The following is a 144,179-nucleotide window of genomic DNA, read 5'->3' as shown; positions in this document are numbered from 1 at the left end:
ACCTGCATGTCTTTGGACTGTGGGGGAAACCGGAGCACCCGGAGGAAACCCACGCGGACACGGGGAGAACATGCAAACTCCACACAGAGAGGCCCTCGCCGGCCCCGGGGCTTGAACCCAGGACCTTCTTGCTGTGAGGCGACAGCGCTAACCACTACACCACCGTGCCGCCCTCTCTCTCTATATATATATATATATATATCTCCCCTCCTAGAACTGCCACCTTATTGTGGTGGAGGGATTTGTGTGCTTGAATGATCCTAGGAGCTATGTTGTCGGGGACATTATGCCCCTGTCAGGGTTTCCCAAGGCAGACAGGTCCTAGGTTACAGGCCAGACCAAGAGCAGTTCACCAAAAACCCCTACGGAGAAAAAATCAAGGACCGTGACGTCGCCCGGTATGACACAGCCGGGGCCCCACCCTGGAGCCAGGCCCGGGGTTGGGGCTCATATGTGAGCACTTGGTGGCCGGGCCTTTGCCCATGGGGCCCGGCTGGGCTCAGCCCGAAGAGGTGACGTGGGCCCGACCTCCTGTGGGTTCACCACCCACAGAGGTAGCAGTAGGGGATTGGTGCAATGTGGATTGGGTGGCAGTCAAAGGCAGGGGCCTCGACGACCTGATCCCCGGACACAGCAGCTGGCTGTTGGGACATGGAATGTCACTTCGCTGGGGGAGAAAGAGCCTGAGCTTGTGCAGGAGGTTGAGAGGTACCGGCTAGAGATAGTCAGGCTCACCTCCACGCACAGCTTGGGCTCTGGAACCCAGCTCCTCGAGAAGGGCTGGACTTTCCACTTCTCTGGAGTCGCCCATGGTGAGCGGCAGCGGGCTGGTGTGGGCTTGCTAATAGCTCCCCAGCTCAGCCGCCATGTGTTGGAGTTTACCCCAGTGAATGAGAGGGTCGCCTCTCTGCGCCTTCGGATTGGGGAGAGGGCTCTTGCTGTTGTTTGTGCCTACGGGCCAAATAGCAGTATAGAGTATCCGGCCTTCTTGGAGTCCCTGGGAGAGGTACTGAGGGGTGCTCAGACTGGGGACTCCATTGTGCTACTGGGGGACTTCAATGCTCACGTGGGCGATGACAGTGACACCTGGAGGGGCGTGGTTGGGAGGAACGGCCTCCCCGATCTGAACCCGAGTGGTGTTTTGTTATTGGATTTCTGTGCTAGTCACGGTTTGTCCATAACGAACACCATGTTCGAGCATAGGGGTGTCCATAAGTGCACGTGGCACCAGGACACCTTAGGTCGGAGGTCGATGATTGACTTTGTAGTCGTTTCATCTGATCTCCGGCCCTATGTCTTGGACACTCGGGTGAAGAGAGAGGCTGAGCTGTCAACTGATCACCACCTGGTGGTGAGTTGGATCCGCTGGCGGAGGAGGAAGCTGGACAGACCTGGCAGGCCCAAACGTATGGTGAGGGTCTGCTGGGAACGTCTGGCCGAGCACTCTGTTGGGGAGGTCTTTAACTCCCACCTCCGGGAGAGCTTTTCCCAGCTTCCGAGGGAGGCGGGGGACATTGAGTCTGAGTGGACCATGTTCTCTACCTCCATTGTGGATGCAGCTGTTCGGAGCTGTGGCCTCAAGGTCTCCGGTGCCTGTCGTGTCGGCAATCCCCAAACCTGGTGGTGGACACCGGAAGTAAGGGATGCCGTCAAGCTGAAGAAGGAGTCCTATCGGGCCATTTTGACCTCCAGGACTCCTGAGGCAGCTGACGGGTATTGGCAGGCCAGGCGTGCTGCAGCTCGGGCAGTTGCGGAGGCAAAAACTCGGAACTGGGAGGAGTTCGGGGAGGCCATGGAGAAGGACTATCGGTCGGCCTCGAAGAAATTCTGGCAAACCGTCCGGCACCTCAGGAGGGGGAAGCAGTACTCTGCCAGCACTGTTTACAGTGCGGGTGGGGAGCTGTTGACCTCGACTGGGGACATTGTCGGGCGGTGGAAGGAATACTTTGAGGATCTCCTCAATCCCACCATCATGTCTTCCACTGAGGAGACTGAGGCTGATGACTCAGAGGTGGACTCGTCCATTACCCAAGCCGAAGTCACTGAGGTGGTTTGCAAGCTCCTCGGTGGCAAGGCACTGGGGGTGGATGAGATCTGCCCTGAATATCTCAAGTCTCTGGATGTTGTGGGGCTGTTTTGGTTGACACGCCTCTGCAACATCGCGTGGCGGTCGGGGACAGTGCCTCTGGAGTGGCAGACTGGGGTGGTGGTCCCTCTTTTTAAGAAAGGGGACCGGAGAGTGTGCTCCAATTATAGGGGAATCACACTTCTCAGCCTCCCAGGGAAGGTTTACTCCAGGGTACTGGAGAGGAGAATTCGACCAATAGTCGAACCTCAGATCCAGGAGGAACAATGTGGTTTTCATCCTGGTCGCGGAACACTGGACCAGCTCTATACCCTTCATAGGGTGCTCGAGGGTTCATGGGAGTTTGCCCAACCAGTCCACATGTGTTTTGTGGATCTGGAGAAGGCATTCAACCGTGTCCCCCGTGGTATTCTGTGGGGGGTGCTTCAGGAGTATGGGGTTCGAGGCTCTTTGCTAAGGGCTGTCCGGTCCCTGTACGAATGGAGCAGGAGTCTGGTTCGCATTGCTCGCAGTAAGTCAGACCTGTTCCCAGTGCATGTTGGACTCCGGCAGGGCTGCCCTTTGTCACAGGTTCTGTTCATAATTTTTATGGACAGAATTTCTAGGCGCAGCCAGGGGCCGGAAGGAATCCTGTTTGGGAACCACAGGATTTCATCTCTGCTTTTTGCGGATGATGTTGTTCTGTTGGCTTCTTCAAACCAGGACCTTCAGCATGCACTGGGGCGGTTTGCAGTCGAGTGTGAAGCGGCTGGGATGAGAATCAGCACCTCCAAGTCTGAGGCCATGGTTCTCGACCGGAAAAGGGTGGCTTGCCCTCTCCAGGTTGGTGGAGAAGTCCTGCCTCAAATGGAGGAGTTTAAGTATCTTGGGATCTTGTTCACGAGTAAGGGAAGGATGGAGCCTGAGATCAACAGGCGGATCGGTGCAGCCTCCGCAGTGATGCGGTCGCTTTACCGGTCCGTCGTGGTGAAGAAGGAGCTGAGCCAAAAGGCGAAGCTCTCAATTTACCGGTCGATCTACGTTCCGACTCTCACCTATGGTCATGAGCTTTGGGTAATGACTGAAAGAACAAGATCATGGATACAAGCGGCCGAAATGAGTTTCCTTCGCAGGGTGGCTGGGCGCTCCCTTAGAGACAGGGTGAGAAGCACAGTCACTCGGGAGGAGCTCGGAGTAGAGCCGCTGCTCCTCCACATCGAGAGGAATCAGCTGAGGTGGCTCGGGCATCTTTTTCGGATGCCTCTTGGACGCCTCCCTGGGGAGGTGTTCCAGGCATGTCCCCCCGGGAAGAGGCCCCGGGGAAGACCCAGGACACGCTGGAGGGACTATGTCTCTCGGCTGGCCTGGGAATGCCTCAGTGTTCTTCCCGAGGAGCTGGCCGAGGTGTCTGGGGAAAGGGAAGTTTGGGCTTCCATGCTTAGACTGCTGCCTCCACGACCCGGCCCCGGAAAAGCGGAAGAAGACGAGACGATATATATATATATATATATATATATATATATATATATATATATATATATTGTGACATCACGAGAGGCTGGCTGGCTCTCAGCGGGACCCTTCAATCAGTGCAAGGACACAAAGGTTAAAATAAATCCAGATTTTTAATGTTATGCCAGGAAATTAAACAGAAAAGGTATCTCAAAGTCCAATGTTCAAACGAAGATGGATTCCCAAAAGTCAAACTCAAACAATGTCTCTGGCTTTAGAACAACAAAATTATAGGCAGGTTTCCTTCAGTCCAATATCCTTTTCTCCGAACAAACAAAATATTCTGCCTTACTTTGAGTCCAGTCAAAAATCCCTGTAGTCCTCAGCCCAGTGGCAGTCCCGTAGCAGGCATTCCTAACACCGGTAAGTACTTCCGTGCAAAATCCTTCAGGTAAGAATTCCCGATAAGCTTTTCAACAAATACTCTGCTCAGCAGGTTCCACTCCGCAACAAGAGTCCATGAACCTCTCTCCTCTCGCCTCCACATTCACACTGGGAGTTTTGAGCTCTCACAAAGCCCTCTTACTCATTAGGCCCTCATTGGCCACAGGTGGGTTGCCATGTTGAGTGCTGAGGGTGAAGTTCCCAACTCCACCACCAGATGGAGTTATAGCTGCTTGTTGTTGGAGCCATCTCCATGTGACATAGCGCCCCTCGATGACACAGCCTCTTGGGATATCACACATCCCCCCCCTTGGGACCGACGTCCTCATCCGGCTGAAGGTTATGAAGAGGGCATCTCTCCAGGACAGGGCGTTTGCATTGCCATTGCACCTGCCAGCCCTGTGGACAACAGAGAAGTTGAACGCTTGCAAGCTTAAAAACCATCTGGTAACCCTACTGTTTGTCTCCTTGTTCTTGGCCATCCACTGCAGAGGGGCGTGGTCAGAGATCACCATGAAGCGCCGGCCCAGGAGGTAATACCGTAGGGATTCCAGGGCTCAGGTAATGGCGAGACACTCTTTTTCGACCGTTGAATAGTTCTTCTCTCTGGGGAGTAGTTTTCTGCTTAGATATAGGATGGGTTGTTCCTCACCTTCATGTACTTGAGCGAGTACAGCCCTCAGTCCCACCTCTGAAGTGCCTGTCTGCACCACGAACTCCCTCTTGAAGTCTGGTGCCACCAGAACCGGACTGGAACAGAGGGCCTGCTTCAGGTTGATGAAGGCTGCCTCCGCTGCGGAATTCCACTTCGCCATCCTTGAGTGCCGTTTAGTTGTCAGATCTGTCAGGGGTGCAGCAATGGAGGCAAAATTGGCAATAAAACGCCGGTAGTAGCCAGCTAGGCCCAAAAACGACCTCACCTGGTTCTTGGTGAGGGGTTGCGGCCAGTCCTGTATGGCCCACAGCTTCGCTTCCTGGGGCTTGACTAGTCCCTGGCCAACGGTGTACCCCACGTAATTGGTTTCACTGAAGGCCAGTCTGCATTTTTTCGGGTTTGCCGTCAGACCTGCATCTCTGAGGGAATCAAGCACAGCTTGTACACAGGGTAAATGACTTTCCCAATCCGGACTTTGAATGACCACATCATCTAAAAATGCAGCTGCATACCTCTTGTGGGGAGCCAGGACCCGATCCATTAAGCGCTGGAATGTGGCCGGCGCTCCATGCAGACCAAATGGGAACCGTGTGTACTGGTAGAGACCCTCTGGTGTGGCAAAGGCTGTCTTCTCCTTCAATGCCGGGGTCAGGAGCACCTGCCAGTATCCTTTTGTAAGGTCCAGAGTGGTGAGGAACCGGGCATGTCCTAAGGAGTCTACTAAGTCATCAACATGGGGCATAGGGTATGAATCAAACTCTGACACCTCATTCAACTTGCAATAATCATTGCAGAATCTCACCGACCTGTCTGGTTTGGGAACCAGGACGATGGGGCTTGCCCAGGCACTTTTGGACTCTTCGATGACTCCCAGCTCTAGCATCTTTCTCACCTCCTCCTGGATGACCACCTTGCGAGCCTCCGGCACACGATAGGGATGCTGGGTCACTGTTCGACCCGGGACGGTGCAGATCTCGTGTTGGACCACCTCTGTGTGCCCGGGGAGTGAGGAGAAGACATTTCGGTTGCAGTCCACCAGCTCTAGGGTCATCTGCCGCTGGTGTGGGGATAGGCCTGGCCCCACCTGAACCTCCTCTCGGGCGGGTTCTTTGGACTCTGTCGGGGGCAAACAACTGAACAACACCTCCCTGGCATGCCATTTTTTCAAGAGGTTAACGTGATATATCTGCTCAGGTTTTCTTTTATCAGGCTGTCTCACCTTATAATTCACTTCTCCTACCCGCTCGATGACCTCATACGGTCCTTGCCAGGTTGCCAGGAACTTACATTCCACGGTCGGCTCCAGGACCAGCACTCTGTCCCCCGGCTTAAACTCTCTCAGCTGGGCAGGTCGGTTGTAGGAGGCCTGCTGTTGCCGTTGAGCAGTCTCCATGTGTTCATGCACTATCGGATAGATGGCCCTCATTCTCTCCTTCATGGCCCCGACATGCTCGATCAGGGTCCGCTGTCTGCAGGGTTGCTCCTCCCAAGCCTCCTTGGCAATGTCCAGCAGCCCTCTGGGTCTGTAAGAAAGCAACAGTTCAAAAGGCAAAAAGCCAGTAGAAGATTGGGGTACCTCTCTTACTGCAAACAGCAGGTATGGCAGCAGCTGGTCCCAGTTCCGCCCATCCTCTTCAATCGCCTTCCTCAGCATGGACTTCAGAGTCCTGTTAAACCATTCGACCAACCCGTCTGTCTGGGGGTGGTAGACAGATGTTCGCAACTGTTTGATTTTCAACAGGGCACACAGTTCTTTCATCACCCTGGACATGAATGGACTGCCTTGGTCCATCAATATTTCCTTTGGAATCCCCAAACTGGTGGAGAGGAGGAACAGCTCCTTGGCTATCTGTTTGGAGGTAGCCTTCCTCAGGGGGATGGCCTCAGGGTACCGGGTCGCATAGTCCAGGATGACCAGAATGTACTGGTGCCCCCTGGAGCTTTTTGGCAAAGGCCAGACTATATCCAGTCCAATCCTCTCAAAAGGAGTTTTGATAATTGGTAAGGGGATGAGCGGGTTATGGTATGGGGGTTTAGGCACCACCTTCTGGCATTCTGGGCAACTACGACAGTAATTCTCCATTTCCTTGTGCACTCCCGGCCAGAAGAAACGCTGTAAGAGCCTTTCTTTTGTCTTCTCTACACCTAGGTGGGCCCCCAGTGGATGTGTGTGTGCCAGATTGAGCACAGTCACCCGGTGGGGCTGTTGTACAAGGAGCTGTTCATGCACTTTGTCATTTTTCTTCACCACCTGATACAGTAGGCCCCGTATAATTGTGAAATGGGGGTATGTAGGGCTTGCTCTACCCCCTAACAGCACACCCTCTAGCACCTGCACATTTCTTAAGGCATTTGCAAGTGTGGGATCCTGCAACTGGGCAGTACCATACTGGCCTGTGAGAAGGGGAAGCTCCTCGATGCCTGGGGTGTCTTCCTCGTCAGAGCTTGGAGAGCTTTCCAGGGCCGCATTCTCTTCTTCAGTCTCCGGGCCAGTCTCTGTGTCAGCCTGGGTGCCTGTCATCCCTGCGAGGGCAAAAGCGGGGATGCGGGGTTGTGCGGGTTGCACTTGTGTGGTTGCAGGATGAGTCTTACCTCTCTGACTGCGGGGTACCCAGGCTGGCCTCTGCTGGGTCTCTCTCCACAGCAGGTGGAAGGTTGGGCAATCTCGCCCAATCAGAACAGGAACAGGGAGGGAATCAACCACTCCCACCCTCGTGTGTATAGTCCCCCTGGTGGTGGTCATTTTTAGTTCAGTGGTGGGGTACTCTTTGGTGTCCCCATGGACGCAGGAAACTGGGAGAACTTTGTCGGTGGTCAGACATGATGGATCCACCAGGTCCTTATGCACCAAGGTGACCCGACTACCTGAAACTAACAATGCCTTGACATCACGGCAATTCACAGTCACTGGGCAGGTGGGGGGTCGATCTGGGGGCCCATCTGCAGCCCCGACGAGTGATGCAAACAGCTGGGCGGAGGGTGAGCTGGAGGACCCTGCAGTGGGCCTAGGCTCGTCCACCAGTTTCCCACACTGCCAAGACATGTGTCCCCTGCCCCCACACCGGAAGCATTGTCGGGTGTCACCATCACAGGGAATCCTAACCGGACCCGGCTGGCTTCTGGCTCCCCCTGGAGCATAGCCAGGTCCTGCTGTGGCTGGGCTGGACCCCTTGGGGTTTTTGGGGTGGCCTCCCCCTGTCAGCAGTGGGGGCGCAGGCCTGGGGTCTTTCCTGGAAGCACGGAGCATTTCTGTTGTGGCCTGGTACTTTTCCACAGCTTCAGCCGTCAGTTCAGCGGTGGTTAGGGCTTGTTGGCTGATGAAGCACTTTGCCTCATATGGCAGGGCTCGAATGTAGTGATCCACGACAATGGCCTCCACTACTGCAGCCGCTGTGGTTTTCTCAGGTTCCAGCCATCTCCTCGCGATTCTGGAAAGTTTGTGCATCTGCGCATGGGGAGCCTGGTCTGCTTGAAAGGTCTAGCTGTGGAAGTGTTGAGCCATACCGAACTTGGTGAGCCCATGTCTGCTGAGGATCTCCGCCTTCAGAGCATCATAGTTCATAGTCTTGTCAGGGGGTAGGTCTCGGACAGTGTTCAACAATTCTCCCGTTAAAAATGGGGCTAACAGTCCCACCCACTGTGCCTTGGGCCATCCTTCCCTAGTGGCCGTGGCTTCAAAGGTGTGCAAGTATGCCTCAACATCATCTGTAAACCCCATTTTGGAGATGAAATCACTTGCCTTTATTGGGCCAACACTCGGAACAGCCATCTTCTTCTGTAGCTGCAACTCCTCTGCCTTCAGTTGGTTGGCTTTCCTTTGTTCCTCCGGGAGGGCCGCGCTCACCTGCATTTGGGCTTGCTGGCCTGCAATAAGGGCCTTCAAAATTTCCTCCATCTTGTTATGCAGAGGGCCTATGGTTAGCTGGGAAAATTGAGCAATCAAATGTTCAGTGTCCTCCTCGTACATGCACTATTATTGATGATTGAAATGCTTGCATTCTCCACCATTGGGTGCTGAGGGTGAAGTTCCCAACTCCACCACCAGATGGAGTTATAGCTGCTTGTTGTTGGAGCCATCTCCGTGTGACATAGCGCCCCTCGATGACGACGCAGCCTCTTAGGATATCACAATATATATATATATACACACACACACAGTGGTGCTTGAAAGTTTGTGAACCCTTTCAAATTTTCTATACTTCTGCATAAATATGACCTTAACATCATCAGATTTTCACACAAGTCCTAAAAGTAGATAAAGAGAACCCAGTTAAACAAATGAGACAAAAATATTATACTTGGTCATTTATTTATTGAGGAAAATGATCCAATATTACATATCTGTGAGTGGCAAAAGTATGTGAACCTTTGCTTTCAGTATCTGGTGTGACCCCCTTGTGCAGCAATAACTGCACCTAAACATTGCCGTAACTGTCAGTCCTGCACACCGGCTTGAAGGAATTTTAGCCCATTCCTCTATACAGAACAGCTTCAACTCTGGAATGTTGGTGGGTTTCCTCACATGAACTGCTCGCTTCAGGTCCTTCCACAACATTTCGATTGGATTAAGGTCAGGACTTTGACTTGGCCATTCCAAAACATTGACTTTATTCTTCTTTAACCATTCTTTGGTAGAACAACTTGTGTGCTTAGGATCGTTGTCTTGCTGCATGACCCATCTTCTCTTGAGATTCAGTTCATGGACAGATGTTCTGACAGTTTCCTTTAGAATTCTCTGGTATAATTCAGAATTCATTGTTCCATCAATGATGGCAAGCCGTTCTGGCCCAGATACAGCAAAACTGGCCCAAACCATGATACGACCACCACCATGTTTCACAGATGGGATAAGGTTCTTATGCTGGAATGCAGTGTTTTCCTTTCTCCAAACATAACGCTTCTCATTTAAACCAAAAAGTTCTATTTTGGTCTCATCCGTCCACAAAACATTTTTTTCCAATAGCCTTCTGGCTTGTCCACATGATATTTAGCAAACTGCAGATGAGCAGCAATGTTCTTTTTGGAGAGCAGTGGCTTTCTCCTTGCAATCCTGCCATGCACACCATTGTTGTTCAGTGTTCTCCTGATGGTGGACTCATGAACATTAATATTAGCCAATGTGAGAGAGGCCTTCAGTTGCTTGGAAGTTACCCTGGGGTCCTTTGTGACCTCGCCAACTATTACACGCCTTGTTCTTGGAGTGATCTTTGTTGGTCGACCACTCCTGGGGAGGGTAACTGTAAGGATTTATTCTTGATCTCAGTTTAACCAAGAAGGCATTAACCTTTTGTAACCCTTTGTTCTTATATGCTCTACTGACATGCAAATATTTTGTGTTAATACCAGCTATCATAAGAACAGGCTGTGCATAAGAAATGTGTCTGAACATTCTGCTTATTATTGCATACCATTGCGATAATGTATCCTGCTTTGCTGTAGATAACTCGACCTGAAGGTCTTCTCACTGGAACGCAGTCTTCACCCACCCACACACACACACACACACACACACACATATATAAAGTCTTCTGTTGTCTCTTGTCTTTTGGTGAGTTGTGAATAAAGACTGAAACTATTCTTGGTTCCTGTCTTGTTTCACGATTCGCCCCAGAGCTCTGGGTAACACGGAGGGACTGATCTGCGAGAGGGTGATCGCTCTGGTTGGAGCAAGAGGAAGAGACAGTGAATCTCTGACCTAACAGTTTTGGGGGCTCGTCCGGAATACTCCTGATCAGGTAAGAAATGTCTTTTATTTTAAGGGACTTCCGCCTGGTTGGTAGTATCCAAAAACCCATTTATCCCCATGAGAGTTGCCACGGGTCCGTGTGAGTTACCACGGAATAATTAGCGCGCGCGTAAAATCTAGTTTTATCTCAAGACGGTCCTTACATGTCACCATGGGGGGAAGTTGTGTTAAGGCACCCAGACCGGACCCCGAGGAAACCCCATGGGATTGGATGAATCACTGTGGTTTAGCATTCTACACCAGTCCGTGGTTAGATGATTTGGTCGGCTGGACTGAATCCCAGCCTCAGTTTTTGACTTATCCTCGCGCAGGAACTTTTAAACCAGAGTATCTCACCTCGGCACATAGACAAATATACGAGGGATTGGGTGACCCAGAATGGGATTATGATTATATGACTAAAGGCTATTTAGAATGGGTCAGAATGAAACCAGTATGGGATGATTTTCATGGAATTAAAGAAACTAAGGAACAAAGAAAATCAGTACCACGCCCTAAGCCTGAAGACAAGGCAAAACCCGTTTCGTCTACACCTCCTGTTACTACACCACCTACTGCCTCCGCCCTACCGCCGCTGTATGAGGGATCGAATAACGTTCCCACTCCTGCATCCACACCGGTCCCTCAGGGTCCATTACCGGTCCCAAAACTATATTCAGATTTAAGTAACCTTTCATGCCCTGCTGATAGTGCTCCCAGCACGCCTGCATCTCTTGAGACAGGTGCTAAACCTGAGAAACCCAAGGCAGGTAAAAAACCCTTTGTAGACTCAAATATGCCAGTACTAAAAAACAAGACTGACGACTCTGATGAGGATGACGATGATGATGTGGGACCAGATAGAGGTTCCCCTCCACCGCCGCCTTCCCCTGTGAATACCGCTTGTGTATGGGTTCAGAAGGGCAGAGGGCTGAAAATCACTCCGCCTTCTGCATCAGACCTGAAAGATATTATTAAAATGTTGCCTCCATTAGACAAACCACTCAACTTCGTAGACATGCTCGTAAAAATATCACGACACTGCCAGCTGGTAGAAGCAGATTACCGTTTTATCCCTCATGCCGTCCTAGGCAACAGCTATGATGAAGCTGCATTGATAGTTGCAGTGCCATGTCTCGATCCCATAAATGATAAATACAAAGTGGTTAAAACTAAGATAGAAGTAGGTGACGGCAAAATCACCATAAGGAATGAGTTTAAGTTTTACTGGAAGGATACCAGTAAAGCTATGAGGGAATTAAAGGAATAATTGACGCATTATCTATCTATCTATCTATCTATCTATCTATCTATCTATCTATCTATCTATCTATCTATCTATCTATCATTCTTTTATGTTTATGCCACAGTGTCCCTTTAATCTACTGGGGTGTGATCTAATGAGTCTGTTACATTTATCCATTTCATTTCAGGGGTCCAGGATGACTATTTGCACCCCTGACTTTCTGCCTCCCGCCTTGGCTCATCTCTCTTCATGTATGACTGTCCCAAATGTCTTCACTGTTTTTACTGCTGCTGTGAACCCTGTTGTATTCTCTCCTACAGATCCTTTGAGTGCCCTCCCCTCCTCCCTATGGGCGGAACACAAGGACGAGGTTGGCCTGGTTCACTGTGTGCCTTATGAGGCTAAGCTTAAACATGTGCATCCTGTTTATGTTAAACAGTACCCTCTCTCTGAAGCTAAGGCTCAGGGAATTGATGGCATCCTACAGTCTCTTCTCGAACAAGGCATGGTGAGACTGTGTACCAGCTCGTACAATACACCTGTCAATCCAGTACCTAAACCTGATGGTACCTGGCGTTTTACGCAGGATTTACGTAAGATTAATGAACTGATTGTCCCTGTTGCACCCATTGTACCTGACATTTCCTCTGTAATGTCACAGGTTCCTGTTCATCATTGCTGTTTTTCCATTATTGATCTCTGTTCTGCCTTTTTCAGTGTTCCTGTTGAAGAGCAGACACAGCCTTTGTTTGCCTTCACTCACAGGGGGAGACAGTATACTTGGACACGTTTGCCTCAAGGTTTCATTGACTCTCCTGCTGTTTTCTCAGCTGTAGTTCAGGACGCACTCCATGACCTCTCCCTCCCCCAAGGCTCTGTGGTCCTGCAGTACGCAGACGATCTTCTGGTATCTGCTGAATCACCAGAAATCTGCCAAGACACCTCCTTATGCCTGCTCCAACTGTGGCGCACAAGGGCTTGAAGGTTTCCAGGACCAAGCTGCAACATTGCATGGACACTGTTAAGTACTTGGGGTTTGAACTTTCACAAGGATGTCGTAAGCTGTCATCTGACCGGGTGTGGGTGATTCTAGACACAAAGCACCCTGCAACTAAACATGCACTGATGGCTTTCCTGGGTCTTATCAATTACTGTAGACAATGGATCCCTGACTGCTCTTTATATGACAAGATTCTCCGTTCTGCAATCTCATCATGATCCACTGCAGCACCCTTTGACCTGGACTGCCGCTATGATGGACGCTTACCACTCCCTCAAAAGCGCCCTTTGTTCAGCCCTGGCCCTGGGTCTACCCGACTACTCCAAGCCCTTCCACCTCTATGCCTGTGAACATTATGGCACAGCCTCTGCGGTGTTGGCCCAGGAGCATGGGGGGGATGCGTCCTTGTGCATTTTTATCTAAAACGTTAGACACTGTTGCTCAAGGCCTACCTGCGTGTCTAAGGGCTGTCGCCGCATGTGCTCTGATGGTTTTAGATGTGGGGAAATTGGTTTTGTCTCACCCACTGATCTTGCACTCGTCACATCAAGTTAAACAGATGTTGCAAAATTTACAGACCCAACATATGACTGCGCAGTGCAGCTCCGGATACGAAACCATTCTCTGTTCTACTAACAATCTCGAAATTCGTGCCACATCCTCTGTAGGTCACACTCTCGCACGCCTCCTTAATTCTCAGGAAGACACTTTGGATGACATTGATCATGATTGCCTGTCTGAAATCGTACATACTACCAGTATCAGGTCCGACCTCTCCTCCAGCCCTCTGGGGATGGGGGAAGTACTTTTTGTTGATGGCTCTTGTTCTAAACCCTCAGACGGTGTTTTCCTCTGTGGTTACTCTGTGTGTTCACTGCCTGATATTGTGCATGAGGCATACGCTCTTCCTTTCTCCTTGGCTCAGGCAGCCAAGTTGTATGCTCTCACGCATGCCTGTATTTTGTCTCAGGGCAAGGATGTCACAATCTACACAGACTCTCGTTATGCCTTTGGTGTGGCTCATGATTTTGGGAAGATTTGGCAGTCTCGAGGCTTCCACGCCACAGACGGGAAGCCCATTTCTCACTTTACCTTAGTACAAAATCTCATTGATTCTTGTCATCTCCCTAAGTCACTCGCCATAATTAAAACTAAGGCACATGCCTCGGGAAACACACCTGAAATCATGGGTAATTCTCTTGCTGATCGCATTGCAAAACTTGCTGCTGCCTCTGGTATCATGTCTCCTGGCCTAGATCCTTCATCGTGCAATACCTCTTGCCTTGCCAGCATGCTGATTCCTGACTTAGATCTTTTTTCTTTACAGGCTTCAGCCTCTCCAAATGACTCTGCCTTTTGGCAGTTACAAGGCGCTTATGTTGCCCCTGATGGCTTATGGTACAGTCAGGATGGCCGCCTTTGTCTTCCATCTCATTGCCTTCCCTTCCTTGTGCACGAATTTCACGGTGTGACACATCGCACACGAAGGGGGGTGAAAGGAGACATGAACAAACTTTTTTGTATAGCCAATTTAAACAGCTCGGTGGACTCAATTCTCGAGAGATGCCTCATCTGAGCACAAAATAATCCCTCTAAAGCAGGCATGGAACACGAGTGTTTACCCATACCTACATGTCCATTCCTAGAATGGCAAATTGACTTCACACATATGCCTCCCTGTGGGCCGTTTAAATATCTCCTGGTGACTGTGGACAAATTCTCCAAAATGGGTAGAAGCGTTTCCCTGTTCTCGAGAGAACACGAAGGTAGTTACTCGTATTCTGGCAAAAGAAATAATACCTCGTTATGGGGTTCCAGACGCCATAGACTCAGACAAGGGTACCCCTTTTACCTCGAAAGTCACACAAAACCTTTGTAAGTACCTCTCACTAATCTGGCATTTTCACATTCCGTACCACCCTCAATCCTCTGGTATCGTAGAACGTACTAATCGAACATTGAAAGACAAACTAACTAAGGCCATGCAGGCCACAGGTTCGAACAATTGGGTAGACTTATTGCCAGCCACTCTGGCTGAAATTCATATGACACCAAGACCTAGCCTAGGGGGATACTCCCCCTATGAAATTATTTTTGGAAAACCTTTCCCTCTCCCCTGGAAGAGAGGAACTCCGGCTCTGGTTACCTCTGATTTGAAAACACATATGGACGAGTATTCTGCAGCCGTTATAGATAAGTTGCATAAAATTTGTACCTAGGTCAATAGTACAATATCGTCTCCACCAGCAGCACCCACACACCCCTTTCACGTGGGAGACAAGGTGCTGGTGCAACTTTTTAAATGATTTGGGCAATTGGGAGAACCTAGATATAGTGGGCCTGCAGAAATAGTCGCCATTACTCATACTGCTGTTCTAACTGACCTTTTTCCACAGTGGATCCATGCCACGCGATTGAAGAAGGCCCCATAACAAAGCCGTGTTACAATGACAAGTTTGCTATTAACATTTTCTCTGTGTCCCGCTCTAGTTTCTCCCCTACCTAAACTTTGCACAGGGACTAAGTAGGAGCTGAGGATCTTCAGATCACTTCCTGCAAGAAGCCGTGAACAAAGAGGGGAAGGGATCTTGCGCCCCCGTCTGGGACCAATCACCCTCATTACAATCATGAAAATCCTCAGCACGAGCTTCGTGGCCACTCTACTGCTGCTCGGAGCCGGGTTACCCGCTCGAGCTGGACCTCGAGACAACATCTTTTGGCAATTCGCAAACTGGACTGCACGAGCGCACACGAATGAAAGTTGTTATGTCTGCCATCTGATGCTGCCTTCTACTATTATTACACGTCCACCTTTGCCTCTATGTTCTAATGTTATGTACTGTGCTTACCAGTCCAGTCCTAGTGGTAAGGGAGTAAACACCTGGCCTCCTTTCTGTAATACGACCCTAAGTCCCTGTTCTACTTCCTCAACCTCGATGAATACTACTTTACAAACTGGCTCTATAACTGTTTTACAGGACTCTGTTCTCACCACTCTTCAGGTTGATATGCCGCATGACTTTAAGTTCCCTGACTGCTTTGCGAACAAAAACTCGTCACAGTCTGTATTCCTGGGCCGTATTTCTAATCATCTATGTAATAATATTTACTATCCACTAAACAGCCGTGGACAGTGTGAGAAAAATGTAGTATGCTCCCCACGGCACCCCAATAACTATGTCGGTGTGAAATTAGCATTAAACTGGTACTGGTACTGCGGTAATAGATCTGACCTCCTTGTTTCGTTTCCCACCAATTGGTCAGGTGTTTGTGCTCCCATACAACTCAAGAGCACTATCACTGCTCTCCATCTCCGCCCTGCTCGTCGCCAGAAACGAGATGTTTATGGTACCTTCCCACCCCCGGCACATCAGCTTACTTCTAAATGGCACCGTTTCTGGACGTCGCTGTTTCCTCAGTTTGGTGTATCTGATCTGTGGACGGAAGTAGAAATAACACATTATCGCTTAGCCAGCTTTGTTAATGAAACCACTAGAGCTGTAGATGGTGTTAGGACTGAGTTAACTGCCCTGCGCCTAATGACTACTCAAAATCGTATGGCCCTTGATATTTTGTTAGCAGAAAAGGGGGGTGTTTGTGCTATGGTCGGAGAAAGCTGTTGCACCTTTGTCCCTGCTAATGACTGTCCAGATGGCGAAGTAGGTGCAGCCGTACATCAAATGAAACAAATTGCTCAACAATTACGAGCAGATGAAAATGGAGACCCCGGGTGGATATGGTTCTCTAACCTGTTTGGGAAATGGACTGCGACTTTATCTATGTGTGTGCCAGTTATTGTGATCTTCCTCCTGCTCTGTTTTTTTGGACCTTGCATTATTAGATGCTTGGAAGAGAGAATGCATAATATGATAACTGCTTTTACCTATACCCCCTTGCGCAGGGAAAATCCCAATGTATACTATCCTGCTGTTACTCAGAATACTGAGGTGTGATACTAGTTGTAATCTAGTATCAAAGAGGGGAATTGTAAGGATTTATTCTTGATCTCAGTTTAACAAAGAAGGCATTAACCTTTTGTAACCCTTTGTTCTTATATGCTCTACTGATGTGCAAATATTTTGTGTTAATACCAGCTATCATAAGAACAGGCTGTGAATAAGAAATGTGTCTGAACATTCTGCTTATTATTGCATACCATTGCAATAATGTATCCTGCTTTGCTGTAGATAACTCAACCCGCTTAGGGCCAAGGTCTTCTCACTTGCACGCGGTCTTCACCCACACACACATATAAAGTCTTCTGTTGTCTCTTGTCTTTTGGTGAGTTGTGAATAAAGACTGTGAAACTATTCTTGGTTCCTGTCTTGTTTCACGATTTGCCCCAGAGCTCTGGGTAACACGGAGGGACCGATCTGCGAGAGGGTGATCGCTCTGGTTGGAGCAAGAGGAAGAGACGGTGAATCTTTGACCTAACAGTAATGATGGTCTTGAATTTCCTCCATTTGTACACAATCTGTCTGACTGTGGATTGGTGGAGTCCAAACTCTTTAAAGATGGTTTTGTAACCTTTTCAGGCCTGATGAGCATCAACAACACTTTTTCTGAGGTCCTCAGAAGTCTCCTTTGTTCATGCCATGATACACTTCCACAAACATGTGTTGTGAAGATCAGACTTTGATAGATCCCTGTTCTTTAAATAAAACAGGATGCCCACTCACACCTGATTGTCATTCCACTGATTGAAAACACCTGACTCGAATTTCATCTTCAAATTAACTGCTAATCCTAGAGGTTCACATACTTTTGCCACTATATAATATATAGTGGGTTGACCTAAATTAACCTACGGTCAATTTAGAGTCACCAGTTAACCTACCGTAACCTGCATGTGTTTGGACTGTGGGAGAAACCAGAGCACCGAGAGGAAACCCACGCAGACAACATGCAAACTCCACACAGAAAGGCCCTCACCGGCCACGGAGCTCAAACCCGGACCTTCTTGCTGTGAGGCAACAGCGCTAACTACTACACCACCGTGCCACCCCAGTTCACTTTATAAGTCACATAATTAGTAGATTAAGATCCACGTGTGTGCAATCAAAGTATCACATGATCTGTCACATGATGTCTGTATAAATCAACCTGTTCTGGAAGGACCCTGACTCTGCAACACTACTAAGCAAGCAACATGAAAACCAAGGAGCACTCTAAACAGGTGAGAGACAAAGTTGTGGAGAAGTATAGATCAGAGTTGGGTTATAAAAAAAAATCCCAAACTGTGAGTATCCCAGGGAGCACCATTAAATCCATTATAGCAAAATGGACAGAATATGGCACCATGACAAACCTCACAAGAGAAGGCCACCCACCAAAACTCACAGACCAGGCAAGGAGGGCATTAATCAGAGATGCAAAAAAGACACCAAAGATAACACTGAAAGAGCTGCAAAGATCATCTCATCTCATTATCTCTAGCCACTTTATCCTTCTACAGGGTCACAAGCAAGCTGGAGCCTATCCCAACTGACTATGGGCGAAAGGCGGGGTACACCCTGGACAAGTCGCCAGGTCATCACAGGGCTGACACATAGACACAGACAACCATTCACACTCACACCTACGGCCAATTTAGAGTCACCAGTTAACCTAACCTGCATCTCTTTGGGGGAAACCGGAGCACCCAGAGGAAACCCACACGAACACGGAGAGAACATGCAAACTCCACACAGAAAGGCCCTCGTCGGCCACAGGGCTTGAACCCGGACCTTCTTGCTGTGAGGCGACAGCGCCGACCACTACACCACCGTGCCGCCCAGCTGCAAAGATCCACAGTGGAAATGGGAGTATCTGTCCATAGGGCCACTTTAAGCCATACATTCCACAGAGTGGGGCTTTATGAAAGAGTGGCCAGAAAAAAGTCATTGCTGAAGAAAACACATTTGGAGTTTGTCCAAAGTATGTGGCAGACTCCCCAAACACATGGAAAAAGATTTTCTGGTCAAATGAGCCTAAAATTGATCTTTTTGGGCATCATGGGAAATGCCACGTGTGGCACAAACCCAACACCCTGAGAACACCATTCCTACAGTGAAGCATGGTGGTGGCAGCATCATGCTGTGGGGATACTTTTCATCTGCAGGGACGGGAAAGCTGGTCAGGACTGAAGAAAAGATGGATGGCACTAAATACAGGGCAATTCTGGAGGAAAACCTGTTTGAGTCAGCCAGAGGTTTCAGACTGGGACAAAGGTTCATGTTCCAGCAGGACAATGACCCTAAACATACTGCTAAAGCGACACTGGAGTGGTTTAAAGAGAAACATCTAAATGTCTTGTAATGGCCTAATCAAAGCCCAGACCTCAATCCAATTGAGAATCTGTGGCATAACTTAGAAGATTGCTGTACACCAACGCAACCCATCTAACTTGAATGAGTTGGAGCAGTTTTGCCTTGAGGAATGGACAAAAATCTCAGTGGCTAGATGTGCTAAGCTAATAGAGACATACCCCCAAGAGACTTGCAGCTGTAACTGTAGCAAAAGGTGGCTCCACAAAGTATTGGCTTGGAGGGGAGGAAATACCAATGCACACTCTAGATTTCTGGTTTTTCATCTTAATTATTGTTTGTGTCACAATAAAACAACAATTTTCACCTTTAAAGTGGTAGGCATGTTGTGTAAATCAAATGGTGCTAACCCCCCAAAAATCCATTTAAATTCCAGCTTGTAATGCAATAAAACAGGAAAAACACAAAGGGGGATGAATACTTTTGCAAGACACTGTAGACAGTTTCCCAGTTCTTACTGTGCTTAACTTTTCTTGTTTTTGGCAGTGATTTCTGCACACACAAAAAATTTACAGAAAATTGAAAATAAATTATTCCTCATGGGACCAATAAGATCCAGCAATACCATTTGTGCAAAAAAATTCTAACAAGAAAAACATACAGTCCTTTACATAATATATCAGACAGTTAAAGTTTAAGCGCTGTTACTGTCTCAGTGCAAACCTTCAAACACTAAAATAAATACACTGTCATTCGACAGGTCTGTACCTGATTCTGTGCAGTGGTTAGAGCACAATGCTTTGGCAATCTACACTGTTCTCCTTTGAGAATGTGCACTGTACCTGTAATATACATCAGTATTCTACCAAGAACAGAATTCAAGCATATTCCGATGTCAGTGAGTATGATAGTTGTAATTAACGGCCTCGGCCGTGCCCAGTGCAATCTCAGACATTGACAGTTGACACCTAAATTGGTGCGAAGTGCAGAGCAATTTCAGGCGCCCATGTCAGAGCAGGCTTATTCATGCAGAAGCTGCCTGATGAGCTTTATATTCAAACAAAAGAGAACATAATAAGAGACTTTAGATGACAGTATAAATGTGGCAGCACAGCAAAGGATATGTTGTGTAGATGAACAAATCTAACAGCATAGAATACCTGCAGGATATGACCCTGCCCCTGGACAAAGCAGGAAAAGAGGCATTTCGTTTGAGAATTAGGGAGTGTGACAGTGCAATTGACCACAGCAAATAGAGATGAAAAGCACAGAGGTAAAACACTTTATGAAGAAATATAGTATAATTGATATAGTCACTCTGTCACAGTCTTTGAGACTCTAGTACTACACATTTTGTGCGTGGGGAGTTTTTTTTTCTGTCCAAATACTTTTTCCCCCAACCCATGAGATATGAGTATGAGTCAGTTAAGAAGAGGATAATACCAAAATGTTCAATGCCCGAGAATGACAACCACAGCTTTATCCCAAATGATAAACCCATCACACTGGAATCCATCATACTCTTCTTCTTTAAAATAAGTGAAAGTGAAAACCACAGACTGAAGTGCCCTTGCAAATGCCTGATCTGGCTTTCTACAGATGATTTATATCAAGACAGCTGTCGACACACTATGCACTTTTCACCCAACTTGTCGACAGAAGAACACTGCATATAAAAAGGTCCTGTAACCTGATTCTCATGGTTAGAGTGTCATATAATACTCAAAGCTCAGAAAATGGGTGACGATGCCCCAGGAAGACGATTAGGCTTTTATGAAGAGTATCTTAAAAGAAAAGACATGTAGTGGCCTTCATATTTGGCTTCTCATAAGCATAACTAGTGTGTTCAGCAAGTATAATTTCATAATTGGTGATCTAAGAGCTGTCTGGTGCTAGTCTAACATAATTATTTGAAACAATATGATCAAAGCAAGTGTGTTGCATGCCTGAGTGAAAGAGCACCTAAATAAACCCACAATGCCTAAAAAAAAAACAACCCAAGATTGTTTTTCCAAAACAAAGCAACTAGCTCATAGCAAAGGAGATGATGAAGAACACTCAGTTAGCTCCACTAATTAGTACTTCATTTTGAGTTTTAGTAAAACAGTACAAATACTGTGCATCTCTCAGCCAAGTTCAGTACACGCAAACACAATCATGGGGAAGACTGCTGACTTGACAGTTGTCCATAAGATGATTATCAACACCCTCCACAAGGAGAGTAAGCCACAGAAGGTCATTGCTGAAAAGGCTGGCTGGAAAAGGTGTACAAGCAACAGGGATGGCTGCAGCCTTGAGAGGATTATCAAGAAAAGTCAGTTCAAGAACTTGGGAAAGCTTCACAAGGAGTGGACTGAGGCTAGTGTCAGTGCATCAAGAGCCACTACACACAGATGTCTTCAGGAAAGGGGCTACAACTGTTGCGTTCCAAATTTTAAGCCACTCCTGAACAAGAGACAACATCAGAAGCATCTTACCTGGGCTAAGGAGAGAAAGAACTGAACTGTTGCTCAGTGGTCCAAAGTCCTCTTTTCAGATGAAAGTAAATTTTGCATTTCATTTGGAAATCAAGGTCCTAGAGTCTGGAGGAAGAGTGGAGATGCACAAAATCCCAGGTGTTTGAAGTCCAGTATGAAGTTTCTGCAGTCGGTGATGATTTGGGGTGCCATGTCATCTGCTGGTGTACAACCCTGATTCCAGAAAAGTTGGGACAAAGTACAAATTGTAAATAAAAACAGAATGCAATGATGTGGAAGTTTCAAAATTCCATATTTTATTCAGAATAGAACATAGATGACATATCAAATGTTTAAACTGAGAAAATGTATAATTTAAAGAGAAAAATTAGGTGATTTTAAATTTCATGACAACAACACATCTCAAAAAAGTTGGGACAAGGCCATGTTTACCACTGTGAGACATCCCCTTTTCTCTTTACAACAATCTGTAAACGTCTGGGGACTGAGGAGACAAGTTGCTCAAGTTTAGGGATAGGAATGTTAACCCATTCTCGTCTAATGTAGGATTCTAGTTGCTCAACTGTCTTAGGTCTTTTTTGTCGTATCTTCCATTTTCTGATGCACCAAATGTTTTCTACAGGTGAAAGATCTGGACTGCAGGCTGGCCAGTTCAGTACCTGGACCCTTCTTCTATGCAGCCATGATGCTGTAATTGATGCAGTATGTGGTTTGGCATTGTCATGTTGGAAAATGCAAGGTCTTCCCTGAAAGAGATGTCATCTGGATGGGAGTATATGTTGCTCTATAACCTGGATATACCTTTCAGCATTGATGGTGTCTTTCCAGATGTGTAAGCTGCCCATGCCACATGCACTAATGCAACCCCATACCATCAGAGATGCAGGCTTCTGAACTGAGTACCGATAACAACTTGGGTCGTCCTTCTCCTCTTTAGTCTGAATGACACGGAGTCCCTGATTTCCATAAAGAACTTCAAATTTTGATTCGTCTGACCACAGAACAGTTTTCCACTTTGCCACAGTCCATTTTAAATGAGCCTTGGCCCAGAGAAGACGTCTGCGCTTCTGGATCGTGTTTAGATACGGCTGCTTCTTTGAACTATAGAGTTTTAGCTGGCAACGGTGGATGGCACGGTGAATTGTGTTCACAGATAATGTTCTCTGAAAATATTCCTGAGCCCATTTTGTGATTTCCAATACAGAAGCATGCCTGTATGTGATGCAGTGCCGTCTAAGGGCCCGAAGATCACGGGCACCCAGTATGGTTTTCCGACCTTGACCCTTACGCACAGAGATTCTTCCAGATTCTCTGAATCTTTTGATGATATTGTGCACTGTAGATGATGATATGTTCAAACTCTTTGCAATTTTACACTGTCGAACTCCTTTCTGATATTGTTCCACTATTTGTCGGCGCAGAATTAGGGGGATTGGTGATCCTCTTCCCATCTTTACTTCTGAGAGCCGCTGCCACTCCAAGATGCTCTTTTTATACCCAGTCATGTTAATGACCTATTGCCAGTTGATCTAATGAGTTGCAATTTGGTCCTCCAGCTGTTCCTTTTTTGTACCTTTAACTTTTCCAGCCTCTTATTGCCCCTGTCCCAACTTGTTTGAGATGTGTTGCTGTCATGAAATTTCAAATGAGCCAATATTTGGCATGAAATTTCAAAATGTCTCACTTTTGACATTTGATATGTTGTCTATGTTCTATTGTGAATACAATATCACTTTTTGAGATTTGTAAATTATTGCATTCCGTTTTTATTTACAATTTGTACTTTGTCCCAACTTTTTTGGAATCGGGGTTGTAGGTCCACTGTGTTTTATCAAGTCCAAAGTCAACACAGCCGTCTACCAGGAGATTTTATAGAGCTTCATACTTCCATCTGCTGACAAGCTTTATGGAAATGCTGATTTCCTTTTCCAGCAGGGCATAGCATCTGCTCACAGTGCCAAAACTACTACCAAACTACTACCAAATGGTTTGCTGACCATGATATTAATCTGCTTGTTTGGCCAGCCAACTTGCCTGACCTGAAACCCAGAGAGACTCTATGGGGTATTGTCAAGTGGAAGATGAGAAACACCCAACCCCAAAATACAGACAAGCTGAAGGCCACTATCAAAGCGACCTGGACTTCAATAACACCTCAGCAGTGCCACAGACTGATTGCTTCCATACCATGCCGCAATGAAGCAGTAATTTGTGGTAAAGGAGCCCCAACCAAGTACTGAGTGTATAAATGAACATACTTTTCAGAAGTTGGACATGTCTGTCTTGTAAATCATTTTCTGATTGATCTTTGGAAATATTCTAATAATTCGAGAAACTGGATTTATGATTTTCATGAGCTATAAGCCATAATAATCAAAAATTAAAAAAGGCTTGCAATACTTCACTTTACATGTAATGAATATAGAAGATATGAAAGTTTACCTTTTTGAATTAAATTACCAAAAAAATGAAGCTTTTCACGATATTCTATTTGATATTCTAATAGTAAAGATGAGGATTGTTTCACCACTCTGTGAAAGATGGCATGGGCAAATAGTGCAACAATTTAAAAATAATGTTCCTCGATGTAAAATTGCAAAGAATTTGGGGATTGCATCATCTACAGAACATACTATGATTAAAAGATTCAGAGAATCCAGAGATATTGAAAATCAAGAGCACTTAAAGCAGACATGTGTCTGTAGTGGAAATCACTGTATGCGCTCAGGAACACTTCTGAAAACCATCATCTGGAAGCATAGTTTGTCACTGTATCTACAAACGCAAGCAGGGCCGAGTTAACCCTTGCCGAGGCCCTGGGCAGACCCCCCCCCCGCCTGTTGTCAACTGCGCTCAGCAAATTCAGACATGCCTGTCTAACTAGACACAGAAACTTAAATAATGACAGTGGCACAATTAGAAATACTATTGAACAATAAAACTTTATATCCATCAACACCTATTTAATCGAGAAAAAGCAATGGTGAAATAGGCAATTGCATGGTGAAAAAATCCATCAGACATCACAGTTAACAAGTCTGGTTAACTAAAGTTTCGCCTCAAGAAGCCTTTGAATGAGTGAGTCAATGAACAACATGTCAAGAACATAACCTAGGCCTACAACAGTTTCTTTAGTATTCAGAACAAGAACATTCATTTGGTATATAACCATTCGTTTTCATTTTGGAATCCAGGTGACTTTTAACTTGTGAAAACAAAGAGCGATAACAAAGAAAATATCTTGCTAGAGGTCTGCGCGGGACAGAATTCTCAGTCCCGCTCCCGCCCACTCCCGCATTGTGCAGTCCCGCTCCCGCCCACTCCCGCATTGTGCAGTCCCGCTCCCGCCCGCTCCCGCATTGTGCAGTCCCGCTCCCGCAAAGAATTATGATTTTCAGTCCTGCTCCTGCCCACGCCTGCCATATTTTGTCCCGCTCCCGCCTGCAAATCCCGCATGATGCAGACGTTCGCGTTATTTCTCACGAAAGTTCTTGCCATTGGCTTGGGGAATTAAACATGCTGAGCTTAGCTGAGCTCTCCACTGACCGATCCTTCACCTAGCGCATGTAGCAAGGGTGCGCGTTGCCAGGCGGCATGCGCAGCTGAGGCTTTACAGAGATACCCAACACACCTACCAAAATCTACAGTGGATATTAAGAATATTGTACATTGCACATAGCTTATATGTCACTCCTCACATTTACATTCTAGGAAATACAAGTACCGGTAGGCCTATAAGAAATTAATATAATTTAAAGACACAGTGTGATGGTGCCCCACCCCCTATTTTGAGTGGATTTGAGCATAAATATCTACAGCTCACGTTCAGGGGTGCGTTTCAAGCAATGTACCTCTTTTTAAAGCAGCACTTACTTCTGAAGCACTGTGAGCTTCACTAGAGGAGCTCTGCTCTTCTGCCATGATCGGAGATCTCAAACACGGAAGAGCGGAAAGGAATCGGAAACGTACGCGAGATTAGACCACATCTGCAAATTTAGGCATCTTAAAATGTTTTTATTAATGCCAAATAAAATATCCAGCACAAATTATATATGATAGACATAAATTAATAATTTATAAATTTTATTTTAAACACGTTTTTAGTTAGCGGGACTGCAGCTTATCACCTCTCCCGCATTGTGTACTCCCCCTCCCGCCCGCAATGAGCTTTCAAAATTTGTCCCGTGCCGCACTGCTTTGCGTCGGGTCCCGCGGGAGTGCAGGGCTCTATATCTTGCTTCTCAGAAATAAATCTCAAAATGTTAGGCTATGTGAAACATCTCATCCTTTCACACACGTAATGTCCCAAACAGCAGTGGCACACAGCTTTGCGCATTCAGTTTGACAGCCATGGGTCAACTTACAAGGGCACTTTCCTACTTTTCTGGAAAGCGAAGTCATTAATTAAATCATTGAACTCAAGCTGGCATAGCGTGTGAAGACATGGTGGACAGTGATCATATTGACAATGACGGGTGATTTATGCGACGGGACAAGGTGGGCTTCCTTATGGGTGGTGAAATGCATCAAAAATGTTATCAATATGATCAAAACTTCTGAAAATATCGTTTCATATTTTCCGATCTCGCTACCTCCGAGGCCCCCTAGTGGCTGAGGCCCTGGGCAGCTGCCCATGAAGCCCATTAGGATAAAGCGTCCTTGAATGCAAGTTAAAACCACATATAAACAATATCCAGAAACACCGCCACCTTCTCTGGGCCTGAGCTCTTTTATGATGGACTGAGGTGAAGTGGAAAATTGTCCCAAGGTCTGATGAATCAAAAGTAGAAATTCTTTTTAGAAATCATGGACACCACATCCTCCAGGCTAAAGAGGAAAGGGACCATCCAGCTTGTTATCAGTGCACAGTTCAAAAACCAGCATCTGTGATGGTATGAGGGTGCATTAGTGCACATGACATAGGTAGCTTGTACATCTGGGAAGGCATCATTAATGCTGAATGATATATACACGTTTCAGAGCAATATGCTGACATCCAGACAAAATCTTTTTCAAGGAAGGCCTTCCTTCTTTCAACAAGACAATGCCAAACCACTTTCTGCACATATTAAAACTGCATGGCTTGTAGTAAGAGTCCGGGTGCTAAACTGGCCTGCCAACAGTCCAATCCTGTCTCCCATTTAAAACATTTGGAGCATTATGAAGTGCAAAATATGACAAAGGAGACCCCGAACTGTTGAGCAACTGAAATTGTATATCAGGCAAGAATGGGACAACATTTCACTTTCAAAACTACAGCAATTGGTCTCCTCAGTTCCCAATCATTTATAGTGTTGTTAAAAGTAGAGGTGACACAACACAGTGGTAAACATACCCCTGTGCCAACTTTTCTGAAATGTGTTGCTGACCTCAAATTCAAAATAAGCATATATTTTTCAAAAAACAATAAAATTTCTGTTTCAACATTTTATATGCTGTCTTTGTACTATTTTCAATGAAATATAGGGTTTCAATGATTTGCAAATTATCACATTCTGTTTTTATTTAGGTTTTACATCGCATCCCAACTTTTTTGGAATTAAGATTGTACGTGGTCAAAATACAGTACTGTGCAAGTCTTAAGCACCCAATTTTTTCCATACAAACTTTGTTATAGATTTCTATTTTATGACTCCTACATTATCGAGTCAGTACAAAAACATTTTAGAGTCCAAACGTTTGTTTTCCAGCACAAAATTAAATGTTACAGAAAATAATGTTTGTATCTGAGCAGCATATTACATAAGAGACCACTTTTCAGATTAAAAAAGAAAACATAATGAAGGCTACTGGGTTTTGCTGCAAAATTAAGAAGCGAGTGTGACAGTCAAAGTGTCCAGAAGAACTGGGGCTGGTTCTGCAAGATGCTCAGTAAAACCTACAGCTCATTTCCTTATAAAACTGCATTCATTGTACCTGAGAGTATGATTTTTTAAAAGCAAAGGGTTGTCTTACACCAAATATTGACTTTATTTCATTTATTATACCTTATTGCTGTTATAGTTTTTTTTTTTTATGTTGAAACATTTCAATTCATTATTTTTAAGCATTTTTGATCAACAGCATTTCTTTACATGTGCCTCTGACTTTTGCACAGTACTGTATGTATAAATAGAGAAGAAGGGAATGATGTCTGGGGCAGAAGTATTTATTGCAAATATTGTATTGTTTGCAACTATGTGACTTTTTTAGAAGGTGGTGCAGGCATGTGTGTGTGCACTGTACAAGATGGCATCCAGGTAATTCTCACTGTCCCAGTGGTTAAAAGGAATGAAACAGAAAACAAACGAGTGCAGCTCTGTTCCTAGCCAATTTGGCAAGAGTTTATGAAAGGGAAGACTTTTAATTCACTACAGAGAGATCCTGCAAGATCTACTAAGCAGACTTATGGCATGAACCATTGTGGGAAACACTTTTATGCTTCAAAATAAACATTCCAAAATATTTTACCAAATTGAAGAAATGTAATTTAATTAGATAAAGATTGACTGAACTTTTTATAGGAAGCTGTGCTGAATAATAGGAGGCTGAAGTCCTCTCTAATTGCCACCATATATAGATGACTAAAACCCACTCAATTTATGTGACAGACTATTCTACCTTCTGCAATGCAAAGGTATATGCACCTGCCTTAGAAAATGGTCTTGGGCTCTCAGTGTGCTTTGTTTTATTCATTTTGCCTTCTTTTCCTGTCTCACAATTTAGTCCTTTGCCAATTCAGAAGTGAGTACAAGGACTAAACAAGTCATTCCAATATCTTCACATTCATCTTGTAATAGCTTGTCGACCCAAACTTAGATCATGTCAGTTGGACTTACCTCTGTTCGGCAGAAATAGCACTACAGCTAGGTGAGCCATTCAAAGCATATAACATGAAACATAAACATAAACTGTAATAGCAGCTTTATCCCAACTTGTTTTCTCCCAACAATCCAAAACACACCCACACACCCACCCATACACAGCCCAGCTCCTTGTGTGGCAGAGCTGGTCTCTGGGGTCCACTTTCTCTCACTGTGTAGCCCCAGTGCCCTGTTCAGATTACGCTGTGTGGGAGGTCAGGAGAAAGCAGGAAAAGTGGGACCATTATCCCCTTTTGACCCTGACGACACCTCCGGACTTCTGGCTGATCCATCAAACATATGCTCCCATTCCCACAGTACCTGTGCAAACACTCTCTTGTGCTAGGATAGTGTTAGTCCCGGTGTGATATTTTCCATACTGAACCTACTTTGCTTTACTTTATTCCCATCAAAATCACATAAGCTACTGAACACATGGAAGGGATAATTGTGCTGTTGTATTTTATGGCATTAGGATTACTGGGAGGAAATTCAAGTAGCAAGATTGAAGAACGAAAGAAAAAAGACTGAGAATAAAGTGGAAAAAAAACGTTATGACTTTAAGGACTAGGTGGTAGGACTGAAATAAAGGGATCCACCCAACTCACTTGCACTCACTGGAAGAACACATAAAACATGTCAGCATTTCAAGAGTTTGTCTACTAGAAGTTGTTTGTCAGTTTTGGAATATTCACAAGTTCAGCTACTGCCTGCTGTATATTAATCTAAAACAATTGGCGTCCATAAAACAGTTTTCCAACCTGTGATATCTTTTATCCTAATAAACCTGATCAGTGCTAAGGAGCTAAAGTGACTGCATGAATAAATTACTGCCTCATTTGTACACTGTAGCAGCAACTTGCAATAATCATGAGCATCAAATTAAGAGATACAAGAATTAATTTGAATTAATTAAGACTTGTTTCCAGTCTAGTTCTGTGACCTTTAATCTGAAACAAGTAATCATCAGCCATAATTAATGGAGAAGAAATGAGAAATATAGTGTACTTTCAGCGGCCTGTCAGCATACTAAACTCAATAAAGACCTCATTTATTCACATTTTGGCTTATATAGTTAGAAGATAAATAAAAGCTAATGAATCAGGTAATTAATGTCGATGTTTCTATTACAGTATATGCATTTTTAAATACCACTACACAATGGGACAGTGGTTTGTATTTAATATACGGCATGACCTTTCAAGAAAATCCTTTTGAAATTCTTGCTATAATGGAAAATAAAAGAAATATATATATATTTTTAAAAAGCACACAAGATGCCTAGAGGCTGTTATGACAACAATCATTCAGCAAAATACTGAGCTGGTGTGGAAGTATTTTGAAAAAGATTGAGTTCAGATAATTTGGAGCATTCACAGTGAAGTTGGCACAGGCTACTAATGTGACAGGCATGAACTGTGCACAAAGATAGCCTTTGAGAAAGCGTCATTTTATGTGCATTTAATAGGTGCTATTATGCTCCATTTGCAATGACTAATTATGCGATTTTCAAAACCTCTCTAAGTTGTTTGTTCTGTTTAGTATTGTGCAGCTACAGATGGTTTTAAATTGCCAAAGAATTGTGACACTTCTAATACAAACACATGGTGAAGACTGATTCATAGCTTTCAAGATCAATCACACACATCAGCACAAATGGTCAAATAAAAGAAATGATTCATCATATTTTAGCACAACAAATTTGCATAACTATAGTTCAAACTTTGTGCATATACTGTACTTCTGATAAGAAATTTTATGAAGAAACCACTGGGAAGAATCTGCTGAACCTGGATCATGAAATTTCACCAGGATATTCTTAGCATAGTCATATTAGAATGTGCTCTCTCTAGCTAATATTTAAAGAGGCTGAATAGAGGTTAGACAGACAGGGACTGACTTAAAATCCATATTGTTGCAAAGGATTGACAACAGGTGAAAAGAGAACAAAAGCTATCAAGATGCAACCACACACTGGCAGTTTAAGAAGCAGCTAAGAATACTGTGATGCATACAGTATTTTGTCTGGTTGTAGCTGCTTTGTGTCCGTGTCTGCTTTAGAAGCCAAACACCATCATGCTACAATTTTCATTGAGATAACAGATCACTCCCTGGCTTGTTTTTCAAATTATCTTTCTCAAAGAGTGCTGCATGTGATATTAGAACAACAATCTCTCTGTTCTAGTTACTAAAGGTGTCCCTCAGGGATCTGAATTAGACACAATATTGTTCACACACATTAACTTTCAGTAACTGCTTTATCCTGGTTACGGTTGTGTTGGATTCACCATGGATGGGATGCCAGACAATTGCAGGGTCCCATTCACACACTCAGTCACACCTACGGATAGGTGATCACATCTAATCCACCTACCAGCATGTTTTGGACAGTGGAAGGAAACTAGAGAACCCTGAGGAAACCCATACAAACATTGAGAGATGTTGTTCTTTGTAGTTATTAATAATATTCCCCATGCTGCTGGCAACATCTTTTTTCATGTATATGCAGACATTACAATTGTCTATACCAGGATACCATTCTTCAAGTTCAACAGCCTTTTAAAAATCTTAAATTGTCATCGGACACTTTTGAGACAAAGATCACGTTATTTGGACAGAAGGCTCCTGCATCCCTTCCACTGTTGTGATCACCACCAGTGAAGGATCTATTCTGCATCATGCAACAGAATACACTGTAACCCCGCTATAACAAACTCTTTTACTATGAACTTTCACATACATGTATAATGAACTAAGTTCAGGTTCCCCTGCCTTTAATGACAATGAGTTGGAGTCTTAAAAAAAAAAATCACTGATCCATGCACACCTCTTCCCCCAGAGACAAACAATAAGTAATCAAGTCTGCAGTCAAGTGAACAATATGTGCTAATTCCATAAAGCAAAAGCTTAACTATCCTCGCTTAGATGTCAATCACTAACAGTTATCAAGAATGACAATCACTGACTTTAAAAAAAATCCCTTAAAAGAACTTTATTTTACGAGCTAAAATCAGTTTTACTCAAGTCTTTACTCCATAAGCACTGTTGTCATGGCTACTCTTCCACGTGCTCTGAGCGCGTGCATGCAGCACCATTAGTTCTAATTACCATGCACCTGTTCCTGATTAGAGTGCCATCACAGCACGCGCTTATCAGGACTCCCTAAACACACAGACTTTGTGAAGTATATGCGCTGTACCTAGTGTTTCATATTACCCAGCCTTTGTTCTGTGTATGGCTTTACTGGTTTTGACTCACTTTTATATTCTGGATTTTGCCTTTGTGATTACCTCTCATATTTTGTTTGTGCCTCCCTCGACCATTGCCTGTTCCACGAACCTGCCTTTGTCTTACATTTTTGAACTGTTTGCCTGCCCGGTTTTAAATAAACACTCTTCTTGCAATTACATCTGTCATCCACCTCCATTACATGACACTCGTAAATGTAAGATACTCTCTGTCGAAGACAAATTTCATATCCTGGACCATTTAAAGCGTGGTGAAAAGGCAGTGAATTTGTCTCAAGAATATGGTATCCTGAAAAAGTCCATTTTAAATTTTAAAGAAAAAGAACTCAGAGACTTCGTTCATAACTGCAATCAACATGATGGGCTGAAAAGAAAGAAGATGCAGCAAGCAAACGATGGTGAGTGTGACATTTCCTTTACTTTGTTAATATGTAAGTGAATTAAATGGTAATATAAATTCAACACAGTTGGTCCTCTTTTACATAAGAATGAGTGTTTGGTATGGCAAGTGGGTCCATTTCAGTATTACGAATTTTTCATTATAACCAACTATATGGATGTCCCCCAAGGAGTTCATTATCGTGGGGTTGCAGTGTATATCCCATTAGACAGATTGTTATTGTTATTTCCACACCATATTGACAAAGTCTATAAAGTTCCTCTTTGAGTTATGTGACTAAACTTACACTTGTTCAAAAGAAATAAGAGATGGATATATAGATGTATATAATTGCAGGTTAAAAAATGCACTACAAAAGCTTGACAATTTTTACCATCTTTCTATAGAGTTCACTTCCAAACTATACATCACTAATCTCTGTACTTTGGAGTCAGTTGACCTTCACTACCGATTTGTCATAATCAATGACTGTAAAAACATGGATGGCATGGTTTCATGCCCTTCCATTCTACAGGAACAAAACCAAAATTCCTGATCCATGTTGTCAAATTTGGAGCCAGGGTTTGTGCAGTAGAGACATTCTGCTGCTATCTGGACCCAGAGTCTGTACAGTAGGGTTCCTGACTTTGACTATGTACAAGAGTCAAAGTCAGGCACACCTACTCATTTGGTAGGCCTGCCTCCTTCTCCCAATACCATGGTCCTCCTTCTCCCAACACCATGGTCCTCCTTCTCCCAAAACCATGGTCCTCCTTTTGCCAACACCATGGTTCTCTTTTTCCCAACACCATGGTCTTCCTTCTCCCAACACAATGGTCTTCCTTCTCCCAACACCATGGTCCTCTTTCTCCAAACACCATGGTCTTCCTTCTCCCAAAACCATGGTCCTCCTTCTCCCAACACCATGGTCCTCCTTCTGCTGACACCATGGTCCTCTTTTTCCCCAACACCATGGTCCTCCTACTCCCAACACCATGGTCTTCCTTCTCCCAACACCATGGTCCTCCTTCTCCCAACACCATGGTCCTCCTTCTGCTGACACCATGGTCCTCTTTTTCCCCAACACCATGGTCCTCCTACTCCCAACACCATGGTCTTCCTTCTCCCAACACCACGGTCCTATTTCTCCCAACACAATGGTCCTATTTTTCCCAACACCATGATCTTCCTTCTCCCAACACCATGGTCTTTCTTCTCCCAACACCATGGTCCTCCTTCTGCCAACACCATGGTCCTCCTTCTGCCAACACCATGGTCCTCCTTCTCCCAACACCATGGTGCTCTTTCTGCCAACACCATGGTCCTCCTTCTCCCAACACCACGGTCCTCTTTTTCCTCATACCATGGTCTTCCTTCTCCCAACACCATGGTCCTCCTTCTCCTAACACCATGGTCCTCCTTCTTCTAACACCATGGTCCTCCTTCTCCCAACACCATGGTCCTCTTTTTCCCAACACCATGGTCTTCCTTCTCCCAACACCATGGTCTTCTTTCTCCCAACACCATGGTCCTCTTTCTCCCAACACCATGGTCCTCCTTCTCCCAACACCATGGTCCTCCTTCTCCCAACACCATGGTCCTTCTTCTCCCAACACCATGGTCCTTCTTCTCCCAACACCATGCTCCTCTTCCTCCCAACACCATGGTCCTCCTTCTGCCAACACCATGGTCCTCCTTCTGCCAACACCATGGTCCTCTTTCTCCCAACACCATGGTCTTCTTTCTCCCAACACCATGGTCCTCTTTCTCCCAACACCATGGTCCTCCTTCTCCCAACACCATGGTCCTTCTTCTCCCAACACCATGGTCCTTCTTCTCCCAACACCATGCTCCTCTTCCTCCCAACACCATGGTCCTCCTTCTGCCAACACCATGGTCCTCCTTCTGCCAACACTATGGTCCTCTTTCTCCCAACACCATGGTCTTCCTTCTCCCAACACCATGGTCCTCCTTCTGCCAACACCATGGTCCTCCATCTCCCAACACCATGGTCCTCCTTCTCCCAACACCATGGTCCTTCTTCTCCCAACACCATGGTCCTTCTTCTCCCAACACCATGGTCCTTCTTCTCCCAACACCATGGTCCTTCTTCTCCCAACACCATGGTCCTTCTTCTCCCAACACCATGCTCCTCTTTCTCCCAACACCATGCTCCTCTTTCTCCCAACACCATGGTCCTCCTTCTCACAACACCATGGTCCTCCTTCTGCCGACACATGGGTCTCCTTCTCCCAACACCATGGCCCTTCTTCTCCTAACACCATGGTCCTCCTTCTCCCAACACCATGGTCCTCCTTCTCCCAACACCATGGTCCTTCTTCTCCCAACACCATGGTCCTTCTTCTCCCAACACCATGCTCCTCTTCCTCCCAACACCATGGTCCTCCTTCTGCCAACACCATGGTCCTCCTTCTGCCAACACCATGGTCCTCTTTCTCCCAACACCATGGTCTTCTTTCTCCGAACACCATGGTCCTCCTTCTCCCAACACCATGGTCCTCCTTCTCCCAACACCATGGTCCTCCTTCTCCCAATACCATGGTCCTTCTTCTCCCAACACCATGGTCCTTCTTCTCCCAACACCATGGTCCTCCTTCTGCCAACACCATGGTCCTCTTTCTCCCAACACCATGGTCCTTCTTCTCCCAACACCATGGTCCTTCTTCTCCCAACACCATGGTCCTTCTTCTCCCAACACCATGGTCCTCCTTCTCCCAACACCATGGTCCTCCTTCTCCCAATACCATGGTCCTTCTTCTCCCAACACCATGGTCCTTCTTCTCCCAACACCATGGTCCTCTTTCTCCCAACACCATGGTCCTCTTTCTCCCAACACCATGGTCCTCCTTCTCCCAACACCATGGTCCTCCTTCTCCCAACACCATGGTCCTTCTTCTCCCAACACCATGGTCCTTCTTCTCCCAACACCATGCTCCTCTTCCTCCCAACACCATGGTCCTCCTTCTGCCAACACCATGGTCCTCCTTCTGCCAACACCATGGTCCTCTTTCTCCCAACACCATGGTCTTCTTTCTCCCAACACCATGGTCCTCTTTCTCCCAACACCATGGTCCTCCTTCTCCCAACACCATGGTCCTTCTTCTCCCAACACCATGGTCCTTCTTCTCCCAACACCATGCTCCTCTTCCTCCCAACACCATGGTCCTCCTTCTGCCAACACCATGGTCCTCCTTCTGCCAACACTATGGTCCTCTTTCTCCCAACACCATGGTCTTCCTTCTCCCAACACCATGGTCCTCCTTCTGCCAACACCATGGTCCTCCTTCTCCCAACACCATGGTCCTTCTTCTCCCAACACCATGGTCCTTCTTCTCCCAACACCATGGTCCTTCTTCTCCCAACACCATGGTCCTTCTTCTCCCAACACCATGGTCCTTCTTCTCCCAACACCATGCTCCTCTTTCTCCCAACACCATGCTCCTCTTTCTCCCAACACCATGGTCCTCCTTCTCACAACACCATGGTCCTCCTTCTGCCGACACATGGGTCTCCTTCTCCCAACACCATGGCCCTTCTTCTCCTAACACCATGGTCCTCCTTCTCCCAACACCATGGTCCTCCTTCTCCCAACACCATGGTCCTTCTTCTCCCAACACCATGGTCCTTCTTCTCCCAACACCATGCTTCTCTTCCTCCCAACACCATGGTCCTCCTTCTGCCAACACCATGGTCCTCCTTCTGCCAACACCATGGTCCTCTTTCTCCCAACACCATGGTCCTCCTTCTCCCAACACCATGGTCCTCCTTCTCCCAACACCATGGTCCTCCTTCTCCCAATACCATGGTCCTTCTTCTCCCAACACCATGGTCCTTCTTCTCCCAACACCATGCTCCTCTTCCTCCCAACACCATGGTCCTCCTTCTGCCAACACCATGGTCCTCCTTCTGCCAACACCATGGTCCTCTTTCTCCCAACACCATGGTCTTCCTTCTCCCAACACCATGGTCCTCCTTCTGCCAACACCATGGTCCTCCTTCTCCCAACACCATGGTCCTTCTTCTCCCAACACCATGGTCCTTCTTCTCCCAACACCATGGTCCTTCTTCTCCCAACACCATGGTCCTTCTTCTCCCAACACCATGCTCCTCTTTCTCCCAACACCATGCTCCTCTTTCTCCCAACACCATGGTCCTCCTTCTCACAACACCATGGTCCTCCTTCTGCCGACACATGGGTCTCCTTCTCCCAACACCATGGCCCTTCTTCTCCTAACACCATGGTCCTCCTTCTCCCGACACCATGGGTCCTCCTTCTGCCAACACTATGGTCCTCCTTCTGCTGACACCATGGTCCTCTTTCTCCCAACACCATGGTCTTCCTTCTCCCAACACCATGGTCCTCCTTCTGCTGACACCATGGTCCTCCTTCTCCCAACACCATGGTCCTCCTTCTGCTGACACCATGGTTCTCTTTCCCAACACCATGGTCCTCCTTCTCCCGACACCGTGGTGTTCCTTCTCCCAACACCATGGTCCTCCTTCTGCCAACACCATGGTCCTCTTTCTCCCAACACTATGGTCTTCCTTCTCCCAACACCATGGTCCTCTTTCTGCTGACACCATGGTCCTCCTTCTGCTGACACCATGGTCCTGTTTCTCCCAACACCATGGTCCTCCTTCTCCCAACACCGTGGTCTTCCTTCTGCCGACACCATGATCTTCCTTCTTCCAACACCATGGTCCTCCTGCCAGTACCATGGTCCTCCTTCTCCCAATACCATGGTCCATGGTCACCAAGGCTGTCAATCATTTACTTTTATATATTCCCAAGTGTAGCCATGCCTTCTTATGATATAGTAGAATAAAATTTCTGGGGAAAATAAAAAATGTGCAGGTATCAGCATAGGGAAAACTAAAAGATTGAATTAGACACTGTAGATGGAAATCCAGTTTAATGAGAAATATGACATGGAAAATAAGTTGTTTTGTCATTGAAACAAATGGGGATGGGTGGAGCTACACATTATACTGCACCCAGCCAGCAGGGGCACTAGACACATGGTTGCTTCACTTTTTAGAAATATTATGCTTTCCATGCTTTTAAAGTCATTGTTTATAATATCCAGTGGTCTGTTTTGATTTACAAGGCTTTCCTTGGGTCATTCTCCTCTTTACTTATGTCATCAGTTTATTTGTATAGTGCTTTTAACAATAGACATTCTCATAAAGCAGCTTTAGAGAAAAATAAAGATTTTAAACATATGAACTAAGAAATTCATCCCTAATAATTATGTCCCTTTCTACAGCCAGTGTCTGTTAAGTATAATACCAGGTCCTCTCTCTTAATTTATATAAAAGTACCCAAATCCAGTACCTCTTTTGGTTCCTCATCAGTTTAGACTGCTGCCACAAAATATTAGAATCGGTTAATAATAATAATAATAATAATAATAAATTAATTTTTGATTCAGTTTTTAACCAGTGTATTAATGAGATTCTTACTAGAACATGTTCTATTATAATATTTTTTCCTATGACCCTTCCACTTTGTGGTTCTATCACCTTCATTTTTGATTCAGCTGTACACTTTAACAGTATATCCATTATTATGGGTCATGTCAAAGTCAAAAGAGCAGGCCCAATAATCCTCTTACATAACACCTTTCTTTAGCATTGTAATTTAAGACAAAAGTTAACCACTGAGAGTGAACAGACTGAAAGGTAATACTGGATTCATGAGGGTGGTCTTTTGTAGAGCTGCTATTAACACTAGGGTTCATTTACAGCTGTCATTATGACAAGAAAGCAGTGGTTACAGTATACCAGTGTAATGGAATGCAAATGGGTGATGCTTGTTTTAGCATTACATACAAGAATAGCATGATACCCCTTCACTTCTTAAACCTCATGACAGCGGCTCAGATCCTATAACAGGCTGTTAGCAACTTCTCACTATAATGAGAATTAAAAAAAAGTGAATATGAGATTGAGGAATTTGTGGCCAGTCATGTTAGTCATCAGCTGAGCTTTTATATCTGTGGTGATCTATACCACACACAGTACAGTCTCAACCACACATACCACATTCACACACTTAAAGCCATGTTCCTCCATTTTAACGCCTGAAAGAGCTACAAAAAAATGGCAACCGAGTGAAGGTTCAGGAAATGTGCTGTGCAAGTAGAAACATGCCTTAGCATTTTATTTCAGAATGCTCCCTTGTTAATGTTTGTTTTAAATTTCCTAGCAAGAATATTTCACCCTGTTGCCAGAAGGCAAATAGTGCATAATTGGCTATGCTCTCTGGAGGGGAAGGATGGTCTTCCTCTTTCTCCTGTCAATCATAGCTGCACTAGCACATCGTGGGTGTCTGTAAACAGAATAATGTTAGCATTCTATGACACTGTATGTGCAGCAGTTTGAAAAGATGTCAAACTAGGAGGAACATGCGCTATCCATCACACATCTGCCAGATTTGAAGCTGTCATGTGATACAGGAGACGTAGCCAAGCTTGTGGGATGTGACAATGACTAAAGAGGAGAAAACTTGATTTTAAATTCATAGTAATTAAGTAATACTAATATTATACAAATAGGTTGAGACTGTGGAGGTCAGAGGACAAAATTGTGGTTGAGATTTTCTATCCAGTATATAAATAAATAGTCTCTAAATCAAGGATTCAATAAAGAATTAAATACAGTCAGTCACCCATTGATAAGTGTTTCATATGAGAGCTACGCTGATCTAAATACACTAATGATGCAGAGATGTTTAGGTAGTTATTTTTATATTATTATTTTTAGCCATATTTGTTCAAGGTTATTATTATTATCATTATCATCATCCATCCATTATCCATAACCGGTTATCCTATGCAGGGTCACAGGCAAGCTGGAGCCTATCCCAGCTGACTATGGGCGAGAGGCGGGGTACACCCTGGACAAATCATCAGGTTATCGCAGGGCTGACACTTAGGCCAAGTTTACATTAGACCGTATCTGTCTCGTTTTCTTTGCGGATGCACTGTCCGTTTACATTAAAACGCCTGGAAACGCCGGGAAACGGGAATCCGCCAGGGTCCACGTATTCAATCCAGATCGTGTCTGGTCCGGTGCTGTGTAAACATTGAGAATACGTGGATACGCTGTGCTGAGCCCTAGCTGGCGTCGTCATTGGACAACGTCACTGTGACATCCACCTTCCTGATTCCCTGGCGTTCGTCATGTGACGCGACTGCTGAAAAACGGTGCGGACTTCCGCCTTGTATCACCTTTCATTAAAGAGTATAAAAGTATGAAAATACTGCAAATACTGATGCAAATACTGCCCATTGTGTAGTTATGATTGTCTTTAGGCTTGCTATCCTTCCACTTGCAAGTGGTAAGTGACGCGCATGCCCGACATGCACTGAGATCACACACACAGCGGCTCAGTCCCGAATCACTGCTCGTGCACTTCACTCGCGCGCTCTGTGAGCTGCGCAGGGCCGGAGTGCGCACCCTCCAGAGGGCACTCGCTGTTCAGGGCGGAGTGATTTGTTGCGCAGGATGCCTGCGGAGCCGAGCGTATCCGTGTATTGGCGTTGCTGTGTGCACGCGAATCGTGTATTGGCGTTGCTGTGTGCACGCTAATCATTTTAAAAACGTTAATCTGATGATCCACTGATACGGTCTAATGTAAACCCCACCATGGAGACAAACAACTATTCACACTCACAGTCACACCTACGGTCAATTTAGAGCCACCAATTAGCCTAATCTGCATGTCTTTGGACTGTGGGGGAAACCGGAGCACCTGGAGGAAACCCACACAGACATGGGGAGAACATGCAAACTCCGCACAGAAAGGCCCTTGCCGGCCACTGGGCTCAAACCCAGAACCTTCTTGCTGTGAGGCGACAGCGCTAACCACTACACCACTGTGCCGTCCAATTTTTATGTATTTATTTAACAAAAACTGACAGAAATAGCAAGGAACTTCCTATCAATTTGTTGTTAAGCTCAATTAAGTATTTGGAGCATGAATTTACTGAGTCTTAATATTATTTAATCACAGAGTATGCATTTTATTGCTTTAAATGAAAGTGACATTTTCTCAGGGCATTTAACAAATAGCCGTAAAAGTGAAGTGCCAGAAGGAGTGCACTTTAGTCCAAGTGTGAGGAAACTACACAGAATGAATGGACAAAAGAGAGAGAGAGAGAGAGAGATTCCTTTATTGTCACTGCACCGTACAGTACAGTGAAATTGAAGCACGCAATCCAGTCGGTGTAGTCAAACAAACACTTAGTATTAAGGGGAAAAAACAAAAAAGTCAGACCTGTACAAGATAAACATTCAAGTAAAAAGATAAACAAATCTATACAAGATAGATAAGTCGATAAAAAAGATAAACATGTCTTTTCAAGAACTACTTAAAAAAATAAAGTAGTTCCATGTACACTACCGTTCAAAAGTTTGGGGTCACCCAGACAATTTTGTGTTTTCCATGAAAAGTCTCACTTTTATTTACCACCATAAGTTGTAAAATGAATAGAAAATATAGTCGAGACATTTTTCTGGCCATTTTGAGCATTTAATCGACCCCACAAATGTGATGCTCCAGAAACTCAATCTGCTCAAAGGAAGGTCAGTTTTATAGCTTCTCTAAAGAGCTCAACTGTTTTCAGCTGTGCTAACATGATTGTACAAGGGTTTTCTAATCATCCATTAGCCTTCTGAGGCAATGAGCAAACACATTGTACCATTAGAACACTGGAGTGATAGTTGCTGGAAATGGGCCTCTATACACCTATGGAGATATTGCACCAAAAACCAGACATTTGCAGCTAGAATAGTCATTTACCACATTAGCAATGTATAGAGTGTATTTCTGATTAGTTTAAAGTGATCTTCATTTAAAAGAACAGTGCTTTTCTTTCAAAAATAAGGAAATTTCAAAGTGACCCCAAACTTTTGAACGGTAGTGTATCTAGAGTATGACCTATGATACAGCGGGTTATTGCACAGTAATAAGTGAATGCACAATTAGGCATGATAATGGCACATTTGCCCATGTTGACAGAGAAATAATGATTCTTTCCTGTAGTATAATTTCTCTGAGTTTGATGATGAAACAGAGCAAAACTGGCTGATAAGCAGACGAGCAAGTATAAGGTCCTAAGTCTAAGTTTAACCCTTTCGGTCACTGCATACACAATTGTGTACATCACTTTCTACAGTAATATAATGTAATATCATGACCGAAGGGGATAAGGCCTAAGTATAAGATCTTACACTCTCAACCATTTCCTTTAAATTTAAACAACCAATGTGTTTAATTTCTAGGTAGCTTGAGGCGTTTTTTGAAATTTTTAGTTAAAGGCCTGTCATTCTACACATGCACAGTGTGTAGGCTTAAGATCTGTGAGGTTTGGATAGGCCTCTGGCTTTAAATGACAAGCTTCTGTTTAAGTCATTTTCAACACCAGACTTATTCAGTACCTGTTTAAGTATCTGATATAGTCTGTATAACTCTGTATGCAAGCTATAGGACCCTGAGGCATTTGCAAGACTCACCCCCCCCCCCCCCCCACACACACACACACATTCTTGTACTTCTATCTTTGTGGGGACTCTCCTTGATATAATGCATTTCCTAGCCCCTCATCCTAACCTTAACCATCACAACTAAATGCCTAACCCCAACCCTTACCCAAACCATAACCTAAACCTCATTCTAACCGAAGCCTAAAACTAAGTCTTACCCCTCAAACAGCCCTTTGAAGAAGTGAGGACCAGCCAAAATGTCCTCGCTTCCCAAAAATGTCCTACCTCTGTTGGTTACAAACATGTTCCAGTCCTCAATATGTAGCAACTACACACACACACTAGCCCTTAACAATTAGTCAGTCAACACAAGACAGAGTTCCAAAGGACTTGAGCAGCTGTTGTGGTCGATGGAACAAATGCTAGCATCGGGAGTGCACTCCCAGAGCATTACCTCCACTTTCCTCTCAAACACACAATCAAAAGTGTCAGATCAGGTTCCTCCTTGTGCTTCAAGGGTTCGCAACAGTGGAAGAAAGCCCAATTATAAAAAAAATAAATAAATAAAAAGATGTGAACATTAAGCATGTTCTTTTTCTAATCATTTCTGAATCTTTGAGACACACACATCTAACCGTAGAATAATGTAAATAAAACAACTTGCTAGAATCTAAAAGATCACGTGCGTGTGGAGGGGGTGGCTTAGAAAGCTCAGTTTGTTTTAGTGACCCCAGTTAACCAGAATGTGTATCACTATGGCATGATGACAGACAGCAAGCCTTCCCTTTCTCCTTTCCTTCCTTCATTCGTCTGTCTCACTCGCTCATCTGGAGCCGTGTTAGGGTGGGGAAAGGACCATCATTAATCTCCTGTCAGAAGAGATTATGCTTCATTACAAAAGGCTAAACTGGGTAAAAAGTCATTTGACTCTTCACTGACACTGAAGCTGGCAGGCAGGATTACTTTACTTTGGTATTACTTTGTTTACCTTTCGAAGAATTAGTATGCTGAGCATTTAGACACTTTAATGTTAGACTGATTTACAACATTCAACTGTTTTAACTGTTTAAATTAATGGGATGGGTTTTGGCAACTCTTTGGCATGCAACAAAGCATTCGGCTGTGTAAACTAATAACATTTGTGTTTTGGCCTACCCTGCTTTCTGAATCGCTGTTCAGTGATTAAGAGTCTTTCATTCAAGTCCCATTTAGTTATTATTGCCAATTAATATAAATTGTTTCTCAAATTGGGGTGGCACGGTGGTGTAGCGGTTAGCACAGTCGCCTCACAGCAAGAAGGTTCTGGGTTCGAGCCCAGTGGCCGACGGGGGTCTTTCTGTGTGGAGTTTGCATGTTCTCCCCATGTCTGCGTGGGTTTCCTCCGGGTGCTCCAGTTTCCCCCACAGTCCAAAGACATGCAGGTTAGGCTAATTGGTGGCTCTAAATTGACCGTAGGTGTGAATGTGAGTGTGAATGGTTGTTTGTCTCTATGTGTCAGCCCTGCGATGACTTGGCAACTTGTCCAGGGTGTACCCCACCTCTTGCCCATAGTCAGCTGGGATAGGCTCCAGCTTGCCTGCAACCCTGCACAGGATAAGTGGTTACGGATAATGGATGGATGGATGTTTCTCAAATTGCCCTGTTTGACAGGTAAAGACAAAAGGTTCATCATAAAGTAAAATATTATGAAATGTCATCAAAGGAGAAATTAAAAGACACCTACGGTCTGGTGTCCTCTTTAGTTGTAGCTCCCACGCATACCAACATTCAGCTGTAAACGTTGTATAAAAACGAGAGATTTTTCACTCCTACACTGCTTGGATAAAAGTTTGTAAAGTTTTGCTAGGCTATATTTGTTGTTCTAAAAATTACAAATTCACTGAGTCAGTCTATTCTAAATCACATTAAGAATGATTGTTGCAGGAAAACAGTTCGATACATCATACTTTAATGGTTTCATAGAATGAATTGTACACAATGGTACACAAACCTGGTGAACATGCATACAAAGCACAAGCTATAATGCATTTATGCAAAAAAAGTGCTCGCATCACCTTCTCTTCTTCCTTTAAACATGTTTTGCAGCACTTTATCTTTCTGTCTCTCTCTGGTCCTCTGTCGAGCAACCAACCATTATTCCATGTCTGTTCCATATCCCTAACTGTTTGTTTCAGGGTATCGGTGACATACAATATTTGACAGCATCTTTATATGTATACTTCATCCTTCACACTCTTGGACAGGACTGCAGCTCCACTTCAATGATTTCCAACATTAATTCATGTAACTCAAACAAATGTTTCATAGAATCTATCAGAAAACTCATACACTGTTAGAGCAACAGTGTTCTGATTGGTTCAATAAGGAGTGGAGATATACAGTATCGGTCAACCTTCTAATTCAATGTTTAATCTTTATTTTTATTAATTATAAGACACTTCATGTCTTAAAGTAATGATGGACTGTCATTTCTCTTTACTTAGGTGAGCAGTTCTTGATATATATACTGCATATAGAGGATATTACACAGTTGCGAGAAGATATGAAGTTTTCCTTCGAGTGGTGCATACTTGCCAACTTTTCAAAATTCTCATGGTGGAGAAAAGTGCGTGAACGACATTTTCAATTGGACGAGGGTATGATGCGCGGTTGAAATGATAAAAACAGTGGATCCCAATTAATTGCAAACCATTTGAAATTTATACAATTAAAGAGTTTTTGAATTGTTGATATTGTTCTATCAGTTACTATAGGTTATGCGATTCATGTATCAGGCATGAGAGAGCTCAGAGTGAAAATGTGAAATAATACTCTTGTCTTTAATTTTAATATAATAACGATGAAAGAGAAGTCTTAAATCAGATTTTGAGCTGAAAAATCTCATGCCTGAATATTGTATACAGTAGTGCTTGAAAGTTTGTGAACCCTTTAAAATTGTCTATATTTCTGCATAAATATGACCTAAAACATCATCAGATTTTCACACAAGTCCTAAAAGTAGATAAAGAGAACCCAGTTAAACAAATGAGAGAAAAATATTATACTTGGTCATTTATTTATTGAGGAAAATGACCCAATATTACATATCTGTGAGTGGCAAAAGTATGTGAACCTTTGCTTTCAGTATCTGGTGTGACCCCCTTGTGCAGCAATAACTGCAACTAAATGTTTGTGGTAACTGTTGATCAGTCCTGCACACCGGCTTGGAGGAATTTTAGCCCATTCCTCCATACAGAACAGCTTCAGCTCTGGGATGTTGGTGGGTTTCCTCACATGAACTGCTCGCTTCAGATCCTTCCACAACATTTCGATTGGATTAAGGTCAGGACTTTGACTTGGCCATTCCAAAACATTAACTTAATGTTACATAACACTTCTCATTTAAACCAAAAAGTTCTATTTTGGTCTCATTCATCCACAAAACATTTTTCCAATAGCCTTCTGGCTTGTCCACATGATCTTTATCAAACTGCAGACAAGCAGCAATATTCTTTTTGGAGAGCAGTGGCTTTCTCCTTGCAACCCTGCCATGCACACCATTGTTGTTCAGTGTTCTCCTGATGGTGGACTCATGAACATTAGCCAATGTAAGAGAGGCCTTCAGTCGCTTAGAAGTTACCCTGGGGTCCTTTATGGCCTCACCGACTATTACATGCCTTGCCCTTGGAGTGATCTTTGTTGGTCAACCACTCCTGGGGAGGGTAACAAGGGTCTTGAATTTCCTCCATTTGTACACAATCTGTCTGACTGTGGATTGGTGGAGTCCAAACTCTTTAGAGATGGTTTTGTAACCTTTTCCAGCCTGATGAGCATCAACAACGCTTTTTCTGAGGTCCTCAGAAATCTCCTTTGTTCGTGCTATGATGCACTTCCACAAACATGTGTTGTGAAGATCAGACTTTGATAGATCCCTGTTCTTTAAATAAAACAGGGTGCCCACTCACACCTGATTGTCATCCCATTGATTGAAAACACCTGACTCTAATTTCACCTTCAAATTAACTGCTAATCCTAGAGGCTCACATACTTTTGCCACTCACAGATATGTAATATTGGATCATTTTCCTCAATAAATAAATGACCAAGTATAATATTTTTCTCTCATTTGTTTAACTGGGTTCTCTTTATCTACTTTTAGGACTTGTGTGAAAATCGGTTGATGTTTCAGGTCGTATTTATGCAGAAATATAGAAAATTCTAAAGGGTTCACAAACTTTCAAGCACCACTGTACATTCAGAGACCCACAGAAAATAACAAGTGATGCTTTAGAAGAATGTTTATAATTTCTTAAAATAGTCACAGTGAATGAAAGTATTATTGGATTGCATCAAATGTGTTTTCCTTCTGTAAGCTCATGTAAAAATACAGAGAACTATAATATCATATATAAATAAAATTTTAATAAGATTTAACCAAAATAGTAACAATTCAATTAAATAAATACTGCACTGTCTTAGTACTACTAAAATGCATCTCTCTCACTAAACACTTTCCAACATAATTTTTAAAAAGCACTAGAAATACTATCAGAATACATCCAAGGAATTTCCTCATTTGCAAACTTTGAAAGTTTTCAAACAAAATTTAAAAATGGTACTATAAATACTAACATACTATCAAAATATACTCCACAAAAAAATTCACTTGAATGCAAAATTTTAGTATGACCAAAATACACTCTAGTAATCTTTCACTTAAAACCTCAAAACTCTATCAAAATCAATCACTTTCCAGATAATTCACTTGTAAACTTTCACTTAAAACTTTCGAACATAAATTCAAAATAGCACTAAGGCACTACCACACTATTCAAATACACTCACCAAATAAATGCTCTGTCATGCAAAATTTCACTAAACGCTTTAGAAATTGTACAGTTTGTTTCTGAAATGGCCTGGAAGACGAGTTTAATTTCACACTCAAATGTTCATTATATTCTGATTTAAGGTATCTTTACCTTAAAATGTGTCACTGGCTGGTCGAACATTTGCTTATCCATGGAAATTCATTCTCCCATGCAACCTGGTATTTGCATTCATATTTTTGCCATTTGGTTTTGGGTTTAGTGGCCATGATGAATGACTGCTTGTAAAAAATGTCAGACAGTCTGGGTGAATCCTGCATTACGGAAGTGACTGTCATTCTGTTCGTTGATTGGTTAAAAATCAGTTGACGTCACAGTGTTTCTCATACGATTCTGATTGGACATAATCGGGAGTATTTTTAATTTGGTGGTAGGGATTTCCCAAAACTGGGAGATTATCCAGTTTTTAACAAATACGATCAGGAGGCGGGAGACGGAGGCTAAAATCAGGAGCCTCCCGCCGAAATCGGGAGGGTTGACAAGTATGGTGGTGAATGTATACATCATGAGTGAGTGAAGAGAAGGAGTGAAATATTTTTAACATGAGAAGATAAACTTCATGCGTTCTTTGTATTATATGGACACATCCACAACAAAATACACAAGTTAATCAAAAGAATTGTAATTTTGAACCGGTTCACCATTTTGACAATACGTGTTTAGTCAGCAGGAAAACACTGAGAGTGACATCATCAGAGTGAAATATCAGGAAATATTATACATACAGGCCACTTTTTCCATGGAATAAAAATGTGTTCTATTCCCTTCTAGCGGGTTTATTCATGGCTTGCAATATTGTTATCATATCGCTTATCCTCCATGTATTACGCCACTCTCCCTAATGGAGAATGAGCGTGCAATATTGTTATAATATTGCCCGTTGTCAAGACAACACGATGTCACACATCGGAGCTCATGCGAAGATCCAATGACAAAACTTTTCTGCTGTGCATGCACACAATCATTTCTTTGTCAGCCGGGAAAGAGAGAAGATGAGGCTAATCCAGTGCTCGGTTTAAGCACTAAATAAATAAACTGAAAGCTGAAACTTAAGATGCGCTGAACACCTGAAAGGCTACCAAAACTTCTTTATATATTCTTCACGCATATTTACAAGAGAAAAACATACCAATGGACATCGAAAAACTGGAAAAGAGACACGTCAGAGATGTAAAACTTCCATGCTAGCGAGTGACTGTGACAGTTTGTACACAAACATGGCTGCAAGGTTTGCTTCATTAAAAGCGGAAGATTTTGCGAGAATTTTGGCTGCCAGGTAGCTCTGTTATGTGTAGCTGTCGATGTTGATTTTAAAAGTAACTAAGTAAATTACACAGGGAAAATAATAATAATATTCTGCTTGACTGCAATAGCATTGGCCTTCGTTAACACGACACTGGCTAGAAGGCAACTGCACTGCCACACTAACAGCACCGAGTCACAGGTGAGCTCATGTTGGCCTTCGAGAATGCTGACATGAAGAGTGTGTGTATGTATAATAAGTAAATAATATTGGCTGGGGGGTTTTCATGGTATATCAGATATATTCCATTCAGCTACTCATTTTTGACTCATTCAGTATCATGCTAGCTGAATGGAATACATCTGATATACCACTCAAAGCCAGCCAATATTATTTAAATGTCACTCAGATCTGCGATGGATTTCGTATGAAAAATGCGAGTTTTTCAACATGAGAAGATAAACTTCATATCTTCAAGCCAGCCTATGATTTTCTTTTTATTATATGGACACATTCACAAACAAAAAGTACCCACATTTATCAAAACAATTCATTGATTTCCTCATGAGTGAGGATATTGAAAAAGATGTCACAGCTGTAGTTTGTAATGTCCTGGATGTAGTTCATATGAAAAACACTCGTGTCTATGTAATAATATGGATTACTACAGTTGTGGAATAGGGCTATTTACTGTATTATTATTATTTACTATTTACTGTTCAATCTCAAATGCATTAAGAAGGCAAGAAATTGCACCAATTAACTTTTGACAAGGCATACCTGTTAATTGAAAAGCATTCCAGGTGACTACCTCATGAAGCTGGTTAAGATAATGCCACTAGTCAAGTCATTCCTTTCACGCTTTTAACAATAGACATTGTCACAAAACAGCTTTACAGAATTTTAATGACTTTAAACATGAGCTAATTTTATCCCTAATCTATCCCCAAGCCTGTGGCAACGGTGGCAAGGAAAAACTCCCTCAGGCGACATGAGGAAGAAACCTCGAGAGGAACCAGACTCAAAAGGGAACCCATCCTCATTTGGGCGACAACAGACAACATGACTATAACATTAACAGTTTTAACATGAAGTCAGTTTCGTTGATGTTGTAACTCTTCACTGATGGAAAACTGTTCATGACAACTGCAGTCCTAAAGTTAGCAAGTCAATAGTGTGCAAAGTGTCATCAAGGTAAATGCTGGCTACTTTGAAGAATCTAAAATATGAATTGTATTTTGTTTTAACACTTTTTTGCTGACCACATAATTCCATATATGTTCCATATGTTATTTCATAGTTTTAATGTTTTCATTATTGTTCTACAATGTAGAAAATAGTCAAAATACAGAAAAAACGTATGAATGAATAGCTGTGTACAAACTTTCGGCTATGTTTGCGCAAATGTCTACTGGATTTCTTTTAACTTGGATGTGATTTAGGGAAGATTCAGCGGCCCATATTAGGTTATTTCATCAATAGGTTTCTCAAAGGAATAAAAAAATTCAGAAGCTTACATATGAGGTGTATTTTTTTACTCTTGGGTAAAAATGGCTGGTGGTCAACATTTCAAACACTGTTAATTTTAAAGACAGATGACTTGGGGACAGATTGCAATCACTGTATAAAAAGCAGTGCGTGGTGGGGGGATGGGGATCAATTGATGATGATTTAAATTTCAAATGTTGCTTTCGTGCACGTAATGAGCAGTCACTCCTCCCTCCCCCTGCCTCTCTTGTGAAGGCTATCTCAAGGCTGGACAGGGACCCTATCTCTTACAAAGAAAATAAGCTTTAGCACAGGATAATGAGACCCCCTGTACAGCCTCCATATACACCCCTGCTGTCTCAGACCTGCATCTGCCATGGATACATCCCCCCCCCCCCCCCTTTTTTTTTTACCTCCCTACACTCTTTCAAGGTCTGCATTAATGTAAAGTAGACTTATTTTGACTCAGTCTCCTTTAAGATAATTATAAAGCGATTGGGTTATATGTTTCTGGGGGGGGGGGGGGGGGGGAGATTCAGAGGATTGAGGGATTAACGAGAAACGATGGAAATGGGGATGCATGGCTCAGGAAAAGGGCAAACGGTCCACCTCCTAATCTCAGTGCTCCATTTAATTAAGGAAAAATGGACTAATTTTCCTATGTTAAAGGCATGTATAAACAAAATGAAGCATATGGAACGTGTAAAATCATATCAAACTGGGTGAACGTGCAGTCTTTCTGTGGTGCCCTTCAATATTAAAACAGTGGAAGGTGAAAATAATGCAGGAATGCAAGAGAACAAAAGGACAGGTGGTGTTAGAAGATAGCAGAAGCATTTTTTTTTAATGAATACTTAAGAAGCCTATAATGGAGCATGACACCAAAAATGCAAATTCAAAGTCTTGGTTTTACACCCTAGATAGAGATTGTCATTCACACATCAAAACAAATTGAAGTCATTTAGACATCATTCGAAATAGAAATATCATGTCTGAAAACTCAATTTTCTATTTTGACACCTTTGGATAATAAAACTGAGCCATTCAACAAGTAAGGTAGGTTCTATTGCTTATTTATCCTTTCTTTTTTCCCCTTGGTATAATTAATCACTTGGGTATGACTACTCAAAACAAATAATGTGAGAGTCCTCATTCTTCTCACTCAACAAACACAGAACAAAAGGATAGAGAACAAGCACTCTCATTTAATGAGGAAATCACTCATTCATTGTATGACATGACTGAGTATGGTGGGATAGGGTGGGGTAGAGGGTCTCAGTCTTAGCAGGTACATTTGATTAATTACCTACTACGCACCCTTTCTCCCTTGGCAATTGTTTGACTGTAGCTGTAAAAGAAAACCCAGTATGTACTAGTACATCTGAAAATATTGGAATATTGTGAAAAAGTTCATTATTTTTGTCATTTAATTAAAAAAGATAGACTTTCATATAGTCTATATTTATTATACAAAAGTTAAGCATTTCAAGGTGCTTTTTTTGTTTTAATTTAGATCATTATGGCTTATAGCGCATGAAAATCATTAATCCAGTATCTCAAAATATTAGAATATTTAATTTCGAGTTTGAGTAAAACAGGATAAATGCCATGCATCTCCGTCTAGTTCAGTACACGCAACCACAATCACTGGGAAGACTTCTGACTTGACAAGTTGCCCAGAAGACGATCATTGACACCCTCTACAAGGAGAGTAAGCCACAGGAGGTCATTGCTGAAAAGGCAAACTGGAAAAGGTGCACAAGCAACAGGGATGGCTGTAGCCTTGAGAGGATTGTTAAGAAACGTCAATTCAAGAATTTGGGAGAGCTTCACAAGGAGTGGACTGAGGCTGGTGTCAGTGCATCAAGAGCCACCACACACAGACGTCTTCAGGAAAGGGGCTACAACGGTCACATTCCTAATATCAAGCCACTCCTGAACCAGAGACAACGTCAGAAGCGTCTTACATGGGCTAAGGAGAGAAAGAACTGAACTGCTGCTCAGTGGTCCAAAGTCCTCTTTTCAGATGAAAGTAAATTTTGCATTTCATTTGAAAATCAAGCTCCAGGAGTCTGGAGGAAGAGTGGAGAGGCACAGAATCCAAGGTGTTTGAAGTCCAGTGTGAAGTTTCTGCAGTCTGTGATGATCTGGGGTGCCACCTCATCTGCTGGTGTTGGTCCACTGTGTTTTATCAAGTCCAAAGTCAACACAGCCATCTACCAGGAGATTTTACAGCAGTTCATGCTTCCATCTTCATCTATCAAGCCACTCCTGAACCAGAGACAACGTCAGAAGCATCTTACCTGAGATAAGGAGAGAAAGAACTGCTCAATGGACTTGATAAAACAATCCAGTTTCTTCTCTCCTTAGCCCAAGTAAGATTGTCTCTGGTTCAGGAGTGGCTTGATATTAGGAACGCGACAGTTGTAGCCCCTTTCCTAAAGACGTCTGTGCGTAGTGGCTCTTGCTGCACTGACACCAGCCTCAGTCCACTCCTTGTGAAGCTCTCCCAAGTTCTTGAATTGACTTTTCTTGATAATCCTCTCAAGGCTGCGCTCATCCCTGTTGCTTGTGCACCTTTTCCAGCCAGCCTTTTCAGCAATGACCTTCTGTGGCTTACCCAACTTGTGGAGGGTGTCGACAACTGGACAACTGTCAAGTCAGCAGTATTCCCAATGATTGTGGTTGCGTGTATCAAACTAGACCGAGAGATATACGGTATTTATACGGTTTTACTCAAACTTCAAATTCTAATATTTTGAGATACTGGGTTTCTGATTGTCAAGAGCTATAAGCCATAACCATCAAAAAAAAAACATTTGAAATATTTTATATTTTATGTGTACTGAATATAGAATACATGAAAGTTTACCTTTTTGAATTAAAATACAAAAAAAAAAGACCTTTTGCACAATATTCCAATTTGTTGACATGCACTCGAAGTTCACACACAAATTTCCACATTTGCCAAGCAATACTACAGTCAACACTAACACTCACAGGATCACTCGTTCTACAGTTTAGTGTTTTCTGATGGATCCGATTCAACTAACTGTTGGGCTGAATGAGGAAAACACTGAAGCCTGTATTAGTACAGACCTGTATTAGAAACTCAAAGCAGCCTTGGAGTAAAAGGTAGAGAAGTGATTTGTCACTGTGGAAGAGCACATTCAAAATAATCCTGAAGAAGTAAATTGCTGATAATGTTTTATTTATAATATAAGAACATAATGCTCGTTGATTCTACAATAAATGACAAACCCTTCACAGTAAAGCAATCAGAAAAGCAGCTCTCTACTGCCACCTACAGGTGAAATTTGCTTTACAGTTATTTGTATTCTGCAGCAAGTAATTTGGTCGGATGAAGTACAAATACAAGGAAGGTATGGATTACAACTATGTCCTGGCACCTAGGTGGTGGAATGAACCTCCTCTAGATATCCGAATAGAGGAAGCACTAGATGTCTTCAAATATCATCTGAAGACCTCCCTTTTCCTGAAGTACTTAAATGAGCACCATATTTTTTTAAAGGGAGAAAAAAAAAAAAAAAAAAAAACACCTCATGCTGTCTTTGCATTTCTTTTTTGTAATATTACCTCCCCAACAGTTTTTAGACTGATGGTATTCTTAGTCTGTGTCCTTTTGAACCAGTATCAGGATGTAGATATTGATAGACTTCAAAGCACGTCTGGAAGTCGCTCTGGATAAGGCCATCTGCCAAATGGCATAAATGTAAATATAAATAATATATTGTGTTTAATCTTCACAGAGCTCAAGTGATCGTCCAGAAAGAAAAAAAAAAGTAAGAAAAATATTTATTCTCTTTATTCAGGTACATCAAATGAAAATGACTTCACATATCTGAAACCATATTTTCCAAGATACTAAATCAACTTTCGTGCAGCCAATTTACAAAGGACGGATGTTACAAAAGCACTACATGTTTAGTGTTCAGTCATCTTATTGTGCCATCACTGTAGTCCAACTCTTATAAAGAATGGAGAAATGCACTGATGGCCTGCCTGTCATTTAATATATAAAAAAAAAAAAATCAGGAAAGAAGACACACAGTAAAGAGCAACTGCAAAGTCAGACAGGAGGCTCTCCTTTCAACGTGCAGCTCAGTCATTCACTTTTTCTCCAGGTTCAGTCTTGTGATTATACAGTGGTAAAATTCATGCTCCATGGAGAAAACGATTGGAAAATCTGTGGTGACAAAGTAAAACGACTTGATCCAGATGATGGCAGTCGGTTTATTGACTCACAGAATACTGATTACAATTAGAATAGTTTTACAAGAGTTGCAAATGCACAACTCACTTTTATCATTAAAAAACAGACCAAAAAAAATGATACAAAGCAAAGAAAATAAAATTGTTTCAAAGTCCTAAACAGTAAGGCTACAAAAAAACAAAAACAAACCACAACTCTTAAAATAAAGAAAAAAAATTCTATATATAATCAGAACTGTGGACGGAGAAAAAAAATGGATTTATAATCATTCCAGGCACGATCATGAACACAAACTGGAGATTCAGTAGGAATTGTGTTAGCTCACAGAAAAAGCCCGAAGTAAGCTGCTGGCACAAACTGTGTGCATTTCAGTTATTTAGTCCTCTCACTCCATCATTCCAGCTCCTTAAAACGTGCAAACATAGCCTTCCGCACAGCCTGCTTATAGGTGGCGTGGTTCCAGACGACTGCTTCCTTCTTGTTCCGCTGTTATGTAAGTGAGGAAGAGGAACACAAAATGTTACTCAGAGGCCCTGATGGGGGAGAAGAAAGAGGAGACTTGTGGTATTTTTCAGGGTGTGGCTCACCTCCGTGGACTCCAGTCCTAGCCCTGGTCTCTCATTGCCTTTGTGTGTGTCCCTGCAAGAACACAACGACATGGTCAAAATATTTGCTAGTCTACGAAATGCAACGCTGCATTTTTTAGCACCCCAAATATTCGTATTAGGGCCTGAGCACCAGAGGTGCAAGGCCCTATCATTTCTGTAGCTATTTTTTTGTTATTATTACATCGTCTTTTTCTTCAACACTTTCCCATTTTTGAGGTGGTTCCCATGGGCGAAAACTCATGAAGTTTGGTACACACGTCAGTCATGTGCACCGCTACTCAGCAATAGGTGTGTCCAGGGGACTCCATTGCACCCCGTGTATCATTGATACTCCTGCCCGGTATATAGTTTCACCTATCCGTGTCAAATTTGGGAGGTGTATGGGGTGCCGCAAGATGAACAAAATTGCGGTATACATTCTCATCTCATTATCTGTAGCCGCTTATCCTGTTCTACAGGGTCGCAGGCAAGCTGGAGCCTATCCCAGCTGACTACGAGCAAAAGGCGGGGTACACCCTGGACAAGTCGCCAGGTCATCACAGGGCTGCGGTATACATTGCATTAGCTATACTCAACAGGAAGAGAGTTATTTTTGGTTCTGTGCATTTTGACACGTGTTCCGTTTTGACATTCTGCTCCTAGGTGGTTTGTTGGATTCATGCCATATTTGGTATACGTGATGTCAAGATGTTGCTGACTTTAAATTGCAAAGGGATTTGCGATATCTTGCAAGATATTGAAATGGCAAAACAAATTTGTGTTACGTCACGCAAATAGGAAGTGTGTCATAAATTCACTATGCATTGCCTTATACGGTCCGAACTTCACAAGTTATAGGATACGATGGTTCTGAAGATATCCACATGTCCAACATGACCCTCTGGTATAGCGCCACCATTTGGATATGGTCAGTAATGACTCCATCGCCTAAAAACTCATCGCTGGTGGCGCACACATCAGATACCCAGGCTTTTGTCTCACAATCAGATGTAATGTGCATCGTATGATGAAAACATGTGACGGGTCATGGAACCGGAGGTGCGAGGGCCCCTCATCGCCGCTTGCGGCTATATTCTGTATTTAAACCAGACAAGGGTATGGATTTTTTTGTTTGCTTTCATTCACAAATTAAAAAAAAAAAATCGTTCATTAGCATTCCATATATTCATTAAATCCCTGAACCAGATGCCCTGTGAACCTTTCTGGCATGCGTTCTATGTAATAAGTCTGAGTAATCGAGATATCCATCTTTCAAATGTCTTTTCCAGACCAAAGAACTGTTGTTTATAGCATAAAACAATAGCAGAGGAATATTTTCAAAAATTAGATTTACTTCAGTTTTTGGGGTTGTTCCATTCCAGAAAGATCAGAAGAGTTTGCTGGACAAACTATAAGAATCTACGATGAAGCTGGGATGCAGTGCTGCTGGTCAGCTAAAAGGGGTCCTTTAAGGTGCATTTCATTATAATGCCAGACAGACTGATTTTATAAAATTATAGAGTGATCATTTAAGAGCAAAGAGAAACATGCAATGAATATACAAGTTAAGACTGAATTAAATGATTATTTTAGGAGCGTCGAGCAGAGGGATTCTGCCCTGTGCATAGCATGAGGTCTGCATAAGCTATATGGAGTAGTGGCTCAATAAATAAAAGCACATTTCTTTTGTTTGTACAGAAATATGGTTTTAGTTTGTATGGCGTTCAGTAAGGCAGTGCCCAAGTTGAGCTACTGGAGCAAACCACTGAAGGTAGACCAATGGCCCTTTTCACTGCATGGTACTGGCTCGACTCAACTTGCTTTTATCATCAATAGTTTCTTTTCCACTACCCCCTCAGTGTAGCTGGTCGTCATGGCAACACCACATAAAACTGCCATGACGTTGTCCTCAATGCCAATGGTGAAGACATGGGACTGCCAGTCCAAAGATGCAGGTTCGCTTCCCCATTCAGCGCATTAGCCACCCTGTACTGATATTTTGCTTAACCCTCGGTTGGTAAAACAGCTATGGGTAATGTTATGAGTTTTGTAACAAAGCAAAAATAATGGCACGGCATCGTTCAGACCAAATCATGATTCCATCCATCTTACGAAAAGTTAGGGTCTTCCAATGGTTTCTTCTGAAGGCAGGAGCCTTCAGTCTGTGGCTTGTTTTAATATGCTTACTGACAACTGATATCAAAAGCAAAGTGCACATACGCTCGTTGGTTCTACCAACAGAAGGTTAGGCAAAATATCAGTACAGAGTGGCTAATTTTAAATGAGACCCCTGCAGCAAAACATCCTCTAAATATTATATGCTGAGCGGGGAAGCGAACCCACGTCCTCAGATTGGACGCCCTGTATCTTTACCGTGTGCATCACATACAGCGCGACTTGTGAACTGAAAGCATATAAAGGGCTGTTACCATTACACGGCATTAAAAGCAGTATCCTGCTGCTGACCTTCTACCGCTCATCCATTGAGAGCCTGCTGACGTACTGTATCACAGTATGGTACGGCAGCTGCACTGCTGCAGACAGGGAGAGGCTCCAGACAGTAGTAAAGGCAGGACAGAAGATCATCGGCTGCCCTCTCCCCTCCCTGATGGATACTTACACCTCCCGCTGCCTCAGCAGAGCTAGGAACATTACCAAGGACAGCTCCCACCCTGGCTTTGATCTGTTTGACCTGTTGCCCTCAGGGAGGCGCTACAGGTGCATCAGGACAAAAACAAATAGATTCAAAAACAGCTTCTTTCCAAAAGCCATAACCACCCTGAACTCAAATATGCACTGACTTTATAGTCTATCGCAGGGGTTTTCAAAGTGTGGGAGAGTCAGCCCCCCCTCGGAGAGCAAATAAACAACAGCGCCCGCCCCCCCCCCTACAATTTTTGTTGTTGCTATACTTCATGTTCCATTCGCATTTTTAAAAAATGGTTGTTGTACACATTTTTCTTTTTCACATTTTAAACATCTGTGCTTTTTAAAACATCTTGTTTTACACATTTTAAACATCTCATAGCATCGTTAGCTAGCACCTCTTGGCAGACAACACACTGTGGCAGTGGAGCATCTTCCGATCCAGTCCATGAAAATCCAAACTTTAAATAATCGTGGTCATACTTCCTTCTTTTTCCAGTCCCCCCAGGATTCCGCAGGCCTTTTTTGTGATTGTTGAGGGCTAAAATGTCTGATGTTGCGGGGGGTTTTCCAAAAAAATTGCGATGAAAGTTGCGGTGTTTTTTAGGTTTTTGTTGCGATTACATTGCGGGAGGAAGTGAAAGTTGCGAGAAATTGTTGCGATTTTCTCTTTTTGTGATTAAAGTTGAGTGATATGTTAAATATCAAGTTATTAATGAAAAACTACTGATTAAAAAACAGACACTGAGAAATGGTCCTATAAACAACTTTACCAATATAAAAGATTACCAGGACTACAAAAATGCAGAAAAATAGGCTTTACTTATCCAAATGCACCTGTTGGTTCAAAAGTTAAAGTGCAGAGAACCTCACAGCACAACATGAAGTTACCTTAAAATATAATATAAATGCCTCTGCTTTCGTGTAAGAAAAAAAAACTAATACTAGTACCGTGTGCAGGCAGTCTCTCCTGAAGACTAAATTAAACAAATATAAACTAATAAAATAAATGGCTCAGGCTTCATAGAAGAAAAAAAAAAACAACTTGAACAGAATCTCACAGTATGATGCTGAAGCTGCCTAAACAATGGAAAATAGAATACCATTTTGGCAAAAATGTTGGCATCCATTACTTTCTTGTATTAAGTAAAAAAAAAAAGTGCACACAGTGCTTCACTGTAAACATCACACACTTTCAGTAACAGAATTTAAGCCTACATAAACACTGACTCGCACATCATGCAATGTTGCCAGATACTGCTGACGTTTTCCAGTCCAAAATATGTTCAAAACCCGCCAAAATGCACTTAAAACCAATCTGGCAACACTGCGCGCATGCTGCTTCTCTTGAACGTAAACACGGAAGTAAGGCGGAAGGTAGTTTGTCGACGTCACCTCAAGACGACGCCAACGATTGGTCAAATTTGCGGGAAAGTTGCGGTGATTGGATATAATTGCAACACCGCCCTGAATTCGCGGGGATTGGTTGAATTTGCGCTGAAGTTGCAAATCGCAACATCCTGGAGGCTCTGGGGTTTTTTTTTGCTTGGCCCAAACTCTGTCTCCTCACTCACTGTAGCTTTAGGTACTAAAAATCGATCCATTTTGTCTCTGGTAAAGGCTCCTCACGTTGCGCCCCCCCGAAGAACTCTGGCGCCCCTCGGGGGGGCGCGCCCCACACTTTGAAAAGCCCTGGTCTATCGGACTCTCTCTGTGCAATACTTATGTGCAATAGAGATCTTGCAGTCACATGACCGGAAAGTACACAACCGCCATCTTGTCGGTCAAAAACACCGCTGAATACTGCTGCACTCGTACAGAATGGATCAATTTCAACCGACGGACTACACGGCTCATTTTTCTAATGAACAGATAACTAGATACATGTCTAAAATAAACGATCTACAGATTAGTGACCCTTATGGCTTACCGGACGGAGTTTTCACGACCGGTTGTTGAACTGCCAGCGGAATACCCAGACGTGTATAATTACCTCATTAACTTTCCCTCGCTGTTCAGTGGTGAAGCACTGCGTGCTTATAAATCTCTGGACAGTTATCTTTACAGAAATTCAGGATTTGTCAGCGACTCAGATGTGGCATCTTGTAAACAAGAATCCTCATTGGATGGGTAAGTCACTTAAGTATTGAGTATAGCACTGACCAGCCGATTATAGAATAGAATAAGGTAATTCCAGCTGTAATTCCAAATCGTCCGTCTTGTTTACCATGGATCTGGCGTTGGAGAGGTAGAGGCTTAGCAGTGGAGGTTTGAGTGGCTGTTTTCTGAGCTTAGTCAACAGGCCGGCTCTACAGCCTCGCTTTTGCTTCCACTCCCGGCGCCGCCTCCTTCGCTTTGCTTCCGATAACAATCCACGGAGACCCCGCTGGTCTCACTATCTTGTCCGGAATGTTGTGCATGCGATGGAAATCGCTACAAACCGTCATTTTCTGCTGGAAACCAATGTCCAGTAAGTCCATACGGTTGTAGTGGATATTGAAGTCCGGTACAGACGAACAACACGCAAAAATACACACAAAAAACATTAAAAAAACGTGCACAGGTAGGGAGAGCTTGTAGCTGCAGCCGTTGTAGTAGAATTGTATATAGTAGGGTTTTCCAGAAGAAAAGGTAGAAGTAGAAGGCGGAATATGGCGTTTGACCGACAAGATGGCGTCTGTCACAATCTGGATCGGCTGTGACGTCACATGCAAGTGCTCCATACCCCACTCCATAACGTGGAACACTTTTTTTTCCCCCACTATATTCTTTGTTCTGTGTTTATATTGCATATTTCTATGCTGTTTGCACTGTGATTAGAGTTGCTTTTAATCTCATTGTACATGTGTATTATGACAATAAAGGCATTCTATTCTATTCTGACACTTTTTTTATGGTGCCTTGTTTGTTTAACAATTATTCGCCAAAGGCAAAGTGAATTTCGGTGAATAATAAATCTGACCAAGTCGAGGTTATTCTTCACTGAGCCGGAGGCGGATAATTGTTTTAGTATAAATACACAGGTGATTATTTTAAAAAAATAATTTATTTAAAACTTCAAAAGCTGCATGCAAATGTAATAAAGGCGTGGTGTAGACTTGTGTCACTTATCTAGGCTGAATTACATAAAATAATCAATTCCACCTTACCTTTGAATAGTTTTAGACCAAACTTCGTCGCATCTTTAGTGCTTTTAGGAACAGCATTTTCTTTCATGAATTGTAATTCCAGTGACAAAGCAATTGGCCGCCATTTTGCCGAGTCGCTCGAGATGATCAAGAAATGGTCTGAATTTCTCGATCAATCAGCGCGTGGGATTTTCTATAAATCACCTGTGTATTTATACACGAATACGTTAGAAACGTGATGAATTATGGCAACTTTGGTTTGACATAACACCGTTCCATGTGCACACATGGACATGCTTACAAGCGGTGATAACACGCACATAATCAGTAAAGTGTAAGAAACAAAAATAACGCTATTTAAAAATGGAGGGTTTGTTCAGGACGTTCTGTCTCGCACAAGGATGCTGCAGCGATACGATTCTATCTGACCAATCAGCAGTCCCCAATGTTTTCAAGTTACTTTTTAGTATCACCTCAGCTTGCTTGGAACCTCGATGGAAGTGGTGGAACAAAATTGTACCAGGTACTATCCACAACTCTGGCCTGATGGAAAACCTAAAAAGGTGAGTCGTGTTGAGCTGAGCTGATACTATGCAGCGGAAAAGGGCCACCATTGTCTTGGGAACAGAACACTCCGGGTTGCCAGAGTTGTAGTTTTGATGTTACATTGAGCTTGTTTTGGAACAAATTTGCTCATGTAGTCCAGTCTCCATGAACGTACGCAAGGTAAACAAATGGAAAGATGTAGAGTACAGTTTCTGTTGTAAGATATACTGCAAAGACTGGGAGAAGAAAAAGGATTATGGAGTGGATAAAACCTGTGTAATGCATAAACTGTAAAATCTAAGAAAAAAAGTGAGTAATCATTTTCTACACACAAAAAATGTATGTATGTATGTATGTATGTGTGTGTGTGAGAGAGAGAGAGACACACAAAGAGGTGCTTGAAAGTTTGTGAACCCTTTAGAATTTTCTATATTCCTGCATAAATATGACCTAAAACAACATCAGATTTTCACACAAGTCCTAAAAGTAGATAAAGAGAACCCAGTTAAACAAATGAGACAAAAATATTATACTTGGTCATTTATTTATTGAGGAAAATGATCCAATATTACATATCTGTGAGTGGCAAAAGTACGTGAACCTTTAGGATTAGCAGTTAATTTGAAGGTGAAATTAGAGTCAGGTGTTTTCAATCAATGGGATGACAATCAGGTGTGAGTGGGCACCCTGTTTTATTTAAAGAACAGGGATCTATCAAAGTCTGATCTTCACAACACACGTTTGTGGAAGTGCATCATGGCACAAACAAAGGAGATTTCTGAGGACCTCAGGAAAAGCATTGTTGATGCTCATCAGGCTGGAAAAGGTTACAAAACCATCTCTAAAGAGTTTGGACTCCACCAATCCACAGTCAGACAGATTGTGTAGAAATGGAGGAAATTCAAGACCATTGTTACCCTCCCCAGGAGTGGTCAACCAACAAAGTTCACTCCAAGGGCAAGGCGTGTAATAGTCGGCGAGGTCACAAAGGACCCCAGGGTAACTTCTAAGCAACTGAAGGCCTCTCTCACATTGGCTAATGTTAATGTTCATGAGTCCACCAACAGGAGAACACTGAACAACAATGGCATGCATGGCAGGGTTGCAAGGAGAAAGCCACTGCTCTCCAAAAAGAACATTGCAGCTCGTCTGTAGTTTGCTAAAGACCACGTGGACAAGCCAGAAGGCTACTGGAAAAATATTTTGTGGATAGATGAGAACAAAATGGAACTTTTTGGTTTAAATGAGAAGCATTATGTTTGGAGAAAGGAAAACACTGCATTCCAACATAAGAACCTTATCCCATCTGTGAAACATGGTGGTGGTCGTATCATGCTTTGGGCCTGTTTTGCTGCATCTGGGCCAGGACAGCTTGCCATCATTGATGGAACAATGAATTCTGAATTATACCAGCGAATTCTAAAGGAAAATGTCAGGACATCTGTCCATGAACTGAATCTCAAGAGAAGGTGGGTCATGCAGCAAGACAACGATCCCAAGCACACAAGTCGTTCTACCAAAGAATGGTTAAAGAAGAATAATGTTTTGGAATGGCCAAGTCCTGACCTTAATCCAATCGAAATGTTGTGGAAGGACCTGAAGCGAGCAGTTCATGTGAGGAAACCCACCAACATTCCAGAGTTGAAGCTGTTCTGTACGGAGGAATGGGCTAAAATTCCTCCAAGCCGGTGTGCAGGACTGATCAACAGTTACCGGAAATGTTTAGTTGCAGTTATTGCTGCACAAGGGGGTCACACCAGATACTGAAAGCAAAGGTTCACATACTTTTGCCACTCACATATGTAATATTGGATCATTTTCCTCAATAAATAAATGACCAAGTATAATATTTTTCATCTCATTTGTTTAACTGGGTTCTCTTTATCTACTTTCAGGACTTGGGTGAAAATCTGATGATGTTTTAGGTCATATTTATGCACACACATATATACAGTGGGGCAAAAAAGTATTTAGTCAGTCACCAATTGTGCAAGTTATCCCACTTAAAAAGATGAGAGAGGCCTGTAATTTTCATCATAGGTACACTTCAACTATGAGAGCCAAAATGAGGAAAAAAAAAAAATCCAGAAAATCACATTGTCTGATTTTTAAAGAATTTATTTGCAAATTATGGTGGAAAATAATGGCCCTTTTCCACTACCCTTTTTCAGCTCACTTCAGCTTGCTTCAGCCCGACACGGCTCGCGTTTCGGCTACCAAAAAACAGCACGACTCAGCTCGCTTCAGCCCTGCTTAGCCCCTAAAACTCGCACCGTTTTGGAGTGGGGCTGAAGCGAGCCAAAGCGAGCCGAGTGAGGCTGGGGGCGTGAGCAGACACTCCCCTGTGCACTGATTGGTGAGGAGGAGTGTCCTCACATGCCCACACACGCCCCGCGAGCACGCTGGGATCTGTAAACACCGTAAACCCGGAAGAAGAAGAATTACGAATTACGAGAATTTCTGGAGCCTTATGCGCCTCGCCTCATCTATATGCTCTTGCCAGTATCTGTTCGCGTTGTCGGTGACAACAAGCCACAGCACCAAGACCAGCAACACTAACGACTCCACGTCCATGTTTATTGTTTACTATTCGGGTCGTGAGACTACCGCTTAAAAGCTCACTGATGTCACTGTTTGCGCTGCTTAACGACATCACGTGACGTCCACCCACTTTCGCTAACTCCACCCAATGTGTCCACCCACTTCCAGCCAGCACGGTTCAGCGCGGTTGTAGTCGAAATGCAACTCCAACAGCCTCACTCAGCTCGACTCAGCACGGCACGGCTCAGCCCGACTCAGCCGCGTTTGTAGTGGAAAAGCGGCATAAGTATTTGGTCAATAACAAAAGTTCATCTCAATACTTTATATACCCTTTGTTGGCAATGACAGAGGTCAAACGTTTTCTCTAAGTCTTCACAAGGTTTTCACACACTGTTGCTGGTATTTTGGCCCATTCCTCCATGCAGATCTCCTCTAGAGCAGTGATGTTTTGGGGCTGTCGCTGGGCAACACGGACTTTCAACTCCCTCCAAAGATTTTCTATGGGGTTGAGATCTGGAGACTGGTTAGGCCACTCCAGGACCTTGAAATGCTTCTTATGAAGCCACTCCTCCTTCGTTTCCCGGGCAGTGTGTTCGGGATCATTGTCATGCTGAAAGACCCAGCCACATTTCATCTTCAATGCCCTTGCTGATGGAAGGAGGTTTTCACTCAAAATATCACGATACATGGCCTCATTCATTCTTTCCTTTACACGGATCAGTCGTCCTGGTCCCTTTGCAGAAAAACAGCCCCAAAGCATGATGTTTCCACCCCCATGCTTCACAGTAGGTAAGGTGTTCTTTGGATGCAACTCAGCATTCTTTCTCCTCCAAACACGACAAGTTGAGTTTTTACCAAAAAGTTCTATTTTGGTTTCATCTGACCATATGACATTCTCCCAATCCTCTTCTGGATCATCCAAATGCGCTCTAGCAAACTTCAGACAGGCCTGGACATGTACTGGCTTAAGCAGGGGGACACATCTGGCACTGCAGGATTTGAGTCCCCGGTGGCATAGTGTGTTACTGATGGTAGCCTTTGTTACTTTGGTCCCAGCTCTCTGCAGGTCATTCACTAGGTCCCCCCGTGTGGTTCTGGGATTTTTGCTCACCGTTCTTGTGATCATTTTGACCCCACGGGGTGAGATCTTGCGTAGAGCCCCAGATCGAGGGAGATTATCAGTGGTCTTGTATGTCTTCCATTTTCTAATAATTGCTCCCACAGTTGATTTCTTCACACCAAGCTGCTTACCTATTGCAGATTCAGTCTTCCCAGCCTGATGCAGGTCTACAGTTTTGTTTCTGGTGTCCTTTGACAGCTCTTTGGTCTTGGCCATAGTGGAGTTTGGAGTGTGACTGTTTGAGGTTGTGGACAGGTGTCTTTTATACTGATAACGAGTTCAAACAGGTGCCATTAATACAGGTAACGAGTGGAAGACAGAGGAGCCTCTTAAAGAAGTTGTTACAGGTCTGTGAGAGCCAGAAATCTTGCTTGTTTGTAGGTGACCAAATACTTATTTTACCGAGGAATTTACCAATTAATTCATTAAAAATCCTACAGTGTGATTTCCTGGATTCTTTCCCCCCCATTCAGTCTCTCATAGTTGAAGTGTACCTATGATGAAAATTACAGACCTCTCTCATCTTTTTAAGTGGGAGAACTTGCACAATTGGTGGCTAACTAAATACTTTTTTGCCCCACTGTGTGTGTGTGTGTGTATGTGTATATATATATATATATATATATATAAATAAATCCCCCTTACCCAATTGTTTTGGGCTAGTTTTAGGTCTTTTTGAGCAATTTTTAAAATTTTGTTTCAATCATGAAAGTTAAAAGCATGCACTTGCAACTTTTTTTTTTTGGGGAACAGAAAGTACATCTCTTATTTGCATCTGTATTCATTTACAACATATCTGTTCATTCCAAATCATTTATTTGTATTTGGCTGCATCCCTGCTATCTAAATAAGTAAAGCGAGTGCCTGGTGCATCATGCAGTCGACTTGTTTAGAAAATGGCTCAGTTTCTTTACGTTACAATGTGCCCAAGCGTACCTTGAACTGCTGGGCCATGTGTTTTGCTGTTTCCTTTTCTTTGCTTCAGGTGGACTGTGAGTTTCTTTCATATGCATCTAAAAGCACAGGACACAGGGTGAGGTGACAGAGCCATAATTCAGCATGGCTAGATTATTACAAACAAGTGCACGATCATAATAATACTGATCTTCATGCAAGGAAACGCTAACTGCTCATCTAAGTGACTGGCTGTTTTGAAACATATCTGAAGATGTAGGCTACTAAGAGATACCCAAGCTCCAATATCATCTCCATCTCGTAACAGACAGAAATGAAAACTTGCCTCTTTTTCCTCGTTTTCCAAAGCTTCTAGTTCCCTTTTTGACTTTTTGATCTTTAAGTGAATCTCCATATTTTGCTGGCATTAAAAAAAAAAAAAAAAAATCAAGATCAAGAATAGGTCAGTGGAAAAACAAAAAGTGATCATAATGTGTCCTTTCACATCCTATCAAACGCTACACCTGTAGCAGCTGATGGCTTGTGCAAGTTTGAGGAGCAGAAGTACCTTGTGCAGGTCTGAGAGCTGTTGATGGCGGATCAGGGCGTCTTTACTGGGGAACTGTCTCCTGCACAGCAGGCACGCCATTTTCTTCCAGTCTGTCAGTTTGTCTTCTTTCTCCTGGGGCTCTGGCTGACTTTTGGCAGGTGGGGCAGGTGCTTCATGCTTCTCATGTTTTTCTTCTTCCTCCTCATCATCACTTCCTGCTGCATAATCAGCAGCCAACATGCCTAGAGAACCCATGGGCTTCTGCAAATTGAGAAATGTGGAAAGTACTTTCAAATAATTATGCTTCATGAAAAGTTTGTAAGTTAATGCTCCTGAAACATCCACTCCCCTCCCCCACATCACTGTCAGAGTAGGACTGTGTGCTAAAGCTCACCTTGGAGCCCTTCTCCTCTTTCCTTGGTGGAGCAAGAGGCTTTTTGAACAAGTCATCCCCTGCAGTGGTCTATAAAGTTGTGGGATAATGTGAAAATGAATTAGTTACTATCTACCAAGGCGCACACGGATATTCGTAAAAGCACAAATAACAAACCTCAGACAAAAATACAGATGTTTGTAAACTGGCTCAAAAAGAAAAACAGCTCCTGACCTTCCTCTCAAATACAGCGAAGGCTGCATCGGCAGCTTTGGAAGCCTTCTTGTCCTCTGTTCCACTCCTGAGGACAGGAGATGGGGCCCGGACAGTCTCCTTCTGCCGATTCTGAATCTTAGCCCAGCGCTCCATGTCTTTCATAATCTGAAGACGTTAAACATTATAGTGTAAAATACATTCTATGTGATAGATGCAGTTAGACAGACAGACCCTGAAGTATAGCAATAAGATATTTAACCCTCTCGAGTCTGAGGGTATTTTCTGGCACAAATGATTTTGTCCTCAATTTCAACAAATCTAAGCAGTATTTTCAAAGCCATATGACTTTTTTTTGTATTCAGCACAAGTTCCGCTACAATCATATCTGTGTAGTATGCATGTCATGATTGCATTTTTAAAAAATAAGAGATAAATAAAGATGCTGTAAAAAGCAGTTTTAGAACTGTGTTGGAATGTGTGAAAAAAAAAAAAACAACCTTACCCATTGTAATGAACCATTTTGGTCACTTGAGGTGATTCTGTTCAGTCTTCGGAAAGTATCAAGCACAAAAACTTAAATCTGCTCCACTGATTTGGACAATTAACTGGCCATCAAAAAATGCGCATCCTACTGTTTTGGGATAAAGGGTTGGCAGTGGGAGGGGTATTCAATGAGAAGGGTAAAAATTTCCATTCTATTCACTGAGAAGAGTGAAAACCCCTCCCACTGCCAACTCTTAATCCCATCAGGTCAAGTGATCAAAACGGTTCGTCACAAGGTGTTTCCCCCACACACACACATTCCAAAAGCTGCTTTTTACAACAGCTTCATTTATCTGGTTTTTGACTATTTTGGTATTTGACTCTATTCAGTGTGTCTTGAAATTAATTCTTGTACTATTTTACTCAGTTCAGAGCCACAACCAACTCTGTTACTCAATTGCTCTGTAATTTTGCTCCCACTCCAACTCCAAATTTTACTCTCTAAACTCAAAGTAGAGAAAAATGAACTACTTTTGAGGAAAATACATTTAACTCTGGAAAAATTGCTCAGTCATTTTTCCTGTGTATGCCCTACAGCAGCGGCACAGTGGTGTAGTGGTTAGCGCTGTCGCCTCAGAGCAAGAAGGTCCGGGTTCGAGCCCCGTGGCCGGCGAGGGCCTTTCTGTGCGGAGTTTGCATGTTCTCCCCGTGTCCGCGTGGGTTTCCTCCGGGTGCTCCGGTTTCCCCCACAGTCCAAAGACATGCAGGTTAGGTTAACTGGTGACTCTAAATTGACCGTAGGTGTGAATGTGAGTGTGAATGGTTGTCTGTGTCTATGTGTCAGCCCTGTGATGACCTGGCGACTTGTCCAGGGTGTACCCCGCCTTTCGCCCGTAGTCAGCTGGGATAGGCTCCAGCTTGCCTGCGACCCTGTAGAACAGGATAAGTGGCTACAGATAATGAGACGAGATGCCCTACAGCGCACGCACGTCAACCGATCTGCTCAGAAGAAATATTTACACTTACTTGAGTTGATCTTCGGCTGGACTGAGTTGAAGTTAATAAATAAATAAATAAATAAATAAATAAATAGAAAGGGCACCACTCATCAGTTCTCAAGACTGAATTTATTTGCTGTCCTGAATCATCCGAAGCACATAAAATCCACGTGCCATCTCAAGTTTTACCTCCAAATAGCCTAAACTGTGGCTGACAGATTTTATCCTGTTTACGGTGGGCGTTCTCACTGCGAAAGAGAAACCAATCGAAACCAAAAGAGTGAAAGTGATCATCATTCCATGACCATGTAAATAGTCTTATGAATGTGTAAGTGGGCGCTCAGCATGCCGACTCCGGTGTGACTGACTAAGGTGACAAGTTTTATGTTTCATCTAAATTTAGGTAATTTTAAAAATATAATATTTGGCAGTGGGCACATAGGAAAATGTAAAGTTTCTGTCAATATGTTTAGTATGCTTGTATGATAAAAACTCGAAGATATTTATCTAAATACATGACCTACTCATTCTAAACCTGCCGAGCTTTGCTGGCGAAGCACTTGATCCCAGAGGGTTAAAATTAAAAAAAAAAAAAAAAAACGGTGTAGTAGCAGCTCAGTAAATATTCATGTGGTGAACAAGTAGCACAAGCAAACCTTAAATGCTGCCAGGCTCCTGGGTTTGTCTTCTTTCTCCTTCTCTTTCTTTTCAGAGCGCGGCATGGCCTCATCATCCTCCCGTCGCTCTGGCGCGCCCTCTGAAGGTGTTTTAAGTTCCTCAGCTGCCACAGCCTCACCCTCCACAGGAGCCTTTGCTTTCTGAGTGTCTGGACCCGAACCTTCACCATCTACCGGTATATAGATCTTTGCGGTACTGTCCCAGTACAAGTACTGCTGTGTCTGAGCATTGTAGAAATACTACAAACATACACAAAATCATAATTCAGTCCGTAACTTTAACATACTATTCATGAACATTACAAATCTACATATTTAAATATCCACCTATATAATAACATTATCCGAGGGCGGCAGACCCTCAGCCAAATTAACACAAGCTCTGTGCAATGCCAGAATCTCATTATCAAATATAATCTGAACGGATACTTTTCTAGACATACCCTTGAGTTGGGGTCATAGTACAGGGTGGTCTGGGGGTCATAGTAGAAGCCAGATGTAGCATCATACAGGAAAGCAGACAAATCTGGAGTGTCTGAACCTTGGCCTGTCACGATAACACATTTTGTTGGACGATATATTGTCTCAGAAATTATTGCGATCAACGATATTATTGTTGACGTCTTTTCAAGACAATTTTATGCCACTAGTAAAATAATAATGATCATGCAAATACACCCTTTCAAAGGACAGTAAACTTTTTAAATTGTCAATTTATTCAATTCAACAGTGGAATGTAAAAAATATAAAAAAATAAAACAATCAAACAAAACCACTCACAACTAAAACTAATAAAATACAATCTATGGCTCTTAAAAATTGCACTTAAGTAAATATTAACTTGGCACAGGGTAATAAAGAGAGGGCGGCACGGTGGTGTAGTGGTTAGCGCCGTCACCTCACAGCAAGAAGGTCCGGGTTCGAGCCCCGTGGCCGGCGAGGGCCTTTCTGTGTGGAGTTTGCATGTTCTCCCCGTGTCCGCGTGGGTTTCCTCCGGGTGCTCCGGTTTCCCCCACAGTCCAAAGACATGCAGGTTAGGTTAACTGGTGACTCTAAATTGACCGTAGGTGTGAATGTGAGTGTGAATGGTTGTCTGTGTCTATGTGTCAGCCCTGTGATGACCTGGCGACTTGTCCAGGGTGTACCCCGCCTTTCGCCCGTAGTCAGCTGGGATAGGCTCCAGCTTGCCTGCGACCCTGTAGAACAGGATAAAGCAGCTACAGATAATGAGATGAGATGAGGGTAATAAAGACATTTTTTTCTTCACAGGCAACATTCTGCCAATCCAGTTTCTCAAAGATTAGTACCCAGATAAACGAAGTGCAAAATAACAACGTATTGCCAGCTGTCATTTGGATAAAAGTAACAAACAATTAGAACGAGATAACATGTCGGCAAGGGCGTAGGTTTGGTATTCACATTGGTGGGGACATAAACCCAATGCCAACCCCCCAGTGGCGCCAACTTCAGGTCAACATTAGAGGGTCACAATATTTTGCTCTGTTGTGTTCCACCAAAAAAAAAAAAAAAAAAAAAAAAAAAGAGTATCCATCATCTCTCCAAAGTCAAGACTTTTAAAATTTGAAGTTCAGAACTGTAGTAATTCATGAATAATAATAATAATAATAATAATAATAATAAGCAATTAATTTGATTAACTGCAAATCTTGCATGTGATGATTCACTCATTCTACCAATTTGTAAATGTGTTTTACAAGCGAATAACGCATTGACTGTCGGGAGGGTGTATGTTCCTTTCCCTCATAAATGGAAGTAAAACTCATATGGAGCCTTAAACACTGCGTTCCATTAGTCAGGCAGGGGGAGTAGGCTATCTTCTGTGGGATCTTTAACTAGTTTTAGAATGCTAGTTTAAGCTGATATGTGATTGATCTAACGGTAAAACAGGACGAGGGCTCTAGAACTGACGTGTTGAAAGGTTACAATTTTACTTGGCAACAGATTGTATCTGAATTCTGACTGGTTGTTGTTATATTATTGCCCTTTTGTTGTCTTCTTGAGCCCAGAGCGGAGAGGGGAGGAGGGAGTGACAGGGTTCTACAGAGAAGTTTTTAGCCTCCCGCTTTCAAACGAACCCCCTCGAAAACCAAATCAGTTCAGCATATGTATGTACTCAGTATGTGACGTTTTCAAAAGAGAGGCGGGAGTAACCAAAAATTTCTGATCAAGAAGGCGGAGGCTTCTTACGTGAAAATGTTTTATTTGATTAAAAGGTGTCTGGGCCACGAACATTGTTTACATGTGCCCTGTTACCCAAACTTGGTCAGGGCTCTGCAGGTCTTTGTGACCTTAATGAACACCAGTTGTTGTCAGTATCAAGTTGGATTGTTATTTAGTGTACATGCCACACAAACCTAGAAAACAGTCATATTTGTAAGTTGTTTTTACACACTGAATACGAACTCTTGTTAACCGATTCATTTTATGAGCTAATCTAACGTTACATTCCTCAAGGACAGCTTGCTAGCTAGCAGCCGGTCACTGCACTGCAACTGCACTTGCTAACTGACATGGTAGCTGAACTGCTTGCCGTTTTCGCGACCACGCCCCCAGAGTGAATATTTGTTAGGGTTTTTTTTTTTTCCCCCCATCTCTGGCCCTCACAATCTCGAGATCAGTCCCCTCGTGTCTCCCAGACGTCTGGGGGTAAGTCGCAGAAAAAAGAAAGGAACCCCAAGTTCGCAATCTTTATTCGCAAGTCCCCCAATACAACGAGAGAATGCAGGGATTTTATATGTGTCTTATCTGTGTGGATGAAATGACATCACTGTTTGATATCCGTCTGTGTGGATATGCAGCTATGCTATGTGTGTGCATGTGAATGTGAGTGTGTGTGTGTGTGTCGTAGGATGTCAGACTATGACAACAGTGACTAGGTCAGTAAACCTTGGACTGAGCAAAACACATCTTAATAAGCAATATATTTCATATTAGCAGATGTTCTAACAGATATCAACATTTACGCACAACCTTAGGTCAGAGATAGAATGTTCCAAAAGCTATCAGTATTACGTCTTGAGCAGTGTGTCTAGCTTAGACAGAAGGTCACACAGTAACTTGGTCAAGTTACACAGAATTCAATGCCTCCTAGCTGAAATAGTAAAATAGAACAGAACAATATTAAAAATAAATCCTTACAATTTTGTCACAAAATAAGTTACTGCCTTCTTGGTCAAGAATAAATACTTACAATTATTTATCCTTACAAAGGAATAAAACCTTACAATATTCATGAGTGAATTTTGTGTGGTTTCGCCTAGTGCAGGGCTTTTCAAAGTGTGGGGCGCGCCTCCCCTAGGGGGCGCCAGAGTTCTTCGGGGGGGGTGCAACGTGAGGAAAAATAAGTTACTATTGCGGACATTTAGCGAACTTCAGCTAGCCTTTGCCAGAGACAAAATGGATCGATTTTTAGTACCTAAAGCTACAGTGAGTGAGGAGACAGAGTCTGGGCCAAGCAAAAAAAGAAGGAAGTATGACCACGATTATTTAAAGTTTGGATTTTCATGGACTGGATCTGAAGATGCTCCACTGCCACAGTGTGTTGTCTGCCAAGAGGTGCTAGCTAACAATGCTATGAGATGTTTGAAATGTGTAAAACGATGTTTTTTTTAAAAAAAAAAGCACAGATGTTTAAAATGTGTAAAACAAGATGTTTTAAAAAAGCACAGATGTTTAAAATGTGTAAAAGAAAAAAATAAAAATGTGCACAACCACCATTGTTTTAAATACGAATGGAACATTAAGTATAGCAACAACAAAAATTGTAAGGGGGGGGGGGGTGCTGTTGTTTATTTGCTCTCTGAGGGGGGGCTGACTCTCCCACACTTTGAAAACCCCTGTCCTAGTGGAAACCTACAGTAAGCATTTGTGTACCATGCACGGAGCAGGATTTTTTTTTTTTCTTCAATCAGAAATATTGGTAGGGACACGTCCATACCCAATTCTACGCCTATGGTCTGTACAACAGAGCAACGTGTTGTCTTTTCCTCATTCAGTGGATACCCTGGCTGGATACCTGTTGCATGCTGGGAGGCCCCACCTCTGACAGACAGCGTGTTTTATTCAGTCAGTGGGTCAAGCTAATACTCTGGCAACTTCCCTATGTAGACGTAAATGCCAAAATCGCGGGGGGGTAAAAAAAAAATTACAGAGTTCATTTTCATTTACCGTACGATAAGTCGGTATATCGAATATCGCAACAGGCCTACCTCTGGGTGCGCCGGTTTCCCCCACAGTTCAAAGACATGTGGTTAGGTTAACATGGGGCAGCCTGAGGTTGGGCTGAAGTGCCCTTGAGCAAGGGAACCTAACCCTCAACTGCTTCCCGGGTGCTGTAGCATGGCTGCCCACTGCTCTGGGTATGTGTGCGCGCTCATTGCTCACTTGTGTGTGTGTTCACTGCTTCAGATGGGTTAAATGCACTGTGTCCTTAAGTTTGTGCTTGAGCATACGTGTGACAAATAAAGGCTTCTTGGTTTCTTATTATTAATTGACACGTCACGTCAAAGTAATGTCATTTTTCTTTGATTAGTTGAGCGGTTCGTGACATATGGGTTACTGCAGTTGTGGAATTGGGCTATTTACTGTATTATTTACTATTTACTGTTTGATCTCAAACGCATTAAGAAGGAAAGAAATTGCACTAATTAACTTTTGACAAGGCACCTGTTAATTGAAAAGCGTTCCAGGTGACTTCCTCATGAAGCTGGTTAAGATAATGCCAATAGTGTGCAAAGCGTCATCAAGGTAAACGCCGGTTACGCTGAAGAATCTAAAAAAAAAAATTATTTTTATATATATATATATATATATATATATATATATATATATATATATATATAGATATAAATATATATCATAATTTAACACTTTACCACATAATTCAACAGATGTTCCGTATGTCATTGAATAATTTCGATGTCTTCAGTATTGTTCATTGTAGAAAAGTCAAGATACAGAAAAACCTATGAATGAGTAGGGGTGTACAAACATTTGACTGCTACTGTTTTTCTCAGACAAATAACAGTGGTGGGAAGAAAATATGCTCCAGTCATGTTTACACGAAGTGAGGTAATGTGCAGTTTAAAGTGCATAATCTGGACCAATTTCGTTTTTTTTTTTTTTTTTATAGGACACACTCATCCAGAAGGGTAATTTTGCACAAGGCCATCTGTCTACAGCAGAAAAAAATAAAATAACAAAACACGTCTGGAAAAATCACAAGGGAGTCTGGAGCCAGATTCGTGACGTCACCTGCGGAAGCGCCAGCAGGCTGCGCGAGCTTTGCACGGTTTCAGTGCACAGCCTGTGTAGACCAAGCGCTCCCATTTCTCTCTCATTGTCCGGTCTTTTGGGAAACGATGAGTACTAATCCCATCAAGACTGGTGTTGCTACACCCTCCTACGATCCATCTGTTAACCATTTTAATAATTACGCGATAACGTTGAAGAAATTTGCAAAAAACCACCAGGTCGTTTTCTCATAAACAAACCAGCGCTGACGCAGGATTCAGAAGGAGGCGTCCCGCACGTGACGTCACGAAAATCAATGTTTGCCGGGAAATCCAAATGCCAAGTTTTTTCAGAGGTGGACCAATTCGCCTCAAATGGCTTGATTTCAACTGAATTTTTCTGGTATTGCGCAAGGTAAAAAAATTGCAGAGAATGCAGAATGTTACAGATATTTGACCAAAGTTTAATATAAAATAGGAGAATTACATTGATCTGCTCCTGAACTTATCAGTGATATACACTTTAATGTCCTGTTGATGTTGCAATATTTAAAATGTGGTTGATGGCTCAAAAAGTGGTCCAGTACCTGCTTTTCATGCACATTTTGCTGCTCAGGGTTACTCATTGCCAGTCCTGCACGCTGTGGCGCATGCACCTGAAGGCGCGCCTTGGGCTGCGCGCGTGCTGAGCGAGCTCCAGCATGCGCGCCATGAACAAGGCGCACCTGAACTCAATTATGGCCCTTTTTCAGCTCACTTCAGCTCGCTTCAGCTCACTTCAGCCCGACACGGCTCGCGTTTCGACTACCAAAGAACAGCACGACTCAGCTCGCTTCAGCCCTGCTTAGCCCCTAAAACTCGCACCGTTTTGGAGTAGGGCTGAAGCGAGCCAAAGCGAGCCGAGTGAGGCTGGGGGCGTGAGCAGACACTCCCCTGTGCACTGATTGGTGAGGAGGAGTGTCCTCACATGCCCACACACGCCCCGCGAGCACGCTGGGATCTGTAAAACACCGTAAACCCGGAAGAATAATTACGAATTACGAGATTTTCTGAAGCCTTATGCGCCTCGCCTCATCTATACGCTCTTGCCAGTATCTGTTGGCGTTGTCGGTGACAACAAGCCACAGCACCAAGACCAGCAACACTAACGACTCCATGTTTATTGTTTACTATTCGGGTCGTGAGACTACCGCTTAAAAGATCACTGATGTCACTGTTTGCGCTGCTTAACGACATCACGTGACGTCCACCCACTTTCACTAACTCCACCCAATGTGTCCACCCACTTCCAGCCAGCACGGTTCAGCGCGGTTGTAGTCGAAATGCAACTCCAACAGCCCCACTCAGCCCAACTCAGCACGGCACGGCTCAGCCCGACTCAGCTGCGTTGGTAGTGGAAAAGCGGCATTAGAGAAGTGCATTTGGCTATTTAAGGACTGCGCTGATGCAGTTGCATCACGAAGTAATACGCTATGTTAAGTACGCGTTACCGAGCCTTTCTTCCCGTGCTCGTTTTCCTGGTTTCTTGATTCTTGGGCCTCGTTCTGCCTTTGATGTACTGTTTGCCTGTGTGTGCGCGCGCATTTGTCTACATATATGCACTTTATTAAACTGAACACTTCTGCACATACATCCGCCTCCCTCGTGTACCTGACACTCACCAAGTTTAATTCAATATTTATATACATACACACACACATAGCTTTTAACAACAGACGTCACCCAGCAGCTTTACAGAAAACATATTTCGGAGAGAATCTCTCTCTCATGAGCAAGCTACAGGTGACGTGGCAAGGAAAAACTCCCTGAGACGGCATGAAGAAATCTTGAGGGGGACCAGATGCAAAGGAGAAGCCATCCTCATCTAGGTGATAAGGGTGCGATTATACAGCATCTATAACTGTACGCTATAGGTTCAAATAGTGCTAGTTGTGTCCACAGGAACTTGAGTACGAGCATCATTAGGGTTTTAACTTTAAGCCTCTCATATCAAACTGAAGTCATCAACTGTTCCATGTTGTAGACCAAACACAATTAACTGTGAGGCCAAAATTTCCTTGGAAAGTTTTCTTTGCCGACACTACCATTATTGCCGGTGAAGGTTCATGATGCCTGGGCACATCCCCCCCCCCCCAGTGAAACTAAACGACATCTTACCATAGCTGAAGTCCTCAGAGCCACCAGCAGAGCTAGCGCGAGCAGCATCAGTTGAAGATGCAGTCTGGTGCCGCTTTGCCTCAAGTGAACCCTCTGCATACACTGCACCCTGAACAATGTCAGAAAACAAGTACTATAAATGGAGGATCGCACGAATATATGAAGTTTCTCTTCGAGTAGTGAAGATTTATATTTTCACCACCCAAAGATAAACTTCATATCTATCTTCACACCACCATGTAATGCTATTTATATGGCTACATCCATCCAAAAAAAAAAAAAAATTCAAGTTAATCAAAAGAACTTCAATTTTGAACTGGTTTGCCATTTTGACAACACAACACATGTCGAGTCAGCAGGAAAACACTGGGAGTGACGCCATCAGAGAAATTATTATTCGTACAGGACACTTTTTTGATGGAATAAAAACATTTATTTTTTTCGCGGTCCAAATCCTGCACTCTGATGGGCTGGCGAGCGGGTCTGTATCCTATGGTACGGACCCCAGTTACGGACCTCTGGCGACTCGCTTGTTCACAACAACAAACATAGTAGCATTTTATGTCAACGTTTATCCTTTTTTTAATAAGATTTATTTAAAAGATTATCAAAAATCTTGTAAATTTTTGCCAGCATTTCTTAGGAGAATAGCATTAATTTTACAGCATGGATAGCGATAACGACAGTGTTCACAGCGAAAGCGAGTTTTACTACCCTGAGGAAGAAGAAATAAAAGAAAACATTTCAGGAGAAAGCTAAAAACCTGTAACTTGCTAACACAGAGCAAAAACATGGCTGAATCCTGAATGACTCCTATTTGTATAAATAGGGGACTACATAGGCGGCAAAATGCAGTTTTGTTCCTGCCATGGAAGTGCACTTGTATACCGAGGAGGAAGCAATTTGCATTAAAGCCGTGAACGAGGATTCAAAATAGCATTAATTTTACAGCATGGATAGCGATAACGACAGTGTTCACAGCGAAAGCGAGTTTTACTACCCTGAGGAAGAAGAAATAAAAGAAAACATTTCAGGAGAAAGCTAAAAACCTCTAACTTGCTAACAGTTTGATCTCATTAGTTAATGAGGCCCATTTTGGACCATGTTATCCTAATACATAATATTACGTTAGGTAAAAACTTTAAACCAGTACAATCTCTTCTTCAAAGTTTCACCAAATGGCTTTATTTATGCAATATAAAGGTCATAATACTGTAGAACTTTGGTCGAGCAAAAACATGGCTGAATCCTGAATGACTCCTATTTGTATAAATAGGGGACTACATAGGCGGCAAAATGTAGTTTTTTTCCCTGCCATGGAAGTGCACTTGTATACCGAGGAGGAAGCCATTTGCATTACAGCCGTGAATGAGGATTCAAAATGGCGGCTCAGCTCTCTCTTTCAGGCGCTCTCATTTTCTGTTAAAATTTGATAAAGAAAAAAATATATTATTTACCAGCTTAAGGTCAGTCTGTATGGTGAAATACCATGACCTCGGCCCTGAATACTGACCTCGGTCACGGTATTTAACCATACGGACCTCCCAGCTGGTAAATAAAATGTATGTATTCTATTCCCTTCTAGCGGGTTTCATTCATTTGGTTTGACAGCATGCAATATTGTTCGCATATCGCTTATCCTATAGGTAGTACATCGCTCTAACCAATGGAGAATGAGCGTTGAATATGGTTTACGATACTGCATGGTTGTCAAGACATGACATCACACGTCGGAGCTGACACTTATATCCAATGAGAGAGTTTTCTGTTGCACCTGTGCAGAAGCATTTCTTTGTTCTCCGGGAAAGAGAAAGACAAGGCTAATCCAGTGCTAGGATTAGCTATGCTATAATTAAGCACTAAATAAATAAAACTAAAAGACGCGTCGAACACCCAAAAGGCTACCAAAACTTCATTAGGTATTCTTCATGCATATTTACAAGCAGTGGCGAAACATTACTATTAGAGCTGGGACTTCAGCTCGGCCAAACAAACCAAAAAAACAACGGGGCAAAGGATTTTGCAAGGGATTGGCGGCAGGCTGCCAGGTAGTGCTGTTGTGTGTAGTTGTCCATGTTGATTTTAAAACTCACTAATTATAGAGGGATATGAATACTTAAGCTCATTTCTCATTCTCATTATCTCTAGCCGCTTTATCCTTCTACAGGGTCGCAGGCAAGCTGGAGCCTATCCCAGGTGACTACGGGCGAAAGGCGGGGTACACCCTGGACAAGTCGCCAGGTCATCACAGGGCTGACACATAGACACAGACAACCATTCACACTCACATTCACACCTACGGTCAATTTAGAGTCACCAGTTAACCTAACCTGCATGTCTTTGGACTGTGGGGGAAACCGGAGCACCCGGAGGAAACCCACGCGGACACGGGGAGAACATGCAAACTCCACACAGAAAGGCCCTCGCCGGCCCCGGGGCTCGAACCCAGGACCTTCTTGCTGTGAGGCGACAGCGCTAACCACTACACCACCGTGCCGCCCCTGAATACTTAAGCCTGAGTGAAAAATACTGTAGCGAGCATGTGTGGAAGAGGAGTCTGGAGACAGAAATCTTAGTTTCTCTGTTGTTAGCCTGTGCTACTTGCTCTTGATAGCACTGGCTTGACCGCTTTATTAGCATTCGCTAACACTACTGATGAACGCTACACTGGCAGGAAGGTGACTTCGTTGCCATGCTGACGGCGCCGACTCGCGGTCAAGCTCGCGTTGGCCTTCGAGAAGGTCTAGGATGATAAATTTTTGGTCCCTCCCACTATAAATCAATATCTGATTGGTTAATTCATCGGTCACTTCCAACATAAACATACACTGCCATGGCCTTCTGTCCCGACAATGAAGTCCTAACCAATGAGTGAGCCAGCGCTAAACCCTTCTCTGCCTAGAGACAACAAACAAAAAATCTGATTGGATAACTCTAGTTTAATGTTTTCAGGACAGTGACCCTTTCATAGAAAACGAGGCCGAATTAGAAGAGAATAATTATAATCAAAAGTATGAAGGAATGAAAGCAAATAATGAATGAAATAAATTAAATATAACATTTGAAATTCTGATATGTTTGGGCCTTCTCTGAAGACCCCAACGGTTCCCCTCTGCTTACAAGAGAAAAACATACCAATGGACATTGAAAAACTGGAAGAGAGAGTATGTATAATAATAATGGCTTTTTTGTGGTCTATCAGATATAGTCCATTTAGCTAGCATGATATGGAACTCATCTTCGACTTGCTCAATATCATGTTAGCTGAATGGAATATATCTGATCGACCACTCAACACCAGAATATTTAAATAATACTGGCTATCCACATTCACTGGATATGCGCAATCGCACGAATGGCGGAGCGTGTTGCTGAACCAACTGAGGATGAAATAAAAACTCCTCGAAAACAAAACCCCAAAAATACAAAAAAAAAAAAAAAAAAAAGCAACAAAATATGGAATAAAAGTATTTGATTGTAAGAACTTTTTTTTTTCAAGGATTATCATAGCATTTTTCACAAATTGCTACTGTCATTTTGCCGGTTTCTTTACATTCTAAGCAGGCAAGAATTTGTTGGATGGTTTGTATAAAGTTTTTATTTAACGAATTGGCAAAAAATAAAAATTCTCTGTTTCTCAAAATCCAGTGAATGTCAAGTCAAGCCATATAATAAAACATAACACACAACATAAAACAATTATTCCACTCAATCTAAATCATACATGGCTTATAGCTGACGAGGCGCGTAGCGCCAAGCATCAGCTCACGTACGACTTGATTTCATGGAACAGGCTTTCGTCTAAACCGGGGAACAGGGGCGCTGCGCCCTCTTACTCTCAGCATGCGCCCCCTTACCGAAATGCCGATTGAACCCCAAGTCACATTTGGGCCATGCATTTATATGCTACTGCACAACATGCAATCTTTCTCAAAACGATCTTTTCTCCGTGAAAACACCCCAGCAACACCACGTGACAATGTGTCTGATCATCAAATACAATATAATTACTCCAAAAATATTCCAATCATAGTAGATACACCGCCAGACGGTGCAAAAACAATCCGAATTGGTGTTTTCCAGACTGAGGCGCCATGTTGTTTAGTTGTTTACTTGTCGCGGCTGCTCTCGTGAGATTTGACATGGGTTACATACAAGGTCAGCTGACTTGTAGAGCGAGATTTCTCGAGACTGAATGACCTTTCACCCACCAGCGCGGGAGCTTTTGACAGAAGTAGTTCGCGAGTTGTTTTTGTTGACACTTGGGCGTTTAAAGATGTCATCCCGCGGCACGAAACGGAAGAAAGCCAAAGACTGTCCGGGGCAGAAGAAGATTACTTCTTTCTTTTTCAATGTTGACAGACAATTTGTTACAATTTCCCTCTCAGATAGCCTCAGAATGTCCCATTGTAGCCTCAGTTTTTCAAAGGCTTCGCACGGTGGGGGGGGGGGACGACAGACAACCAGCACACCCCCCCCTGTCGCTTCACTCCCTCGCCATGGTGAGCGCCCTCATACTAAGTTTTTCTAGAAAAAAACCTGTGGAATAACTGTTAAATATATCACTCAGATCTGATGCATCTTGTAAGAAAAATGCAAGTTTTTCCACGAGAAGATAAACTTCATATCTTCATGCTAATGTGCGATTTTCTTTTGATTATATAGACACATTTACAAACAAAAAGTCCCCAAATTTATCAAAACAATTCAGTGATTTCCTCACGAATTATGTATAGAGATTTGTGTCAAGGTTTTGGGTCTTATGAAAAATATGAATGGCGTATTTCCCAGTAAAACACTCAAGCCCATATTAATATAACCCCAGACATGCGACATGAATACAAATCAGATGTGGGTGTGTGTCAGGAACTCACTTGGGTTATGCCTGAACCCTGTAAGGATGCTGAAGTCAGGGAGGAATCTGTGTGCATGGGATCAGCAGGCGCACCCATACCTACACACACAAAAAGCGATTATACCATGTAGCTTATTCTCAATACGATCAAGAAATTACATTAATTTCAAAATTAGCACTGGCCTACCTTGTGCAGTAGCTGAGACGGCTGGGTGAGATTGTTGGAAGTACTGCTGTTGCTGCTGGAGAAGCAAATTGGCATGAATTTAAGGTATGTTCCTCATCAAACAGTAGAAAAAGAAAAGGTCAAAGAATTAAATTAGCAACCTCTGTGACATCAGGTGGGTAACCCAGAAGAGAAGTAGTGGTGTTTGACTTATTATCATGGTCCCTCCGGTAGCTGGGGGAAGGGGGGAAAGAGGAAAAAAAAAAGTCAAAAGGGGAAAAAGAAAAAAAAAAAAAAAAAAATCACCAGATTCACCACAGACAGAACTGTAGTCAATTTAAATATCTGATTACAGTTTACAGTGGAACTCACTTCTGATTCTTTAGAGGTTTTGCTACCTCTGCATATACTCTAACTCCATCAATCATAATTGGACGGGGTTTGGTGAGCAGGTCTACCAACCGTGTCACATGCTGAAAGATGGCAGAAAGGCAGCTTGTTAAATGCTATGACAAAGATTCACGCTCAACCTGAATCATAAAGCACTGTCATAATTCTACCTCATGCGAGTCCATATCGACAAAGCAAAAGCATTTGGATCCAGGCGTCTTCCCCTTAACGAGGCGGACATTGCGTTCATCGAGGTAAGCAAAGGAATCCAATGACCTCAAGATTGTCTCTACTGAAGTGGTGGGCAGTATGTTCTTAATGATCATTGCTAAAAGGGTAAAGGAAGTGAAAAGGAAAAAAAAGATTACCACAGTGTTGAAAGACAAGCTTAAAGTGCATATCACGAGTAAATTCAGGAGCAAGATCAATGTAATTCTCCTATTTTATATTAAACTTTGGTCAAATATCTGTAACCTTCTGCATTCTCTGCATTTTTTTTTACCTTGCACAATACCAGAAAAATTCAGTTGAAAATCAGTGAATTGGTCCGCCTCTGAAAAAACTTGGCGTTTGGATTTCCCAGCAAACATTGATTTTTGTGACGTCGCATGCGGCACGCCTCCCTCTGAATCCTACGTTAGCGCTGGTTTGTTTATGAGAAAACGACCTGGTGGTTTTCTGCAAATTTCTTCAACGTTATCGCGTAATTATTAAAATGGTTAACAGATGGATCGTAGGAGGGTGTAGCAACACCAATCTTGATGGGATTAGTACTCATCGTTTCCCAAAAGACCGGACAATGAGAGAGAAATGGGAGCACTTTGTCTACACAGGCTGTGCACTGAAACCGTGCAAAGCTCGTGCAGCCTGCTGGCGCTTCCGCAGGTGACGTCACGAATCTGGCTCCAGACTCCCTTGGGATTTTTCCAGACGCGTTTTATTTTATTTTTTTCTGCTATAGACAGATGGCCTTGTGCAAAATTACCCTTCTGGATGAGTCTGTAAAGGGACATTCATATTTAAAAAAAAAAAAAATTATATATATGTCCAGAATATGCACTTTAACGCAGTAGAAACAGTATTTGTTGAGAAGTATTAGAATCATCTATGGATGTTTATAAACAAGAACTTACTCGTTTTATCTCATGAGTTTACAGACAATTGATTGTGTCAATATTAACATTAATAATTCCTTACTATTATTAGTATTAGGTTTGTAGTACTCGAGTCCGACTTGTGCTTTAATTTTAAGGACTTGTGATTTGACTTGGACTTGAACATTAACTGCATTCGGACTCGTAAATTGGAGACGAGGACTCGGATTTTTTTCTTTATTTTTTTGTAACATGCCATTATAATTTGGCAGAAGATATTTATATCTACATTCATTTTTGTACTAATTTCATGCAAGAGAAGAGAACGCACATTCACCTGTTCATACGTCATGTTCAGGAACAAACTAACGTTAATGGCGCTAAAATGCCTGGAGAGAAGCCCCTAGGATTGTCCGCTTTGCTTATACAGACTTCTTGTTCAGTGGGAAAAAAAAATGCACTGCTATGTGTTCCATATGTAGAAGAACTATCGAGGAGACGACGGGGACGACCTCAAACTTCAATCGTCACTTGGCAAGACTCCACCCAGAGAAGGAAGTGGCACACCATGTTCATTGCTCTGTTGATAGTGGACGGGGCTTGCCGACTGATGAACTAGCTAGTGTTAACCCCCTCTCATGTTATTTGCCCTGTTGATAGCGGGGCTCATGTCGGATTCAACAGAGACCAATAGTGGACTCGACTCACAATTTTCTTTAATGACTTGGACTTGACTCAGACTTGAACATTGGGGACTCAAGGTTGGACTTGGACTTGAGGTTTAGTGACTCGACTACAACACTGGTATTGGTAACTTTGAGAGCTAGCTTACATCAAAAACATGTCGCTACAGCATCATTTAAATACATGCGCTCAGACTTTTATTTTGCAGTGATATCCACTGATCTAAATCACACAAAGACCCAAATGTCTCAACATGAAATGAACAGGAGTGTCTATATGCATTTGTTAATGAATGTGTACTGCTTTTGGCTGCTCCCGATTAGGGGTCGCCACGGCGGATCTTTCGTCTCCATCGCTCCCTGTCTTCCGCATCCTTCTCTACCACACCTGCCACTTTCATGTCCTCTCTCACCACATCCATGTATCTCCTCTTTGGCCTTCCTCGTTTTCGTGTGCCTGGCAGCTCCATCCTCAACATTCTCCTTCCAACATGCTCTGCATCTCTTCTCAGGATGTGCCCATACCATCTCAGTCTCATCTCTCTTAGCTTAATCCCCAAGCTCTCCACATGTGCTGTCCCTCTGATGTGCTCGTTCCTTATCCTGTCCAACCTCCTATCGCAAACCTTAACATCCTCAACTCCGCCACCTCCAACTTTGCCTCCTGTCTTCTTCGTTAAGGGGACGGTCTCCAATCCATACATCACAGCTGGTCTCACTACTGTCTTATACATCTTACCTTTCACTTTTGCTGGGACTTTCCTGTCACAAATGACTCCCGAAATCCTTCTCCAACTGCTCCACCCTGCCTGCACTCTCTCTCTCACCTCACTATCGCAGCCCCCATTTTCCTGCACAGTTGACCCCAGGTACTTGAATTCACCAAATTTCTTTACATCTACTCCTTGCATCTTCACTACACTCTCATCCCCATTCTCACTGATGCACATGTATTCTGTTTTGCTCCTCCTCACCTTCATTCCTCTTCGTTCCAATGCATACCTCCATCTCTCCAAACCCAGCTCAACCTCCTTTCTACTTTCACCACATATCGCAATATCATCCGCAAACATCATGTTCCATGGTGACTCTTGCCTCACTTCGTCCGTCAAGCTATCCATCACTACGGCAAACAAGAAAGGACTCAAAGCAGATCCTCGAAGGAGTCCCACCTTCACCTTGAACCATTCAGTTGCTCCAAGTGCACACCTCACTGCTGTTTCACTGTTCTCATACATGTCTAATATACTTATTCACTCCACTCTTTCTCATATAAATACCATAACTCATCTCTCGGCACTCTATCGTATGCCTTCTCCAGGTCTACAAACACACAATGTAACTTTCTCTGGCCTTCCCTGTACTTCTTTATTAACATTCTTAAAGCAAAAATTGCATCCGACGTGCTCTTTCTTGGCATAAACCTGTACTGCTGTTCACAGATTGCTACCGCTCTTCTCAGTCTCATCTCCAATACCCTTTCCTATAGCTTCATGGTGTGGCTCATCAATTTTATTCCTCTGTAATTACCGCAGCTCTGTACATCTCCCTTATTCTTGTATATTAGGACGAGCACACTCTCCATTCATTCGGCATTTTCTTTCTCTAGGATCTTATTAAACCATCTCGTTAGGAACTCCACAGCCGTCTCACCCAAACATCTTCAAGCCTCAATCGGGATACCATTCGGTCCGCCTGCTTTCCCAGTCTTCATTCTTTTCATGGCTGCCCTCACCTCATCCTTACTAACCAACTCTGCTTCCTGATTTGCTGTCTCCAACGAATCTGACCTTTTCTCTCTTGGATTCTCCTCATTTAATAAATCCTCAAAGTACTCTTTCCACCTTCTTAATACACTCTGCCAGCACATTTCCATTTTTCATCACTCTTGCCTGCTGTACATCCCTCGCTTCCCTGTTTCTCTACCTAGCCAGTCTGTACAGGTCTTTCTCTCCTTCTTTGGTCTCCAGTCTTTCGTACAGCTCCTGGTATGCATCTGCTTTTGCCTTCGCTACCGCTCTTTTTGCCTTCGGTCTCGTCTCTCTGTATAACTGCCTGCTTTCCTCGTCTCTCTGATTGCCCCAATTCTTCTTTGCTAGCCTCTTCTCTTTTATAATTTCCTGCACTTTTGTTCCACCACCATGTCTCCTTGTTTTCCTTCCTCCTTCCTGATGACCACCCTAGCATCTTCCTTGCTGCCTCTCTTACTAGTACAGCAGTAGTATCCCAATCTTCTGGCAGACTTCCATTACCACTCAATGTTCGTCTCATTTCTTCCCTAAACTCCTTCTGATGGTCAACCTCTTTTAGTTTCCACCACTTAATAAATGGCAGGCACATAACGATTCACCCAACCCATGGCTCAATTCAATTCATGATACTCAAGCCACAATTAGGTTTTCCCACAATATTTATGAAAGAGAAGGGGGGGGGGGGGGGGGGGGGGGTACTTATTGCCAAAAAAGCAACATTTATTTTCCTATTATCAGCTTCAAGATTCCTTTTGTCAAATAAATAAACCAAGTTTTTGTTTCATTTTTTTAATAATCAAAAACCACCCCAAAAATAATATGCACAGGTTTGTAAAGGTTGGAGCAAAATATAGTAGCCTATTAACTAAAAATTTTCCTTTTCTTAAAAATGGAACTTAACAAAATGGGCCTTTTCTTAATAAACTTATGAACATTTAAGAGCTTATTTTTCCGTCTCTTTTCTTTAGCTTTTGACTGTAAAAAGTCTGTCCAAAAAAAAAAAAAGTCAGATTTCTATTTAAATCTATTTGTACAGTCAGTCAAATCACACAGCATTTTTTTTTTTTGTGCGTTTTCTCTGGCATTCACACTGTGCTACTTCTGCCTGGGGTGAAGGAAGTGAATTTCTGCTATTGCGCCATCTGTTGTCTCAACTTAATTACAGTCAGGGAAAACTGAAATTACACAGCTTGATAATAACCACGATTCAATTTTTGTTTTGATTCAAAGGAATCATACATTTGGATCGTGATTTATCATTACATGATATATTGTTATATGTCTAGTCAATGGATAAATCAATCCAGTAAGGAAGATGAGCACTATGGGCGGTGGTCTTTCCCCTCTACATAAATTGTTATAACATGAATGCACATTCTCCATCTTTATTAATGCATTAACTAGCCAATTCTTAAACATGCAGTACTTTATTTGCCCAGGGTTGAAACTTGGCGGTCACCAGTGGTGACTAAAAACTGACCAGGGCCATTAAACTTGAGGTTTCGTTACCCAAAGGACAACTACGATTTGAGAAGTATGAAAAAAAAAAAACCCAAATAAATAAAAAATGATCCTTCCTTGGAGTACCTTTATTTTCTTTGCTTTCCTTCACTCTAAGTTTATGAATTCTAGTAAAAGTTAAGTGCAAAATTCAAAAGCAGTTTGTGAGTTTTTAAGATCGCGCCACGATATCCACTGCTGTGTCCGAAATCACTCACTACTCCCTATATAATGAGTTCGTCATTTTGTAGTGCTGTCCGAATGTACAGTGAGAATTATTACACCTGATATAGTGGACTCATAGTATCCCACAATGCACCGTGAAAAGTAGTGTGCAACCGATGGTCACTAACCAAGCAATATATCCCATCATGCATTGTGGTCGTGCGGATTTCATAAGGACCGTTAAGTATTTTAGATTGAGTATAGCAGTAGTTTGTTTTTCCTTATGACAATGGGCACGAGACAAATTTATAAGCTGTGGCGCGAAAATGGCAATAATATTGTGTTGGGGTGAATTGATGGAGGAAGAAAAACGTTATAAACGGACATTCAAGTACAATTAAAAAATAGTAAGAGAATTGAAAATAAGATAAAATAGAATAAGACAGATAAAATACAAGAATAAACGTTCCAGTGAAGAGTGAGGAATTAATCAAAAGCCTCAAATTTGATTTAATAAAAGGCAAAAAATTATTCAGCCTTGATTTAAAAGAACTGAAAAATGCAGCGGACACAAAATACTTTGTATTTATTAAATGTAGGAAATACGCCCAGTATAATATGGATTTACCACAAAAATACATGCATGTATTTATTATTTTGAAAACCCACCAGCCGACTGATCTGCCACGTTTTAACTGTGCGACAGTAATGACGTAAATAACGACGCTGCTGAGTAGCATCCGAAAGTGTTTTTTCATTTTATCAAGGAGCTCACTATATAGTCCTTTAAATAGAATTCCCTAGATAGTGAGTAGCGAATTAGTGAGTGATTTCGGACACAGCACACAACTTTCCCGAACGCTGACCTTTCCCAAGATTCACTGCTGTGTCATCGCGGAAGCCAGGATCTTTCTTCGGTAGTTAAGATCAAAACTGGTTAAACGGGTCCGATTTTCTGACGAGCTCTGGGGATAATACAATCAAAGTGCCCCATCTGTCTACCCTCACGGAATGGATAGATGACATGAAGTTGTGGCCTGATGTCAGCTACGTTGACATTGTCAATTACTGTATTCTTAATTGGTTTACTAATAAACGTAGTGTTTATATAGTCTAAGTCGCTTTGGACAAAAGCATCTGCCAAATACCATAACCGTTAGGGATGAGCGAGTACAGCATTATCTGCATCTGTAAACCATATGAATTATCTGTATCCGTACTTGGAGTGGGCGGGGCCTAACCCAGAAGTGGGTCTGGTTGTCTTGAAATGGGCGGGGCTTTAACCAGTATGTTATTTTAAGCATGCAATTGATATTGATCAGAAATTGTTATATTTATTGCTGATTAGAAAAATTATTTACAGGACAGCATCAGCATTGAGCTTCAGATCAATGGTTTTGATCACGATAGCAAACGAACTATTTACAGAACAAGTTTTGCAACAATGAATACAACACATGCGGTTGCAATTATGAAATGAAATGTAATGAACAAGAGTTTTCATACTCAACATAACTTTCTTTTTTTAACTTAATTTTTTTTATGATCAGTGTGATTTTTTTTTTGGTTCTTTTTTATTTCCACACCAGGTGTGCGCACGCATGTGTAGCTTAATTTGTAATATTATTTATACCACTACTACCTAGAAAGTGTCACTCAGTGCGTGAAGTAAAATAAAACTGGTTAGAGCCAACTGACTGTTTAAAAAAAAAAAAAAAACCTCTGACGACCGGCAGAGAGAGAGAGAGAGAGAGAAGCTTAATTTGTAATACTTATGCCACTACTACCTTTATTTTTACATGAATTTCAGCAAGAAAGTGTCAGGACACTCAATGCGTGAAGTAAAAAAAAAAAAAAACAACAACTTTTAAACCAACGGTTAAAAAAAGAAAAAAAAAAATCTCCGACAGGCAGAGACGCAACGCGAGTCGTTTTCTACCAAGCACCACGTCTGAACAAACCCACGTTTACCAGAACTCTACTGGTTATAAGTAAGTACAAAGTGAAATAAAAACAAACTTGAAGCTGAAGAAACTTGAAACGTTAAGGGTTGTTTTACAATCAGGGTACAAAGTTTGTGTCACAGGGGTCCAAAATTCAAATTGATTCAAACTGGTTCTTGTACCAGTTTTTAAGTGAAGGACAAGTTAAAGAACAGATAGGCATGTGTAATAGTTTGTATTATAACAAGTGTAGCTTTAAGCAGGGCTGGGAGAAACAAATGAAGTGATTCTCGGAGAGGACATTTTTTGACAATTCAGAATCCACTACTTCCATCGTGCTTTTAAATATAAGTATAAGGCTGTAAGCTTTGTGTTAGTTCTCATCTCATTATCTCTAGCCGCTTTATCCTTCTACAGGGTCGCAGGCAAGCTGGAGCCTATCCCAGCTGACTACGGGCGAAAGGCGGGGTACACCCTGGACAAGTCGCCAGGTGCTTTGTGTTAGTTGTCTCTAATATTTATGTCCCAATATCTTGACCACATTTTAGGACGAAAATAATCATGTTAGATATGTTATTTTATATTGAAAAATTATCTGTCGCGGAGAGGACATTTTTTTTGACACAATTACATACTAATTTGATCAAAATAGTCTGAAAACTTACTGGCATTCAACATTAAAACTTAACTATGTTTCCAATGATATGGAACCAAATATTTGTTTTATGGTATAAAGAATGATTTAAGTGCATCCCTTTTGGAGCTACCTGTGGTCAAAAAAGCACTTTTTCTAAATATGACACATATTGCCATACATTCACCAAAAATAACGTTATCACCACATTTTTTTTTGCATGGTAAATAGAGCTATCACAGGGCTACAATAAACAACCAAGTTTATTTAGTCAAGCCTTTGGATATTGAAGATAAGTGTTAAACGTGATTTTTAGCTTGCGTACCCCGATTGTAAAACAACCCTTAATGGAAAAGAGCCGCGAACCTGAGTGACTGAGGGAGAGACAGAGAGCTGTTCTCTGTGTGAGTGAGCAGAGCGGTGTGTGTAGCGGAGGGGCGCTGTGATGCTGTGTGAGGATTTTCATTCAGGCCGAGCACAGATATTGACTCGTATTACTCGTATAATACTCGTACTCGGCAAAAGTGCTTTATCCGTACCGGATACTCGTTTCAGCCGAGTGTCCGGCTCAACTCTAATAACCATATTAACCATAAGCACCAAGCTATAGTCTAACAGAACTCTACCAGCCTACTCTACCGTGATGTCTCTTGTATAGGCTTGAGAAGCAAAAGCTAGGTCAGAGAAGCATAGGCTAACCATTTTAATGCAGCTGCAAACACTGTCAAACTTGCGAAACAATTAACATAGACTTAAATAATTCCTTGTCTATGTATTTGTCCAAGCTTCTTCAACTTCTTAAAGGTCTCATTGCATCGTTTTTTCATTAATTGTGCGGTGGTCTCTAGTATGAATGAATGCCCTGCGAGCCGGTTTTGGTGAAAAAAATGCTGTGGTTCTCCTGTTTCAGGCTGTTCTAGTTTGGTGGAGGAGTGGGTGGCGGGAGAACGACAGGATTTCAGCTCTCATTAATATTCATGACATGTAAACGTGTTACCTCTGATTGGCTAACAGCACTGTGACACTATCTCCAGTGGGTCAGAACAAGCAGATGTCTTTGTAAAAACTGTTTTGATTGGCTATTATGGTCTCGACATCGATGTTTTGACCAATAATGTAGATAACACGAATTTTACATCACATTCAACGAGATTAAACGAGACTAAAGATGGTGACTTATACGCTCTCCTTTTGGCCCCAAGATTATATACCTGCTTGGCTTCAAATTGAGAAAAAATGCTGCTCCCCAACTTCTTTATCAGCTCTACTTTTTTCGGCTTTACCCATCACATATTCGTATTCTGTAAACAATCCAATAGTCTCACAATCACTCAGAATTTGGTCTTCAATAAGAAAGTACTTTGGGTGGCACTTTGGATCACTTCAGGCCCCTCTAATCGCAAATCATTTATTTGCTCCTTCGCTCTCTGATACAAAGTTTTGTGAGTGGTACGATAAAGGGATTCACTTCTTTCGGGACCTTTTTATTGTGGATAAATTCCCATCATTCCAACAATTACGAATTAAATTTGATCTACCTCACTCACATCATTTTAGGTATTTGCAGCTGCGAGATTTTGTCAGAAAAAACACCAAATCCTTCCCTAACATACCAGATAGTACACCAATGGATTCTATATTCTTACTGAATCCATTGACAAAAGGAGGAATCTCGACTCTTTACAATGCACTTTCATGTTTAAATGGTGCCACCTCCTTAGATCATTTGAAAACAGCCTGGACAAATGACCTGGGAACAGTCATAACTGATGAACTTTGGACAGGAGCTTTGAAGCAGGCGCACTCCTCTTTGGTCTGTGCAAGACATGGGCTCTCTTGCAGTTTAAAGTACTTCATCGATTTCATTTTTCAAAAGTAAAGCTCTGTAGAATGTATCCAAATATAAATCCTGCATGTGACAGATGTAGTCAATCACCAGACTCGTTAGCCCATACGTTCTGGCACTGTCGGAGAATAATTATATACTGGCAAAAGATTTTCCAATCTTTCTCGGACATCACAGGAAGAGTGATTGATCCTAACCCACTGACAGCTATCTTTGGAGTTAAAGGACCTGGTCTCGTACTGTCTAGCTCTCAATATAGCATAACATTTATATCTCTTCTAGCACGCAGACTGAGTTTACTGAACTGGAAGCAGGCTCGACCCCCGACTCACTCTGTAAAAGTCTGTTAGAGTTTCTAAAGGTTTCAGGTTTCAATGTTGGGGACACTGAGCCTCGTTTATCAATCTTTTAGTAGAGTTGTGCATATGCAGAAGCTAAAGTGAACTAAACATTTCCAATTCATATTTATGCGAGTTGAAGCCAATTGTTTACATTAGCTCGTATTGTCTGTAAATTTAAACACGCCAATGAATACCAAATTTCTCATGTAAATCAGGGGCGTAGCGAGGATTTTTCAGGGTGTGCGCGTGCGCATGCGTGTGTGTCACACACTGACTGGCAGCCTGAGTACATTATGTAACAAAAAATAATTACCTTTGCTAGTTTTAGGCAGCTTAGAAACCGGCTCTTCCATTATTGCGGTTTCTTCCACGTTTTCTTGATGTGTTCTAGAAACGGCACTAAAACTTAGCTTCGAAACCACAAAATGCAACTTTGATGGAAAATATATATATATATATATATATATATATATATATATATATATAATAAATTGCTTACCTCTCTTCACGTCGAAAGAAGGAAGAAAGTTTTGCTTGTTTTGAGACGGTGAATTATTAACACGAGGAAATACTTGTAATTCGCAACTAAAGACTGCAGCTACACTGGCAGCTTGAACATGCTTTCTAGTGCGATTGTGTTGCGCTTGCGCAGAATGGTATCAGTCCTTAGCACGTGCACCTGAAGGCACGCCTTGGGCGCGCGCATGCCTAACGAGCTCTGGCACGCACGCCGTTAACAAAGAACACCTGTCTTTAATCAATGAACTGTGTTTGGGCTATTTAAGGACTGCGCCCATACAAGGACGATGCGAAGTATTACGCCGCGTCTAGGAATGCGAAAAATCTGAAAAATAAATTTCTCCATTCGGGAAACCGGAGATTTTCAAGAGTTTTGTCAAATATCTGGATTTCCGGGTAAATCTGGCAGACTTTCATCTATATGTAATTATATGGCGCTTTTCTCCCCCTAATCTGTAATAAAGTACAGCGAAAAACATTATAAATAAACCATTGAAATTCCCAAAGAACAAAATCATACCACCACACTTTTACATTGTTACATTCCTACCATACACTAAGATGCATGGAGCAAAGTGGGCACTCACTTCTGCTTTCCCTGAAAATTGGATCAGTGAATTGCTGGCTGGACCGAGGTCCTCTCTGGTGGGCCCATTCCTCAGCTCGCTTCTCCAGCTCTTGCTGCTGTAGCTGCTTGTCGACCTGCTGCTGCCAGGCTTCGGGCGTCAAGGTGGAACTCCTCTGCCACTCACCCTGAGAGGGGGGATCATTCAGGGTTTTGGCACAACCTTCCTCCTTCACTTTTGGGGGGCTGGGCAGGACTGGACATGGTAGCAGGCCATCCTGGGTAGATGGCACGGCTGTATGGGGTTGGTCTTCATGCTATTAGCCAAAGAAAACGCTGCGTTATCCAACTTCCGAACAGAGTTGCAATTTACTACAGACACACGAGGTCATGATGCAATAAAAGGAAAAGCATACCGGTTCTTTCGCATTTCGGTCAGGTTGAATGTACTTCAGTAAGGCAGTCTTGCTACCGACTTTAACAGATCCCTGGAAAAGAGAAAAACCATAAAGTGACGACTGCTGATTATTTGATCGATTTTCCCCTACAAATGCATCTGGACAAGGTTTCTTCCAGAAGGCATCAGGTCAGACTCTTTAGAAGTAACTGGTAAGGACGTATGTGATGGAGACACGAGGAGAACAAGTACTCAACCCCGATAAAAATCCAGTCCTCCTCCATTTTAATATTCAGGCACTCCCAAAGAAAACGAAATCTGTGCCTAATATATGCAAAGAGGCCTAAAGTGTGCAAACTCATGCACAATGACCAATATTTGAGAAGAGAAAAAAAAAGTATTCTTTGGGGACCATTAATTACCTTACCTTTTAAGAATTGAACTTTCAGTCCTTATGGAAAAAGGTGTCAATTTACGTCTGTCTAAAGCAGGTAAATGTGTAATGCTAATTAAATACAGCTTAGTAACCACGTGTGGCACAATAAAAAAAAAGGAACATTTAATATTCATATTAATAATTACCTTGTAAGTGTTTTTCCCAAAAAAAAAAAAAAAAAACCTGGAACACAGCACCCATTTTCTTTGTGGAAATGGTGTAGAAGGGGATCAAAGTAGAGAACATTTCATTGTGAACTTGAGAACAATGGCAGTTCCACTGTTAATATCTGTATTAATGAGCAGAGGGTCGAGAGATCAAATCCCCGGTTCACCCAAAAAAAAAAAAAAAAAAAAAAAGAGGCAAGCCATTGCTGATCCACTGATCCAGACAATTTAATGGTGACCTGTGATCTAACCCCAACTTACCTCCAAAGTTGACGTGTGTAAAAATGTTTCATGGTACTGTATACTTGACCGAATGGATTGTATGTCAGGTTTTTCCACTCACTTTTACCATGTTCTAGGTTGCACCTCCATGTGCCAGCTTTTTTTTTTTACCATCTACAGTTATGCATGCAGTAACCACGTACATCTTTGTGTAGCTGTTCCTTGTGGGTGGCAGCACAGCTGCAGGGCCCACAGTTCAAGCCTGAGCTCGAGTTATCATCTGTGGAGAATTTTGCATGCATTCCCCATTTCTGCACAGGCTTCCTCCTAGTTCTCTAGTTCCGTTCCCAAAACAAACTGGATGGAGGACTGGCTATATTCAATTTGCCCCCCCAAGCATGAATGTGTGCACGCAGGTATGGTGCCCTCTGACAGACTGGCATTTCATCCAAAATGTATTCCTCTCTCACGCCTACTATTACCAAGATGGCTTACGGCTCTACCGTGACCCTGACCAGGTTAAAGTCATTGAAGATGAATGAACAAATTGTTGCACATTAACTGCTTTCTTCTCAATTTCGGAATTTGAGATCCCACAGCCGTCTGTACCCAACGAACCTTTTTTACACGCACACACACACACACCCCTGCAAACTGTCCAGAAATCTTTTCACACAAAGGATATATTATGCTTGATTTAGTGCAAGCTCATCTAAATAGAAACTGTTTACGGGTGTTTCATGTGGACACATTTACTGAATACCTCCAATTTGCATGTTAAACTACTTTGAGGCAGATAATGAGAGGGAATTCTAGCGATACTTGGCACAAGGTTCCATCTTGAAAGGGTACTGAAGAAACGTGCTTCTAAATCAATAAAGAAGGGATGCTTCGACAAATATTCCTCTCCGATTTAGAAGCTATGCTTAAACAAAACCGACCCAAAATCCAGGCAGAAAAAAAGGTGAAAACATTAAGAGTGAGGCTCTCTTTAGGAAATCCGAATGGGCATAACACACTCCCAACCGGAAGGCTACTGCCTATCCACCCGCTACACAATTTGCCCAACAAGGCAGCTGAAACAAAGATGCTGGAATGAAAATGTAAAACAGAAGGAAGGATCCTACAGGATACGGTCATTACTACAACATCTTTAACTTTCCTTTCTACAACCACTCTCAAACTTTTTGCTCCAGCAGATGCGTCAAACCAACAGGCCTGGAGGTGTGGTAATTTCAGTATTAAAATTACAAGAAATGTGATTTACTGTAGTGATTTGCAAGACAAAATGTCTACATAAGTAGAGAAGAGAGGCTGTGACCTGAACTTTCAAAATAAAATTTTCTAAATGAATAACAGACAGCAGGTTCTTGAGCTAAGCAGCAAAAATTAAAATCAGTGCAAGCATAAATATCAGAAACCAACCTCTGAACCAACAACTTCATTTTCCATCACGGAATTCCCACTCCGACACCCACCAAGGTTAACAATGCAAAAAGTCAACATCTCAAACAAGTCAAGAGGTTTCAAAAAAAAAAAAAAAAGAACCAAGCCTTGAAAAAATAGGATGTTCAAATATTCAAGACACTGAATATCCATGTGAAGCTTTCCAGACTGAGATTCAAACATGGCAAGCAAAGAGCGACAGAATTCCACATGATAAAAGGCAAGGGCTGAGGGAAAAGAAAAGAAGAAAACACAGCCCACAATGAGTGACATTGGTAAATGCCAATAAGGAACTGCGAATGAAGGCCGAGAGTGTATGGAACAACTTGCAGGCCATGGAAAGTGGCGTACTTTTACTGGAAACCGCCACCGGTGCTGATTTTTGAAGTGATGAAACAAGTGGTGATGAAAATTTTCCAAAGTCAATAAGAAGCTGTGAGGATGGGTGAACAATGACTGATGCCATCGCACCATCAAGAAATGGAAGCAGTGCACCACTGCAAGGATGAACCTGTTGGAGCCAAAACCCATCAGATGATAAAGTCATCAAACGAGAAAGTGACCGAAAGCTAATTTAAAAGTAGAAGCTGAAATTGGAGACATTAAACCACGCAAGTCCGTTATCAAGTAATGTTTCGCAACTTCAACACATGGATAACATCAACAAAAGCTTAAAAATATTAAATTTGCATTTTTACCCAGATAAGCCAAAGAGATTTATATTCCCACAGAAAATTTAATGTTGATAAAGGTTTCAAAACACTTGAAAAAAAAAACACAACTGTATGAATTTAAGATTGGGGGGGGGGGGGGATATTTTGTGTTGTCCTAGTTTTTTCTGTGCAATATATTGCCATTACAAACTTCTAAGCGTAAAAATGTTCAGGCCTTCTTTCATGCCACGCAAGCCGAATAAAAGAAAAACTATCCGTTTAATGGATATATAAAATGGGCTGTTTTCTTTTAAACTGCTAATATTTTCATGTGTGTGATAACTTATGGAGAGGATGAAGGCGCTTTGAGTATTCCCATGTACCCGCCCCCCATGTGCTGACCACCCATCCCACCCTTGGCCCTGCCCCAGCCCAAGCCTTCTTTGAAGACACAGCTGCTGTAGAGGGACAAGAATGGGCCACCTGGTTGGACTCCATGAAGTGGACAGCATCCTCGATGTTTAAAAACTCCACATAGGCCGTATCGGAGCTGTAACCTGGGGACAGCATTTGAAATACAAATGGGTCTGTATTAGTTAAATCCAGTAAATAGATAAAACATTAAAAAAATTTTTTTCACGGTGAATATAACAGCGACCTATTCTCTTACAATCCATACATTTAGTGGTCTTAGTGGTGACCATCAGAATTGCACAAGAGCTTTTTTGCTTTCAGTAACTGAAAAGCAAAATCATACAAGAATTGTTCTAGTTAATTCAGCTTGCAACAGTGTAAAATGCAAGCTCATCGCGCTTGTGTCTGATGTTGCTTGAAACAGTATAATGCATGGTTGATATGATGTGCTACAACCTGCGCAAATTCACACCTAAATATTGCTCGCATATCTGATGACAAATCTGCATGATCATGTAAACCAAATCAGGTGTTCAAAACTGAACTGAACTCGTATTACGCTGTATGAGGTCTGCTGTTGAAAAACAAACAAAACTGACCAAACCATCATCGCAATCTATAAAGCATGGTTTGTTTGTGTAGGGAATTCCTCAGAGCTCCAAAGTTGCTAGTCACAGACATTTTAAGCATTCTTAAAACAGACAACATCCAGTATGGAAACATTTTCTTGTGTAAGACCCTTAAGAATATTTGACTCAAAAGAGGCAATAATATAAATAAGAATTCAATAATTCGGATACTGTACCTTTCAATCTACAACATATGACCCCCAATTTAACCAACTGTCAAGCAAAAAAATAAAATAAAATAAAATAAATAATAATTTAAAAAAAAATCATTATTAGCCTAATTTAATCCTCAAACAGCTCAGAGGTCAACCCAAGAGGCCACATGTAATAACCTCATATTTTACTAAGCAGTAGGGGCATCACGTGTGTGTGTGATCACCAGTTCCCAGCAGTGTATTGGAAAATCTGCTAAATCCAAAATCATTTTAAGATGAAAGGTGCTAAGAGAGAACTGCACAAGCTCCAGCACAAGATGACAAAGGATGAGGGACAGGAAACCAATTGTTTTAACAAGAAAAATGGAAGGATATTCGAAAACCTAAGGTGTCTAAGGTGCGGAAAACCGTTAGAAGACAACCGTAACGAGCGCAAGACTCGGGGAGCGAAGAGCGAAGTGTTGCGAATGTTAAAGAAGATTCTAAAAGGGAAATCTCACCTGGAACAACATCCTTGATTTTCATGCCTTGCATGGGCACTCCATCCCGCACCGCAAAGGCATCCAGTATCTGTGAAAGGAAATTTTTTAGAGTCAGAACCCATGGTGCTTTCATCTAAGATGACAAAACTGGAAAATAAATATTCACAAACTACCTGCTGCATTGTAGCAGTTTTGGGAATTCCAGAGATGGCAATGGTATTTGAGAGCTTATCCTGAATTCTGGCATTCCTGTAATCTTGATCCTGTGCACAATTGACAAGTGTTTAAAGGATGCAAAAAGTTTAATCTAAACATTGGACTCGTACTGTCACAGAGGTCTCTCTCCAAGAAAGCAGCAAACGCTTGTAAAGACTCTGCAAACCAATCCTCATACGAGTGTATAAAATTATTTGCATCACTTCCAAGATACTGAAAAAAATATTCTGAACATTTAAAATTCTAAATTCAGGGAAGCCATGGCCTAATGGTTAGAGAAGTGGCTTTGGGATCAAACAGTCACCAGTTCAAGTCCCTGGACCAGTAGGAATGGCTGAAGTGCCCTTGAGCAAGGCACATAACCCCCAACTGCTCCCCAGGCAGCTCTGGGTACACTGTACATCACTCTGGATAACAGCATCTGCTAAATGCCATTAATGTAATGTAGTAGTAGTAGTAATAATAATAATAATAATAATAATAATAATAATAAACAACTGCACAGTGGTGTAGTGGTCAGCACTGTTGCCTCACAGCAAGAAGGTTCTGGGTTCGAGCCCAGTGGCCAGCAGGGGCCTTTCTGTGTGGAGTCTGCATGTGGGTTTCTGCCGGGTGCTCCGGTTTCCCCCCCCAGTCCAAAAGACATGTAGGTTAGGTTAACTGGTGGCTCTAAATTGACCGTTGGTGTGAATGTGTTTGTGTCTCTGTGTCAGCTCTGCGATGATCTGGCGACTTGTCCAGGGTGTACCCTGCCTCTCGCCCATAGTTAGCTGGGATAGGCTCCAGCTTTCCCACGGTTACGGATTATGGATAATTAGTTAAACTTATATAGCACCTCTCTCAAGAAAGTCAAACAGAGGAGTTTGCTGTAATGTCAGCAGGAGGTTCCATGTTCAGCATCTGAGCCAACCAACACCAACCATGATTTAGTTGATGAGGACCAGCCCCTTGTTTGTTAGTGTAAGGTCATCTTAGGTGTATTATGGCTGCATAAAGTCGGATCATTCCAGACATCCACATTTACAGCAAAGTAAATTTCACTACAATGAATGCCATTTTCAACACAATACAAACAAAGACACTGACCTGAGAACCAGAGGTATTTGATCTTTCAGGTGGAGCCGATTTGGGTGCTTTCATGGTCTTTTCAGGCCCTTGAAGATCCTCAAGGATATAGTCAAATTTTTGCGCAGAACTGGTCCTGTAATCAATATCTCCGTAGTCCTGGTCTCTTCTTCCCTCTCGGTTATTCTGTGGATCTCTTGGCAAAAGATTCCCTTTCTTTTGGCCCTCATCAAGAGGCGCATCTTTTCCCTTGAAGTTTCCTTGCTCAACTGAGAAATGGCCTTCTTTGATTGACAGGCTCTTTTCTGGAAAGAACGGGTGTCTTCCCCCTGATGGTATGGTGTTGTCAGGCTTTTCATCTCTTGACCAGTGTTGACCTTCTTTGTCTTTGCTGGGGATATTTAGATTGGGATTCAGTGGTAAGTGTGGTAGTTTCTTAGTGACTGAGTGAGATGGATCTCTGCCTGGAACATCAGGTGAAATATTGTCCCACTTTTGGACTGTACGACCCTCTCTTTCTGATCGAGAAAACTCTAAAGTGCCACGATCCTTAGCTGGACTCTCCACCGATGGCCGCTCTCTATCTTTGAACTGTGATGGTTCTCCTACTTCGCCTTCCTTGCCAAGCTCGGATGGAAATCGCTTCTTCACCTCTCTGGATAAAGTTGAACTTCTATTCATTCGCCTGCACCACTCCTCCGAGAGGGATTTACCATCTTCTCCTCTAAACCCTGACCTGTTCTCAGTTTGTTCAGGAAATTCTCTGTCCCTCAGAGTTGGTTCACCGACTTTAAGCACACCTTTCTCTGGACCTTGCCTATCGAGAGGCAAATCAGGTCTTCCCCTGTGATTCATACCTTCACTACCACGAAACATCTGAGGAGAGCGATCCCTAAAAACACCCGATGGTCCCATCCGATTCCTAAAATCTATATCCGATTCAAACCTTCCTCTGGGACTCAAGGGAGGGGCGCAACCTCGTCTATCAAAGTCTACTGACCTTTCCCGGGGAGGCATATCCATACTAAATCCATCAATGTCATTCATGCCCATCTGTGCCCGCTCTCTTTCTCTTCCATGATCATTTCTTTCCACAGACTCCATAGCAAGCCTTCTCCTAATATCCATGGGTGACATGTTGAAACCAGGCATATCCATTCGAAACCTGTCCCTCTCCCTCATGTCCATGAATTGATCTTCAGGTCCCCGCATGTTCCTAATTTGCATGTCCCTGCCACCCATATCTACAGGAGGCCGACCCTGCCCTACATAACCAGGTGCATTTTGCTCCATCTCAAAACGTCTTCTAAACTCTAGTTCATTTTCAGGCATGAAGAAGTCTCGAGGAGAGTCTCTTCCTCTGTCAAGAAGACCCATGTTTCGTCCCACCATATCTGGCAGGTAGTCAAATCTCCTCATGTCCATAGGTGGTCGGTCCTGAGCTCCCATATTCATTCCTTCTCGCCCTCTGAAGCCAGGCATTGGTCCATTTCTTCCTTCAAACATCTCCCCACGTGGGTCCCCACTGCAATGATATCATGTGCTTTACCAGTGTCTATTAAACTTTGGAATAAATGCAGAAATAAGTGTGCAGAATAAAGCAGACTCGGTTAAGGTGTAATATCACAAAACATGGGGTGCTGGTGGCAACCTGTTAAATTTTATGCTTGAAAGCCTTAAGATGAGAGTTGTAATGATGTACCAATTGCTAAAAAAGAAACCCTTTCTATGGTTATAACTACATTTCCAGACATTTAGATAGGAATTAATAAAACATGTCACGCAAGTCATTCCTATAATAGAAGCTTTAAAGCTGCTGGAAGCAACTATAAACACCATGTTCTAACGAGTCAGTAATGACAAGTGGTAGACCTTTTTGATGGATGCCCGACTTCCATTTTGTGTTGCACCTCAAAAAATGAGAACTCATGAGGCAGAGAAAAGAAGAGCTTTATCTGTTCAGGACTCAGACACAATCTCAGTGTTTAAGTCGAGGCTGAACACACCTTCTTAGTCAAGCCTTTTGTTAATAGCTTTTTATTAGGTAAAGGAGTAGATCTAGAGGATCCAAGCAAAGTGTGTTTTGGTAAACTGGGATGTCTGGATGCTGTTGCCTACCCTTCTCACATGTTCACTCAGGTTTGGTGACTGAAGTAGCTAGCTGTTTAATGTCCCACAGCTCATGCCTGTGTTACCTTCTGGCTCTCCCTTTTAGTTATGCTGTCATAGTTAGTCTTGCCAGAGTCCCTGCTTGCACTCGGTGCAAAATGTATACTGTTCTTTACTATTAGGTGACATCGGGCATACCTAACAACCTGCCCCCCCGTTGAGTTACATGTCAATCCGGAGACACCAGTGATGCAGACTTCTTTTGCTCTTTGGACCTGCCTGATCCATCCTGATGCCCTACTTCTGGCTGGAGTCTCATCACTTCACTCCTGTGGAGGATGGCCCCATATGGACAGTTGAAAGACACACTTGGAAGATGGCCCTGGACACTTATAGTTTGGCTAAGATGGCTGAGGACGACAATCACCATGATAACTTTAGGACTACAGGTGTCATGAACGGTTTTGCACTCAAGTCCCCATCAATTAGAGATGCCAACATTGACACGTGAGAAAGAGTAGCATCTCCGAGCACAATGAGGCGAAGCAGAGCGAAGTGAGGCTTCCTATTAGGCTGGGGGGGCCACCAAGGACCCCAGAAACCAAATTTCAGGGAAGTGCAGAGATGCAATCTAGGCCATTTTGAGCTACTTTTTGAGAAAAATAAATGCAGGGTTTACTGTACAGTATAAGCGCAATTATCCAAACTCTCTGGGGAAAAAGTTTGGCTAACTAAGAGGATGTTCAGATAAAAGGGGTTCAGATAACTGAGCTTGTACTGTAATATACTGTAGTGTTTCAGCAGTTTCGTCATGATCAACAACAAAAGCCAAAGATTTATGTATAGGTCTTTCAATAACAAAAAAAAATTAATACTGTATTTACTTCCTGAACTGTGCACCAGTCTAATACTGGACTTAACTTAAAAAGTCAATATTGAAAGATGCCCATCCATACAACATTTAATTAAACTGAGCATGCTGAAGTTACTTAGGTACGGTAATTTGTTGTCTGTAGCTGACTTTGCTTTCTCCAGTGTACTTCCATTGTATAACTGTCTTCACTTCACACCTGACACTAGTTTGTGAGAGAAATCAAAAGTTTCTGTTCAGGAACACGACCACCAAAGACAGTTTGCTTCCAGGAAGATGACTACGCATCACTACTGCGCATTTCTGAGCACTGCATTGAACACGTGCTATGACTGGCCGAGACCACAAATCAGGTCACCTCTCGGCTAATCACAGTGCAGCTAACATAAGGATATGGAAATTCCCGGAATTATCCGAATCAGCGTAAACAATGACACGTGAAACAGTCCGAACGCTGAAAATATGTTGAGTAGATCGATACCTGGGCAAAACCGGTTGAAAAACGTATTATTTTTCCAGTCTACACGTAGCACCGTAATTGTGCTTCAAATCTGTAGCTGCTACGCCCAAGTTGTGTATGCTGGCATCTCCGCATCAATGAAAAGTTGATGACTTCAACAAAATACACTTCATGCTAAAATGATAATGACCTTCCTGGTGACACAGTTGTACTTTGTGACTCTATAGGACACAGTTACAGAAGCAAGCTATCTATAATCATGCTATCTGTTATCACCCAAATGAGGATGGGTTCCCCTTTGAGTCTGGTTCCTCTCAAGGTTTCTTCCTCATGTCGTCTGAGGGAGTTTTTCCTTGCCACCGTCGCCACAGGCTTGCTCAGCAGGGATAAATAAATGTATTGGGGATAAAATTTGTTCTAATTTCTGTAAAGCTGCTGTCTGTTGTTAAAAGCGCGATACAAATAAACTTGACTTGAGCTTTATATGACCCTTCCCCTAAATGTAAGGATGTTTGTAGAAAAGAACATTTGCCTCCTCTCTTAATCTTCTGTAAAAACCCTTATCACAGTCTGCCATATTGAAGTGTTGCATACGTGGTATAAAACATTTGCATGACACAAAATTTGCAAATGTCAGATACACAAATCATATGCATCAAGTATTACTTAGTATATGAAAAAATTGAAAGGTGCTATAATCATGAAAAATAGCATGTTTTACATCAACATTTCACTTCATAGTTATAGATTGAGAGTTCTACCTCTCATTTGCTTGGATTTCAAGTTACGTGAATCGCTGATTGCTAAACGGACCATGGATGGCTTGTTTATTTGCCCGTGCTTTAGTGATACTTAAGCCATCACGAGCATTCAATTCTCAGCCAGTGCGCATCTAGACATAGAGCTTCCTGCGATGAGATAACTAGTGACGCCATGCAAATATCAAATGGTAAGCATGTGGCCCAGGCTGCCCTGCTCAAGATCAGTCATTAGCGAAAACATGCTCCACAGGACCGAGGTCTGGCCGAGTCAGTCCAACGCCTCCTTCACAGCTCTTAATTAAATCTTTGCACTGTGGCATCATGAATTCCACCAAAGAGTGCATTCAGTATTGGGGGTTCAACGTTACCATCTGATCCCACTCGGTGAGCCACGGTTTAGATACTGGCTTTAATGGCTGGTTTAGAGTCTCTGGAAAGAGTCAGACTCATTTTGCTCATGAGGCTAGATTTGAATATGGCAGTTCAGCTTCCTGAGTCAATTTCAGCCTGGGAATAAACCTCCGATATGAGGAATAGGAGGAAAAGATTATTGGGCTACAAGCAGAGCTCTGTTGGGGGACATGAGCTTCTGCACTGAGAGGTCTCAGTTGCAGAACAAAGGATTTCAGCTGAGCCACATCTGCCACCACATTCCTTGAAAGCAAGTCAAGTTGCTGTCTGGACTTCTTTCGATTAAATTTGAAAATTATTAAACAAGTAAGGTATTTGTGTGTGAAGACAAGCTTGTAGATGTTTACATGGATCCCAGTTTACCCAAGAAACATAAAATCTAGACAAATATCAGAGGTAAATCTGTAAACTTTATAATATACTCAAGATGTTGCACCCTAATGATATTAAAACGCAATCAAATACTATACATTAGAACTAACTGAAATATTGGCATGTTTACTCATATACCCATGTAAATCCCATTCAGGCTATGACATTTGGTGCATTAGGTAAGATTTGTCAAGACAGTTAAATGGGTGAAGTTGAATATGATGAGCGAGTTTTGTTTTTTTAAATTCACTGAACCCACCCATGTTTCCACCCACGTACACAAAGCTCTGCCCCCAAAATCAATGGTGGTCCAACTCATGCTAGCATGATAACTAGAGTTACCATTAGCAAGGACGATCATGACACCACTTTCAAGGGCACTCGAACAGTCGACTGGTACAACTCTATACCAGTTTCGACCGAGGTATGACTCTATAAACTATTTCTATTCATAATGATTTATAAAGATGTAAAGAGGCATTGGGAGCTTGTCTATAAAAACGACTAACAAGAGGCCAATCCATATAGAAACACAACATTCTGGACCAGAAGGAAGGTTTTCAAACCGTTTTTCTTCTTTCCAGCTATGCAATACACTTGTTCTGAGACAGTGGTGTATACTTATTTCATTTCTACATCATTTGTTCTAGTAACAAATTAAAAATACTGACTGTTGCACCTCTAATGCAGAAGTTTCCAAAGGAATTGTAATGTATCTAAAAATATATCCCCCCCCAAAAAAAAAAAATCCCTTGTGTGAAGAATCATTCTGATTGATCTTACCAAAATGGCATCCCCCCTCGAGGTCCAGATCTTGAACCGTTCCACATTATGGGTCAGCTTCTCAGCTTACACTAGCCTCTTCTGCACAAAAAGCTGTTCGCCTACAAACAAAACAGACTTTCACAATTACTCAAATCTGTGATTTACGATTAATATACAGCACACTTTTGGTTTGGTAGCATGCAAAATAATGTGAACTGAGGCACAGCACAATCCATACATACTCAACTTACAATGAGGTTCACATCTCAAACAATTCCATAAAGAATGGTTGATCCGCCAATTTGAAAAGGTCGGCTCTCCTTGTACATGCCACAAACCCATTCACATACCGAGAGCTTAAAGAGATTGCTGTTTTAGTGTGGTTTGTTCCATGACTTCACATTATTCTTATTGATAGTATCAGCCAATCACTGTAAAAGGCATGGACAGCGTAATGTCTCTAAAAAAAAAAAAAAAATGAAGCAACTACAGGTCTAGCACCCCTGTTGGCTGGCTGCAGTATAATGTGTAGCTCTGCCCATCATCATTTGTTTAAATGAAGGAAAAAAAAAAAAAAAAGCCCAGGGCTCGACATTAAGGACTGCCCGATTGCCCAGGGCAAGTGAAAAATGCATTCAGGCAAGTGGGACATGTCCCCGACATACCCGACTGGGCAAGTTGGAATGAGCATATATCACCAACTAGCACCACAAAGATTAGGCTTTTTGATCTTTTATTTCAGTTCCTAAAAGCGTCCCTCACTACATATCCACCATTATCTCTTGGCTGTTTTCTTAGTCTCGGTTTCATTTACTGCTTTGCAAGTTATTTTATATACCCCTGCTGTTGTAGTACGGTACGCGAACTGTTTATAGACCCCTTGTGCATGATGTCACACATCATGTGATAATTACAGCTGGGGTCAGACAGACACCGTCTTTCATGCAAGCAAGGCTTAATTGCAGCGGTCTCAAAAGTAGCCGGTCACCGGCAGCAAATCGCCGGCTATGGCTTGTTATGCCGCCGGGTATTGTCAGTCGAGTCACAAAATTTAATATTAAATATTTCTGACAGCAAAAAAAGTTGTGAACATAAATTACATCCACTATGTCATGTATGTCCGTTGCCGCGTCAACTGTGTTTACATCCTCGACACGAGTGCAGCCATTACTGCCGCCTGTGTTGCCAGATTGCGCGTTTTCCCGCCCAATTTGGGCGGTTTTAAGTGCATTTTGGCGGGTTTTGAACATATTTTGGGCTGTAAAACGTCAGCAGTATCTGGCAACATATTTTTTTACTTAATACAAGAAATTAATGGATGCCAACGTTTTTGCCATTAATGGTATTTTATTTTCCATTGTTTAGGCAGCTTCAGCATCATACTGTGAGATTCTGTTCAAATTGTTTTTTTCTTCTATGAAGCCTGAGCCATTTATTTTATTAGTTTATAATTATTGTTTAAGTTAGTCTTCAGGAGAGACTGCCTGCACACAGTACTAGTATTAATAGTTTTTTTTTTCTTACATGAAAGCTGAGGCATTTATATTATATTTTAAGGTAACTTCATGTTGTGCTGTGAGGTTCTATGCACTTTAACTTTTGAACCAACAGGAGCATTTGGATAAGTAAAGCCTATTTTTCTGCATTTTTGTAGTCCTGCTAATCTTTTATATTGGTAAAGTTGTTTATAGGACCATTTCTCAGTGTCTGTTTTTTTAATCAATGGTTTTTCAGTAATAACTTAATATTTAACATATCACTCAATTTTAAACAACCCCCGCACCTCCCCCATAGTCTCCAAAATTTCTGTGGGAAACACTGGCGTGCGTAACAACGCTAATCAAGCTTAAGCTAGATGACCCGCCTCAAATACCCGTCCCGGGTAAATGTTATCCCAATTTTAGATGGCCTGTTACAAACCATCCCGCCCCATGAAAAATTCGTACTTGCATATCTCTCTCTCTCTCTCTCTCTCTCTCTCTATATATATATATATATATATATATATATATATATATATATATATATATCCATCCCTGCACGCTTTGCGTGCATTATGTCAGCTGCTGGCAGACATTTTACCATTTTGCACCCTGCTGTAAATTATTTGTACCAATTCTCCCAAACTTTGAAGCCCCTGTTAATTGGTCTTCAGTATGGTTCATTTTTGCGCTGTTTTTGCTTGTTCAAACAGAGAAATAGATAAAAGGCATTACCATCTCCCCGCTATCAAGAAAAATTGTTAAGAAATAAAAGCAAATGCTTCAAGAACAACAAGGAAATGAGTGGTTAAAGAATATGAAGAGAGGAGCTCAGCTTGAAAATTCCAGAGAAATTCACGATTGTATTTAAAATGTATTTTACAAAAACAAAGTCGGAATGAGATCGCAGATACAAGCGGTAGAAATGACTTTTCACTGCAGGGTGGCTGGCCTCTCCCTTAGAGACAGGGTGAGAAGCTTGGTCATTCGGGAGAGACTCAGAGTAGAACCGCTGCTCCTCTACATCGAAAGGAGTCAGTTGAGGTGGTTTGGGCACCTTGTTAGGATGCCCCCTGGATGCCTCCCAAGGAAGGTTTTCTGGGCATGCCCCACTGAGAGGAGACCCCAGGGCAGACCCAGGACACACTGGAGAGATTACATCTCTCGGATGGCCTGGGAACGCCTCGGTATTCCCCCAAAAGAGCTGGTGGAGGTGGCCAGGGAGAGGGAAGTCTGGGCTGCTCTGCTTAGGCTGCTACCCCCGTGACCCGGATAAGTGGTAGAAGATGGATGGATGGAAGAAAGTCGGACGTGAGGATGGAAGAGTTTGCTTAAGAATCTCTTTTTTTTTTTCCTGCTCACATTCGAGTTAGCTCCTTCATGAAAGTGTTTGATTTTCTTACAGGTGAAGCAGCTTCTTTATTCAACACAGAAAACCTAGATTGGTTTCAAACAACTTGGGCATACAAAACAACTCACCAAAGAGCGACATGCGCAATAAATCCTGAAAGAACAGAACAGATTAAGAGCAGAGAGAGCTGGAGCTTTGTTTCTGTTATCAGAGGAACCCAGTCCTGTACAAAATATTTATACAGGGTTACTCAAAATTATGTTAACACTAATGGATTATTTTTCTCCTGAATGCGTGGTGCGCCGTGACCATGAAATGTGTACTGGTAAATGTGAAAATGGTACTGTTGCTCGAACAGGTTGAGACCATCCTGTAAAATCATCTTGCACATATGGTGTATGTTTTGTGAATAAATGATTTCTACCATTTGTGTTAACATAATTTTGACTAACCATATATCATCCACCTCTTAGGTTTAATCTTCATAAATCAACATAAATCTTCATTTTATGTTGCAATTCACAACTATTCTATGGTTTCCCTAAAAAAATAAAAAAATTAAAAATTAAAAATATAGTACTCACAAAATAGGGGGCAAGTGATGATATTTGGGGGGAGTGGAAATTTTGATTTAAATTTCTCCAGAAGGGAAGGGCAAGGAGCCACACCATCCTCTTTTTAAAAAAATAAAATAAATAAAATAAAAAACCCAGGTCATTGGTGTACAACCCAAATTCCAAAAAAAAGTTGGGACGCTGTGTAAACTGCAAATAAAAACAATGCGATAATCTGCAAATCAATCATGGAAAGCCTACATTTCATTGAAAATAGCACAGAGACAACATATCAAAGGTAGAAACAGAAATGCTCATTTTGAATTTGATATCAGCAACACGTTTTTGAAGAGTTGGGACGAGGCATGGTTACCTCTGTGTTGCATCACCTCTACATTTAACAACACTCTGTAAACATTTGGGAACTGAGGAGACCAATTGCTGGAATTTTGAAAGTGAAATGTTGTCCAATTCTTGCCTGATATACAGTTTCAGTTGCTCAACAGCTCGGGGTCTCCTTTGTCATATTTTCCACTTCATAATGCACCAAAGGCTTTAAATGGGAGACAGGTCTGGACTGCAGGCAGGCCAGTTTAGCACCTGGACTCTTTTACTATGGAGTCATGCAGTTTTAATATGTGCAGAAAGCGGTTTGGCGTTGTCTTGCTGAAAGAAGGAAGGCCTGCCCTGAGAAAGATTTTGTCTGGATGGCAGCATGCTGTTCTGAAACATACATATCATTCAGCATTAATGATGCCTTCCCAGATGTAAAAGCTACCAATGTCACGCGCACTAATGCACCCTCATACCATCACAGATGCTGGCTTTTGAACGGTGCACTGATAAGCCGGATGGTCCCTCTCCTCTTTAGCCTGGAGGATGTGGTGTCCATGATTTCTAAAAAGAATTTCTAATTTTGATTCATCAAACCTCGGGACAATTTTCCACTTCACCCCAGTCCATCGTAAAAGAGCTTGAGCCCAGAGAAGGTGGCTGTGTTTCTGGATACTGTTTATATCATCTGGTTTTAACTTGCATTTGTGGATGCAGTAATGAACTGTTTTCACAGACAATGGTTTTCTGAAGTGTTCCTGAGCCCATACAGTCAGTGCGTTTACATGCACAGAGAAAATCGAATTTGTCATAGCTCGACTGAAATCGAAGTTCTAAATGCCATGGAAACACCTTAGCTCGGCTGAAATCGAACCGAACTGGATTTCTCGTAATTGAGCTACGCAACCTAGATTATGCGATTGTAGCCGAGCTACTTAGTGCATGTAAACCCTATCGAGCTACGTAGTCGAGCTACTTACTTCAGCACTGCCCCTTCCGGAAGTGACGAGACCACAAGCGGGAAACACAACAGCCTCGGTCGGCATGACAACAGCAGTAGTAGCGAGCAGCAGAAGAGGTCAGGAGGAACAAGAAGAACTTTGTTTATACTCTTGAATAGCTCTTCATGACGACAACCAGAAGTGTACCAGCACGATGGGGTGTGTAGCGCCACCTGTGGCTCGGGTGCACAATGTACCTCACACAATAGCTCGATTTCCTTGTGTGCATGTAGGATTGGATTTCTCTAGCACCCCTGCTGGGACCCTTAGCTCGATTACCGACAGTAGCTCGATTTGGATGTGCATGTAAACGCACTGAGTGATTTCCACTACAGACACGTGTCTGCTTTTAATGCAGTGTTGCCTGAGGGCCTGAAGAGCACAGGAATCCAATGTCAGTTTTCAGCCTTGTCTCTTGCATACAGAGATTTCTCCAGATTCTCTGAATCTTTTAATGATATTAATGTACCATAGATGTGATCCCCAAATTCTTTGCAATTTTACATTGAGGAATGTTATTCTTAAATTGTTGCACTGTTTGCCCACACAGTCGTTCACAGAGTGCTGAACCCCTCCCCATCTTTACTTATGAGACTCTCCACCTCTCTGGGATGCTCTTTTTAATAGAAAAAACTACCAGCCATCCCAACACAGTAGAGTCTGCTCAGATCATTTCATTAGTGGCATGTACTGTATTTTAAATAGGGGTGTAACACACATTTGTACCGTACAGTTTCAGTACAGGACTTTTGGTACAGTACAGATGTGTATCGAATACAAGTAGCGGACCATTTGTTTGTCAAGTCTCCACTTCGCGCTTTGAGCACACTACACACACAGCCAAGCTTGCAAATGTCATGGCTCATGTGAACGAGAAGCCAGAGCTTAAAGTGCACATCTTGGGTAAATTCAGGAGCAAGATCAATGTAATTCTCTTATTTTATATTAAACTTTGGTCAAATATCTGTCACATTTTGCATTCCCTGCAATTTTTTTACCTTGCGCAATACCAGAAAAATTCAGTTGAAATCAAGCCATTTGAGGCGAATTGGTCCGCCTCTGAAAAAACTTGGCATTTGGATTTCCTGGAAAACATTGATTTTCACGACATCACTCGCAAGACCCCTCCTTCTGAATCCCATGTCAGCGTTGGTTTGTTACTGAGAAAACAACCTGGTGGTTTTCTGCAAATTTCTTCAATGTTATCACGTAATTATTAAAATGGTTAACAGATGTATCGTAGGAGGGTGTAGCAACACCAATCTTGATGGGATTAGTATTCATCATTTTCCAAAAGACCGGACAATGAGAAAGAAACGGGAGCGCTTCGTGCGAGGCACCTGGAAAAAGCCAAGGACCAAGCAGAGCCGAGAAAAAGACCAAGAAAATCAGCAATTCACAAGTTGACTGTTGCCAGGGTAAGAAATAAGAGACTATACTCTAAATTAGGTGTTCCTGTGTGTGTGTGTGGTACACGGACAATGTTGTCCACTGACACACACAAAAGTAAACAACATGAAAGCGCTGGGCGATAACACACTTCACATGTATCAAGGGATATGCGTGTCAGGGCTTGAGATCTTGGGACCTGTCAAACACATTAAATGTATATACAGTACAACCCTGCTTAGCCGATTCCATGTGTGCAGCTTATGAAATCTTTCTCCTACAGGAGCCAGTACTCTTCTAAATGAAGAAATATATAAGGCCAAAAAAAAAAAAAAAGTGTTTCTCCGGTTACCCGACCGACCCTAAACTTTTTTTTTCGTTTTTTTCCCAGTCGCGACTTTTACATACAATCCAACCGCGTGAACCAGAAGTTTGTGTCACTCACTGGGAAAATCAGGGCTTTCCACAAGCGCCGGCTGCCGGCCATACAGCCGACTACACAATTAAGTCCAGCCGGCTACTTTAATGACTTATTTTTGTAGCCCACAGGCTCTAAATATTAATTTTTGATTTTAATAAAATTAAATGTTTATCTAACGGACTGACAATAATGTCAAACTGAACCGCACTCATTTAAGTTGTGATTCGCGCTGTTTGTACCGATAATAACCACAAATTCCCCGCCAACTTCATTGATCAAGGGAGATTAACTCAGCCGTGGCCCCGACATGCGGTGTGCGCGCGCACTCGGCGGAGGCAGTAGTGTGTCGGGGCCGTCGGAGGGGACAGAAGCAGAGAACGCTTATTCTGTCTTTCACCTAGAGACATGATTCAAACTTTAAAACGGAGACAAAATTCTCCTGTGTGGATCTGGCATTCAACTTTTTTGCTAGGTTCTATACTTTTTGATCAGTCACAGATCAAACACCATGAGCAAATCTGGAGAAATTCAGACTTTATAATGGGTGTCTATTGTGTTACACACCAGCGGCGCTCGTTAAGTTAGAGTGTAGGCAGCTTGAAAAAAAAAGCTCTCTCATTTAAACTGTTTTCTCAGCCACAATTTTCACTCTACACATACAATTTTCTCAAAAGTTGTAGTCACACATTGTGTGAATCAAGACAAGTGTCTACCTGAGCGATAGGATTTACAGTTTTTGAATGAGAAGCCTGAAAGTAAGGAGAGGACAGCCGCGCTCTTTTCCGTGTAAATCAGCGTTGTTCGAGGAGAGGGAACTCTGAGAAAAAGCGCTCTTTGCTTGTTATATTGTGTCTTTTCCCTGCACCGTTACCAAGGCGACGAGCTCCACTCAGGGAGCAGAGAGGGGCGGGGCTGCTCGCTCTCTCTCATGGTGTACGGAGCTGTTATATTTACAGAAAAATTCATGTTAAAAGGTGTCGCATGCTGCATCAGATTCATCAGAAGGTGGTAACTCAGGTGACCTGCAAAGAAGTTCATTATATTTTGTGAAATTATTCCTGTCTAAATATAGGTTATGGCAGCCATCTTGAAAAAAAAAATTTCAAAAAAAAAAAAATGCCTGCCTACCGACCCTAGTTTTGAAATCTACGTAACCGGAAACACACTTTTTTTTTGGCCTAAATACATAATAATGATTTGAAAAAAATATGATTTATGTAACAATAGATAGATGAGCATTGATACATGAATCCATGGGTTTAGAAGCTCAAGTGACAATTCCATATTCCAATGCAAAATCGCTAGCTGCTAAACTTGGTCTACACAGACTGTGCAGTGAATCCATGCAGGGTTTCTCAGCCTGCTGGCGGATCCGCACGTGACGTCACAAATCTGGCTCCAGACTCCCTTGGGATTTTTCCAGACGTGTTTTATTTTTTTTTTTCTGCTGTAGACAGATGGCCTTGTGCAAAATTACCCTTCTGGATGGGTGTGTAAAGGGACATACTTTCATATTTAAAAAAAAAAAAAAAAGACAGAACTAGACGCCAACGGTGTCGATGGGGATGCCTCCGCCTGGTAGACTACACGCCTTATTAAGTTGTGATTTGGGGATGGACATTTGACCTCACAGTAATCTTGACCTGTGACCTTTTAACCTCAAAATCTAATCAGTTCATGTTTGTCCCAAAGCACACAAATGGTGAATGTGTGGTGAAATTCCTGTCATTTGCCTTGGAGATAGTGTGTTCACAGGGTTTGCGGACAGACATTTGACCTCACAGTGACCTTGACCTTAGACCTTTTGATCTCAAAATCTGATTAGTTCATGTTTGTCCCAAAGCACACAAATGGTGAAAGTTTGGTGAAATTCCTTTCATTAGCCTTTGAGATATCGTGTTCACAAGGTTTTGGGACGGATGGACGCATGCATGTCTTGACCTTAGACCTTTTGACCTCAAAATCTAATCAGTTTATCTTTGTCCCCAAATGCACAAATGGTGAAAGTCTGGTGAAATTCCTTTCATCTGTCTTGGAGACATTGTGTTCACAAGGTTTTCGGACAGACATTTAACCTCACATGACCTTGACCTTAGACCTTTTGACCTCAAAATCTAATCAGTTCATGTTTGTCCCAAAGCGCACAAATGGTGAAAGTTTGGTGAAATTCCTTTCATTAGCCTTTGAGATATCGCGTTCACAAGGTTTCGGGACAGACGCACGCAGACAGACATTTGACCTCACGGTGACCTTAGACCTTTTGATCTCAAAATCTAATCAGTTTATCTTTGTCCCCAAATGCACAAATGGTGAAAGTTTGGTGAAATTCCTTTCATCTGCCTTGGAGATATCGCGTTCACAAGGTTTCGGGACGGACGCACAGACAGACGGACAACCCGAAAACATAATGCCTCCTGCACCTTACGGTGGCGGAGGCATAAAAACACTAAATTGGTCCAGGATATGCACTTTAAAAGACCTGCCCTTCTCATTAAGGCCTCCTGTTTGGGAACACTTCGATTTCCTGGTGAAATACAATGACAAAGACAAGTGGATAAGACGAAAGCAGAGTGCCGACACTGTTCAGTCAATCAGATATGCTTCTGGCAACACATCGAACTCGATCACTCAGATATTGTAACAGCCAGCAGACCTGCCCTTTCAGAGGACAATGTGGACAAGTTATTTTTTCTGGGGAAAAAAAAAAACGAAAGTTGAATGAAACTGAACAGGGTTACAAGCCGGAACTGTTCATGCTGCACTTTAGACAATATCGAAAAGTTCATTTCCAAACAACAACCCCCCCCCAAAAAAAAAAGGAAAAAAAGAAATCTGAGCAGGCCTACAAGCTGGAACTGTTCATGCTGCACTTCAGTCAATATGGGAAAGTTCATTTCATTTTAATTTATCTGAGAATCTTTTATTTATTGAAGAAGTTATCAGTGGTTTGCAGCAGTATTCTATTCCTTATTCCATTTTATCTTTTATATATATCATTCAAAATGTTATTAAAACATTATTAACTGATGGCGCTTTTTTGTGTACTGTTAGGCCAAAAAAAAAAAAAAAAAAGTGTGTTTTTTTCCGGTTACCCGACCGACCCTAATCCGTACTGCCCGACCCTAAACTTTTTTTTCGTTTTTTTCCCAGTCGCGACTTTTACATATAACCCAACCGCGTGAACCGGAAGTTTGTGTCACTCACTGGGAAAATCAGGGCTTTCCACAAGCGCCGGCTGCCGGCCATACAGCCGACTACACAATTAAGTCCAGCCGGCTATTTTAATGACTTATTTTTGTAGCCCACAGGCTCTAAATATTAATTTTCGATTTTAATAAAATTAAATGTTTATCTAACGGACTGACAATAATGTCAAACTGAACCGCACTCATTTAAGTTGTGATTCGCGCTGTTTGTACCGATAATAACCACAAATTCCCCGCCGACTTCGTTGATCAAGGGAGAGTAACTCAGCCGCGGCCCCGACATGTGGTGTGCGCGCGCACTCGGTGGAGGCAGTAGTGTGTCGGGGCCGTTGGAGGGGACAGAAGCAGAGATAACGCTTATTGTGTCTTTCACCTAGAGACATGATTCAAACTTTAAAACGGAGACAACATTCTCCTGTGTGGATCTGGCATTCAACTTTTTTTGCTAGGTTCTATACTTTTTGATCAGTCACAGATCAAACACCATGAGCAAATCTGGAGAAATTCAGACTTTATAATGGGTGTCTATTGCGTTACACACCAGTGGAGCTCAGGAATTTAGAGTGTAGGCAGCTTGAAAAAAAAAAAAGCTCTAACTTTCTCATTTAAACTGTTTTCTCAGCCACAATTTTCACTCTACACACACAACTTTCTCAAAAGTTGTAGTCACACATTGTGTGAATCAAGACAAGTGTCTACCTGAGCGATAGAATTTACAGTTTTTGAATGAGAAGCCTGAAAGTAAGGAGAGGACAGCCGCACTCTCCCATAGACTCACATTATAAACCTGGCAGCGCTTTTACTGCAAAATCAGAAAAGTCACTTGTTTTTAACTCGCTCTAGTGTCCACATTTTTTACACTAGGGACAAAAAAATAAATAAATTAATGTGTTCATGGGAGCCTTGTAGCACTCAATGTGAAAGAATTTTGTGAATAGCTCCTTCCGTTTCCGTGTAAATCAGCGTTGTTCGAGGAGAGGGAACTCTGAGAAAAAGCGCTCTTTGCTTGTTATATTGTGTCTTTTCCCTGCACCGTTACCAAGGCGACGAGCTCCACTCAGGGAGCAGAGAGGGGCGGGGCTGCTCTCTCTCTCTCATGGTGTATGGAGCTGTTAAATTTACAGAAAAATTCATGTTAAAAGGTGTCTCATGCTGCATCAGATTCATCAGAAGGTGGTAACTCAGGTGACCTGCAAAGAAATTCATTATATTTTGTGAAATTATTCCTGTCTAAATATAGGTTATGGCAGCCATCTTGAAAAAAAAATTCAAAAAAAAAAATGCCTGCCTACCGACCCTAGTTTTGAAATCTACGTAACCGGAAACACACTTTTTTTGGGGGCCTTACACCCCTAATTTTAAATAAACAAACAACGATGTTAATGCCATGCGCTGCAGAAAACTTTTCGCCTTGACTGTTTAAGCAGTAATCATACAACCCTCTTCAAGCCGCACCTCTCCCCTGCTTCCCTGCCCACTGCGTAATCGTGCAGCAGTCTTGACCAACCCAGGCTGTGTACTGTCTAACCAGTCACGGTGACATGGCGTTTTATTTTTCTCTGTTGAGTTGTACACTACCGTTCAAAAGTTTGGGGTCACCCAGACAATTTTGTGTTTTCCATGAAAAGTCACACTTTTATTTACCACCATAAGTTGTAAAATGAATAGAAAATATAGTCAAGACATTTTTCTGGCCATTTTGAGCATTTAATCGACCCCACAAATGTGATGCTCCAGAAACTCAATCTGCTCAAAGGAAGGTCAGTTTTAGAGCTTCTCTAAAGAGCTAAACTGTTTTCAGCTGTGCTAACATGATTGTACAAGGGTTTTCTAATCATCCATTAGCCTTCTGAGGCAATGAGCAAACACATTGTACCATTAGAACACTGGAGTGAGAGTTGCTGGAAATGGGCCTCTATACACCTATGGAGATATTGCACCAAAAACCAGACATTTGCAGCTAGAATAGTCATTTACCACATTAGCAATGGATAGAGTGTGTTTCTGATTAGTTTAAAGGGATCTTCATTGAAAAGAACAGTGCTTTTCTTTCAAAAATAAGGAAATTTCAAAGTGACCCCAAACTTTTGAACGGTAGTGTACTTTGTCAGCTCATTTGCATGTTTGGCTTGTCTTCCTTGGCTGTTTGCGGATTGTTGTTACTTCAAAGTTTTACACTAGGTGTTATTTTGTTACGTGTTCAGTTGGCACTAGAACTTTGTCTAGATGCTCAGCACTTCTTGTACCTGACTTTTGCGCCTGCAGGGCTCTACGTTAACTTTGAGACATGGTTGCCTATTCGGGCAACCATTTGTAGAAATCTGGTTGCCCGAACTCAGAACATGGTTGCCCAAATATTACATATTTTTTTATTTATTATTCAACCTTCTCAGACGCTGTCTGTATCAACAAGCATTGACACTAGCGTCCCGTGCGAGTAATGCGGTAATTAGTCATGTAGTGAAGGACATACCAATATTCAGTCCCCCCAGGATTTTGTGGGCCTTTTTTGTGATTGTTGCGGGCTAAAATGTCTGATGTTGCGGGGGGTTTCCAAAAAATTGCGATGAAAGTCGCGGTGTTTAGGTTTTTGTTGCGATAACATTGCGGGAGGAAGTGAAAGTTGCGAGAAATTGTTGCGATTTTCTCTTTTTGTGATTAAAATTGAGTGATATGTTAATATTAAGTTATTACTGAAAAACTATTGGGTCATTCCATGCCAACTCACCTAAATTTCAGGAACTCCCCCACATCACCGTCTCAGATTTTACTCAAAAAATTCTCTAATCAAGAATCATATGTTTGTACCACACATGCAAAATATTAGCCCCCAATTATGTTGTAGTTTTGGAACTACAGGCCTTTGAAATATTGATGTCAAAACACCACATGTCGAAATTGGCTCTTTCCCCAACTTCAGAGACCCATAACTTTTTATTGCAGCTATCTAGAAAGTTGTGTGTGCAGATTCTTACTGAATGATACCCACTCTTTTCAAATCTGTTGCCAGAAAGCCTCTGAAGGACATACTTTTTGCATAATAGGAAGCCAAAAATGGCATTTTGGCCAAAATCGCTTAAAATTCATTAAAACTCAAAGGGGCCTAGTAGAAATATGAAACTAGTTAGATTTTTTTCCTCATTACATAGTAATTGTAGGGTTGTTATCTGTTCACAGAAACATATTTTGCGATGAAAATTATATTCCTGAATTTTTAAAAATTTTTTTAACATCTTACGTCCTTTCCGAGGGGGCTAAAATAGGGCATTTTTGCCATCTTATTTGTTAATGTGGCTAGGGGTTTAGGATCTTCTAGTTTTTTGTGAAGATGCTCTCATATAAGATGTAACTACTCCCTGATTTTTTTTAACAAACGCCCCTTGCTTCATATTTTAATAATTTTTTTTGTACATGGACAGTTTCATCATTTTTCACTTTTTTCCACATTCAGAACTCTGTAACTCTACATTGGAAAATTCCTACTAGCAGCTATTTCAGATTTACATACACTGACATACAAATTTTCATATTTTAGTAGTAGTCTGCCCAAGAAATTCATATTTTTCTTTCTATTGGGACCTAAAAACAGCTATTTGGCCAAAAATGACAAAAATGTTGACTTGATATTTTTCAAGTTCTGGAGGGAATGGGCTATTTTCCTCATAAATTAAAGATGTGGTGACTTTTTCTATCCTGGAACAAGATCTCATCACAGCTTCTGCCCAATTGCACCCACTCAGCTGGAGATGAGAAGGGTTTCTTCTGATGTGGTACCATCATCGATAGTGGACATAGGACCTGAAACCACACCAGTTTTACAGTCCCAGTTACAGGCCCCAAGCCAAATGTCCCAATCTGCACCAAATATGTACCAGCCAGGCAAATATATTGCCTGTGTTTATGACAGAAAATGGTACATTGGAAATATTGTCACCAGAAATGAAGAAGAAAATGATGTGTATGTCAATTTCATGAGACAAGGACGAGGCAACACATTCTCATGGCCACCACAAAGCAGGAAAGATGAATGTTGGGTGCCTTTGCTTCATGTCCTTTGTGTGGTAGAGGCCCCAAACATAAAAAGTGGGGGACGCCATTACCAACTAACAGAGGATGACTTCAAACTTGTGAAAGACTTAAGTTTTAACTTATGTACTACTAGATGACAGTTTATGAGTGTCTTAGCACATCACATGAAACTGTACTGCCTGTGAATGAATTACCCATTATCACGGATGCCCATATTTGACTTTAAATTATGTACAAATCTTGTGATGTTTTTCAACATCATGATCATGGATCATTGAATGTGTTAATATGTAAATAAAACCTCATTGCTAAATGTTTTGTGCTTACACAACCTTGAAGTATATAAAAAATACTACTCCAGAATTTTGTTGTTATTTTTCTATATTTTCCAAGGATATTCAACAAAAATTGCAATTATACCTAAAATTTTCTAATTGCAAAAAATAATATACAATACAGAAAAAGTTGTTCAGGAAATGTGTATGCCTAGATTAGGTTCTTATAAGCCTTAATTTGTGTGCAAAACACCCCTTTATTATTCCCTTGTTTATTAAAAGCTGCCCAGCGTTTTTGTCATTTTTGGCCAAATAGCTGTTTTTAGGTCCCAATAGAAAGAAAAATATGAATTTCTTGGGCATACAACTACTAAAATATGAAAATTTGTGTGTCAGTGTATGTAAATCTGAAATAGCTGCTAGTAGGAATCTTCCAATTTAGAGTTACAGAGTTCTGAATGTGGAAAAAAGTGAAAAATGATGAAACTGTCCATGTACAAAAAAAATTATTAAAATATGAAGCAAGGGGCGTTTGTTAAAAAAAATCAGGGAGTAGTTACATCTTATATGAGAGCATCTTCACAAAAAATTTGAAGATCCTAAACCCCTAGCCACATGACCAAATAAGATGGCGAAAATGCCCTATTTTAGCCCCCTCGGAAAGGACGTAAGATGTTAAAATTTTTTTTGTAAATTCAGGAATTGAAATTTCATGGCAAAATATGTTCCTGTGAACAGATAACAACCCTACAAATACTATGTAGTGAGGAAAAAAATCTAACTAGCTTCATATTTCTACTATGCCCCCTAGAGTTTTAATGAATTTTATGTGATTTGGGCCAAAACGTCATTTTTGGCTTCCCATTATGCAAAACGTATGTCCTTCAGAGGCTTTCTGACAACAGATTTGAAAAGAGTGGGTATCATTCAATAAGAATCTGCAAACACAACTGTCTAGATAGCTGCAATAAAAAGTTATGGGTCTCTGAAGTTGGGGAAAGAGCCATTTCGTCATGTGGTATTTTGACATCAAAATTTCAAAGGCCAGTAGTTCCAAAACTACAATGAATTGGGAGCTAATATTTTGCATGTGTGGTACAAACATATGATTCTTGATTATAGAATTTTTTGAGCAAAATCTGAGACGGTGATGTGGGGACCCTTAGGTGAGTTGGCACGGAATGACCCTATTGATTAAAAAAACAAAGACACTGAGAAATGGTCCTATAAACAACTTTACCAATATAAAAGATTAGCAGGACTACAAAAATGCAGAAAAATAGGCTTTACTTATCCAAATGCACCTGTTGGTTCAAAAGTTAAAGTGCAGAGAACCTCACAGCACAACATGAAGTTACCTTAAAATATAATATAACTGCCTTAGCTTTCATGTAAGAAAAAAAAAAAAAAACTATTTACACTAGTGCTGTGTGCAGGCAGTCTCTCCTGAAGACTAAATTAAACAATAATTATAAAGCTAATAAAATAAATGGCTCAGGCTTCATAGAAGAAAAAAAACAATTTGAACAGAATCTCACAGTATGATGCTGAAGCTGCCTAAACAATGGGAAATAAAATACCATTTTGGCAAAAATGTTGGCATCCATTACTTTCTTGTATCAAGTAAAAAAAAATAAAGTGCACACAGTCCTTCACTGTAAACATAACACACTTCCAGTAACAGAATTTAAGCCTACAGAAACACTGACTCGCACATCATGCAATGTTGCCAGATACTGCTGACGTTTTCCAGCCCATAATATGTTCAAAACCCGCCAAAATGCACTTAAAACCGCCCAATCTGGCAACACTGCGCACATGCTGCTTCTCTTGAATGTATACATGGAAGTAAGGCGGAAGGTAGTTTGTCGACGTCACCTCAAGACGACGCCAACGATTGGTCAAATTTGCGGGAAAGTTGTGGTGATTGGATATAACTGCAACACCGCCCTGAATTCGTGGGGATTGGCTGAAGTTGCAAATCGCAACATCGCGAAATCCTGGAGGGTCTGCATAGAACACCGAATATGCACTACGCGATAATTATTAGCAATGGGAAACTGCATTGCGAGCCCGCGATGTGCAAATGTGAATTCCGCTAGTTGTTGAACATCCCGTAATGATAACATGGACGTGGTCTTTCCAAGTCAAACAATCGCAAATGGTGATGAAATTTCATCATAATATGAATGAATAAACATCGTTTTTCATGCAAGTTGACATATTTGGGTAGTTGCCCGATCGGGAAGCATTTGTGAGAGTCTGGTTGTCCAAATCTATTGGATGGTTGCCCCGGGCAATTGGGCTACTGTTAATGTCGAGCCCTGGCCTGTTTATATTTTTCTGCATATGTAAGCACGCACACTGATTTGTCTTATGTTGATTGTATATTGATTCAAAGACAATTATGTTGATTTACAGTAATGAGTAAATTAAGCTGATTCTATTAAAATATACTGATTTATGAATGATCATAATTACAGGCAAGACACTGAGATTGATTATACTGAAAGCTTGTTTTCTGCTAAATCTCAGGCCTATTTAAAAAGGCTATTATTCTAACTTCTGCACCTGCAGTGCTACCATATGTTGTAATGACTGAGCCACGGCCATGTTGAATTAAGCAATTGTTCGTTTCGAATCATGCGATTCATGTGCCAGAGTGTTTTGCACGCTAATGTAATACATTCTGAATCGCGTATTGCTCCTATGTTATGATCATTTGTACCTGCAGCCTGTATCAATCGTTAAGCTGATTTGACTCCAGTCATTTTGAATCATGTATTGTACGTTCTGAATACTGTGTTGTTCACGATGCATAACTTCTGATCATATATGTTTTGATTCTTCCTGAATTGACTATTCATACTGGAAAATTTGGCCTGGTTGACTCAAAATATGAGACATGTGAGATATACTAACCAATAGAAAATACTGAAGAGGTATTTCTAACCAATGAGATTATCTGCATATGAGCAATTCCAGCGTTATGGACGCGACACTTGAACTCAAAATGGCAACAAATGACCCAGTGCATGTTTTATTGTCTCCCAGTATTTAAACAGGTGTTGCATATTTTAAGGCTGTACCATACTGGAGAAGTGATAGAACAAGAACAATTCCCATAGTACATCTAGGGCATGCCAGGAAATGCCAATAAAAGATGCGTTATGGATGTGACAGAAAAAGTATCACTTTTCTTGGGTGACTGTACATTTTATCAAACTCTATGAAATTGTAAATCTAATGTCGAAATGGAGATATCCATTTGACAGAGGGGTCCAAGGTGAATATTTAAAAATCTCTGTTTAAAATATTTTGTATTTCGTGCAGAGTTTCGGAAGGAAAAGTCAGCGTTATGGATGTGACGAAATTCCGTTATGGATGTGACGCGTCTGAAATAGACATGGCATATGTTTAGGAAATCAGCAATTTAACCACCATAACCCTTTGAAAAACTCTCTAAATATCAGCTAAAACTATCAAAGTTCTTAAATAATATTTAGAATAGCTATTGTTTTGCTGTTTTGTGGATTTTAGCATACATTTCTGTGGCTTGTGGCAATAATATAGAATTGTACATGATCAAAGTTGATTTTAGCTTGGGTTTTACATTATAAGAAAGACTGACAGTGACATTAGGTGATCAAAATATTTATTTATGTATGTATTTATTTATTTGTTTATTTATTTAGTTTGTTTAGTTTGAAATTTGGGATCTCCTGTGAGGTTGACATTTACATGGAATTGCCCATATGCTTGTTTTGAAACTGTATAAAATAAGAAATTTGTGATTTTGGCTCGGATCATTCTGCAGACCGGACTCGGCTTTTGTTATTGATTTAATACAAGTCACACTACCTTCGAGTGTTCTTGCTCGAAAGAGTTTCCACGACACTCAGGATAAGTGTCTGCGAAATGCCTGAAAACGTCATGCAAGTTCATTTCTCCCATCACGTCAAATATGAAGAATTATTATACATACGGGCCACTTTTTCCATGTAATAAAAACATGTTCTATTCCCTTCTAGTGGGTTTATTGATGGCATGCAATATTGTTGTCATATTGCTTATCCTCCACGTATTACGCCACTCTCCCCAATGGAGAATACTGCACGTTGTCAAGACAACACGACGTCACACATCGGAGCTCATGCGAAGATCCAGAGATAAAACTTGCCTGCTGCGTTTGCGCGCAATCATTTCTTTGTCCGCTGGGAAAAAGAGAAGACGAGGCTCACCCAATGCTAGGTTTAAAGTGCATATTCTGGACCAATTTTGTGTTTTTTTTTTTTTATATGAAAGTATGTCCCTTTACACACTCATCCAGAAGGGTAATTTTGCACAAGGCCATCTGTCTACAGCAGAAATAAATAAAATAAAACGCGTCTGGAAAAATCCCAAGGGAGTCTGGAGCCAGATTCGTGATGTTACCTTCGGAAGCGCGAGCTTTGCACGGTTTCAGTGCACAGCCTGTGTAGACCAAGCGCTCCCATTTCTCTCGTGTTGTCCGGTCTTTTGGAAAACGATGAGTACTAATCCCATCAAGATTGGTGTTGCTACACCCTCCTACGATACATCTGTTAACCATTTTAATAATTACGTGATAATGTTGAAGAAATTTGCAGAAAACCACCAGGTCCTCTTCTCAAACAAACCAGCGCTGACGTAGGATTCAGAAGGAGGCGTCCCGCAGATGACGTCATGAAAAATCAATGTTTCCCGGGAAATTCAAACGCCAAGTTTTTTCAGAGGCGGACCAATTCGCCTCAAACGGCTTGATTTCAACTGAATTTTTCTGGTATTGCGCAAGGTAAAAAAAATTGCAGAGAATGCAGAATGTTACAGATATTTGACCAAAGTTGAATATAAAATAGAGAATTACATTGATCTTGCTCCTGAATTTACCCGTGATATGCACTTTAAGCACTAAATAAATAAACTGAAACTAAAGATGCGCTGAACACCCAAAAGGCTACTAAAACTTCATTAGACATGCTTCACACATATTTACAAGAGAAAAACATACCAATGGACATTGAAAAACTGGAAGAGAGACATGTCGGGGATGTAAAACTTCTGCGCTAGCGAGTGACTGTGGCAGTTTGCACAAAAACATGGCTGTGAAGTTTGCTTTGTTAAAAGTGAAAGATTTAAAGAGAATTTTGAAAGACGCGCTGAACACCCGAAAGGCTACCAAAACTTCACTGGATATCCTTCATGCATATTTACAGGAGAAAAACATACCAATGGACATTGAAAAACTGGAAAAGAGAGCAATAGCGGAAATATTGTCAAAGTTCTATTTGGAGGTGAGGAAAAGTGACGGAGACTTTTACAAGAGGACTTCACTCGTGGACTTCACTCAGCAAAGCCCTTTTGTTTTGAACAACGGAAATGTAACAATTAACTCCTACCAAAAGTAACTGAACTTGAACTGTCAACCAGTTTATAGCTTGGATATAAGCTGGGTTGTTGTTCAGGCTTTTTGGACTTGTACCATTTTTATTGTTAGAACTTTAACTTTGTACATTGGATTAATAGAACACTGAATTACATTCAATCAAAATCAGCATTCAATATTGGTACGTCACCCCCCTGTTCTTAACTTTTTGTAAAATCTATAATTGTTCCATCGAATGTCTATGTGTAATAATAATTGCAGGGGTTTTTTCATGGTGTATCAGATATATTCCATTCAGCTCATTTTTGACTTGCTCAATATCATGCTAGCTGAACGGAATATATCTGATATACCACGAAAAAAACCCAGCCAATATTATTTAAATGTATTAAATTAGAACAGAGCGCATGAGAGACTGTATCAGATATTAAAGAAACAAACAGTCTAATTAATTCGACACAACACTGCCCCGGCTGCACAGAGAAATGCACTGCACTAATGCCACACATTTTGACTGGCAAGTAAATTACATATTCCATCCAATCATTCGTCTGGATGAAATCCCTATAATATCCACTGAAGGGGGGGGGGGGGGGGGGGGGGGGGGGTCTTTATAGTGTTCAGTCACCATTTTGAAGAGCTCACTTCCGACCCTGATTAAAACACATCTTATTCAGATCACCAGCCGGATCATAGGTGTTTCAATTCGGGCTGGAGATTTCTGGTGGAAGAAACATTGTTCTCTGACTTCACTTCCTTAATTTTTTTTACACAGCAATCACTTCAAACTATAAACAAGTCGATTTGTATGACTAGCTATGCTGGCTAGCTCACTAGAGCGGCGGCTACAATTACCAACAGTCCATAATTATCGACACCTTTTCAGATTTACCAAAAAAAATTTTTACAAAAGTGAATTTCAGTTACAACAGTTATTGGGTTAATTAAATCAACCAGAAGACCCCCCCCACCCCCCCCCCCCCCCCCCCCCCCCCCCCCCCCTAAACCTTTGATCTTGTCATCTGACGACAGCTCGTTACCTGAGATGGATTTTTTTTTAGCACGATCAGCAATTTGAGGAAAACCTGGACGTTATCATTGCAGGTAAGCATGGTGGAAAGATCATGGGACATGTTTTTACTTCTCAAATTCACTGATTTTTCATGATCTCCTTGTTGAAATCTACTTTGTTTCTTTGTCTTTCATTTGACTGTCGCCATTTTGTATCTAAATGCGCGTTTGAGAAATCACGTGAGGTGTCGATAATAGTGATCACTTTCACCGGTGTCCACCATTATCGATACCCTGTGGAATTAAGTGACATTTACAACTGTTATGGATCAATCTTTGTGTAACACTGTTGAAGTAGATGAAGTACTACTCTACAATGACTTATAATCATTTTTTTCTGATTTATAACAGAGGCGGCACGGTGGTGTAGTGGTTAGCGCTGTCGCCTCAGAGCAAGAAGGTCCGGGTTCGAGCCCCGTGGCCGGCGAGGGCCTTTCTGTGTGGAGTTTGCATGTTCTCCCCGTGTCCGCGTGGGTTTCCTCGGGGTGCTCCGGTTTCCACCCACAGTCCAAAGACATGCAGGTTAGGTTAACTGGTGACTCTAAATTGACCGTGAGTGTGAATGGTTGTCTGTGTCTATGTGTCAGCCCTGTGATGACCTGGCGACTTGTCCAGGGTGTACCCCGCCTTTCGCCTGTAGTCAGCTGGGATAGGCTCCAGCTTGCCTGCGACCCTGTAGAACAGGATAAAGCAACTAGAGATAATGAGATGAGATTTATAACAGAATGGAATGTTTATAAAACATTTGGAATCCTACTGCAATAAATAGAATTGGACCAGAATTAAATTCCTAGCATATTTTAAAAATAAAAAAAATACACACTTGATATATTCAGAATTTTCTATTCCATTCAGATTTTTTTTTGCAGTTTGTTGTAAATATCTACCACATATTACAATATCAGTAGACATTTTATATTTTGGTTCGAGGAATGACACGCGACCTTTGACCTGGATTTCCATGTGGTTACAATGTCAATTGCCTGTTGATATTTATTGGTAAACTACAAAACTAGAAATTAATACAAACAACGACGAATGATTAACAAAATGTGATCTACGAAAATCCTTAGAACAGCCTCTCTCAACCGGGGTGCCGTCAAAAAATTATATATTCTAACATTGAAATAAATAAGGCAGCACGGTGGTGTAGTGGTTAGCGCTGTCGCCTCACAGCAAGAAGGTCCTGGGTTCGAGCCCCGGGGCCGGCGAGGGCCTTTCTGTGTGGAGTTTGCATGTTCTCCCCGTGTCCGCGTGGGTTTCCTCCGGGTGCTCCGGGTTTCCCCACCAGTCCAAAGACATGCAGGTTAGGTTAACTGGTGACTCTAAAATTGACCGCAGGTCGTGACATGGAGTCGTGAATGGTTGTCTGTGTCTATGTGTCAGCCCTGTGATGACCTGGCGACTTGTCCAGGGTGTACCCCGCCTTTCGCCCGTAGTCAGCTGGGATAGGCTCCAGCTTGCCTGCGACCCTGTAGAAGGATAAAAGCAGCTAGAGATAATGAGATGAGATGAAATAAATAAAATAATGTCAATTCAAAAAAAACGATAGTTGCACTAATGCAGATCATCGCCGCCTCATGCATCATCAAAATTTGTCTCACGCCCCCCCTTTCCCATGTCACAATGTCACTGCCGGGGTCAGCGTATCAGGCTTGAAATTCATATATTTTTTCACCAGCCAGCTGGACTAGTTACACTCCAAAGTAACGAGCCAAACAGAAAATCAACTCGCCAAAATTTGCTCATGTATGAATTTTACTTCTGTCAAAAATAACACAAAAGAAGAGAGTAGTTACCATTGTTCATGACTAATGTGGATTTAATTCAAGAACCGGAGTATTTTGATACTGTTGTTAAATACATAAATGAGAACAACACAGAGCACCATATCATCATCTCATCTCATTATCTGTAGCCACTTTATCCTTCTACAGGGTCGCAGGCAAGCTGGAGCCTATCCCAGCTGACTACGGGCGAAAGGCGGGGTACACCCTGGACAAGTCGCCAGGTCATCTCAGGGCTGACAACATAGACACAGACCACACATTCATCACACTCACATTTCCACACCTACGCTCAATTTAGAGTCACCAGTTAACCTAACCTGCATGTCTTTGGACTGTGGGGGAAACCGGAGCACCCGGAGGAAACCCACACGGACACGGGGAGAACATGCAAACTCCACACAGAAAGGCCCTCGCCGGCCCCGGGGGCTCGAACCCAGGACCTTCTTGCTGTGAGGCGATAGCGCTAACCACTACACCACCGTGCCGCCGCACCATAATATAATATCAGCAAATAATAATATATTGGACTTTTTTTCCCCCATCGCGGGGGGGGGGGGGGGGGGGTGTCTGCAGGTTGGGATGTCTTGTAAACCAATCACGATGCTCTTTGTCTAGCATGCGCTTCATGAACAGGCACACACGCAGTCTCTCTCGCGCTCCCTCGCGCACTCCATCATATGCCTCGGTCACAACCGGCGGTATTTGCTCCTACGGCCAGTCTACGTGCAAAAAACGCAAGAAATGCATGGAGGGCGCGCGTGTAACGCACGGAGGGCGCGCGCGTGTAACGCACGGAGGGCGGCGCGCGTGTAACGTGCTGATTTTCGAGCCGTAGACTGGCCGCAGAGGTTCTTTGTCATGTCAAACAAACTCTACGGGCGCTTACGTTTTTTTAAGGTTGCAAGACAAACTTACGGCCAACGTGCGTCTTTCTCCACGAACAAAAAAAATGCAGCGATTTGGGAAATGCCAAAATTCGCACGGCAAAAAAATCGTACGTCCGGTTGTGACTAGGCTATATGCGCGATGCAGACATTAATGTTTCGGCGTGCACGCTCTTGCTCGCTGGCTCTAGATTCCGGGAGATATTATCCAATTTGCGGGCATCAGGGAGCCACTATCAATATGCAGGAGACTCCCGGAACTTCCGGGAGACTTGGGATGTCTGTTATATGCATGCGCAGTAGTGAAAAAACTGACAGCCTGACCGTCCTGCCGATAAACACATCGATTAACACAGACACGGCACGCGCTTAATATGTGGTGGCTTTAGTTGACGGTTGTGTCTGAATCTTCGCTTCATATATATTTTTTATTTTCAACTAGCCAGCCGGGCTGGCTAGTGACAGGAATTACCCGCCAAATGACAAATTAAGTCGCCTCGGGTGACCGGACCACCGCGAATTTCGAGCCCTGCGTATGGTCAGCATGACTGCGTATATTTTATATGGGGGGCGCTTTGAGAATTTGCATACTTCTGAAGGGTGCAGTGACTGAAAAAAGGTTGAGAAACGCTGCCTTTTGCCTCGGTCACAACCGGCCGTACGTGCTCCTACGGCTGGTCTACGTGCAAAAAAACGCAAGAAACGCACGGAGGGCGCGCATGCGACGTGCTGATTTTCGAGCCGCAGAGGGTTCTTTGTCATGTCAAACAAACTCTACGGGCGCTTACATTTTTTACAGGTTGCAAGACAAACTTACGGCCAACGTGCGTCTTTCCCCACGAACAAAAAAAAAAAAAAAAACGCAGCGATTTGGGAAATGCCAGAAATCGCACGGCCAAAAAATCGTATGTCCGGTTGTGACCTAGGCTTTAGAAAGTGGAACAAAAAGATTTTCTGACAGGTTAAACATTACTTCATTTGTTTACAAACATGAGAATTACTTCCTCATTTACGTTCAGCACCGACATCCATATATAAAAAGAAATTTTGTACTAAAGATAAAAGTCTATGTAAAACAAAATTAAATAAAAAATTATGTTTTGTTAACTGAATACCACATACCGATTATTTTTTTAAAATAAATAATGTGGGTGTCGATAACTGTGGACAAAGGTGCCGATAATTGTGGAACGGTGTCACGTGATCTGATACGCTAATTAATCGGGAATCACCTCATTTTTCCCCAGTAGAAGTTTGAGTAATTATTCATGCACAATCTACATATTGAAAGTCTTTTCTACTTTGTAATAGACAAAAAAAAAAGATCATTAGGTGTCGATAATTGTAGCCGCCACTCGAGTCTATACACCTGACTAACCTTGCAAAAATGCCCAAATCACCCATAACACACTCCATCCCACCCCACCACACTCACAAGGCTAATTAGCAAACGTCAATCTGTTGCCGTGGTTATGCCTTAAAACACTGGATAGCTAACTAAACCTTTTACCATAAGATTAAAAATATTTATTCTTGGACTCACTGGAGCTTTAACAGGCAGTGTGATCTGAAAACGAGCTCCTGCTAGGCACTTCAGACCTCTTTTTTTTTTCCTTCAGAAAAATGAAGCCAGCGACCATTAGCTTAGCAGCTAAACATCTATTATGCAAGCCAGTTAGTTATCGAATAATGCTCAAAACTGAATCTAACCCGATCTAGCAAGCACAGCTGGCTATATTTATAAACATTTAACTATTGAGCTAATAAAACGACGAAGCATCTGCGTTAGCTAATAAGAATTCCCCAGCTAGCTAGCTAGCTAGCTACGTGTATTCACTAGCCAGCCCACAATTACTAGTGTAACAAAGGTTTATCTAAAACCTGGTATCCATGAACAAGCAACAGTCGTGAATTAAACTTTCACGGATATGAAAAACATTAATTAAAAAATAAACCACCAGTGAAGGAACTAACCTTTCCTGCGCTGTTATCGCGACTCTTTAGAACGCGACCGGAAGCGAGCGAACAAGAACAACGCCGCACTTCCGGAAGAGGTGGAGTTGGCTCGTCATCGCTCATTTTACGCACACATTATTCAGCAACCATTTTATTAAGTGTTTTGGCATTGGAGTTACACTAGTTAGCTGTTTTATTGTAAATCTACCATTCAGATATATACAGTGAGTGATTCTGCCCTTTCTGTGACAACGCATAATCTCATCCAACCCTCTGTCCCAGTGGGCCGCCCAGTGATCTCTGTGGAAACAAGAGTGCTCTGAGAGCACAATAACCCCCCGGCAACTAGGCCATAACTAAAATGCAACTGAATTGAATTAAATTACAATATGCGTTTTAACGACAGAGAAAGAATCCTGTCAAGTTCTGTGAAATTCCTCTGAAAACTGTGAAGGAAGTTGGTTTCAGAAAGCAAGCACGCCTTGATGAAATTGCCACAGCACAAGTTTGTAAATAATCAAGGGCATAACTCTGGTAAAATTTGCCCAAATTAAAGGAAATTTCAATATGCATATATCTGTCATATAACAAAGCTTTTTGCCAAGTTTGGTGAAATTCCTCCACAAATTGTGAGAGGAGTTGATGTCAGAAGACAAGCACACCTTCATGAAATTGTCAAGTACAAGGTTGTTAATCAAGGGCCGTAACTCTGGTAAAATGCAACTGAATTGAATGAAATTACAATATGTGTTTTAATGACATATAACAAAGAATCCTGTCAAGTTCTGTGAAATTCCTTCGAAAACTGTGAAGGAAGTTGATTTCAGAAAGCAAGCACGCCTTGATGAAATTGCCAAAGTACAAGTTTGTTTATAATCAAGGGCATAACTCTGGTAAAATTTGGCCAAATTGAAGGAAATTTAAATATGCATATAGCTGTCATATAACAAAGCTTTTTGCCAAATTTGGTGAAATTCCTCCACAAATTGTGAGAGGAGTTGATTTCAGAAGAATGTACACCCTCATGAAATTGTCAAAGTACAAGTTATTTATTCAAGGGTCAAAACTCTGGTAAAATTTTCACAAACTAATCAAATCACAATATGCGTATTACTGTCATATACCAAGACTATTTGCAAAGCTTTGAGAAATTCATCCAAAAATTGTGAGAGGAGTTGACGTCAGAAGGCAAGCACACCTTCATGTAATTGTGAAAGTACAAGGTTGTTAATCAAGGGCCGTAACTCTGGTAAAATGCGACCGAATTGAACAACATTACAATATGCGTATTGACGACATACGGTATAACAAAGAATCCTGTCAAGTTCTGTGAAATTCCTCCCAAAACTGTGAAGGAAGTTGGTTTCAGAAAGCAAGCACGCCTTGATGAAATTGCCAAAGAACGAGTTTGTAAATAATCAAGGGCATAACTCTGGTAAAATTTGCCCACATTAAAGGAAATTTCAATATGTGTATAACTGTCGTATAACAAAGCTTTTTGCCAAGTTTGGTGAAATTCTGACACAAATTGTGAGAGGAGTTGATGTCAGAAGGCAAGCACACCTTCATGAAATTGTGAAAGTACAAGGTTGTTAATCAAGGGCCGTAACTCTGGTAAAATGCAACCGAATTGAATGAAATTACAAGATGCATTTTAAAACCATATAACAAAGAATCCTGTCAAGTTCTGTGAAATTCCTCCAAAAACTGTGAAGGAAGTTAATTTCAGAAAGCAAGCATGCCTTGATGAAATTGCCAAAGCACAAATTTGTAAATAATTAAGGCCATAACTCTGGTAAAATTTGCCCAAATTAAAGGAAATTTCAATATGCATATAGCTGTCATATAACAAAGCTTTTTGCCAAGTTTGGTGAAATTCCTCCACAAACTGTGAGAGGAGTTGATGTCAGAAGGCAAGCACACCTTCATGAAATTGTGAAAGTACAAGGTTGTTAATCAAGGGCCGTAACTCTGGTAAAATGCAACTGAATTGAATGAAATTACAATATCCTTTTTAACGATATATAACAAAGAATCCTGTCAAGTTCTGTGAAATTCCTCCAAAAACTGTGAAGGAAGTTGATTTCAGAAAGCAAGCACGCCTTGACGAAATTGACAAAGTACAAGTTTGTTTATAATCAAGGGCATAACTCTGGTAAAATTTGCCCAAATTAAAGGAAATTTCAATATGCATATAGCTGTCATATAACAAAGCTTTTTGCCAATTTTGGTGAAATTCCTCCACAAATTGTGAGAGGAGTTGATGTCAGAAGGCAAGCACACCTTCATGAAATTGTCAAAGTACAAGTTATTTATTCAAGGGTCAAAACTCTGGTAAAATTTTCACAAACTAATCAAATCACAATATGCATATTACTGTCATATACCAAGACTATTTGCAAAGCTTTGAGAAATTCATCCAAAAATTGTGAGAGGAGTTGACGTCAGAAGGCAAGCACACCTTCATGTAATTGTGAAAGTACAAGGTTGTTAATCAAGGGCCGTAACTCTGGTAAAATGCGACCGAATTGAACAACATTACAATATGCGTATTGACGACATACGGTATAACAAAGAATCCTGTCAAGTTCTGTGAAATTCCTCCCAAAACTGTGAAGGAAGTTGGTTTCAGAAAGCAAGCACGCCTTGATGAAATTGCCAAAGAACAAGTTTGTAAATAATCAAGGGCATAACTCTGGTAAAATTTGCCCACATTAAAGGAAATTTCAATATGCATATAGCTGTCATATAACAAAGCTTTTTGCCAAGTTTGGTGAAATTCCTCCACAAACTGTGAGAGGAGTTGATGTCAGAAGGCAAGCACGCCTTCATGAAATTGTGAAAGTACAAGGTTGTTAATCAAGGGCTGTAACTCTGGTAAAATGCAACTGAATTGAATGAAATTACAATATCTGTTTTAACGACATATAACAAAGAATCCTGTCAAGTTCTGTGAAATTCCTCCAAAAACTGTGAAGGAAGTTGATTTCAGAAAGCAAGCACGCCTTGATGAAATTGCCAAAGTACAAGTTTGTTTATAATCAAGGGCATAACTCTGGTAAAATTTGCCCAAATTGAAGGAAATTTCAATATGCATATAGCTGTCATATAACAAAGCTTTTTGCCAAGTTTGGTGAAATTCCTGCACAAATTGTGAGAGGAGTTGATGTCAGAAGGCAAGCACACCCTCATGAAATTGTCAAAGTACAAGTTATTTATTCAAGGGTCAAAACTCTGGTAAAATTTTCACAAACAAATCAAATCGCAATATGTGTATTACTGTCATATACCAAGGCCTTTTGCCAAGCTTTGAGAAATTCTTCCAAAAATTGTGAGAGGAGTTGATGTCAGAAGGCAAGCACACCTTCATGTAATTGTGAAAGTACAAGGTTGTAAATCAAGGGCCGTAACTCTGGTAAAATGCAACTGAATTGAATGAAATTACAATATGCATTTTAACGACATATAACAAAGAATCCTGTCAAGTTCTGTGAAATTCCTCCAAAAACTGTGAAGGAAGTTGGTTTCAGAAAGCAAGCATGCCTTGATGAAATTGCCAAAGTACAAGTTTGTTTATAATCAAGGGCATAACTCTGGTAAAATTTGCCAAAATTAAATGAAATTTCAAAATGCATATAGCTGTCATATAACAAAGCTTTTTGCCAAGTTTGGTGAAATTCCTCCACAAATTGTGAGAGGAGTTGATTTCAGAAGAATGTACACCCTCATGAAATTGTCAAAGTACAAGTTATTTATTCAAGGGTCAAAACTCTGGTAAAATTCTCACAAACGAATCAAATCATAATATGCGTATTAATGTCATATACCAAGGCCTTTTGCCAAGCTTTGAGAAATTCTTCCACAAATTGTGAGAGGAGTTGATGTCAGAATGCAAGGACACCTTCATGAAATTGTGAAAGTACAAGGTTGTTAATTAAGGGCTATAACTCGGGTAAAATGCAATTGAATTGAATGAAATTACAATATCGGTTTTAACGACATATAACAAAGAATCCTGTCAAGTTCTGTGAAATTCCTCCAAAAACTGTGAAGGAAGTTGATTTCAGAAAGCAAGCACGCCTTGATGAAATTGCCAAAGTACAAGTTTGTTTATAATCAAGGGCATAACTCTGGTAAAATTTGCCCAAATTGAAGGAAATTTCAATATGCATATAGCTGTCATATAACAAAGCTTTTTGCCAAGTTTGGTGAAATTCCTCCACAAATTGTGAGAGGAGTTGATGTCAGAAGGCAAGCACACCTTCATGAAATTGTCAAAGTACAAGTTATTTTATCAAGGGTCAAAACTCTGGTAAAATTTTCACAAACAAATCAAATCGCAATATGCGTATTACTGTCATATACCAAGGCCTTTTGCCAAGCTTTGAGAAATTCTTTCAAAAATTGTGAGAGGAGTTGATGTCAGAAGGCAAGCACCTTCATGTAATTGTGAAAGAACAAGGTTGTTAATCAAGGGCCGTAACTTTGGTAAAATGCAACTGAATTGAATGAAATTCCAATATGCGTTTTAACGACATATAACAAAGAATCCTGTCAAGTTCTGTGAAATTCCTCCAAAAACTGTGAAGGAAGTTCGTTTCAGAAAGCAAGCACGCCTTGATGAAATTGACAAAGTACAAGGTTGTTTATAATCAAGGGTATAACTCTGGTAAAATTTGCCCAAATTAATGGAAATTTCAATATGCATATAGCTGTCATATACCAAAGCTTTCTGCCAAGTTTGGTGAAATTCCTCCACAAATTGTGAGAGGAGTTGATGTCAGAAGGCAAGCACACCCTCATGAAATTGTCAAAGTACAAGTTATTTATTCAAGGGTCAAAACTCTGGTAAAATTTTCACAAACTAATCAAATCGCAATATGTGTATTACTGTCATATACCAAGACCTTTTGCAAAGCTTTGAGAAATTCATCCAAAAATTGTGAGAGGAGTTGACATCAGAAGGCAAGCACACCTTCATGTAATTGTGAAAGTACAAGGTTGTTAATCAAGGGCCGTAATTCTGGTAAAATGCGACCGAATTGAACGAAATTACAATATGCGTATTAACGACATACGGTATAACAAAGAATCCTGTCAAGTTCTGTGAAATTCCTCCAAAAACTGTGAAGGAAGTTGGTTTCAGAAAGCAAGCATGCATTGATTAAATTGCCAAAGCACAAATTTGTAAATAATTAAGGCCATAACTCTAGTAAAATTTGCCCAAATTAAAGGAAATTTCAATATGCATATAGCTGTCATATAACAAAGCTTTTTGCCAAGTTTGGTGAAATTCCGACACAAATTGTGAGAGGAGTTGATGTCAGAAGGCAAGCACACCTTCATGAAATTGTGAAAGTACAAGGTTGTTAATCAAGGGCCGTAACTCTGGTAAAATGCAGCCGAATTGAATGAAATTACAAGATTTGTTTTAAACACATATAACAAAGAATCCTGTCAAGTTCTGTGAAATTCCTCCAAAAACTGTGAAGGAAGTTGATTTCAGAAAGCAAGCACGCTTTGATGAAATTGCCAAAGCACAAGTTTGTAAATAATCAAGGGCATAACTCTGGTAAAATTTGCCCAAATTAAAGGAAATGTTAATATGCGTATAGCTGTCATATAACAAAGCTTTTTGCCAAGTTTGGTGAAATTCCTCCACAAATTGTGAGAGGAGTTGATGTCAGAAGGCAAGCACACCCTCATGAAATTGTCAAAGTACAAGTTATTTATTCAAGGGTCAAAACTCTGGTAAAATTTTCACAAACTAATCAAATCGCAATATGCATATTACTGTCATATACCAAGACCTTTTGCAAAGCTTTGAGAAATTCATCCAAAAATTGTGAGAGGAGTTGACATCAGAAGGCAAGCACACCTTCATGTAATTGTGAAAGTACAAGGTTGTTAATCAAGGGCCGTAATTCTGGTAAAATGCGACCGAATTGAACGAAATTACAATATGCGTATTAACGACATACGGTATAACAAAGAATCCTGTCAAGTTCTGTGAAATTCCTCCAAAAACTGTGAAGGAAGTTGGTTTCAGAAAGCAAGCATGCCTTGATGAAATTGCCAAAGCACAAGTTTGTAAATAATCAAGGGCATAACTCTGGTAAAATTTGCCCACATTAAAGGAAATTTCAGTATGTGTATAACTGTCATATAACAAAGCTTTTTGCCAAGATTGGTGAAATTCCGACACAAATTGTGAGAGGAGTTGATGTCAGAAGGCAAGCACACCTTCATGAAATTGTGAAAGTACAAGGTTGTTAATCAAGGGCCGTAACTCTGGTAAAATGCAGCCGAATTGAATGAAATTACAAGATTTGTTTTAACCACATATAACAAAGAATCCTGTCAAGTTCTGTGAAATTCCTCCAAAAACTGTGAAGGAAGTTGATTTCAGAAAGCAAGCACGCCTTGATGAAATTGTCAAAGCACAAGTTTGTAAATAATCAAGGGCATAACTCTGGTAAAATTTGCCCAAATTAAAGGAAATGTTAATATGCATATAGCTGTCATATAACAAAGCTTTTTGCCAAGTTTGGTGAAATTCCTCCACAAATTGTGAGAGGAGTTGATGTCAGAAGGCAAGCACACCTTCATGTAATTGTGAAAGTACAAGGTTGTTAATCAAGGGCCGTAACTCTGGTAAAGTGCAACTGAATTGAATGAAATTACAATATGCATTTTAACGACATATAACAAAGAATCCTGTCAAGTTCTGTGAAATTACTCCAAAAACTGTGAAGGAAGTTGGTTTCAGAAAGCAAGCACGCCTTGATGAAATTGCCAAAGTACAAGTTTGTTTATAATCAAGGGCATAACTCTGGTAAAATTTGCCCAAATTAAATGAAATTTCAATATGCATATAGCTGTCATATAACAAAGCTTTTTGCCAATTTTGGTGAAATTCCTCCACAAATTGTGAGAGGAGTTGATTTCAGAAGAATGTACACCCTCATGAAATTGTCAAAGTACAAGTTATTTATTCAAGGGTCAAAACTCTGGTAAAATTTTCACAAACGAATCAAATCGTAATATGCTTATTAATGTCATATACCAAGGCCTTTTTCCAAGCTTTGAGAAATTCTTCCAAAAATTGTGAGAGGAGTTGATGTCAGAAGGCAAGCACACCTTCATGAAATTGTGAAAGTACAAGGTTGTTAAGCAAGGGCCGTAACTCTGGTAAGATGCGACCGAATTGAATGAAATTACAATATGCGTTTTAACGATATATAACAAAGAATCTTGTCAAGTTCTGTGAAATTCCTCCAAAAACTGTGAAGGAAGTTAGTTTCAGAAAGCAAGCAAGCCTTGATGAAATTGCCAAAGTACAAGTTTGTTTATAATTTTGGCAGCGGGGGCATGGCCAAGCGTCAGTCTGTGAATGGAGGGCAGAGTCAGGGAAGGTAAGTGGTGGAATCATTGCACCTGATGGGGATTAACCTGTTTTTGTGTGTCTTCCCCAGTGACCGCGCCCTTTTAAAGGAGAGGAGAGCAGAGAAAGGGAGCTCTCCCCAACCAGAACACTTGTGTGTGTGTGTGTGTGTGTGTGTGTGTGTGTGTGTGTGTGTGTGTGTGTGTGTGTGTGTGCCTGCGTGGCTGGGAAATGAGTGAATGAGCTGAAAAGCCACACATATTGTTAAAAATAAATAGTTCATTGAGAACTCAGTTCTGGCCTGCCGTGCTTCTGTGCTCCACCCACCTGGTCCAATACTACAGTGGTGCTGAAACCCGGGAAAGTGCAGAAGGGAATGGCCACATGGAGTCCTCCCCCTTCCAGGACCTGGTCCATGCCCTCGCCACGGCCCAACAGAGCCAGCACCAGGCGCTGATCGCCCTCCGGAAGGAGCAAGAACTACGCTTTGAAGCCCTGGTGCTGGCGCAACAGGAAGATCGCCAGGCGTTCCGGCACCTGCTTGCATCAGCGGGGGCCCCAATCACCACCGCCGCGGACCCTCCCCACCTCACCCTAACGAAGATGGGTCTGCAGGACGACCCTGAAGCCTTCCTTGCTCTTTTCGAGCAGGCAGCCGAGGCATGGGGTTGGCCGGTGGAACAGCGCGCGGCGCACCTCCTCCTCCTGCTAACGGGTGAGGCACAGCTGGCCGCGCTACAGCTCCCCGCCGACAGCCGGCTGGTCTACGTGGACCTCTGCAGGGCCGTCCTCTAGCGCATGGGTCGCACCCCGGAGCAGCAGCGGCAGTGCTTCCGCGCGCTGCGCCTGGAGGAGGTCGGCTGGCCGTTCGCATTTGGCCAGCAACTCCGGGATGCCTGCCAGCGGTGGCTGAAGGCCGACAACCGTGACGCCGAGGGAATCATCGATCTGGTGGCGCTGGAGCAATTCATCGCCCAACTTCTGGAAGGAACCGCGGAGTGGGTCCAGTGCCATCGCCCGGCGTCGCTGGATCAGGCCATCGAACTGGCGGAGGACCATATGGCAGCCGTTCTGACAGCAGGACAGCGTGTCTCCCCTTCTCCCCTCTCCTCTCTCTCTCTCTCCCCCCTTCTGTTCCTCGCCCTCACCCCATTCCCCCACCGCAGAGGCAGGGGCCGGCTCCACCCCCGCCGGCCCGCCGCACCCGCGGTGTCCTACCATTTCCTACTTCCGTGTCTGTGTCTTCCCCCCCCTCAGGTGAGTGATCTCCGTAACACCGGTGCAGAGAGAGAGCCTGGGCCGGTATGCTGGCGCTGCAGGGAGCCGGGGCACCTCCAGCATCAGTGCTCGGCAATGGAGGTGGGCGTGGTGGTCCGGATCCCTGACACACCAGGGACCGCCCTCGATCGGGCCGGAGCGTATCACATACCGGTGAGTATCCAAGGGGATACGTATCAGGCTTTGGTGGACTCCGGCTGTAATCAGACCTCAATCCACCAAAGCCTGGTGCAAGACGAGGCATTGGGAAAAGCACGGTTGGTGAAGGTGTTGCGTGTGCACAGGGATGTTCACAGCTACCCTTTAGTGTCGGTCCACATTCTGTTTCGAGGGAAGAAATTTAGAGTACAGGTGGCGGTTAATCCTTGCCTTACCCACTCGATAATTTTGGGGACTGATTGGCCGGGATTTCGGGAATTAATGACGCACTTGGTGAAGAGTGGGACCTGCCATAGTTCAGTGGGGGGAGGTCCCGGAGTGGCATTGGTGGGAGCAGCTGTCACAGAGCCGTCTACGTCATCACCGTGTCAGAGTGAGGAGCAGCAGGCTCCTCCTCCCTCTCTCGGGGATTCCCTCGCGGATTTCCCGTTAGAGCAGTTGTGAGATGAGACTCTGCGGCATGCGTTTGACCAAGTGAGAGTAATCGATGGTCAAACGCTCCAGCCAAACGCCACCCCGTCCTTCCCCTATTTTTCCATTATTAAGGATAGATTATACCGAGTGATGCAGGACACTCAGACTAAGGAACAAATAACCCAACTTTTAATCCCAAAGAGCCGCCGGGAATTTATATTCCAGGTGGCTCACTGTAATCCCATGGCTGGACACTTAGGGCAGGACAAGACACTAGCCCGAATAATGGCCTGGTTCTATTGGCCAGGGATTCGCGGCGATGTCCATAGGTGGTGTATGGCACGCCACGAATGCCAGTTAGTAAATCCACTGGCCATTCCAAAAGCGCCTTTGCGCCCTCTGCCATTAATCGAGACCCTGTTCGAAAGAATTGGGATGGATCTCGTCGGGCCATTAGATCGGTCAACACAAGGATATCACTTTATTTTAGTTCTGGTAGACTATGCAACGCGATATCTGGAATCAGTGCCTCTTCACAATATCTCAGCACGTAGTATTGCTGAAGCACTCTTCCGCGCCATCTCCCGGGTCAGAATCCCCAAAGAGATTCTGACTGATCAAGGCACTATGTTTATGTCAAGTACACTGCGCAAACTGTATGGGTTACTGGGAATTAAGCCTATCCGCACCAGCGTTTATCACCCACAAATGGATGGCTTAGTTGAACGGTTTAATCGCACCCTCAAAAACATAATTAGAAAATTCATAAGCGAGGACGCACGCAACTGGGATAAATGGCTCGAGCCCCTGTTATTCGCAGTGCAAGAGGTCCCACAAGCCTCCACGGGGTTCTCCCCATTCGAATTACTATACGGGCATAAGCCGTGTGGCATTTTGGATGTGCTACGGGAAAATTGGGAGGCGGGACCTTCAACCAGTAAAAACGAAATTCAATATGTTATTGACCTGCGCGCCAAACTCCACAAACTCATGCACCTAACCCTGGAGAATTTGCTGCAGGCCCAAGAATGTCAAGTCCATCTGAATGACAGGGGCATGCGCCTTAGGGAATTCACACCAGGAGATAAAGTACTCGTGTTGTTTGCCCAAATTTACTTTAATTTGGGCAAATTAACCAATAATAACTGCTGTAACTGAAACTCACTTTTGTAAAACTGTTTTTTATTGGTAAATCTGAAAAGGTGTCGATAATTATGGACTGTTGATAATTGTAGCCGCCCTTCTAGTAAAAGAGCCATTCAAAAAATGATCAGAGACTGAACTGGAAAAGGGAAAAAAAAACAGTAACAATGATGAGGCGCGTGATAAAGATATGTAAGGAATGTGGGTAAAGTTAAGAAAATAAGAGGAGGTTATGAATGGGAAAAAAGTCAGGAAATACTTTTCTTGGGGCAAATTTGATCAGATACAACGGTTTAACACGTAAGCCAACACGATTCACTCATCTGTACAGCGCATACTGGCCAATGAGCTATCCAGACATTTTACGTAGAGATCAGTGCTCTACCCCATCCATCAATGAGACAGAAAAAGAAAGAGACCATCCCTGAGGAAATATTAGGGTTTTAGACGATTATTAGGGCAGTAACTGTGTGTGTGTGTGTGTGAGAGAGAGACACACACATGGGAGGATTTTAAACACTGTGTGTTCTTATGTAACACTTTATCGACCTTGTTGATCCACTTTATAGGTTTACAGCTGGAGATGATTAAAAGCTATAACTCACTACATTTTGTGTAAATATCTGGTCAGTGGTAGTATTGTGGTTGATTTCCATTAATGTTCTGTGACACCGCTGTAAGATAAGAGCATACCTATCTGTTCACTCTCTCTCTCTTTCGCTATATGTATTCTCCTGTTACCAATTGTGATGCTGGTGAATGATCCTGACTGACACATGTAGGGGAGAGCAGGGAGACTTGGGACAAGTTTTCAGCTTTTGTAGATGGTGTGAAATTCTTTGCAGGTAGCGTCACATTCATATTGCGTTAGAGAGGATTTACTATACCCTCTTACCACAACATTAGTTTCTCAGCTTGTTACATATACTGGCTTTCAGACTTCACTTTTTCTGTCATTTTTTTTTGAGGGGAGACATGGGACATTATGTTGGGAGACATGGAACAAAAATAAAATACCTAGGCCTACATGTTTAATTTTTATTTATTATCAAAACCTGTATGAAGTGGGCGGCACAGTTGTGTAGTGGTTAGCACTGTCACCTCACAGCAAGAAGGTTCTGGGTTCGAGCCCAGTAGCTGACAGGGGCCTTTCGGTGTGGAGTTTGCATCTTCTCCCCATGTCTGCGTGGGTTTCCTCCAGGTGCTCCAGTTTCCCCCCACAGTCCAAAGACATGCAGGTTAGGCTAATTGGTGGCTCTAAATTGACCGTAGGTCAAGTCAAGTTTATTTGTATAGCACTTTTAACAATAAACATTGTCGCAAAGCAGCTTTACAGAATTTGAACGACTTAAAACATGAGCTCATTTTATCCCAAATCTATCCCCAATGAGCAAGCCTGTGGCGATGGTGGCAAGGAAAAACTCCCTCAGACGACATGAGGAAGAAACCTCGAGAGGAACCAGACTCAAAAGGGAACCCATCCTCATTTGGGCAACAATAGACAGCATGACTATAATATTAACAGTTTTAACATGAAGTCAGTTTCGTTGATGTTATAATTCTTCATTGATGGAAACTTGAGTGCAAAACTGTTCATGACAACTGCAGTCCTAAAGTTAGCAAGTCAACTGTAGTCCTCAGCCACAAAAGCATTACTGTAAGAGTCCAGAGCGTCCTCCAGGTGTGACTTTCAACTGTCCTGTACTGAGTACATGGGGCCATGCTCCACAGGAGCAATGCGATGAGACTCCAACCAGACACATTGGCACCAGGATGGATCAAGCAGGTCCGAGGAGCAGAAGAAGTCAGCATCTCGATCCCAGGACCGACATGTAACTCAAAGGGACAGATTTGGGGGGGGGGGGGGGGGGAGAGAGAAAACACAGGTTGTTAGGTATGCCCAATGTCACCTGAATAAGTAGGAACAGTATACATATTGCACTGAGTACAAGCAGGGACTCCGGCAACTAACTATGACAGCATAACTAAAAGGGGAGAGCCAGAAGGTAACACAGGCATGAGGGAGCCCCGGGACAAAAAGCAGCCAGCCACTACACCGTTAACAAACTCGAGTGAGCAAGCAAGTGGGGACTGACAGCATGCATACTGTACATCCCAGTTTACCAAAACATTCTATGTCTGAGGACCCTCCAGATCTACACCTTTACCTCATAAACACCATTAACAAAAGGCTTGACTAAACAGATATGTTTTCAGCCTAGACTTAAACACTGAGAGTGTGTCTGATTCCCGAACACTACTTGGAAGGCTGTTCCATAACTGTGGGGCTTTGTAAGAAAAGGCTCTGGCCCCTGATGGAGCCTTCACTATACGAGGTACCAGCAGATAGCCTGCACCTTTTGATCTAAGTAGGCGTGGCAGGTCATAGAGGACCAGAAGTTCACTCAAGTACTGTGGTGCGAGACCATTCAGTGCTTTAAAGGTCAATAGTAGTACTTTAGGCAGCTGGGCCATAGAAGGTTCACGCTGCATGCTGCACGCTACACACTACACGCGTGTAAAGAAAAGTGGACAAACGTAGCATGACTTGCTCTGGGCCATAGAACGGCGTTCACGTTGCACACTGCATGCTGCACACTTCACGCGTGAAGCGAGAAATGAACATGCACACTTTTTTCTAGGCGTGAAGATGGAAATTCCAGTCAATGCATGCGGTCACCGCCGCGCCAGCCAATCAGAACGGGTCTAGGGAGATAACTCTATGCTTTCAGGGGAAAACTTCAGAAAAAATATAATTGAATGGTATAATTGAAAAATAGTTCTTCATCGGGATTGTCAAGCAGATTATAGAATGTTCGGTGAAATTCACCACGGGTTTCTCTCAGAAGGAAGTGTTCTCGGCTCCAAATTCTGTTCCTTTTTCTCTTCCTCTGTCTCAGTAAAAGCAGAATGAGGCAATCGTCGTCATCCGAAGAGTCCATATTGTTGGTTACTCGGTCAAAGTAGAACAGACGCAACACGTGAACATCCAAGCATGAAGTTTAATGGCCCAGGGTCCGGTTCTTCACGTGAACGTGTAGCGTGTAGCGTGCAGCATGCAGCGTGAACCTTCTATGGCCCAGCTGCCTTATAATCAATACAAAATTTGATTGGGAGCCAATGCAGTGTGGATAAGACAGGGGTGATGTGGTCATATTTTCTAGTTCTAGTAAGGACTCTTGCTGCTGCATTTTGAACTAACTGGAGCTTGTTTATGCACTTATTGGAACATCCAGACAGTAAGGCATTACAATAATTCAACCTGGAGGTAGCAAAAGCATAAACTAGTTTTTCCGTGTTGTGTAGTGACATTAAATTTCTTATCTTAGCAATATTTCTGAGATGAAAGAAAGCTATCCGGGTAATGTTATCAATGTGAGTTTCGAATGAAAGACTGGGGTCAATAATCAGTCCGAGGTCTTTTACTGATGCACGTGAAGAAACAGAAAGGCCATCCAGAGTTACTGTGTAATCAGAAAACTTACTTCTAGCTGCATGTGGTCCTAGTACAAGTACTTCAGTCTTGTCAGAGTTAAGCAGAAGGAAATTAATAAGCATCCAGTGTCTAATGTCCTTTACACATTCCTCAATTCTATTAAGCTGGTGTCTCTCATCAGGTTTTGCAGAAACATACAACTGTGTGTCATCAGCATAACAGTGGAAACTAATACAATGTTTACATCAACATACTGATAGCGATCAGTTAAAAAAGAGCTGAGCCAGGAGAGGGCCGTTCCCTTAACTCCCACAACATTTTCTAGTCTATCCAGAAGAATGGAATGATCAATGGTATCAAATGCTGCACTAAGGTCAAGCAACACAAGCAGCAAGCCACAGCCCTGATCAGACGCCAACAGTAGGTCATTTACTACTTTAACCAAAGCTGTCTCTGTGTTATGATGAGGTCTAAATCCTGACTGATACATTTCATGGATGTTATTCCTATGTAAATATGAGCATAACTGCTGTGCCACAGCTTTTTCAAGGATCCTGGAGATAAAGGGGAGGTTTAATATTGGCCAATAATTGGACAGCTGACATGGATCAAGGTCAGTTTTTTTAATCAGGGGTTTGATAACTGCTAGTTTAAAGGATTTGGGTACATAGCCAATCGTAAGAGAAGAATTTATTATTTTTAGAAGTTCAATTACTTCAGGTATTATCTGTTTGAATAGACATGTAGGTAAAGGATCTAGTATGCAAGTTGAGGCTTTTAATGCCGAGATTAATGAAAGTAATTCAGTTTCTTTTAGGGAAGTAAAACATTCTAATTGATGATCTGATACAGTTATATTGTTAACTACAGGGTCACTTACATTGACCTCAAATTAGTAGTTTGAATTTTTTGTCGGATATTCTCAATTTTGTCATTAAAAAATTCATGAAATTGTTGCTACTACATACTACATGTGTCTATAGTGGACTTATTCCTGGTTAATTTTGCTACAGTATTAAATAGGAATCTAGGATTATTTTTGTTATCTTCTATTAGGGAGGAGAGATATGTTGATCTCGCAGCACTAAGAGCTTTTCTATACTTCAGGAAGCTCTCCTTCCACGCTAATTTGAACACTACCAATTTTGTTTGACGCCATTTACGTTCCAATTTTCGAGTGGTCTGTTTTAATGTGCGAGTGTCATCATTATACCAGGGTGCTAATTTTTTGTCTCTGACCATTTTCCTTTTAAAAGGAGCTACATTATCTAAGGTATGGCGGAATGTTGACTCTAAGCATTCAGTTGCCTGATCAAGTTCTTCAGGGACTGACAGTGACCCAATCAAAGTTGATAACTTTGGGAGATCATTTATAAAGCTTTGTGCAGTAGTTGATGTGAATGTACGTTTAATACAGTAGCATGGTGAGGTGCATATATTATTACTCAGAC

General features: G+C 42.1%; 1 protein-coding gene across 3 annotated transcripts; it reads right to left on the bottom strand.

Annotated features, from left to right (window-relative positions):
* Positions 1–52,688: 52,688 nt before the first annotated feature.
* Positions 52,689–129,007, bottom strand: rbm6 (RNA binding motif protein 6). Of its 3 annotated transcripts, none has more exons than XM_060919284.1 (23): positions 128,933–129,007; positions 103,788–103,888; positions 98,042–99,545; positions 96,913–97,002; positions 96,758–96,827; positions 95,543–95,616; positions 92,155–92,226; positions 91,761–92,055; positions 80,868–81,025; positions 80,680–80,780; positions 80,469–80,541; positions 80,329–80,383; positions 80,161–80,240; positions 75,287–75,395; positions 68,321–68,424; positions 67,857–68,117; positions 65,738–65,884; positions 65,525–65,593; positions 65,149–65,391; positions 64,927–65,001; positions 64,623–64,699; positions 53,706–53,757; positions 52,689–53,604 (listed from the first exon to the last, which is right to left on the bottom strand). In XM_060919284.1, exons 2-23 carry the CDS (start codon positions 103,832–103,834, stop codon positions 53,512–53,514), a joined length of 3,849 nt encoding a protein of 1,282 aa, XP_060775267.1. In that variant the 5' UTR covers positions 103,835–103,888; positions 128,933–129,007; the 3' UTR covers positions 52,689–53,511. The 3 variants fall into 3 exon arrangements, with proteins under 3 accessions (XP_060775267.1, XP_060775268.1, XP_060775269.1); XM_060919285.1 differs by lacking the exon at positions 128,933–129,007 and adding an exon at positions 104,021–104,095; XM_060919286.1 differs by lacking the exon at positions 64,927–65,001.
* Positions 129,008–144,179: the final 15,172 nt, after the last annotated feature.

This window comes from Neoarius graeffei, chromosome 4 (genome assembly GCF_027579695.1).
Source record: "Neoarius graeffei isolate fNeoGra1 chromosome 4, fNeoGra1.pri, whole genome shotgun sequence".
Classification (NCBI taxonomy): domain Eukaryota; kingdom Metazoa; phylum Chordata; class Actinopteri; order Siluriformes; family Ariidae; genus Neoarius; species Neoarius graeffei.
The sequence above is the reverse complement of the archived record's forward strand: the minus strand, read 5'-3'. Positions and strand labels throughout refer to the sequence as shown.

Bases quoted from the DNA above. Each gene is read 5' to 3' on its own strand.
- rbm6 (XM_060919284.1), bottom strand. From the start codon at position 103,834: ATGTGGAACGGTTCAAGATCTGGACCTCGAGGGGGGATGCCATTTTG. The intron at 97,003-98,041 runs GTCAGTGTCTTT...AATTGTGCACAG, and splicing joins CAAATACCTCTGGTTCTCAG to GATCAAGATTACAGGAATGC. The intron at 80,781-80,867 runs GTAGAATTATGA...GCCATCTTTCAG, and splicing joins TCGATATGGACTCGCATGAG to CATGTGACACGGTTGGTAGA.